This window comes from Schistocerca nitens, chromosome 9, assembly GCF_023898315.1.
Source record: "Schistocerca nitens isolate TAMUIC-IGC-003100 chromosome 9, iqSchNite1.1, whole genome shotgun sequence".
Taxonomy (NCBI): Eukaryota; Metazoa; Arthropoda; class Insecta; order Orthoptera; family Acrididae; genus Schistocerca; species Schistocerca nitens.
The window spans coordinates 209,009,932-209,154,110 of NC_064622.1; the positions used below are offsets into that span (position 1 = coordinate 209,009,932).

General features: G+C 41.3%; 1 protein-coding gene across 1 annotated transcript; it reads left to right on the plus strand.

The window, feature by feature from the left end:
- The first annotated feature begins 20,736 nt into the window (after positions 1-20,736).
- LOC126204104 (odorant receptor Or2-like) lies at positions 20,737-92,299 on the plus strand. The gene is made up of 5 exons (XM_049938521.1): positions 20,737-21,557; positions 47,596-47,695; positions 67,441-67,542; positions 86,909-87,064; positions 92,246-92,299. Exons 1-5 carry the CDS (start codon positions 20,737-20,739, stop codon positions 92,297-92,299), a joined length of 1,233 nt encoding a protein of 410 aa, XP_049794478.1.
- Positions 92,300-144,179: the final 51,880 nt, after the last annotated feature.

Sequence of the window (144,179 nt, forward strand, 5' to 3'; positions counted from 1 at the left end):
AAGTTGTTCGTACTTGTAATTTCCTATGTATTTATTTGAACTGACAGCCAATATGTTGGGAACCACATGGAGCCCATCATTCATTTGTGTTATTTGCCGTGTAACCGAAATTTAACGGGAATTTTTTAGTACTCGTGTGGATGTCGTCGCGTTCTTCCTTTTTCAGATGCTGGACGGTAAACGACGCCATCATCTGCAAACTATCTAAGAGAACTGCACAGATTATCTAGTAATTCGTTAATGTAGATCGGGAACAGGAGAGGGTCTATAACTTCTCCTTGGGGAACGTAGATATCACTTCTGATTTATTCGAAGAGTTCCGTTTGATTGCTATATACTGGTACGTTTCTGACAAGAAATCACGAATCTAGGACAGTACTCACTCCATAGGTACTCAATTTGATTAGATGTCTTTTTTAAGGAACGCTGCCAAAACCCCTCTGGAGATTTATAAATGTGCACTCAGTATGAGATCCCCTGTTGATAGCACTCATTACTTCGCGCGCATAAAGTGCTAGTTTAGTTTCACAAGAACATTTTCTGAATCCATGTTGACTATCTGTCAGTAGACCATTTTCTTAGAGGTAACTCATATGGTCGAACACAGTGTGAATTGCAAATCCTACTGCAAATTGCCGTCAGCGATGTGGGTTTGTAATTCATATAATTACTCCAAATTACTTTCTAGAAAATGTAGTGACCTGTGCAACTTTTCAGTGTTTAGGTTTGGATGTTTCTTCGAGCGTGCGGTGTAATACGATTGTTACGTATCGAGCCATTCCGTCAGCTTACTCAGAAAGTAATCTAATAGGTATACGATCAGGACGGTTACTACTATAAGAGATCACACGAAGGCTTCTCACGACCGATTGTCTTAGTTGCTGGTGTGTCTTACGGATGCTGTGGTAGTGGCCCACGAAGCTTATAGGTCCTAACGTTTCGTCCAGAGCTGCTGTCAGCATCGTAAGAGGTACCTCTGGTTCCGCTGAGTCTGTCGGACGACAGGCATACATGACGCGAAAATGGGGGATGGTCGTCACACATAATATTCGTCAAACATAAAAGATAACTAACTATGGAACTGTAGTCTGTCAAAGTTTATTGTCTGTATCACGAACTACAACTATACAAGCCGAAAGAGTTGCCAGCCACTAAGAGACATGAAATTTTAAATTCCGCCAGGTTGCAACAAGTGTGCAGTAACCTTCATCATACAGTGGTCAGGCAGAACATTGTAACCATCGACCTAGTATCGATATAAACCCGTCCAGGCGACAGCAGTGTCACCTGGCGAAGAATGGCTGGTAGTCAGACGCACGCATGGTGCAGAGCGTGCTGTCCGTGTGTAGAATGGGGAAGGCGCGCGATCTATGACAGCGGGAGGCCACGACCCTGGGACCACAGATTTACTTCGAAATTTGTACACCTTTAACATGCCATTAAAACTCCATAATGTGTAAGTAGTAAGATGAACTACTCTGGCAATACCGAGAAAATCGTAAGAGAAGTTTTACGCGTCGATCGTGTGCCTTGTATATCTGCGCGTAGGTGCTGCACGTTAAGCCGTCGGCACACGGACCGTGCTGTCGAACGTTAACGTTGAGTGTGCCAAGTTCTACGTGCTGCTGATCGCTTAGGAATGATGCGACTTGTGCATACGGTACGTGGGCCCCAAAGTGGTATACACGATCGCAACGCACTCCAGCGGCAGTTGAGGGATGTTTCTAGTTCGTAAATCACACTGTTTACTCAACGGGCGTGCGTAAAATTCCCACGTTAGCTCCATTTAAACGCACATTTCCTCCATCGTCCACGAAAAGGTAAGTACCATGTCCAATCAATAAGGACACAGGCTTATAAAAGTTCCATTACAAACAGTACGTTACAAATTTGGAATACTTCTCCACATAAGATAAAAATTATTTCATCATTTTCACATTTTAGTACAACCCAAAGGTCAGTCTTACTTGATCACTGTAGCATAATCCCTGCAACATGTGAATTACGAAGCATAAAAGAAAAAGAAGCAAAATATCTTTATACAAGTAGCGCAAGATCTCTTGTAATTAAGCCAATCGACCACAGTCACCCCTCAAAAAAAGGTGGACTTATATTTACATAACATCAAATATCATAGCATATGCTTATATTAAACTAATAATAAAGTATCAGAACTAAATAAAATCGCGAATGTTAGGAAAAAAAAATTTGGGAGTGTTACGACGCGAACCACCGCCCTAGCCAATACTCATTAATGGACAGAGACGCTACTCATTACGCTTCTTTTTCTTTTTTTTTTAATCTCATTTTGTTCGCTTTTGTTCGTTGTATCCGCTCTGAGCGGACGTCGTAAGACATCTGTTTAAGTTCGTTGTTGATTGATTAACTCACTTTTTTTGTTACAGAGGGCGACTAATCCTCTGACCGAACACGCTGAGCTACCGTGCCGGCATGCTAAACTAACAACAGGCTTATACAACTTAAAAATATTGTTTTACCCCTTTCTAAAGACGTTAATCGTAGATAATTATGTTATTAATTGAAATTTAATTATAACAAATTGTACAAAGAACAATGCGTTTTGGGTGGACCTTCAGTGTGTCGCTGCCTTCAAATAGCCTACTATCATAATACGCTCGTTAAAATAATTTTTTTGTACGAATATGATGTTTCTCATTAATTAATTGAAACGAATCACACAACTAACAACGGGTTTTCCAGTGATTCTCAATTTGCTGATGCTGAGAAACGGGATATATACATGTAGGCTTGAAATGAATGCCAATATGGCACCTCACAACTCTGCACTGAAGGGAGACGGCGTGCTTGTGACGTAGTGGCGTTGTGCCATCTCATTGGTCAACGCTCACACGCACGCTCACAGTATCTGACATGCCAGATATTGCTCTGCACGTTCGGAAAGACTCCCGAGCGTGCTATTCCACGCTATGACGTCAGAAACTCGGCACGCTCAACGCTCAACGTTCGGATGCACGGTCCGTGTGCCGACGGCTTTAGAGTTGGTGGTGGCCAAATGATGAGCGTTCGGGCTAGATAAGCCTAACGCGGAGAAGGCGACGGTTCGATTGCCGGTAAAACATATTTTCTAATCTATTCGTTTTTCATCACTGGTCATATTATTTTATTTATATGACATTTGAGATACCATATAATTTTAAAAAGACTACGTGTATTTGCATGAAGTTTTAGTGAATTTCTTGTTATTTGACAACTTACCATTTTTAATTAAATCTAATAATTAGAACAAACATATTTATAACTGTCAACAAGGAAAAGAAGAAACGCGTAGAGTTTTCCAGAAAATGTATACCTGTCGTGGTTTGAGAAACGCCTTATACATGCAGTCTGGTAAGGTACCCGTAACTACTTTGTACCTCGACGCTTCAAGCTACAAATACAAAGGCAGGCCTCATTTGGCAGTTAACCCGCGTAGCGTTGAAACATTGATAATGTAGCAAGAGCGAATGGTGAAGGCGCAAATTTTTTGACTATCACAGAATTTACACTTGTACTACAGAAATGATCACCCCTTTCCTTTGACTACTGCAGATAACGAGCGTCATGGGGATTCGAACCATCGCGTCGGCCGCGACTCTCTTGCAGAGTGTGAACACCAACGACTTGACCAGACTGACTTCTTACGGCTGGCATCTTCTCACAAATACATCAGTTACATAGTAGACCTGTAAAACGCCTCTTGCGATTTTCTCGGAATTTTCAGAGCTGTGCATCTTACTACTTCCACATTACGTTGTTTCAACGGTCTATTAAAAGTGTACAAAGTTTCAACAAAATCCATGATCCCAACATTACGCCCCCCCCCCCCCCCCCCCCTTGTGAGTTTGGCCAAGAGCAGATTGTTATGGCCCATAGGCTCGGCACGAGTATTCCGGAAACTGCGTCACTTGTTCGAGAAGTGCTGTGGTGAGTGTCTTCACCACGTGGCGAAACCGAAGTGAAACCACGTCCAGACATCGTAGGCAGGACAGAATGATAAAACGGGACAGGCGGCGACCTGCGGAGGAACTAACATTAGACTTTTATGCTACCCGGAGTACAAGTATGTCTGAAACCACAGTGACCCGAGCTCTCCTTACGTCAGGTCTCCGCAGATGACGACTCATGTACGTGCCAATATTAACACCACATCGGCAACTATGACTGAAATGCATAGATGACCGGCGGCGCTGGACGTTATCGTAGTGACAGAGCGTTTCATGGTCTGATGAATCATGCCGATGGGAGTGCGCGAATCTGTCGGCTTCCAGGGGAACAGCTCCTTCACCCTGTACTGTGTTATGGAGACAGCTGGTGGCGACCCCATTATGCTCTGGGAAACACTCACGTGAACCTTCGTGGGCCCAGCGGAGCTCGTGCAAGTCACCATGACGATCAAGGAATATCGTACACTGGTTGCAGACCACGTACATCCCTTCGTGGCGATCATGTTTCAATTTTTCAACAAGATAGCGCGCCATGTCATAAGCCCAGGAGTGACGGAGTGGGACGAGGAGCACAGTGGGGAGTTCCAATTGATGTGCTGCCACGCATCTCGCCAGATGTGAATCCTATCGAACACGTCTAGGATGTGATTGAGTTTGACGTCAGAGCTCATCGCACTCCACCTCTCCCACCCACTTTTTGAGTTACGGGAATTACGTAACTCGTGTGTGCAGGTGTGGTGCCAAGTCCCTCCAGCGACCTACCAAGGCCTCATTAATTCCACGTCACGACGTATCGCCGTTGTTATCCGTGCCAAAGGTGGACGTATCGGCTATTAGGCCGGTGGTTATAATGTTCAGACTGACGAGCGTATCTCACAAAATAATGTTCCCGAGTGTGAATTACTTATACTGTAAGTGCAATGGAAGATTTACCACCTGCCTTCAAGATTAATGTTTCTCAAAATTCGCTTTACGAGAATATCGGTACTGCACTATTAATAAAGTTAGTCTCTTGATGGTCTGTTTTATATCTTTTCCGCTGACATCAACCCTACATATTAGCAGGAAAAGTAAAAAAAGTTAATTTTTTCTTTGGTGTTATTTGTTCCCGTTACGTTCCAGGGGGAGGCTGGATTGCAAAGTTTCACTTTACAGTCAAGAAAATTTAGAAAAATGTGCAAGTACAGTTTTAAAATATTAATATTATAAAATATTTGCAGTTTTAAATTATTAGAAAGAAATGTTTTAGACTGGAGATGTTCAAACTTTATGTTTTCTTTTGAAACAAAAAAAAAAAAGAGAAAAAGCTGATTGCATTCACATAATAAGAACGATCCTGAAGCGTGAAAAGGAAAACGAGAGATTCAGTTCAGTCTGATGGAAATGATGATTGTTAGGGTAGATATCCTTGTCTGGGAGGACAAGGCTGTTGAAGTTACACTTTGTAAGAGTACGGGTGATGTATGTGTTGGTACCGGCTCGGCAGGACGTTAGGATTGATAGGCGGGGAGAAGAGACTGTAGTGTTGTTGAAGTCACGTTTGAGTGTTTTACAGGTTATACAGTGGGGTTCGATCTCCATAACGTGAGAAGAAAAATCAGATTATTTGGTAAAGGATGCGAGTAGGAGAAGCTAACAGTTCATGTATCAATTCATTTCGTTAATAGGCAAATGTACCGCACAGTGTTCTATTACACATCCATATCAATGACAGGAAGTGGTCACAACTGTGAAATTTATTGAATTGCAGTACGGATGTTATGTATGTTCTCGCTCACCTTACATTTTTGCCGTTGTGAAAGTAAAGTTATTGACCTAGTGATGTCATCGCGCTTATATGTGATGTCATTATTCTTATCAGAGATCTATTCTCTGTTATCAATGGTATCATCATCCTCTCTCTTCTTACCTCTCGTCCCCACTTTCCGGTAAATTATAGTTAAATATTAAAAATGTAACAGCCAATGACAACTGTGAGAACTTCTCCAGCTGTGTTCATGTTTTGAATGGAAATACATTGAAATGCGAAAGAAAGTAGTATAGGCATACCTATTCAGTTACAGAGATATGTAAACAGGCAGAACACGGTGCTGCGATCGCAACGACTATGTAAGACTACAAGTGTCTGACACAGCTGTTAGATCGGCTAGTGCTGCTATAATGGCAGGTTATCAAGATCTAAGTGAATCTGGACATGATGTTATAAACGCGCACAAGCGATGGGACACAGTGTCCTCGAGGTAGCGATGAAGTGGGAATTTTCCCGTATGACAATTTCACAAGTGTACCATGAATATCAGGAATCCGATAAAACATTGAATCTACGACATAAATGCGGCTGGAAAGAGATCCTGCAAGAAGGGGACCAAAGACGACTGAAGAGAATCATTCAACGTGACAAAAGTGTAACCCTTCCGCAAATTGCTGTAAATTTTAATTCTGGGCCGTCAACAAGTGCAAACATGGGAACCATTCAACGAAACATCATCGATATGGGCTCTCGAAGCCGAAGGCCCACTCGTGTACCCTCGATGACTGTGAGACACAAAACTTCACACCTGACCTGGGCCCATCGACACCGACATTGGACTATTGATGACTGGAAACAGGTTGCCTGGTCTGACGAGTCTACTTGCAAATTGCATCGAGTGGATGGACGTGTACGGGTATGGAGACAACCTCATGAAACCATGGATACTGCATGTCAACAGGGGACTGTTCAAGCTGGTGGAGGCTCTGTAATGGTGTGAGGCATGTGCAGTTGGAGTGATATGGGACCCCTGGTATGTCTAGATACGACTCTGCCAGGTGAAACGTTTGTAAGCATCCTGTGTGACCACCTGCATCCATTCATGTCCATTGTGCATTCCGACGGACTTGGGGAATTCCAGCAGGTCAATGCGACACGTCACACGTCCAGAATTGCTAAAGGGTGGCTCCACGAACACTCTTCTGAGTTTAAATACTTCTGCTGGCCCCCAGACTCCCCAGAGGTGAACATTATTGAGTATATCTGTGATGCCTTGCAACGTGTTGTTCAGGAGAGATCTCGTATTTATGGACAGCCTGTAGAATTCATGGTTTCAATTACCTACAGTACTACTTCAGACATTAGTCGAGTCCATGCCGTGTAGTGCTGCGATACCTCTGCGTGTTCACGGGGGTTCTACACGATGTTGGTCAGGTGTACCAGAGTCTTGGCTCTTCAGCGTATATAGATAATGTAAATGGTAATCCAGTTCCCAGAAAAGTACGAAATATAAATATACCTAATTAAAAATACTCAACGCTTATCGAGGCAATAGCGTTTTCTATTTTCCAACGAAGACGGCAAAGAAGGAACTCTAACTTTGCAAAACAGTGTGCTGAGGTCGCAGATGAAATCGGACCTATGCCCATGCTGGTGTCACTCATTTCAACAGGGCTACCTGAGGATGCAGCTGTCTCTTTTCAGTTGGCCTCTAAACATGTCCACATTTCTGTACTACTACTTAATCCCTGCAGTAAGGCCTCATTCATATTTAGCTGAGCTATAAGATTACTGAGGTGGATTAGACGCAGTCTAACTTTCAGAGCAATGTCGAGAACACAGTTTTAATCTTTCAAAAGAACAAAACGTTTTACTTTGCACAATATGATGACAAGTGAGTCTGACACATATCAAAAAGAACAGCATGGTCATTAAGATTATTGTCACATATATAATTTGTTTCATTCCGACACTCATGTCAAGAAAACATCACTTGCAAAGACTAAAAAGCTGTGAAGTTTCTCAAGAGAAATGCTATCATTTTTGCGTAAAACTGCCATGTATGCCAGCAATAGCCGTCAGCTCTATTTAAGTCAATTGTGCCACGATATGGTGCGATCTTTTTGATCAGTCTTAGGAACGTAACTGTAGCTTCAATGATTATTAAAATACAAATAAATTTTTGAAATAAAAAGTTTTTAACTGTATTAAGAAGTATAAAATGATCTGTCTAAGCCATCTACAATTTCTTAAACCCATATCAACAGTTACGAAAATTTGTCATTACGATGTTTCAGCACCTATGGAAATACTTGTGAGATTTATAAAAAAAAACTTGAGGTGCATGCAGAAGTAAGGAGGTGAATTATTCGTACATCAATAACGTATTGCATGTATCTCATATTTTTCGATATAAATCTAACTTTTTAATAGCGGTTAAAAATTCACAATCATAAATTTTCGGATCTATCTGCATGAGGTTAGGAACCTGTGTTATTTCATACTTTTTACGCTGATTTAAACTTGTCTTATACTAAAAATTTATTTTCATTAAAATAATTATTTTCCGCTTCTTACTCTTGTGTGTTACTTTTTCAATCGATTTCAGACATCTTGATGAAATTCCAACAGAGACATGGAATATATTTCTGTTTTATTTCAATTTATCTTCTCCTTAATTCAACCTCTGTAATATTTCTTCCTACGTCTTTACCCAGAAAATATAAAAATTCACCCAGTTCTGACCTGTATTGTACGTTTCAATCTCTACCTCATCAGCAAGATAGTTTTACGTGAGTTTAAAAATTTATGCTTAACATACAACCAGAAAAGAGTGGGAGTTGATGGAAACGTGGTAAAATGAGTCAAATACATACAAAAATAGGTGGGAATTGCGACTCAGAATTACGCTTTTATATCGTCCCTGCCACACCAAATCTCAGAAGTAGGTATGCTGTGGTGCTTGTGTGTCTTAATGTCATAGTAACTTTTTCTCAGGTTGCAAGTGATGCGTGTGCCCAGTTTGGTGGAAACTGCTTCAGGCATTAAAGAAATGTACTTGTTAATCTAATGTTGTCGCAGACTCTTTCTGCCACAAGCTATTTATGTGCTTCGCACCTCTAGGCAATGTAGCTCTATCTGCTAAGTACAACCATCATGCAGGAATTCAGTTGAAGATGCAGTGCCCTGCATTATGCTTCTTCATAACCCCCGTCTCTACCCCCTCTCTACCCGCCTGCAGGTAGGTGAGCCTTACTCTCACTCTATTGCACTGTTATCCAGTTCTGAATTATGCTTAAAATTTCAAGTCTTTAGCTCATCAGGTTGTTAGTTTAAAATCAATTTCAATAATTTGTGCCGAACAGGCAGGCAAGAAAGCGAAACCGCTCCACAGTCTGTGCCCATTACGTATATGCTGCTGTTTCTTTTAAATCAGTTTCTGTTATTAATCGCAAATCTCACAAGAAAGCTGAGACATTAGATGGTAGAGTAAGAATCCCCAAGTTGTGAGTGAGTTAAATGGACATATGGCTCAGTTTTAATGCATATATCCAGTTTACACCTGGACCAAATTGCCCCAAAATATCACTAAATATCACAATTGCAATTACAAGTAAGTATGGTAAATAAAAACAGATGTATTGTGGTTACTAACTGTAGACAATATTCATACCTTAAAATTAGCTGAAACTAACTTCCAAATGAGGTCATGATAGTGTGATATCAACGAGAGCATCCCATCTGTCTTCAGCGCCATAAGTTTGTTGTCCTCTGTTCCAACATAGATATAAATTTGAATGTTAATTATATTGTGTGTTAGAAACTGAATACAATGTATTTATTGCAACTGAGAATTGATCGTTATCAAGAATCAAGAGCTAATTCTGTGTAGAGCAGATATTCTTGTGTTATTTAGTTCATGATCTGAACTGGTGAAGGTAGTGCTTCTTTTTATAAACGAAGGTAACTTAGAATTTTTTTGTACTTAAAAGATATTCATTGAGGTTTACTAGGAAAAGAAGCAAACCTGTTATCTGATCTCAAAGAACATTTCTTGTTCCGGAACTTCAATAGCATTACCTGTTATGCGGCAGTGCTTATAAGCAACTTTCTGTTTCCTGATCTGTTACGTACGTAAAGCAGAGTGCATGTGTGAATGTGTATGTCTGGGATTTCCTCTTGAACATCTGGTTCAATTTCAACCAAAGGAGAATTTGCAGGCCTCACGAGTATCAGCAGTTTGGCATTTACGACTTCCTAGCTCCAACAATATCGTAGATTTGGGCAAAATCGTTATTTTTCCCAGCCTACCCTGCACGAAAATCTTGTATGTGGGGACAGTGTTGGCCTGCCAAATCAACTTGCTTCACAGGTCAGCCTATATGTCCACACAAGTAACACTTCGCTGGAGCCCGAAACGTAGGGTTCCCAGCACAAGTGTGTTTGCATGGTATCAGCCTGCTTTATTGATCTGCTTTGCATGGCGGCCTGCACATCAGGAGCAAATATCTGATTTTCAAGCCCCGCATGTATAGCCTGCCCGGCGTGACCAGTGTGTTGTGGGAGCAGTATCACGGCATGCTTTGTTGAACTGTACTGCAGGGGCTACGCATTCCTATGAACATGCTTGGGGACAAGTTGAGATGGACAGATGAGGTGATGAACAGAGTACATGTCAGGAAGGAATGGACATAGAGAGGGGAGGAGACGGAAATACATGAGGCAGGTGAAAGGTCTATAGTGGAAGGGTGGAAAAGGAAGTGTTGGAGGCAGAGATGGAAAAAGAGATGGGAAGGAGTATATGATGACAGGAAGGGGGCGAGAAGATGTGATCAGAGAAAGAGGGTGGAGGAAATGGACAAAGGGTTGGAGAGGAGTAGATGAAGAGACAGAGAGTATGGGGAATAGGAGACACATAGAGTTGGCATGATAAGGTGGACGCTGAGAGGGGGGTGGTTCAAAGTGGATCAAATGGCTCTGAGCACTATGCGACATAACTTCTGAGGTCATCAGTCACCTAGAACTTAGAAATAATTAAACATAACTAACCTAAGGACATCACACACATTCATGCCCGAGGCAGGATTCGAACCTGCGACCGTAGCGGTCGCTCGGCTCCAGAATGTAGCGCCTAGAACCGCATGGCCACTCCGGATGGCGAGAGGGGTGGAAGAGGTGCGTTAAATATATGTTTCAATCGCTTATTTGGGAAAACCGATAAGGATAAGTGTTAGTCTTAAATAAGAGTGAAACAATGTAATGCACGAAAGCTTTAATTGCATAATTCTGTAACTTGTTTAGCACTACATTTACACAGGTTGAAACACTTCTTTAAGTAAAAAAGAAAATTACCTGATTGTGTTGGGTTTCTGTCAGCAGTTTTTACTCAGCAGTGGAAGAAGCACTCTAGAAATATCAAGGCAGTTTCCATAACGTCCATTGGTAAAAGGAAAAGGGGATCTTTGTTCCCACCTTAAAAAAACAGAAGTCGTTAATTGTTGTTGAATTACATTAACAGCATACTCTTTAAGAATGTACTAGTGTGTAAGTAGTGTGAACAACCTGAAAATACCTTTTAGCACACCCTTAACGATATCAATGCACTTTCAAATAAAGTATACTACTCACTTAAAGACTACAATAAAAATATAAAAATCCAAATTCTTTTAATTGTTGTTGACTTTTACTCTCAACATACTCTTTAAGAGATATTAATGTGTAGGTAAGACACTGAACCTCGACATAGTGAATACAAGATTGATTGGGCAAAGTGACATCTACAAATAAGACTTACGATTTTGAGGTAAGTTTACCTGAAAAATTTGAGACATATATTAAATCTGGTGGAATAATACGTTAAAACAATAACAATTTTTTTCTAAAATTTAAAATATAAATTAACTGACTAGATTAAAATATTTTCAAAAGGTGGGCATAATGTACCCGTCCCATTTCCCTTCGAATCTGAGGTTTAACAAAACATTATTATCTACTAATAAGTAGTACATTGGTCCTTCCAATATTTTTGGGTACACAGGTATTCTTCTATCTCCACAAAAGACGTTATCACCGAATATTTAAATCTGATTGTGTAAGACACCTACTTGAAAAGATGTGTTAGTGGAGTAAGGCAGCCGGCCGGAGTGGCGGGGCGGTTCTAGGCGCTACAGTCTGGAACCGCACGACCGGTACGGTCGCAGGTTCGAAACCTGCCTCGGGCATGGATGTGTGTGATGTCCTTAGGTTAGTTAGGTTTAAGTAGTTCCAAGTTCTAGGGGACTGATGACCTCAGAAGTTAAGTCTGGCTCAGAGCCATTTGAACCATTTTTTTGAAGTAAGACCACGAGCCCCTGACTGCCAATCCACTCTTTGGAAACCGCGCACCAACAGCACTTTCCATTTCCGCAATATCTGCGGTTCACGTTTAAAGTGTTCACCCTGTATATTGATACCTTTACTTCAGAAACTTCATAGTTTCTGCTCTGGTACTACATTCGATATGTCAGACAATATTTTACTTTTATTCTAAAGATTTTAATTATATTTGATAATTTCATACTATTGGTCTTTACAATAACACGCCTTAAGACTATTATTTTACTCACCATCCCTAAATTTTTGCTTTCAGTAAATTCTAACGTTACTGAAGCGTACGCTCACACTTTTTCACTGATACTTCTGAAACGTTATCATATCTGAATAGAATACATGGCAATCCCCTCCCTAGTCGGCAAAGACTACCTACAGATGAAATTCTCTGAAATGTACACCTACAGATTGAGACTCACTGGCGCTTCAGCTTCAACATGGTGTTATGCATTAGAAAGGAAAGATGGAAAGCTGTCGACAACGAGATCATTAGGGGCGATTCATACGTTGGGAGGGGAAAACTTTTAACCTCCACCGATTTAGGGAATTCGCAAAGAACTTAAATCTGGATGTCCAGATTGAGATTGGTGCATCATTCCTCTTCAGTGGTTAATAACTGTTCTGTGGTACGCATTACAGCCTTCATTAGGGACTACGAATTTTCCAATAAAAGCAAAGATATAAGGAGCGATCAAAAAGATTCGGTTTGAAGGCGTTGCTGCAGCTGATGTGGTGCTACAGTCAGATACAGAAAGGAGGGCCTTGGAGATGTTTACGCGTGCTCTACAAAATTTTGCCGAGCAAGTGAAAAAATTTTCATTATTTGTCAGCGACAGGTGAAAGGTACTCGTCAGCAAAGGTATATGGAGCGATCAAAAGATTCGGTTTGAAAGCGTTGCTGCAGCTGATGTGCAAAGTAGAGCGACTCCGATTCGGGTGTATAAGCATCGACATGTAGATGAGGGATGAGTGTTTGATTCGTGCCTTTACGACGCGCATGCGGTAAACCCAGAAACGTGAATTATGGCAACCTTATTATCAAATGCGCCCATACACAATCAAAGCGTTGCCTTAGGACAAACACCGGCAGACATCCTTCGGAGTATGAAGAATGTGTATGGGGCAGCAAGTATGTCGAAAACCACCGTCTTGGAATGATGTGCCAAGTTCCGTGCACGTCGCTATATTGCAAATGTTGTAACGTAGCACTCAGCCAGCTCAAGAGGGAGACTCTCGGGCATCCACACTGTAGTCCCGAACTCTCCCCATGTGATTATCACGGTTTGGTCTCTTAAAAAATGGAGGAGCGATGTTGCATGGTGGACGATGATGTACGGTAGGCAGTTACTGACTTCTTCAAGCAGTAGGACACCGTTTTCACCAAGCGGGAATCTTCACCCTGGTGCAACGTTGAGTTGATTGCCGCAGTGTTCACGGCGATTTTGCCTGACTGGCAAATTGAGCCTGAACTATACGACCATTGAATGGAAATTTTTTCATCGTCCTTTATATATTTTGTTCAAGTGAACCATTAATTCGCCACAAACCTTCGGAACGAAAACGTAACAAATATATAAAGCTCGAAATTGAACTAATTACGCAGCGCCACAACATTGGAGTTGTGTGATATCACACAATGTTCTACCAGTTGCTTTTAACGTAACTGCTGAAGGGCCTTCTTAAATTTCAGAATCATCCTGTAAGCGAAATTCAAATTAAAATAATCATAATGTGATCTATTTATGACCCCATCTCTATATATAGGTTTCGCCTTTTATGCAAAAAGACTGTTTTTTCTCTTCATAGCCGAACATGTTTCGTCACCTGTGTGCCATCATCATTGGCTTTTGTTTATTGAAATTGTAAAAAGTAAGCATATTTTAGGATGTAGCTGATCTAACAAAGTGAGGCCTAAAGACAGTTTTTGTTCATTTTCGTTCTTATCGTGATTTTACGTTATATTGTGTTGCAGGACCATCAGTCTGGTGACCTGCGCTGATAACTTGTCATTTGCAATGAGAAGGACGTAAAAGTGATTTTTTTGAGTTAAAAAATCAAGGGGTGTGTTAGCTCACTGAAAGACTGAAAGAAGTTTGCAGATGACAAGCTATCAGTGCAGGAGACCATACATATGGTCCTGCAAAACCATATAGGCTACTGTAATATCACGGGAAGAATAAAAGACAAACAAAAAACGTCTTTAGGTCTTACTTTGTTAGATCAGCCGCAACCTAAAACACGTTCACTTTTTACAGCTTGGAACAAACAAAATCCACTGATGATGGCACAGAGGTGCCGAAACACGTTTGGGTAAAATGAGAAAAAAAAGTGGTTTTGCATAAAAGGCGGAACCTACACCCAGTAATTGTAACTGTAAACACGGAAAAATAGAACAGCTGCAAATCCAAAAGATAAATAGGCCTCAGTTTAATTGTTAAATAACAATTGACAACTGCGATCAGTCTTCCCTTCATATAAGCACACTATGTGATAAAAAAAAGGTAGACCCGTGGTCTAGGGGTAGCGTCTTTGATTCATAATCAAAACGTCTTCGGTCCCGGGTTCGATCCCCGCCACTGCCGAAATTTTGATAAATAATCAACATTGGCGGCCGAAGACTTCCGGCATAAGAAGTCAGCCTCATTCTGCCAACGGCCTTGTCAAAGAGGGCGGAGGAGCGGATAGAGGTTCAGGGCACTCTCTTGTCCTAGGGGTAGGAAATTGCCCCTAAAGGCGGAAGAATCAGCAATGATCAACGACATGAGGATGCAGAAGGCAATGGAAACCACTGCATTAAGGACACGTAACGTGTATCCACAGGACATGTGGCCTGTAATTGAAGAAGTGTCATGATGATCTCTCCATTGGCAAAAGATTCCGGAATAGTCCCCCATTCGGATCTCCGGGAGGAAACTGCCAAGGGGGAGGCTACCATGAGAAAAAGATTGAATAATCAACGAAAGGATAACGTTCTACCAGTCGGTGCGTGGAATGTCAGACGCTTGAACGTGGTAGGGAAACTAAATCTGAAAAGGGAAATGCAAAGGCTCAATCTAGATATAGTAGGGGTCAGTGAAGTGAAGTGGAAGGAAGACAAGGATTTCAGGTCAGATGAGTATCGGGTAATATCAACAGCAGCAGAAAATGGTATAACAGGTGTAGGATTCGTTATGAATAGGAAGGTAGGGCAGAGGGTGTATTACTGTGAACAGTTCAGTGACCGGGTTGTTCTAATCAGAATCGACAGCAGACCAACACCGACAACGATAGTTCAGGTATACATGCCGACGTCGCAAGCTGAAGACGAACAGATAGAGAAAGTGTATGAGGATATTGAAAGGGTAATGCAGTATGTAAAGGGGGACGAAAATGTAATAGTCATGGGCGACGGGAATGCAGTTGTAGGGGAAGGAGTAGAAGAAAAGGTTACAGGAGAATATGGGCTTGGGACGAGGAATCAAAGAGGAGAAAGACTAATTAAGTTCTGTAACAAGCTTCAGCTAGTAATAGCGAATACCCTGTTCAAGAATCACAAGAGGAGGAGGTATACTTGGAAAAGGCCGGGAGATACGGGAAGATTTCAATTAGATTACATCATGGTCAGACAGAGATTCCGATATCAGATACTGGATTGTAAGGCGTACCCAGGAGCAGATATAGACTCAGATCACAATATAGTAGTGATGAAGGGTAGGCTGAAGTTCAGGACATTAGTTAGGAAGAATCAATACGCAAAGAAGTGGGATACGGAAGTACTAAGGAATGACGAGATACGTTTGAAGTTCTCTAACGCTATAGATACAGCAATAAGGAATAGCGCAGTAGGCAGTTCACTTGAAGAGGAATGGACATCTCTAAAAAGGGCCATCACAGAAGTTGGGAAGGAAAACATAGGTACAAAGAAGGTAGCTGCGAAGAAACCATGGGTAACAGAAGAAATACTTCAGTTGATTGATGAAAGGAGGAAGTACAAACATGTTCCGGGAAAATCAGGAATACAGAAATACAAGTCGCTGAGGAATGAAATAAATAGGAAGTGCAGGGAAGCTAAGACGAAATGGCTGCAGGAAAAATGTGAAGACATCGAAAAAAATATGATTGTCGGAAGGACAGACTCAGCATACAGGAAAGTCAAAACAACCTTTGGTGACATTAAAAGCAACGGTGGTAACATTAAGAGTGCAACGGGAATTCCACTGTTAAATGCAGAGGAGAGAGAAGATAGGTGGAAAGATTACATTGAAAGCCTCTATGAGGGTGAAGATTTCTCTGATGTGATAGAAGAAGAAACAGGAGTCGATTTAGAAGAGATAGGGGACCCAGTATTAGAATCGGAATTTAAAAGAGCTTTGGAGGACTTACGGTCAAATAAGGCCGAAGGGATAGATAACATTCCATCAGAATTTCTAAAATAATTGGGGGAAGTGGCAAGAAAACGACTCTTCACGTTGGTGTGTAGAATATATGAGTCTGGCGATATACCATCTGACTTTCGGAAAAGCATCATTCAGACAATTCCGAAGACGGCAAGAGCTGACAAGTGCGAGAATTATCGCAAAATCAGCTTAACAGCTCATGCATCGAAGCTGCTTACAAGAATAATATACAGAAGAACGGAAAAGAAAATTGAGAGTGCGCTAGGTGACGATAAGTTTGGCTTTAGGAAAAGTACAGGGACGAGAGAGGCAATTCTGACGTTACGGCTAATAATGGAAGCAAGGCTAAAGAAAAATCAAGACACTTTCATAGGATTTGTCGACCTGGAAAAAGCGTTCGACAATATAAAATGGTGCAAGCTGTTCGAGATTCTGAAAAAAGTAGGGGTAAGCTATAGGGAGAGACGGGTCATATACAATATGTACAACGACCAAGAGGGAATAATAAGAGTGGACGATCAAGAACGAAGTGCTCGTATTAAGAAGGGTGTAAGGCAAGGCTGTAGCCTTTCGCCCCTACTCTTCAATCTGTACATCGAGGAAGCAATGATGGAAATAAAAGAAAGGTTCAGGAGTGGAATTAAAATACAAGGTGAAAGGATATCAATGATACGATTCGCTGATGATATTGATATCCTGAGTGAAAGTGAAGAAGAATTAAATGATCTGCTGAACGGAATGAACAGTCTAATGAGTACACAGTATGGTTTGAGAGTAAATCGGAGAAAGACGAAGTTAATGAGAAGTAGTAGAAATGAGAACAGCGAGAAACTTAACATCAGGATTGATGGTCACGAAGTCAATAAAGTTAAGGAATTCTGCTACCTAGGCAGTAAAATAACCAATGACGGACGGAGCAAGGAGGACATCAAAAGCAGACTCGCTATGGCGAAAAATGCATTTCTGGCCAAGAGAAGTCTACTAATATCATATACCGGCCTTAATTTGAGGAAGAAATTTCTGAGGATGTACGTCTGGAGTACAGCATTGTACGGTAGTGAAACATGGACTGTAGGAAAACCGGAACGGAAGAGAATCGAAGTATTTGATATGTGGTGCTATAGACGAATGTTGAATATTAGGTGGACTGATAAGGAGCCCGCATCTCGTGGTCGTGCGGTAGCGTTCTCGCTTCCCACGCCCGGGTTCCCGGGTTCGATTCCCGGCGGGGTCAGGGATTTTCTCTGCCTCGTGATGGCTGGGTGTTGTGTGCTGTCCTTAGGTTAGTTAGGTTTAAGTAGTTCTAAGTTCTAGGGGACTTATGACCACAGCAGTTGAGTCCCATAGTGCTCAGAGCCATTTGAACCATTTAAACTGATAAGGTAAGGAATGTGGAGGTTCTACGCAGAGTCGGAGAGGAAAGGAATATGTGGAAAACACTGATAAGGAAAAGGGACAGGATGATAGGACATCTGCTAAGACATGAGAGTGTGACTTCCATGGTACTAGAGGGAGCTGTAGAGGGCAAAAACTGTAGAGGAAGACAGTTTGGAATACGTCAAGCAAATAATTGAGGACGTAGGTTGCAAGTGCTACTCTGAGATGAAGAGGTTAGCACAGAAAAGGAATTTGTGGCGGGCCGCATCAAACCAGTCAGTAGACTGATGACCAAAAAAAAAAAGTGATAAAAAGTACCCGGACGCCTTACTGAAAATGACTTACAAGTTCGTGGCGCCCTCCATCGGTAATGCTGGAATTCAATATGGTGTTGGCCAACCCTTAGCCTTGATGACAGCTTCCACTCTCACAGGCACACGTTCGCTGGAAGGTTTCTTGGGGAATGACAGGCCATGCCGGTCGGTGAGGTCTATCACGAAGTCGGCGCTCGAAAACATCCCAAAGATATTCTATAGAATTTAGGTCAGGACTGTGTGCAGACCAGTCCATTACAGAGATGTTATTGTCGTGTAAGCACTCCACCACAGGCCATGTATTATAAACAGGCGCTCGATCGAGTTGAAAGATGCATCCCCGAATTGCTCTTCAACGGTGGGAAGCAAGAAGTTGCTTGAGGCCTGTGCTGTGAAAGTTCCACGCAAAACAAAAAGGGATGCAAGCCCCTTCCGTGAAAAACGCCACCGCCTCCGAATTTTTCTGTTGGCAATACACACGCTGGCAGATGCCGTTCACCTGGCATTCGCCATACCCACACTTTACCAACTGATCTTTACATTACGTACCGTGATTCGTCACTCCACAAAACGTTTTTCCACTGTTCAATCGTCCAATGTTTAAGCTCCTTACACTAAGTGAGGCGTCGTTTGGCATTTACCGGCGTGATGTGTGGCTTATGTACAGCCGCTCGATCATGAAATCCAAGTTTTCTCAACTCCTGCCTAACTGTTATAGTACTTGCAGTGGGTCCTGATGCAGTTGGGAATACCTGGTCTGCCTATTGCACATTTCGACCATCTTCAACTGTCGGCGCTCTCTGTCAGACAATAGACGAAGTCGGCCTGTACGCTTTTGTGCTGCACGTGCCCTTCACGTTTCACTTCACTATCATATCGGAAAAAGTGGTCCTAGGGATGTTTCGGAGCGTGGAAATCTCGCGTACAGACGTATGTCACAAGTAACACCCAATCACCTGACCACGTTCGAAGTCAGCTCTATCACGATATCCAGTGACTACTGAGGTCGCTGATATGGAGTACCTGCCAGTAGGTGACAGAATACTTTTGATCACATAGTGTATTTAGATACAGGTCACAAAACTCACCTACCAACATCAGTGCAAGTGGTGGCTCAATGCGTGCTGTATTCATCAGTGCATTATTTCGCATCATAGCAATGGAAGATCTCCTGGTATAGACGTTGATACAAATCGACAAAATATGTGTCTCTATTCTCAGTGCCTATTTTTACCACGTAGTTAGTGATACCATCCATCCTCTTTCTCTTCAGACTGCTACCCAAACGACACTATATGGCCATAAGGGCCTATTTTCAAATGTGTATGCAGAATAGCTGATATTTCGTCTGCTCCGCAAATACTCCCAGGGTGGAGTACGAATATACTAGTGACATAAACTATCGACAAAGCGTGTTATGCCATTTCTACTCGGTTTGCTTGTACCTGTGTTTTGCTCCTCTGCATTCCAATCAAACGGCGGCAAAACGTATGTTTTGTCTGTAAAACGATGTTGTTTTCTATCTTTGCTTACCCTTTGTACCAAATGTCTGGTATCATGCCATATTTTAAATAGTTTACTATTTCTTCAGATCCTCTTCCTCTGCTTGGAGTGCATAGCTTTTTAAGTACCGGTACCATCCATACTGTAAGCAACTTCTTTTCCTGTTAAGTTCCACTTTCCTAGCACAAAACCAGATAACAGAAGACTAGCTTTTGCCTTATCTAGAATCGCCTAATTGTGTGGAGTAATGTGGGTCGAGTTTTTTCCATTCAGGCGTTACAAATGCGAAATACACCCAGTGTCTAAGTTCAAATGGTTGAAATGGCTCTGAGCACTATGGGACTTAACTTCTGAGGTCATCAGTCCCCTGGAACTTAGAACTACTTAAACCTAACTAACCTAAGGACATCACACACATCCACGCCCGAGGCAGGATTCGAACCTGCGACTGTAGCAGTAGCGCGGCTCCAGACTGTAGCGCCGAGATCCGCGCGGCCACTCCGGCCGGCAGTGTCTAAGTCAGATACAAATTCCTGTTGAATCGTAGATACTTCAGTGAATTACAATTTGATACCGACGTCTCTATTCGGCGCTACTAATGTTTCAAAAATGTATAAAACGAATATTTGAAAAGTGAATTTCAGGTACATATTTCATATAAGTGCTTCTATGTTCCTTTCGTACTCGGACAGTATGTCCGGCGACACAGAAAGAGGGAGAGGGAGAGAGACTCGTTACTTTTAATTGTGATGATCGATCAGTTTCTGTTATGTAGAGTCAGACGATGAGACCACTTTCATTTTCCATCCAATGTCGTGCTACATTGATTACATTATGTAAGTCAGTCTTGACTAAATGTACCAAACGCTACATAATGAACTACCATGTTCAGCACTATTCTATGACTTGAAACTCATTAACAAGCCGTTTACTTGATGCGATGGCATTTATGTATATACAATGTCAATGCAGTGTCAGTGGCTGTAAAAAGGATGAGCGGCCCCGAGTAGCTCTCAGACGTTCGCCTAATTTAATCGTCCTAGGATCGAAACAATAGTAATCAGCAGGACTAGACAAACTAGATGGCGAGAGAAATGCCAGAGAGCATGGAACTGCCTCTGTCCTGGGCGGATAGCGGGCAGTCAGTCCTCAAGCTCAACATCCGCCATCTTTGGTTGTGTGGTGTGTGGCCACTACCTGGTTCCTGGATATTTGAGGTGTACGGAGCTTTGGGGCTCGTGCTTGGCGTCTGGAACGCTATAGAGAGTACACTGGCCCTCTACTTCTGTTGGGGAGACATGGATGAGTCGACGATGGTATTTATCAGCACCTTCAGCATCGGCTGCGGCACTGTCAAGATGGCCTTCTTCATGTGCAATCGGAGACAGTACTACGCGCTGGCTCGAAGCGTGGAGATGCTGGTGTCTCTGCAAAGTGAATTCTGTTCGGCAGACCCTGCCTTGGCTGACATTAGGCAGGGCTCGCAAAGGCGTACCTCCCGTCTCACCATAGGACTGCTGCTCTTAATGTTGTCGCAGTATCCTGTGTGGTTCCCGATGCCTTTAATTGCGCGTCCAGACGAACGGCGCCTGCCATTCGCTCAGCACGGCTGGGACAACAACACAAACTTCTACGAGCTATCGTACGTCGTACAGTGCGTGATAGGGGCGTGGACCACCCAGATCAGCAACAGTGTGGACTTACTGTTCGTTAGCATCATGATCCTCACAGCTGCGCAGCTGCAGATTCTCACAATCCGCATAGCCAGTCTCAAACGTGAGGATATTGAAGTAAAGCTAGAGAAAGGAATCAGTTGCGTGGCAGATCAGACGGACAATAGTTGCAGTGATAAAATGTATGGAAAATTGTGTCAGTGCATTGAGAGTCACCAGAAAATACTGAGGTACGTTAAATAATTTGAGTAATATCTTTCACACAAAACTCGATAAGCACAATGATGTTGGTCTAAACCATACACGACAATGCTTGATTCCTTGAGAAACAGTATAGTCTATTTTTATTTTTATTGTCTTAAGATTTTTGACTCATCAATCTTCAGCCTGGTTTGATGCAGCCCTCCATGCACTGCTCTGATGTGCCAACCTCTTCATCTCAAAGCAGCACTTCCTACCTACGTCTTCAATTATTTGCCGTACCTGTATGTATTCCTATCTCTGTTTTCCTCTACAGTTTTCACCCACTATAGTTCAGTCTAGTAACATGCAGATTATTCCGTGATATGTTAAAAGATGTCCTACCACCTGTCCCTTTTGCTTGCCAGTGTTTTCCAAATATTCCTTTCCTCTGGGATTTTGTGCAGAACCTCCTCATTCCTTACCTTATCAGTCCTCCTAATTTTCAACGTTCTTCTGTAGCACCACATCAAATGCTTCGATTCTCATCTTTTCCGGTTTTCCCACTGACAATGATTCACTACCATACGACGCTGTGACCCAAATGTACATTATCAGAAATTTTTTCGCCAAATTATGGTTCACATTTCATACTAGAAGACTTCTCCGGCCCAGGAATGCCCTTTTTGCCAGTACTAGTATGGGTTTGATGTCCTCATTGCTCAGTTCGTCATGGACTATTTGCAGCCCGGGTAGCAGAATTCCTTAAATTCATTTACTTCATGATAACCAATCCTGATGTTAAGATGTTAAGCTTATCGCTGTTGTCATTTCTCTTACCTCTTACCTTTTTCTTTCTTCAGTTTACTCTCAATGTGTATTCTGCATTCATTGAACTGTTCATTCCATGCAGCAAATCCAGTAATTCTTCATCACTTTCGCTGAGGATAACAACGTCACCAGCAAATTTTATCATTGATATTCTTTCACCTTGCATTTTATTTCCACTCTTGAACCTTTCTTTATTTCCGTTATTTCTTCTTCGATGTATAGATTGAACAACAGGAGTGAAAGATTACATCCCTGTCTTACACACTTTTTATATGAGCACTTTGTTCTCGGTATTCCACTGGTATTGTTCTCTCTTGGCTCTTGTAGATATTGTGTGTTGCCTGTATTTCCCTAAAGATTACCTCTATTTTTCTCAGAATTTCCAACAACTTACACCATTCGACACTAACGAATGCTTTTGCCAGGTCTACAAGTCCTATGAACGTGTCTCAACTTTTATTTTTAGTCTTGCTTCCATTATCAACCGCAACATGAAAACTGCGTCTTCGGTTCCTTTACAATTTCTAAACCCAAAGTGATTGTATTACAACAAAATTTGGTATCTGCCGACTTCTAACGACCAAACCTGATGAAGTATTATCGGAAGAGCGTTATCGTGAAATCCAGTGAGCTCTTGTCACGAGCGGAAGGTAACACACAATGACGGTGACTGTAGAGAAATGCACTTCAACCTCCGATAAATGCACTTGGGTTTATGACTCAGCTGCAGGTGAGGCAAATGATGACAAGGTATTTGGATACTGGGAAACAGATGTATATCTACAAATAACGCGCTTACGAAACTCTTGCACGGTATCTCGTTAACAATCAACGTAATAGTGTGGTAGTCTTTACGGAAGTAAGGCATAATGCAACTTACTGTTGAGCACAATGTCATCAGAGATGGGTATAAAAGTGTGAATTACGGAACCAAGGGGAAGCAAATTCACTGCAACATTTTCAAAGACACAACTCTGATATTAGCCTTAATTTGATTAGGGAAATCTAAATTAGCATTGCCAGACGTGGATACATTCCTTCGTTTCCTGCGAAATTCCAGTTAAGCACCATAATCTTTTAATAAATTTTCCGTGCAGAAAGTACCCACTATATGGGGCGTTCAAAAAGTTTCCGTTCGAAGGCCGTTCAGTCGAGAATCGATTTTCCAACCAGGCAGAATCACCGCGAGCATTGAGGCAGGGATCCCACCAACACAACCGGATGGAGATAACCGCCTGGTAAAACATCGTTTACTGCTGCATGAAATAGTCCGTAGCTGCGTGCTGTGTATCCTCGTCCGACAGGAATCTTAGACCCTTCAAGGTCTTTTTCAAGGGACTAAAAATGTGATAATCGTATAGGGAGGGATCAGGATTACAGAATGGATGTTCGAGTGTCTCCAACTTGAATTGTAGCAATTTACGCAGTACGACATTTGCGATATCGAGATGTGCGTCATCATAAAGCAGCAGCATCGGTTGGCGCATCTTTCCTCAGAAGTGGTCTTCGTCGGTCAAGCTGCTCCATACACATTCTCGTTCTCCGATAGCCGTCTACCGATATTTGTCCTTCCGCAGTCCAGAAAAGAATAACAGCACGTTGGTCCTGTTTGGTCGCATTTCGTAATAACGTCGTCAGCATGCACGTCTTCTTTCGCTATTTAAAGTCACTATTTCTACTGAGTCTTGTCTTTTTGCCCATTCGATACTGTGATACTTTCATTGTTTCATTTCTCGAAGCTACCAATTCAGCTGTTGTAGTACTCCTTTCCCCTGTTTCAGTCAATCGTTTTCTAACGCTCTCTTGTAATTTACCTTTAACTTCCTTCCCCTGTATGTTTTCTTCGGTTTTAACCTGCAGTCCGTAACCAATAAATTGCAGTCCACAGCTACCCGTCGAAATACTTTGCAGTTTAATATCAGCGTCGCACTACTTTGCGGTGCGTAATCTGCCCAAAGCCTTCCGTTGTCTCCAGGTCTCTTCCACCTCTACAACTTTCTTTCTTCGCCATGCTGTATGAAAACTACTAGCCGGCTTCCCCTTTCATTTATTTCTCCCAATCTATGTTCTCCTTATAGTTTTCCTTCCTTTCCTACTATCGAAATTCAGTCCCCCACAACTGGTACACTTTTTCTCGCTTAGCGATCTGAGAAATCTCGTACATTTTTTCGAACTTGTCATCATTTACAGAGCTAGTGCGTATATAAACTTGTGCTACTGTTCCAGGTTTTGACTTTGCACCTATTTTGGCTATGATAATGTGTTCACAGAATTATTTTTAGTTGTTAATAGTGGAACAGTATCAGTTGCAGTGGAGTCTGAATTATTGCCTGATCTCTTCAATGGTCAAGGGTCAATGTCATCTCTCCTCCTCCCCTTTCTCCTATTAAGGCCATTGGGTGGCTGGAAAGTGACAGAAAATCCACGAATGACAGTTTCTATTGGCTGTGGGAATGAGCATAGTCCATAGGGCTGCCAAATTTATCCTCCAATCCAGGTTAAAGGTTCCACAGTTCTCCTGCTTCCCTCCTCCTTTCTCATCCTCTCCCTACTCTCTTTGGGTTAATTGAGTGTTTCGTCACTTGTATTCTGTACCTCATCTTATCAGCACTTCTACCCTGCACAAACACATGATATGTGGCTTAAATTTATATACTTTTTATTCAGTAGAACAGCTTTTTACATTTACGTGCCAATGTGATTGATTTTTAGGTTTGAAGGTATGGTTTGTAAGTTATAACAAGGAAAAAGGGTGAAATTTTGTCTCTGTCTTTTCACAATATTTTCTTCGGTAGCAATATTTTCGTACAAAATAGTCTTGGATACAATGTAAGAGGTACAGTGTATATATATGAAGTTTTTGAATATCTTTTACTATAAGAATTTCGTAGCAATATGTCCTGAGACACTTGAATAATAATGACTAGAAGCTTACGTATATACGCAGATTCGCTTTTTGCGTCCTTGTTTTTCAGGAGACACTTTTTTAACACAGTTATCATTCTTTAAGGAACTGTTGTCATGTTACAACATCCTTCTTTGATACCATTTGATAATAAAGGTTTTTTCCCACGGAGAATGAGATGTAATAGTAATACTGGCAGAGATGACTAACAGAAGATGAAGAAACCATACTAAACGCACAAACACACACACACACACACACACACACACACACACACACACACACGGACGGACGCGAGCGAGCGCGCGCGTGTGCCGGCGCGCGTTGTATATGCACACCCATAAAGTGTGCAATCAACTCAGATGTGCACATAGTACACATATTCGATGTATATACAAATAGTGTGCGGGCAACTCAGTCACACATTTATTTACAATATGTCAAACAGTCCACACCATTTCCTCTTCACTCACATACATATAATTTTTACAAATAAGTACATCCACTCTCTCACTGTCTCCTACGTGAATAGTGCGAGTACATGAGGTACCCGATTCCATCCTCACAAATGAATCGTTTGTTGTCGTGGCATGAGAGAACGATCTTCATTTGCGGTACAGTGTGTGACCATATGGTCCTGTGATCAAATACCAGTTTGGTTCACCATTGTGAAGACTGAGGTGGAGTACACCCAATTACACAGAGCAGGCACTTTTATTCATCAGTTCTTAGAGCCATTGAGGCCTCACGATGCAGACCCATTGCCTGCCTTAGGGAGGGATCTATCTATATGGTACACACTGATTTCAGACTCAAAGCCCACAAATTCCACAATACGTGTGCCTGTCACATCTTTCATTAGGCTGGTAATTCTAATGGCATAATGCTTGCAAACAGTAAGATTATATTATAATATATAGTAATATTCTGCCATAACGATTACCGGCCATATACCCAGACATATCAAATCTGTTATCGTGGCACCTTATTACTTCTAATGGATTACAACCATTCAGCCAATAAATGAGCGTCCCTGTACCTATGTAAGATGACTACGGGTCGACAAAATGAGTTTTCACATTTAGTACTAAAAGCGGCACATTGGGAGTGTCGGTAGGTCAAATACACATATAGCAACATGAACAGATTTTGTAAATCATGTCATTATCTCAGTCATCTCCAAAATTTGGACTGGTGATATAATCCCTTGCGCCATTATTCCTCTTCCAGCAATAAAATATTTGATTTTCACAGTGGTTAATTAGATTAGCCATTGTCTGCCAAAAAATTGCTGTGTTCTTGAGATAAGAAACGTCCTTTTAAAGTTACACATCTTGTGAGCCATCGTGTCCGTGTTAACATCATTATAGTCCTTCAACCAGTGTGTCTGTTTGACGGATATAGCGTGGGTGACTGTAATTAGATTCACACCCAAATTGATGCACTGCTGGACGTTTCTCTGTTTATCCCCCTGCGTTTTAATCATCTCGGGTACAGAACTAGTCGCTCCGGACCCAGCGACAAACCCCGGTGTGCATCATATGAGCTTTTGTGGTATGATGGTTCCGCCTCAACGACGTATCCTACACCACAGTCCACTGCCACATTCTTGATTTCACCTAATTCGACGAATTATTCATCAGACAACCATCGAAACCTTTCAACAGGCAATGAAAATTGAAAAATTGTGGTAAGTACTATGGGACCAAACTGCTGAGGTCATCGGTCCCTCAGCTTACACACTTCTTAATATAATTTAAACTAACTTACGCTAAGTACAACACTCACATCCATGCTCGAGGGAGGACTCGAACCTCCGACATGGAGAGCCCGGCGAACTGTGACAAGGCGCCCAAGACCTGGCGGCTTCCCCGCCCGGCTAACTGCGAATGACTGTTGCATGATGCATAAGTTGTTTCCATCCGTGTGCAGGATGTAATTCGAATTGTTCGATGTGTTGAGTTCCTTAGTCGTTCGCGCGTTCTCATGTTTGCGTGTGCATGTAAACATTGCCGAAGTTGTCATCAAGTTCCGCGTTCGAAAAAGAGCAGCATGTTGACATTGGTCAACAGGTCGATATTGACATGTGTCTTTTTCGCCATGGTGTCCCACGAAAGCTCTGGCGCAGTGTAATATGAGGATGGGTCCAACATGTATGTGGTCATGCATCCATCCTGGAATTTCTCCAAAATATTTGAAAATAATAGCATGTCCATGTAAGTCTTGCTTACTACCCTAAATTAGTGATAGTGAATTATTCTCAAACATTCACTGCGTGCCTATATTCTGCATCTATTATGCCATTGCCTGTCAATGCCGATATGTTGGGCAGTGTGATTTCGTAACGTCTCTCCATCGAAAATTTCTGAAATGGTGTGCCCGTGAACCACAGTGAATCCAGGAAGCGGAATGTAATGTTGTTGGTGATTCAGTTGAATGAGATGTGTGTTTTTCAATGGTTTCAATCAGGGCTTTGACTTAGTCATTTTTCAAGATGAAATCAGCCAAGTGCCCAACTATGAAATGAGCATCATACCCATTCAAATTTTGGAAGAAAACGGATATGGGTAGCGGTAGTTGGCTTCTCAAGTTGCATGCATTATGTGCTACACCGAAGAACGTCCTCGTCAGATGACAGTCGTGTCTACGAGCAGTCTCAGTTTCTCCATCTAACTGCCGACCAAAAATATGACAGTCCACTGCTTTCTTGTGAATGCTTGCTGGTATGGAATTAAAACGGAGAAAACATGTTTTTAGCGTATTCTCCATGATAACTACGTTCCAGTGTCGAGTGCTGAAATGACGGTCAACCGTACCAACTCAAAGAAGGACGCAGCCGTCATTTTACTGTGGTCTTGCCATGAGAATCTTGGCGTGAAAAATTTTCCCCTGGCGTCACTCACTTGAGACGAAGGATGTTTGTTTCTCCTGAAGGTCCAAGCTTCACAGTTGACAAAAAATGACGGTCTGCCAGGGACAAAGGGAAGTAATTAACCTGGTGACGAACCAAACGTGTCTTTAACATGTTTGCTAAAGAGTGCTCAGTCTTGTAGAGGATATTTACAGGATGCAAGTCACTTACAGAATTACTAATTTTTCCCCTCTGATGTCACCACTGGAGCTGGCATCATCCTATGTTTAAGTTCGGCAGGAAATTGAAAATGACCAACATATATATCATAGAGAATTGTGTTACTTCAGTTCTAATTCCCTGATGCCACACATAGCGCTTTCCTAATTAACGCCTAGTGCTACATGTAAACAGCTCCCCTGCGAGATCACAGTTTAAACAATTTCACCTAAAATTTGGTTGTAACTTAACTCTACTAGTGGTTTGTTTAAATACTCTCTGTCTGACGTTAAGGTTTAGACTATCCCCCCCCCCTCCCCCACTCTCTCCAGTTTCACATCACAGTTTAAACAATTTGACCCAGCTACCTTAAATTTCTAACTCAGGAGTAAATTTTTCCTAAGTTGAAAATTACAGGAAAATTCACGATATTACTTGCCCTGAGTTCAAACTAGATTTACTCATCCCAAGTTTAAATGATGGCAAGATCAATGGTCGTCATAACTACAGCACTTGATGGGGAGACAGTTGGTTGTCAGAATCACAGCTCTTGGTCCAAGTTCAAAACTGATTAGCCGACTAGTGCAGCCTGTACGGTTGTCGCTACCGTACAGTGATGGCTGGTTATTATGTGCTAGTGTGTTACATCATACTGAAAATACTGCACTAAAATTTTGGCATTCCTTTTTGAATGAGAGCCAAAAGCGACCCTAAAATTTCTCTTTTTCTCTTTGCATGCGACCCGGAAATCGCAATAGAATTACGCTATTTCTCTTCGAATGCAGGGTAGTATGTAAACAAAGCGGACGAAAAAGTGTTTTGTTGCCCTTTGTCCACGATAAGTACAAATCAGTGTCGAGTGCTGAAATGACAGTAATCCGTTCTACGATCAACTCAGACTGAAGTTCTATTCATGTAAACTGTTGTTCTACTCATTCTGTTATCAACATTTCTTTTAATATCATTTTATTTCTCAAAATAATGAACTATTAGTTACAAGGTATAAATACATATTAACACTTCAATTTATACACTACTGGCCATTAAAATTGCTACACCAAGAAGAAATGCAGATAATAAACGGGTATTCATTGGACAGATATATTATATAAAAACTGACATGTGATTACATTTTCACGCAATCTAGGTGCATAGATCCTGAGAAATCAGTACCCAGAACAACCACCTCTGGCCGTAATAACGGCCTTGATACGCCTGGGCATTGAGTCAAACAGAGCTTGGATGGCGTGTACAGGTACAGCTGCCCATGCAGCTTCAACACGATACCACAGTTCATCAAGAGTAGTGACTGGCGTATTGTGACGAGCCAGTTGCTCGGCCACCATTGACCAGACGTTTTCAGTTGGTGAGAGATCTGGAGAATATGCTGGCCAGGGCAGCAGTCGAACATTTTCTGTATGCAGAAAGGCCCGTACAGGACCTGCAACATGCGGTCGCGCATTATCCTGTTGAACTGTAGGGTTTCGCAGTGATCGAATGAAGGGTAGAGACACGGGTCGTAACACATCTGAAATGTAACGTCCACTGTTCACAGTTCCGTCAATGCGATCAAGAGGTGACCGAGACGTGTAACCAATGGCACCCCATACCATCACGCCGGGTGATACGCCAGTATGGCGATGACGAATACACGCTTCCAATGTGCGTTCACCGCGATATCGCCAATTACGGATGCGACCATCATGATGCTGTAAACAGAACCTGGATTCATCCGAAAAGATGACGTTCTGCCATTCGTGCACCCAGGTTCGTCAGAGTACACAATCGCAGGCGCTCCTGTCTGTGATGCAGCGTCAAGGGTAACTTCAGCTATGGTCTCCGAGCTGATAGTCCATGCTGCTTCAAACGTCGTCGAATTGTTCGTGCAGATGGTTGTTGTCTTGCAAACGTCTCCATCTGTTGACTCAGGGATCAAAGCCGGAAACGTGATGGTACGCATTCCTCCTCCTTACACGAGGCATGACAACAACGTTTCACCAGTCAACGCCGGTCAACTTCTGTTTGTATATGAGAAATCGGTTGGAAACTTTCCTGATGTCAGCACGTTGTAGGTGTCGCCACCGGCGCCAGCCTTGTGTGAATGCTCTGAAAAGCTAATCATTTGCATATCACAGCATCTTCTTCCTGTCGGTTAAATTTCACGTCTGTAGCACGTCATCTTCGTGGTGTAGCAATTTTAATGGCCAATAGTGTACATGTAAAACTAATATATTCAAATTAGTTATAATTACTACCCTTGTAGGTCAAATAGCTACAGGGTAGATGACGGTATAATAAGCAAATATACAAGGAAATTTAGCATGAACGTGTTTCCTGTTTGTGACCTGTTATAATCTTCTAAAGGGGCCATTTTATGTTACATCTTTGGAGGATAGAGAAAGATTTAAGAATAGGCATGGCACGAGTTGATTTGGCTCACATGAAACTAGAAATTTCGAAATACTTGCAAAATATTTTGATCAGCTTTATAACTGCCAAGTTTCAATTCATAAGCGTGTATAATCAAACACATATGAAAACCTAGAAGAAGATTTACCACCAGCTAAGAAAGAAGTTGAAGATTTTAAAACCTTATGAAGCGAGTATATGAGACTCTACTACAGCAGAAATTCTGAAACGGTATGTACCTAAAGTAAGACATGGGCTAACATTAACATTCCAGAAAATCTTGGAAACAGAAGCACTCGCAGGAAAGGGTAAGGTGGCCTCCATACATCGACTACATCTAGAACTAACAAGACGTTAGCAACTACAGATGAATTTCTTTGCAACCAGTTGCAAATAATACATTTTACCATATTATACTAAATAGAGTAGAACCAACACTGGAGAGTGATCTAGGTGAATAGCAAGGTGGTTGCAGGAACTGCAGGTTATTTTCTGAACAAATGTTTAATCTGAAGTTATTCATATGCCACAGATTACTGAATTCAAAAGATGTTTGTTGATCTCAAATATTGCTATTGATCCTGTTGACAAAAACTATAGATAAAATAAAACTGTGCGATTATAGGCAGGTTGGCGGCCCTTTTAAGTTCCTAGAATATTTCGCCTGAATGAGCCTTATGGAAAGGTAGAACACTCTCTAACGATATACGAGTATGAGGAGTTAATGAGCACTGGTTCAAGTAATGGTTCAATAGGCCATTGGTGCTCTGCAATAACTGACCATTTTCAGATTCGATTCCCTTTGCTGCTAAATTTTTTTCTTTTATTTCATTCGTTGCAGTGTTATACTATTACTTACAGAGCGTCGAGCAGCTGGCGCCGCAGCCTACAGTTTGAAATGCGGGTGGATGCTCGCCTATTGCGCCCAACACAGTATTAGCGCTTTGTAAGCTGACACAACATTCGGATATATGCCCAAGAATACAAGATTTTTCACTTAAACATTAACTTTATAACTGCCAGATTTGTGAACTCTAAGTCGTCAAGAATGGGACGCTCTTAACATTCGGATGTAAGAAATCTATATCCAGCACATGACCTACATTTACCTACCAAGGTTCTCTTATACAGAGTACCATACATTTTGGTCGCTTAAGAGGATGAAACTACTGCCTTGTACATGAAATACAACATTAGTTCTGCATGACACGAACCCGTTATAGGTTTCCGGACGTATACGAGGGATGTCTAGAAAGTAAGTTCCGATCCGTCGGTAATTGGAAACAAGTGGGAAAATCCGGTAAAACTTTGCACAGATGCGTTGGGCAGTGTCTCTAGTATGCTCGTCGATCGTGTCGCGTCGCTCTTTTCAGGTTTGAGTTAACAGTGAGCAGGTAAAGATGCGTAGGGAATAGCGTCTCCCGCCAAGTACGCGGGCCTGGTCAGAGATTTCGCCTGTGTCATGCAGCCCACATAACACAACTGTTGAGCGGTTCCTTCTTCGAGTCAATTCTAGGCCGCACACTGCAGGGGCAATGAAGACGCTCCTGCAGCTTTTCCGATGAGAAGTGTTTGATCACCCATAACACAGTCCGTAATTAGCTCCCCATAAGTCTCATCTCTGGTCACAAGAACCGCTGACTATGAAGAGAAAATTTTTCCACAGACAACGAGCTGCAGACCAGTGCAGATAACTGGCCGAAAGCACAGGCGGCTGCATTCTATGACGAGGATATTGGAAAGTTGATACAACACTACGACAGCACTCGAAGTGGGAGCGGCGACTATGTAGAGAAGTAGGTGGAAGGTGTGTTGTAAATAAAACGTTTCTGGTTTTCACTGTGGTTTCCATTTCGCGACAGATCGGGACTTACTGTCTGGACAACCCTCTTATAACCGGTTCGGAGATTGTAGGACATTCACATCACTCAGTCAACCTTTCAACCTATGCTCAGACATCTGGGTCTCACATATAAGTAAGAAACGAGACATCAGTTTCAACTAGTTTCAGAGCATCCCAGTTACCCAATTTCAGCTACTTTTGTATGGGGAACAGGGTAATAGCAGAACATGTAGGAATTAGTAAGTGTAGTTTTAACATTTGAAAGTACTATCCATTCAGTTATGATGTTAAAGTATTCCCATTTCTACTACAGACACAAAACGGCAACAATTAGGAAACAGAGTTCGCCACATGTTTTTTGACGAATAATGCTGTTTATACAAGATGAACATTAACAAAACCGACAAACTGCTGGGACGGATTCCTCTCTGGAAATGCAGGAAAAAAGGTTCTATGAACATTTGTCCAGAAATGCATCGTTGCCGTGCTTGATGGCGCTGACGAATGACAGTCCTCTGACCAAGTACCGTGTGTCCCTCGTGTGTTGCAGGGTATGTACCTGACGTAGAGTGCTGCAAGCAGCAGAATGATCAGAAATTTATGTTGGGAAGAAGCAGAAATGATGTTTGTGTTTGGCCAAGCGGGTAGAAACAGTTAAGAGGTAGCACGGCAATACCAAAACAAGTACCATCACGGATACCAACCACATCACACAACATTTCAGGCACATTTTGGGCGTTTATGTGATCATGGGTCCTTTCAGACAGACGATAGTGCAGGGAGATGGTGAACTGTGCGTACACCAGATTTGGTGGACTGGGTTCCACAGGATATTGTGATGAACCATCTTACAAGCTGCCACACATGTGGCCCGCCAACATGGTGTAAGCAGAAGGTCAGTTATGTATGTCCTACATGACAACCGCTACTATGCCTATCACCTCTAATCTCATGGAAGCCATTTTGAACATCTGTTATGATGTGGATACGATGGAGCTCTGCACTATGCTCCTGGAAGATTTGTTGCCTTTGCACACACACCGTCTACGTGTTCATAGGGCCTTTTCTCCTCCATTTCCAGTCAGGAATCCGTCACTACAGTTTCTCAATTTTATTATTGTTCCCCCTGCGTTATAAATCAGATGTTTTCACAATATCCCAAATAGAAATCAGACGAAGGCAGAAATTACTCCTTCAAGAAGAGCGCTTGTGTGAAATGTATGGTTGCTAGAGCCCCGGCAAAATTAAGAAAAAAAGTGCGGTTATATAAAGACTGTCAATATTTTTTTCAATTCAGATGAAACCGCTTCCTACCGCATCCGACGTATGCACACAAGGTGAGACTGCAGAAGACCCAATGCAAACATGCCTATGACGCTTTAACGTCATGCAGCAGTCCTTAGGTCCAAATGTTAAAGTAAAATCATTAGATGATTAGTCTGTCTGTCTGCAGCGCCCACAAAATTCCAGTCATCCCTCCTATAAAAAGGAAGTGAGCTAGTATTCAGGGGATGTTAACCGATTCCTAACTTAAATTATGTTTTATGTTGTACACAGGATATTCAGCATCTGCAGAGGTTTTACTGTGTTGGAATGTTACACGTGAATAATATGTCAGAAATTCAGTGTGTCCTACTCCAATGTATCATATAGCTTTCCGGGAAGAAGCTCTGCATGTTGCTCCATTATGTCCTTGATGAGACAGAAGGCTGGACTCTTGGGGTTGAGTGGTGGTTGAAAATCCACTGAGGATGTTGCATTTGAAAATCCACTGGAGACATTTCATGCCTTATGTATAAGATAAAATGTTATTTATGTGACGAATCGTTCAAAATGCATTGGTAGACTGCGCACTGGAAAAGATTCTTTTTTGTGGTAAAGGATGGTAGGAGTTAACGTTTCGTCAGCATGCATCTGAAATTTCCATTGCACTAAGGCAGACAGTCATGGGTGACTGGAATTCGTCAGTAGGAAAAGGGAGAGAAGGAAACATAATAGGTGAATATGGATTGGGGGGAAGAAATGAAAGAGGAAGCCGCCTTGTAGAATTTTGCACAGAGCATAACTTAATCATAGCTAACACTTGGTTTAATAATCATAAAAGAAGGTTGTATACCTGGAAGAATCCTGGAGATACTAAAAGGTATCAGATAGATTATATAACGGTAAGACAGAGATTTAGGAACCAGGTTTTAATTTGTAAGACATTTCCAGGGGCAGATGTGGATTCTGACCACAATCTATTGGTTATGAACTGCAGATTGAAACTGAAGAAACTGCAAAAAGGTGGGAACTTAAGGAGATGGGACCTGGATAAACTGAAAGAACCAGAGGTTGTACAGAGTTTCAGGGAGAGCATAAGAGAACAATAGACAGGAATGGGGGAAAGAAATACAGTAGAAGAAGAATGGGTAGCTCTGAGGGATGAAGTAGTGAAGGCAGCAGAGGATCAAGTAGGTAAAAAGAATAGAAATCCTTGGATAACAGAAGAAATATTGAATGTAATTGATGAAAGGAGAAAATATAAAAATGCAGTAAATGAAGCAGGCAAAAAGGAATACAAACGTCTCAAAAATGAGATCGACAGGAAGTGCAAAATGGCTAAGCAGGGATGGCTAGAGGACAAATGTAAGGATGTAGAGGCTTGTCTCACTAGGGGTAAGATAGATACTGCCTACAGGAAAATTAAAGAGACCTTTGGAGAGAAGAGAACCACTTGTATGAATATAATGAGCTCAGATGGCAACCCAGTTCTAAGCAAAGAAGGGAAGGCAGAAAGGTGGAAGGAGTATATAAGTGGGTTTATACAAGGGCGATGTACTTGAGGACAATATTATGGAAATGGAAGAGGATGTAGATGAAGATGAAATGGGAGATAAGATACTGCGTGAAGAGTTTGACAGAGCACTGAAAGACCTGAGTCGAAACAAGGCCCCGGGAGTAGACAACATTCAATTAGAACTACTGATGGCCTTGGGAGAGCCAGTCATGACAAAACTCTACCGTCTGGTGAGCAAGATGTATGAAACAGGCGAAATACCCACAGACTTCAAGAAGAATATAATAATTCCAATCCCAAAGAAAGCAGGTGTTGACAGATGTGAAAATTACCGAACTATCAGTTTAATAAGTCACAGCTGCAAAATACTAACGCGAATTCTTTACAGACGAATGGAAAAACTGGTAGAAGCGGACCTCGGGGAAGATCAGTTTGGATTCCGTAGAAATGTTGGAACACGTGAGGCAATACTAACCTTACGACTTATCTTAGAAGAAAGTTAAGAAAAGGCAAACCTAGGTTTCTAGCATTTGTAGACTTAGAGAAAGCTTTTGACAACGTTAACTGGAATACTCTCTTTCAAATTCTGAAGGTGGCAGGGGTAAAATACAAGGAGCGAAAGGCTATTTACAATTTGTACAGAAACCAGATGGCAGTTATAAGAGTCGAGGGACATGAAAGTGAAGCAGTGGTTGGGAAAGGAGTGAGACAGGGTTGTAGCCTCTCCCCGATGTTATTCAATCTGTATATTGATCAAGCAGTAAAGGAAAAAAAAAGAAAAATTTGGAGTAGGTATTAAAATTCATGGAGAAGAAGTAAAAACTTTGAGGTTCGCCGATGACATTGTAATTCTGTCAGAGACAGCAAAAGACTTGGAAGAGCAGTTGAACGGAATGGACAGTGTCTTGAAAGGGGGATATAAGATGAACATCAACAAAAGCAAAACGAGGATAATGGAATGTAGTCAAATTAAATCGGGTGATTCTGAGGGGATTAGATTAGGAAATGAGACACTTAAAGTAGTAAAGGAGTTTTGCTATTTAGGGAGTAAAATAACTGATGATGGTCGAAGTAGAGAGGATATAAAATGTAGACTGGCAATGGCAAGGAAATCGTTTCTGAAGAAGAGAACTTTGTTAACATCTAGTATAGAATTAAGTGTCAGGAAGTCGTTTCTGAAAGTATTTGTATGGAGTGTAGCCATGTGTCGAAGTGAAACATGGACGATAACCAGTTTGGACAAGAAGAGAATAGAAGCTTTCGAAATGTGGTGCTACAGAAGAATGCTGAAGATAAGGTGGGTAGATCACGTAACTAATGAGGAGGTATTGAATAGGTTTGGGGAGAAGAGAAGTTTGTGGCACAACTTGACTAGAAGAAGCGATCGGTTGGTAGGACATGTTTTGAGGCATCAAGGGATCACAAATTTAGCATTGGAGGGCAGCGTGGAGGGTAAAAATCGTAGAGGGAGACCAAGAGATCAATACACTAAGCAGATTCAGAAGGATGTACGTTGCAGTAGGTACTGGGAGATGAAGAAGCTTGCACAGGATAGAGTAGCTTGGAGAGCTGCATCAAACCAGTCTCAGGACTGAAGACCACAACAACAACACAAGGCACACAGATGTGAAAATTACCGAACAATTAGTTTAATAAGTCACAGTTGAAAAATACTAACGCCAATTCTTTACAGGCGAATGGAAAAACTGGTAGAAGCCGACTTCGGGGAAGATCAGTTTGGATTCCGTAGAAATGTTGGAACACGTGAAGCAATACTGACCTTACGACTTATCTTAGAAGAAAGATTAAGAAAAGGCAAACCTACGTTTCTAGCATTTGCAGACTTAGAGAAAGCTTTTGACAATGTTGATTGGAATACTCTCTTTCAGATTTTGAAGGCGTCAGGGGTAAAATACAGGGAGCGAAAGGCTGTTTACAATTTGTACAGAAAGCAGATGGCAGTTATAAGAGTCGAGTGGCATGAAAGGGAAGCAGTGTTTGGGAAGGGAGCGAGACAGGGTTGTAGCCTATCCCCGATGTTATTCAATCTGTATATTGAGCAAGTAGTAAAGGAAACAAAAGAAAAATTCGGAGTAGGTATAAAATCCATGGAGAAGAAATAACTTTGAGGTTCGCCGATGACGTTGTAATTCTGTCAGAGACAGCAAAGGTCTTGGAAGAGCAGTTGAATGGCATGGATAGTGTCTTGAAAGGAGGATATAAGATGAACATCAACAAAAGCAAAACGAGGGTAATGGAATGTAGTCGAATTAAGTTGGGTGATGCTGAGGGAATTAGGTTAGGAAATGAGTAGTAAAGGAGTTTAGCTATTTGGAGAGCAAAATAACTGATGATGGTCGAAGTAGAGAGGATATAAAATATAGACTGGCAATGGCAAGGAAAGCGTTTCTGAAGAAGAAAAATTTGTTTACATCGAGTAGTGTTTAAGTGTCAGGAAGTCGTTTGTGAAAGTATAATAGTTTGGACCAGAAGAGAATAGAAGCTTTCGAAATGTTGTGCTACAGAAGAATGCTGAAGATTAGATGGGTAGATCACATAACTAATGAGGAGGTATTGAATAGAATTGGGGAGAAGAAGAGTTTGTGGCAGAACTTGACAAGAAGAAGGGACCGGTTGGTAGGATGTATTCTGAGTCATCAAGGCATCACAAATGTAGTATTGGAGGGGAGCGTGGAGGGTAAAAATCGTAGAGGGAGACCAAAAGATGAATACACTAAGCAAATTCAGAACGATGTAGGTTGCAGTAAGTACTGGGAGATGAAGAAGCTTGCACAGGATAAAATAGCATGGAGAGCTGCATCAAACCAGTCTCAGGACTGAAGACCACAACAAACAACAACAAAGCACACCTATGGCGAAATTCAGTGTCAGTTAAAAATAGTACTGTCACCCACCACAAGATTATTTCACTGTACCACAGTGGACCGTTTACTTGAATCTATGGAATGAATGTAGTAGCACTGCTATTACTACAACCACTAGTACTCTGCTAGCTCAATCACAATGACCACACGTCTCTAAGGTTTATTAGGAACTAACTTTGTAATTGACTTTGATATCAGACACAGTCGTGCTACTGCAGGCCAATGCAAGCTCATGTTCATCACAAATGATTTACAAAATCTTTGACACTGTGTGATCTCTATGTGTGTCGTTGATGCATGTTGAGATGATGGGCATTCGCAGTCTAGTATAACGAACTGTGCTGTCCTCCAGCAGGCTGAATTGGTGTGGTACGAAGGTTAAATTGTGTTACCTTGGTTTGAGGGTGTATATACTTCACTGTGATGGGAGTCTAATACATGCAGGCATGGTACTTGCGCTACGTTAATTGTGGGCTACTGGCCATAGGTTGATGCAGTTGTCTGTAAACGAACTGTAGGGAATGTCCTATTGTGAAATGCTTTTTCAGACTTCTAAAAGATTCTACTCAATCTCACCTGGTATACTTTGCAACCTTCGCCAGCTAAATAATTCCAATGCAAGCATGTTTTTGAAGAAATTACACATGCACTGCTCAGAAATGATGTAGAAACCTGTGGAAACAAGCAATGTATATATGCGACAGTTAATTCGCCGCTCTTTTCTGTGACGCTTCTGAATGGATGAGCTGTGTAACCATCTACAGGGGATAGGAAAACTAATATGGACAGTGGTAGTAATGGGATGCTTCTGTTTGACGGTCAACAACGTAGGTAAGGCTCGTGTCGCACTGGAATATGCGTGTCCAATACGGACTAGGCATCAGTGCAGGTTGCTTACGAGTAGTGCACACTTCGTATTTGCGTTCAGAGGCCTTCGTCGACGTGCAGTGGAAGACCTAACAGAGTTCCAACGAGGACAGATTGTGGGGACCCGATTAGCTGGAGTATCAGTAACCAAGACAGCCAACAAATGTTTCAAGAGCAACAGTTTCAAAGGTCATCACAGCCTACACAAAACCTGGAAAGACATCATCGGGTGGACGTAATAGTGGGCGCAAATCAAAACTAAATTACAGATATCATCGTAAGCTAACACGAATTGTGTCAAATCAACACAAAACTACGGCCGCTAAAGTGACTGCAGAGCTCAATAGCCATCTTCGGGACCCCTGTCTACCGACACTGTCCACCGAGAACTCCATAAAGCGAATATTCATGGACGAGCTTCTATACCGAAACCATTAGTGACGACGAACAGTGCAAAGAAGCGTAAAACATCGTGTCAGGAGCGTAAATTCTGGACGGCTGATCAGTGTACACATGTCATAAGGTCCGACGAGTCAACGTTTTCCTTATTTCCAACAACGGGCTGGGTTTACGTCTGGAGAACCCCAAAAGAAGCCTACGATCCTGACTGCTTGATTCCAACGGCTAAGTATGCAGGTGCAAATGGGATTGTGTGGGCAGTCTTATCGTGGTATTCTCATGGTCCCATCATTACTCTCAAAGGCAGTGTTACAGCCGATGATTATGTGAACATTTTTGGTGATCAGGTGCACCCCACGAAATGTTGTTCCTCAAGAATGACGCCATATTTAATGACGATAATGCACCTATTCACACAGCCAGGACAGTACAATCGTGGTATGAGGAGCATGCAACTGAACTGCAGCGTCTTTCCTGGCCGTCACAGCTCTCGGCCTTCAACGTTACCGAAACCTTGTGGGCGGTATTGGAACGCACTTTACAGTGCAGATTTACGGCTCCCTAGTCACTATAGAATTTTGAAGAGTTTCTGATCGAAGAGTGGCATAACATTCCACTGGAGACTATGCAATCGTTATATGCCCGCATTACAACAAGAATCGCAGCTGTTTTACGGGCAAATATTGGTCCAACCCCTTATTAATAAACCAATCCCAAGTAAGTACAGGTGTGCTCACATTTTATTTTGTCTATCCCCTGTATGTTCCACCACAAATCTGTGACACTTGTCATCACACTTTGATCTTAGAAAATATGTTGAATAAACGAAATCACAAATAGTTCATCCCTATCGCAATACTTCCATGGTTGTAAGAAACACAATATCATGCAACTATTCTCTTTAGGTCTATCCATAAGGTACCTATATTTATCTTCCTTGCTATAATATTGAGCTCATTATCACACAGGTTCACTTGATGTTAAACCCCTGATGACTGTAGGATAACAAATCCGTTGGAGATGTTGAATGTGCTATGTACTTCGTAAAATACTTATATTATATGTGAAGAATGGCTTAAAATCACCTAAATACCAGTTTACTTCCACTTATGGGCGGTACCACTGCAGTTTTGTGTGTCCTGCAGACCAACTGAGTTACGCTGTATTGACTTTACTTTCAGACGTGAATCTAAGGACTGTTAAATAGCGTTAAAGCGTCACCAGCATATTTGCATTGTGTCTTCTGCACTCTCACCTTGTGTACTTACGCTGGAAAAGTAGGAAGCGTTTTCATCTGAATTGTAAAATTAAATAACTCCGCTCATTTCAAATTTTATTGGGGTTATGGCAAGAGTATATTCCACATAAGGGACTTTGTTGAGGGAAACACCCCTGCATTCGTCGGATTATTATTCAGAAATTCTGCGGAAACATCCGATGTCTATATAAACACCAGTATTCATTAAATCACGTGTGAGGAATTCTCAGTTTCCTAGTTGCTGTGATTTTGATCCTTTTACAGAAACGAGAACATCTTAATTCAAAAGATAGAACTATCACATGTTAGAATTACACCTTATAATATCCACGTACTCTGCTACAAATATTGTTCCCCAAGAAATAAAAAGGTAGTAAAAATTAGGTAACTGGTGTACTTTGAAAGTAGTTGAAATTGGATGCCTCGTTTCTCACGCATATGTGAAACCCAGACGTCTGAGTATAGGTTTAAAAGTTTGCTACCATTTTATTGGAGTGTTATGAATGTGCTATAATTTCCGAACCGAAATTGGATGTAAATTTCGTCACACACCCTCAGAAACATATAAAGAGTTTGTGTCACATAGAACGGATGTTGTGTTTGGTGAACAAGGTGGTAGTTTCATTCTCATAAGCTACTGTAACGTGTGGAACTCCATATAAGTTAACCTAGTTAGGTGAATATAGGTCAGGAGCTGGAAAAAGATTTCCTACATTCGAATGTTAACAGCGCCGTATTCCAGACGACCAAGAGGCCAGAAACGAGGTAGTTATAGAATTAATATTTACGTGTAAAATGGTGTAGTCTGAATTCTTATAAACGGTTCCACATTGTTCCCAAAACTGCAACTGGCTGATGAGCATTGCCCCATTTCTTCGAGGTTACTGCTCTTTTCATTGGGATACCGCTCTGTGCGTTCCGTTTAAGTGAATTTTGTGAATCAATTAATGATGTGCATCTCAGCAAACATACCAATATTTTGTGTCACTCAGTATCATCGCTGTATTCGATGTAAACTGTAAAGGAATCAGATCAACACGTGTGCTATTCTTGTTGTCCACATACAATAAAAAGTGTTGATAATGAATGCTACAGCCTTCTATTCTGATTGATGTACATTTTCGTCGAATCAGGTATCGTTCCTAAATGTATGATGTGCCACTGGTTCCTCCAGACTCGTAGTTGAAAACGTCCTCTGTATAACAGTGCATCATGTGCTCTGTGACACTTGGGCGCCAGGATTTTGTCAGCAATTTGCTGATATCTGTGGAGAGTCACAGGACACAGCATGGTCTCTGGCAGTGGTTGTGGCGGCGGTGGCGGCATTTCGCTGTCTGGCACACCAGCTGCCTGGCAGCCATGTAATACTGGTTTTGGACGACTCTAAGCTCCACGACGCGTGCGGGTGACACTCTCCCGTTTGTTGTCTTTGTTCTAATGAAATGACATTGTTCCAACCCTATTCCTACTAAACGTTGATAGTGACAACCATGCAGGCTGCATCAGCGAGCTATTCAGTTTCGAAGTTAAGCCAAGTGCTCTAGTTCTCATAACCATCTGGCTTCCCATCAAATGCTGCTCTATATTTCTGACAACCAGCGGCCTTCCAATCATTTAAACTGACGGTGAGTAGATGTCGAATTTCTCGCAATTTTCTGAAATTTCCTGCCATTTTAAAATGAGGAAAAATTAGCTGTTCGGTTTGAAATGTAAAGTACCTCGGCTAAATTGTTTAAACTCTGGTGTTACTCTAGTGAGAAGAAGGAACTGACTTAACTTTAACACCAGAGAGAGATCGTTGAAACATAGCCTGAGTAGACTTACGGCAAGTTAGATGCAAATTAAGCGTGCCATTGCTTAAACTCTGATATCAGAGAGGAATGGTTTAAACATAGCACTAGGGCTCAGCGTATAAGAAGTGATGTATGTGACACCAGTGAATCTGAATTACAGTAACAGGATGATGTATTATTTATGTGTTGGATATTTTGAATTTAACAACGACCTAGCATCAATGGTACCAACTGTTCCAGACAGATCACCAAAGTTAAGCGCTGTCAGGCTGGGCTAACACTTGGATGGGTGACCATCCCGTCTGCTGAGCGCTGTTGGCAAGCGGGGTGCACTCAGCTCGTGTGAGGTAAACTGAAATACGGCCCGGAGAGCGGTGTGCTGACCACATGCCCCTCCATATCCGCATCCAGTGACGCCTGTGGGCTGAGGATAAAACGGCGGAGGGTCGGTACCGTTGGGCCTTCCAAGGCCTGTTCGGACGGAGTATGGTTTAGTTTATTTTGAATTTCCTGAAGAACTTAAACTTAGGATGACAGTTCTTTAAAGAGTGACATTGGCGTGGAGAATCCAGAAATTCTTCACAGCTATAAATAGCCTTTCCAGTTTCCCTTTGTCTCAAGGGAGTGACATCATCGGAAAAACCATCTTGAATTCTGTATGTAGCACAAGAGCCTAATTGCACCGACATGACACTGCACCAATTTGAATTCTGTACTTAAAACAACAGCCCTACTTCCACAGTGATGTCAGGGGAAAACCCAGTGGCCATACTGGATTCGATGTTTAGTAAAAGTGACCTACTTTGACTAACATTACAATGTGCTGTCTTAGATTTCCCACCAATTTACTGGACAACAGGCGTACTTCCACAGTGACATCCCGGGAAAACCCATTTTGGGTTTTGGAATTTTCTTCTAATTTATACTTACGATTGTAAACGTATTGGGCACAGCATCGAATACAATGAACAGTAATAAAATTTTATATACAACGGTCTTGATAGAGTAAAAACACTTTTATTCATGTGTGGTGACTTGTTTTTATCTGATGTGGATCATCTTTTTAGAGTAAAACATAATACAGGGAAACATGTAATATAATAAACATGAAGTTACTAAATTACTCTGTGCTATATTCAGTAATAACGTGTGTAGGCGATGGCATAGAGCGGGAACGGTGGATACCACCCACTGCTGTTGACTGCTATGTGGCGGCTTGTTTAAAATTTCTGCTTTTCCTGCCTGATTAAGAGACTAGTTTAGCTCCAGGATATTTTACCCGTGAGGATACTATCCTTCTTAAGACTTACAGTAGAGTTTCATGATCTTGGAAAATATAAATAATATCGTTTTTACTTCCCTTTGACCGTTATCAGTACCCACATAATAAGGTCATGCATGTTAAAGTAATAAGAACAAATAAGCTAATCACTAGAGCAGGGGTGTTCAAAATTTTAGCTTTCCTGGGCCACACTGGAAGAAGACAAGCATTTTTTGACGAAGTATAATACACTTAACAAACACAAACACACACACACACACACACACACAGAGAGAGAGAGAGAGAGAGAGAGAGAGAGAGAGAGAGAGATGGTCAGAGACATATAGTTAACACCTTTAATAATTCAGTATTTATTAATTCATGATTGTTTATTCTAAAAATGCAAGATGGAATGAATTTGACAATTGATATATGAAATTTCATTCATAAATCTATATAGAACTCTAAACAATCCTCTTGGACGAACATCCGCAACTGAGCATTATACTATAGGTGGAAAATACCGCTTCAGTCGTAAATTTCTTTTATTATCACGACCGGTTACGGGCTGTCATGAGCCCATCCTCCGGTGTCGCAACTGTGATGTGGCCCCCGAGCACCGCGGTGGACGTGTACTAGGCCCGGTTTGCTACCATAGGTAGAGGCTTATGAGAGCCCGAAACCGGTCGTAATAGTAAAAGAAATTCACAACTGAAGCGGTATTTTCAACCTCTAGTGTATGTAACTTTTTCTACCAATCGTGTGAGAGCTACTCGCCTCAGGAAGACATTGATACTTGCTTCGGGCTGCATGCGGTAAGCTAGCTGCGGTTTGGACACCCTGATCTGGACTGTTGAGCCTACAACTTCTGAAAAGTCTCCTGATCCTCTTTTAAGTTATTTAGGCCTCCCTATAGACACTCCTCCATAACTACGTTAAGGTTGCCTGTACTGTTGAGGCATTTAAGGCACCAGAGTCAGGAAACGTTCGTGGTTCTCCCTATGAGCTTAAAATAGATTGCATCTGCCTCAGTAACTTGAATTTAACTGTTAATTTCACACATGGATATTATCATTAATGTCATATCGTTAGGTGTAACTTCGTTCTGTAATTACCATAGGGAAAATGTAATGTCCGTTGTTAGTACTAAACATATTTTTTCTCAGTCCACTTCCGATGAAGCAGAAAGCTTAGCACATGCATGGCCTCTCTTTGGCGTAGATTCTCTCCTTTCTATGACAAAACGGCGGAATTAGGCTCACAGTGCTCTGCTGTTCGTCCCTCTAATAAGATTATCCTCCATAGGCAGCAAGTCAGTCGAAATACTCGTATGCGAAAGAAAGGATGAGAAATGTGTTGAAACAGGAATAGGTTGCATAGTTAAAACATAAAGCAAGGCTTTATCCTAAGGGAACACAAGAAAGCCGTTCTGTAAATTTATTGTAGGCTACGATATTCCTTTTGACACTGAACTACATCAGTTGGTTTCCATTGTCCTTTTATTAGTATTACAGTCTTGTCCCATGGTCTTGTAATTCTTTACTAGTTCTCACGGTATGAAATTAAATTCTTTCATTCACAGCCTAGACATTAACTCCATCGGCGTGCGAGTACGTAAAAATGATTAAATCATCTTTATCTACTTGTAATTAACATTTTTCTCATCTGTAAGCTCCAAAAGATGTTTACAATGCTTCTACTCCTCCAACCTCTACTCCTCCAACCTCTACTTCCTCCTCGAATCTCTCCTCTTTCAATAACATTGCTTCACGCCTCCTTGTCCAGTTAACTGGCAATAGCTCTTCGACTTGGATTCAAAATTTGATCAGAATAACAGTACTGATACAGTTTTCTTGCATTCGCTTAAACATATAACACTGATGAATGGACCTCAAAATATTTTAAAGACAGGCTGTTCTGCGTCCAGTAGGTGCTACACAGTAAATCATCTTCGCGAGAGTGATCGTTAATGATCGTTCAAAATCTTTTAATTGGTTGTTTAGTTATTTGTTCCAACGGTCTAATTCACGATAAACGCTCTGATGTGGAACGTGTCAACACTACAAATATACAACACTTACAAACAACTAACTAAAAAAAGTAATATTTATATGGCTTCATGATGAATATTTACAGCTTTTTTTAATGTGACTTATTATCTCTACTCAAGAACTCTTCTATAGTATAGAAGAAGTTGTTAAGGAGAAAGCTCTTTAATCTACATTTGAAAAAATCTGCTGTTGTTGGGCAGTTTATTTCCATGGGTAGATCGCCAAAGGATTTAATAGCTGCGTGCCAAACCTAGATTCGTTACAGGGTAGTACAGACCACTTTTCTGTCCATTGCTGTGCTGGTGACTATATCTGTTACTCTCAAACTTAGACGGACTGTTGATAACAGATTTCATAAGTGATTAACTGTGATTATGGTTAATATTCTATACTAGCTAAAGAGATATTTGCAAGCTCGTCATGTGTGAACTCCACAAATAACTGTAATTACTTTCTTTTGTGGAATGAATACGTTTTGCCTAATCAGTGAGCTACCCCAGAAAAGTATCCCATAAGACGTCAGTGAATGAAAATATACAGTCTATATTAAGTTAGTGATTTTTGTATCAACGCTTCAAGCTTGGGTCTGGATTTAAAACAATCATTAACTTCCAGTTCTACACTTTGAATCAGTCTCATAGTTGCTGGTTCAAACGGCTCTGACCACTATGGGACTTAACATCGGAGGTCATCAGTCCCCTAGAACTTAGAACTACTTGAACCTAACTCACCTAAGGACATCACACACATCCATGCCAGAAGCAGGATTCGAACCTGCGACCGCAGCGGTCGCGCGGTTCCAGACTGAAGCCCCTAGAACCCCTCGGCCACACCGGACGGCCTCATAGTTGCTCTTTGGCGTTGAAGACACACAATGATTACTTATGCATTTGTGATTTTTGGCTGACAACGGTATATGAAGTTCAAAAGCTCTCAAATATTGACATACAAGTGTAGGACAACTTTACACAAATGTCCGTTAGCAAAATCACGCATACTGCACTGTAATTTAAATTTTATAATCTGTCTTGAATTTTCTAGACTTTTACATTCATACGATTCTTTCATAACACTGCAATATTCACAAGGTACTATTGCATAATACGAGTCCAAAAACATATGTTATAGCTATTTTAGCACTTACATATTAAATGTATGCTTGAGGAAGCAAAGGTTTGGTACATTTTATAATTAGCTAACTGTTTACAAATTACAATGATCATACAAATGGTGTCAGAATAGCAGTAGGAATATTTAATTATCTTTTCTTCATTTACTTTCATCTTACAGACATTTTACTGTATACCATGTAAGACAGAGAAGCATTAGTTGTAAATTAGACGATTATATACATCAAACATTAAAATCTGTACCAACAAACACTAGCATTATTTACACCACAAATGACGTAGTGCCCTTATTCAACAATACTCAAGACTCAGCTAAAAAATTATTACTGGCAATTCGGAATTTCACAGTTGCCACGTCAAGAAACTTCGAAATCTTCTTTCACTGCGAATTATTAATTTCTGTCAGACCAAAAAAATTTATTATGAAAATTGTTTGAGGAATAACAGACATTCAATTCAAAGCTCCGTAATACTGACTTATATTCTCAAGGTTATGGAATTGTTTGTTATTTCACTTTCCGAAAGGAACCATTTTATTGGATTACTAAATTTTCAAAATTTGTTAAACGGTGTATCGTTCACTGAACTTTTTTATTTGCTGTTGCAGGTTCGTCAAGCATTTGGAGAAGACAATGAGTTCCATAGTAATGACACAATTCAGCTTCAGCGTCCTCGTCACGTGTGTGTCATTGTTTCAAGCAACATACGTAAGATCTTCGTTTTAAAATGTTGAAAACACAATTTAATGTTATTGTGTGGAGGTATATGTCAGTATGTCTATACATGGACTGGTTGCTAATTCAGACATGAATGTTGTGTGTTCGTGGGACCAGATGAAATAGTAACTGATGATTGACTTCTTTCTAAGGAATAGCAAAGTTAACGTGTGTCCTTCTGCACTTCTCATTTCACTATCATAGCAGTTGTAAATTGAAGTACACTCCTGGAAATTGAAATAAGAACACCGTGAATTCATTGTCCCAGGAAGGGGAAACTTTATTGACACATTCCTGGGGTCAGATACATCACATGATCACACTGACAGAACCACAGGCACATAGACACAGGCAACAGAGCATGCACAATGTCGGCTCTAGTACAGTGTACATCCACCTTTCGCAGCAATGCAGGCTGCTATTCTCCCATGGAGACGATCGTAGAGATGCTGGATGTAGTCCTGTGGAACGGCTTGCCATGCCATTTCCACCTGGTGCCTCAGTTGGACCAGCGTTCGTGCTGGACGTGCAGACCGCGTGACACGACGCTTCATCCAGTCCCAAACATGCTCAATGGGGGACAGATCCGGAGATCTTGCTGGCCAGGGTAGTTGACTTACACCTTCTAGAGTACGTTGGGTGGCACGGGATACATGCGGACGTGCATTGTCCTGTTGGAACAGCAAGTTCCCTTGCCGTTCTAGGAATGGTAGAACGATGGGTTCGATGACGGTTTGGATGTACCGTGCACTATTCAGTGTCCCCTCGACGATCACCAGTGGTGTACGGCCAGTGTAGGAGATCGCTCCCCACACCATGATGCCGGGTGTTGGCCCTGTGTGCCTCGGTCGTATGCAGTCCTGATTGTGGCGCTCACCTGCACGGCGCCAAACACGCATACGACCATCATTGGCACCAAGGCAGAAGCGACTCTCATCGCTGAAGACGACACGTCTCCATTCGTCCCTCCATTGACGCCTGTCGCGACACCACTGGAGGCGGGCTGCACGATGTTGGGGCGTGAGCGGAAGACGGCCTAACGGTGTGCGGGACCGTAGCCCAGCTTCATGGAGACGGTTGCGAATGGTCCTCGCCGATACCCCAGGAGCAACAGTGTCCCTAATTTGCTGGGAAGTGGCGGTGCGGTCCCCTACGGCACTGCGTAGGATCCTACGGTCTTGGCGTGCATCCGTGCGTCGCTGCGGTCCGGTCCCAGGTCGACGGGCACGTGCACCTTCCGCCGACCACTGGCGACAACATCGATGTACTGTGGAGACCTCACGCCCCACGTGTTGAGCAATTCGGCGGTACGTCCACCCGCATGCCCACTATACGCCCTCGCTCAAAGTCCGTCAACTGCACATACGGTTCACGTCCACGCTGTCGCGGCATGCTACCAGTGTTAAAGACTGCGATGGAGCTCCGTATGCCACGGCAAACTGGCTGACACTGACGGCGGCGGTGCACAAATGCTGCGCAGCTAGCGCCATTCGACGGCCAACACCGCGGTTCCTGGTGTGTCCGCTGTGCCGTGCGTGTGATCATTGCTTGTACAGCCCTCTCGCAGTGTCCGGAGCAAGTATGGTGGGTCTGACACACCGGTGTCAATGTGTTCTTTTTTCCATTTCCAGGAGTGTATAATAAATTTATATTTGAATTTCATTTGCGTTGATTTATTCCCATGTAACCAGTTCTGACATGTTGTGAAGAAGCAGTTATGGCCTTCGATAAAAAACAGGCGATAGAGACACTTGCTGGGCTACATTACGGTCTAACCAGGGCTCTCCTAAAGTCGCCACAAGGTTCTACAGACACTGGGAACCGTTTCCTCCACCGTACGCGCGCTGGGTGAAGTGATGCTGTCATAGCCTATAGTGCTATCATTTTAGAGTAGATCAAGAAGGTTTTTGCCGTAAATATAATATTACAAACAAACAGAATGTATTCGGTAAACATTTTGTGCAAAGATTCCTAGATACAAGAAAAAAATTACCTTTCCAGTAGATTGTATTCTCGCCCTGTTTAGTGGAGGTGCGTGAATGGCTCTAGAAAGACGTAATTCGGCAGTAATGTGTATTGCGCATGAAGTAAGTGGTCTATGTGCACATTTAATAATAACTGTCACCAGTAATCTGTTATCGAATAATCTCTTTTCATACATTTTTGTATAAACCTGTCCAGAGTACCCAACATCAGTTTAAAATCTAAGCTTATTAGTTTCAACTTGTTTAGAATGGAAAAGCCTGCAGATCGGATTAAAGGAAGACGTCAAAGCAGTTCAAAGACATGCTGCCAGACTTGTTATTGATGGGTTCGGCCAACACTTAATTTTGGAAGGGATGCTTCTTGGATCCAAATATTGACACTGGAGGGAAGACATTCTTTTCACGAAAGACTGCAGAGAAAAATCAGAGAACCAGAATTTGCGGCTGACTACAGGACGATTCCACTGGCGCCAAAGTACATTTCTCCTAAGTACCGCGAAATAAGGTAAAACATAATAGGACTCATAGGGAGGTGGAGAGACAGCCATTTTTCCAATGCTTCACATACGAGTGGAACAGGAGACGGAATGACTAGTAACGTTATGAGGTACCCTCCACTATGCACCGTATGGTGTCTTGTGGAGCACGTATGTGTAGGTGTACATGTGGATGATGTACAGGAACTGACGGGCATCAGAGAACAGGTGTTGTTGGCAGGGAACGTGAACACGGAAACTGATCTCGGTTTTAACCTCGTGAATGTCAGTAAGTAGAGGTTGTGGCAGATTGTCGATGGAGATCCTCCCTTGTTGGTAATCGACCCTCAGGAGTCTACCTTGGAGGACTAAAGACACTGCTTACTTTGAGCTGCACCCAGATAACGGCCCAGCTGGGTTGTAACGTGCCAATGCCGAAGAACCAGACATGATGATGGTGAAATAAAAGAGAGGTGGGCTCTGCAACCGAATACATGACTGACGACCTCCAAATCTCTGTTCGTGAGATAAGCTCCTGGATGATACTGCTGCTGGTGCTAGGTATTTGTCCCAGAAACCTGAAAGATGACAATATTTGTGTGGCGTGGCGTGAGAGGAGGGTTGCCAACGGTAAGGTTATCCTGCCGACTGGCTTTTACATAGCCGACCAGAAGGCAAAAACTGCAAGAGATCATAAGCCTCACCTGGCAGAGAAACTCAGAGTATGAGATCAGAAGACGAACCACGTGCAGAACATCGTGAAAACGCAGAAGGCTTCTCCCAGACTAGATAGCAGGAAAGAGATTAGTGTATGAAGACAAAGAAAAGCCATTAGCTTCGGCTAGTTCCTCTGAGCAGCAATTTCCAACTCGCTTTTTCGATGACGAACTGCAAGAGGCGATAGATGTCGGACGAGTGACTCAACTGAGCAACATTAGATTAGAAAAAAATTTTGTCGAGTTTCCTATCATCTTGTATGTGCCTGTATCATTCACTTACTGAACAATAAGTCTTCAGGTCTTGACAAGAGCCTAATTTGAATCCCTGAGCTTAAGTACTGATCTCCTTCCATTGTCTCATATCTAGCCATCTTCCAAAACCAAAGCCTTTCCTTAATCTACATCAATACAGGTTGGTAATAGGAAATTCAGCATAGCAGAACATTCCCAACGTTGAGAAGGTCTGCGACAGGTTCTGTCATCGTGGCTTAATTTATGAACTGTCCAATTTACACAGTCCTGAACATACGATCCACATGATCTACTGTTGTTTGAAAGTACCCTGTGCAGTACGGCAAACATGTCTTACCATTAGGAGTTCTGTGTCTGGAGTTCCATGAAATGTTGTACGCTCACTACACCAATTACGTCAAAGTTTATTTTTGTGTTGAATTAACCATTTTGAGGTTTCATTTTACAAATGTTCAAATGTGTGTGAAATCTTATGGGACTTCACTGCTAAGGTCATCAGTCCCTAAGCTTACACCCTGCAGCGTCTAAGACCGCTCGGATAATCCCGCGCGGCAGGTTTCATTTTATTGATACACTCTGGAGTACACTCTTCATCGCTGCTTATTATAAGCATGTCGCATACAGAATGCAATGTGAAGACATATTGCCATTATATTAGGATATGTGACAAGAAAAAGAAGAAAAGGAGAAACAGAGGAACAAAGATTGTGAGACTGGAAGGAAAAGAGAAGTCATCAAGTAAAATTATGCACTAAGCACCATTTATTCACTGATAGCACTAAGTTTAAGGCATATGAAAAATTGTTGTATTCTAGGAAGGGACCTGGGATGTCAGAAAATTTGACATACATTTTATAGTGAAACAACACCAGCTCTTTATTATTATTGAGTGCTGTTGACACGAGATTCTCACAATGGACTTCTAACCAACTGCATGCCTATGGAGGATGGTCTCAGTTGTGCGACTGGGTTTGTAATTTCGTGTCAGGAAGGTCACAGTTCGTAATCACTGACAGAAGGTCACCGAGTGAAAAGGGAGTGATACTTGGCGTTCCTCAAGGAAGTGTTACAGACCCTCTGCTTTTACTAATCTGTATAAACGATAAAGGAGACGCTCTGAGCGGTAGTCACAGATCGTTTGCAGATGATACAGTCGTTTTCCGTGTAACTGAAAGGAGCCTGTTTCAGCTCCCTATCATATAATTTTTAGCTGTAGTACCTAACTTACTTTCAATTAATCCAGAAGATTCCTTTTATGATATTTGTTTTACATATTTCATAGCTGGTAGGAGGACTGCATAAGGAACCATCTCACGACTGACTTTTATTTTTGTGTTGCTTATCAGCAGCTTGTCTTATGCATCTTTCCATAAACCTTATAGTGAATAAGCTTTGTAATATGTGGATTATTTGGATTAGCACATGAAACAGTAATTATCAAGGCAGTTGTTCTTATTCCTCCATGTAAAATGTTGTTAAATTTTCGTTGAGTCTTGTTTTCAAATCTGGCTTATCGTATGACGGGGCGGGGGTGGCAAAGTTCTTTCTCTTTTTAAGAGTTGCGATGGATGCTTCCACTGAGCGCTGACCAGTAACTCGTCCAGTATGTTAGTGGATTCGATGACAACGAGTTCCTGCGCCTTTGGCATCCTCCCGATGGACTCAGCACAGGCCGCCTCCCTGCCCACTCTTGAAATGTCGCACCGGAAAACGGCGTCTTAAGGTGGATTTCTCCTGCGTTGGCATGGTGCATAGTATGGGTTCTTACGAGTACACCTTACATGGCTTAATTACTCGATGGGCTCCTATATTCACTTAGTTTTTCAGTGTTAATGATCACTGTATTTATTAAATTAAACAACTAGAGGATTTAATGCCCTTTGGTATCGTGTGAATCGATTAGCAATTTAAGTCTGTTGTTTCCTGTTTATGGACTACGAGTAAAATTCAGATTTCCCATCCCATCAGTCAATTAATACCTAGTTCACTGAGTAAAACGAATACCTGGATCTAGTTTGTGCATACCGATTTTCATCGACGTTAATATGATTTTGTCAGGCTTGACTTTGAAGCTATGGTCCACCTACATTGGGATCATATTTTTGTAGGGTAAAGGTAAAGTTCGGCGTTGTGGCCCTGTAAGGGTCACTCGATCCCGACCAGCCACCCCGTGCCTGAGAATGGCGTCATCGGAATGGAGGGGCACGTGCTAACCGCACACCGCTCTCCCGGCCGTAGTCGGGTTTCTTCGCCTTTGAACCGCTAGTAATCCGTCGAGCAGCTCCCAAATTGGCCTCACGAGGCTGAGTATACACCACACCAGTCCTCCTACAAAGGGAAACTCTCTTGCAGTACCGGGAATCGAACCATGGTCCTCCGTTACGGAGGTGGTCCAACATCTTGACCCTAATCAATTTCATGCAGAATGAATAGTTGCAAGCTAGGTAAAGTGTGGGGCAGTTGGAATTTGTTGTAATTATTAGAACTTTTACCAAAGTGGTGTATTTGGTTTCTAGTTTTCTTCTGAGCCAGCTGTAGAAACACTGTTTGCTGGTGTGCCAACCCTATGTACCATCCTCCTATAGCTTCCTGTTAGCTAGTACAAATACTTGGATGTTGCGAGTGTCAGAGGTTATTGCATTCTCTACAGCATCCGTGTCCAATCGTCTCTGGATATTGATTCCTTGCTAATGAAACGAAGTTAAGAATGAGAAGATGTTAAACGTCCCCCTGCCCCGCCCCTGCAAGGAAACATTTCCGTAAGTTTATACTGTTATCTTCTTCTTTTTGGTAAACAATAAGTCAATCGAGAAAGATTCCACAGTACTAAGTGTGTCTTTCATGGTATACCGTTCACTTTCGTTTTTCCCTGTATTCTATCCAATCACTGAAAGTAAGAACACTGCTTGCAAAATGAATGTCAAGATTTTGATGAAGCCCATTCCCTGTGCCGTCGTGCTGAAGCTTCAAATTAGATTTCGCTGCCGTTTTGGAAAAAATTATTATTTCAAACATAAGTAAATTCTTTTAACGACTTCACACAACATTGTACACGGTGGAGTTGGGATACAGAGAGGAACATCTGCTCTTAATAGGAAGCACAGTAGCTTCCCAAAATCGATGGCATGTGGCAAATGGTGCATTCCGAAAAATAATAAACCAGATTTGAAAGGAAATCAGGGTGAGTAAGGGTAGGGATGTCTGTGGAACAAAAACTGATCGCTTTTATAGTACAGCCACCAGAAGATCAAAACCAATTTCCAATCGATTTAGGCAAGATACCTGTAAGGTGGAAAAAGTGGCAGTTGACTGTAAGTAATGGGAGGTGTGAGGACATCTAAAGCCATTAAATTTCGAATACAGGATGAATTACAAAAATTTAAAGGCTACCTGCAGAACTAAACACCTAGGGATTACAATTAAGAACAACTTAAAACTAACGAATGGCATCGAGAAATTTCAAGGAAGGTCAAGTAGTTCTGTTTATCGTGATATATGAACAGAGTATTTCCGACCTAATATGCTAGCTGGTTTGGCAATCATTAAAATGGTAATCATTAAAACAAAGTAGTTTTTCATTACAGCGCGATCTTGCCACGAAATTTCAATCAACAATCTCCTTCTCCGAATTCGAAAATATTTTGTTGACGCCCAGCTACAAAGGGAGAAATGATCATCGTAACAATGTAAGTGATTTAAGAGATGGTTTTTCCTGCGCGTTATCGGGAGTGGAAAGCTAGTGAAAAAGTCTGAGGATGATTCGCTGAACCCTCTTCCAGACACTGAAGTGTGAACTGCAGGGTAGTCATGTATATGTAGACAGTAGTAAGTCAGAAATATCTAAACTGTAAAACGTTTCCAGGGATAGATGTGGTCTCCGTCGACAATTTATAAGTTCTGAAAAGCAGACTGAAGTTGAAGAAATTTCAGACAAACTGCATTTAATATCAAGGATGAGATGAAAAAGCGTAGATAATTAAAATTGGAAAGGTAATATTAAGCAATGGTTGACTCAGACATAAAAGAAATACAGCAGAAGACAAAGGTAGCTTTTAGGAATGAACAGTGAAAGAAGCAGGAAAATAACTAACGGATAAGACGCAGCCTAGCAGAGGTATTTGGATAACATAAGAGGCATTAAATTTAAATTTAAGAAGGAAAAAAAAACATAAAGACTGAATATGAAGCACATAAAAGATCTCTAAAAAAACCAGATCGTCAGAAAATGCAGAATAGCAAAACAGAAATGGCTACACGATGAATATAAAGTTATACAAACTTGCATGACATGTAAGTACATTAAAGAAATATTTGTAGAAAACAAGGGTACGTGTATGAACATCAAGCGCTCAGATGGCAGTGCAATATAAGAGCAGAAGGAAAAGCTGAGAGGTGGAAGGAATACGTACATGAACTGTATAAAGGAGCGAAATTTAATGGCAATATTATTAAAGAGAAGAGGAAGTAAATGGAGATGAAGTGGAAGCGTGACACTGCGAGAAGAATTTGACAGAATACTGACAGGCCTAAGGAGAAACGAGGCACCTCGAGCAAATAACGTCTTATCATAGCAATCAAGATCTTTAGGAGAAACAATCATAATGAAACTGCTCCATCTGTTATGCAGGATTTGTGAGACTGCCGGAACACCATCTGACTTCAAGAAAATGTAATAATACCAACTTGAAACATATTGGTGAACCACTAGCATAGTAAGTCATGGACACAAAATACTGACACGCATTATCTACAGTAGAATGGAACAACTGGTAGAAACCAATATGGAGCAAAATCAGTGCACGTTGTGGAGAAATGTAGGAAGACGCGAAGTAATGCTGCCCGTATCACTTATCTTAAAAGGTAGACCGAAAAATGCCAAACAACTTTTGTAAGATTATAAATTTAGAAAGCTCTTTTGATATTTCTGACTTTAAAGCTTCTTAGAAACTCAGAAATTATCAGCGCTAAACTACATGGAATGAAAAGCTGTGTACGATTTGTACAGATACCACCCTGCCGTCAAAGGACACGAAAGGGATACAGCAGCAGAAAACTGAATTAAAGGAGTTGTGAATCATCCACCATGTTATTCAGTCTGCAAGCACAGGAAACAGTAAAGGAAATGGAGGCAAACACTTGACAAAGATACAGTGAGAAACATTAAACAGTTTTAGGTTTTCCGTTTACGATGCAGTTCTGGCGGAGCTGTCAACAGACTTGGAAAAACAGTTGAAGGGAATTGATATTACCTTGAAAAGTATACATAAGGTGAATGTCAATAATAGCACAACAAGGGTGACGGAATGTAGTGGAACTAAACAAAGTTATGGCGAGGTAATTAAATTAGGAAACGAGACGCTAAAAATAATAGAAGAGTTTCACTATTTGAGCAGACAATTAACTAACTACGACAAATAGTTTTTTTTAAAGAAAAAGTAAAAAAAAACATTGGAAATTCATCCTGGGAATAACAAGAACAATGATATCAAAACGCGGCATTTCTTAATATCGACTGTTGAAATGTCATTTGTGAAACCATTTGTCTGGAATGATGTAACGTTATATGTTAATGCATCTAGTTATGAAGAAATGAACTTTGTAGCTCAACTTGACTAAAATGAGAGATTTATTGATACGGCACACCCTGCAACATCAAGGAATATTTGTTATGTTCTTGTGCCGCTGAAGTGTGCTTGTGTGTCTGTGTGTGTGTGTGTGTGTGTGTGTGTGTGTGTGTGTGTGTGTGTGTGTAAGGGTATTGTGAGAGGTACCGTGAGGGATAAAAATTGTAGGGAGGGACTAATGCTTCTTTACACATAACAGGTTGCAAAGGATTTTGGTTGCAGTAGTTATTCAAAAATGAAGATATTTCCACAGGATAAACTATCGCACAGATGACTGAAACTAATATTCGCCCTGAGGACCACAGCAACATCCTCAATTGTTCTGATGATCAATTGAATTAGTAATTTCCATTTCAATGGGAACGTTGCCAGTTACTGATTTGAAGGAAGAATGATATCTTAATTAAATCATGTCTTTATCATACATAGTGGGAGGCCTCTGTTTTCAAGTAAGTTGAAAGTCTTCCTCCCTTCACTCGCTTAAATGATACTGTGTAGTCTGTATTCAAACTGTTTCTCTCTTATTACGTCAGCTCTTTTATACCACCTGTGGAACCCATCTTTCCTAAAAAGACGTAGGCGTTTTATGATTGTTTCTGCTATCGTATCAGGTCATCGGGTTACTATCTTTGTGTGTTTCTTACAAAGAGCTCTTAATGGGCAATTTGGTTACCAGACGTCACAAACCTATCTCTTGCGTTTGAGTTCACTTGTGCTCTTCCATCAAATGCCACAGAGTTTCACTATCAGCGTATTTTCATGAATATTTCAACAGTTATTCACATGAAGTGCTCTACCAACTGAGGTAACCAAGCACGACTCACGACCCCTCCTCACAGCTTCACCTCCACTAGTACCTCGTCTTCTTCTTTCCAAAATTGATTTTATTTTCGCTTCCTCGATCTCTTATGTTTTCCATTTGTTCCTGACAGCTCATTATTTCTTTATTATATCTTATATCTGCTGTCGTTTCTTATTTTCTGTCCACTTTGTGTAATTTCCTATTCTGAAGTTCGTATTTTTTGTCCTACTTGATCCATTTTTCTTTGTAAAGTCGTACGGCATGATTGGTCGGGAGACCTCCAAGGCCAGTTTCAGCCGAGTAATTGGAAAGGTTTCTCGTGCCCTCCACGCCTACAGTCGCCTTTCCGTTGGGAAATATGAGAGCTGTGTGGATAAGTGTATCTGTCATGTGTAGATGACTGGAATGGTGTGTGTATAGCGCAATGTCATGTTCGCGTTGAACGTTGATCAAAGGAGTGAGAGGATGGAACCTGTTGCTGGTACACATCCCACTCCTCTGGAATGTTGCTCTGTATGTTTATCATTTATATCCAAATGATCTTTACTTTATTACTGAAAATGGTTAAGGACTTTTAATCCACTTTGTCGCCCATCAAAAACATCAAACTTCTCTGCGTGCTTGTCCCAACTCTCTTGTTGGTGATTCTTTGAGCTTACTTTCTGAGTTAGCTGGCAGTTCTTAATATTTCTCGATATCTTCTTGTGTTTTCTTTTTCATTGTTTGTTTATAAGCGTGGTTATTTATTTCCATGGCTTCCTGTATTTTGTGATTCCATATTTTCCTTTTGTTTGCTTCTGTTTTCTAAGCTCTGCTTATCATTCATATTTCACCGTCAATTCTTCACACATGTACAGGGAGGAATACAATCATGACGTAAATCGTTTATGATACAAATCTCTTATGGAGTTTTTCAAGGTCTTTACTGAGTAATGACAGATTTGCGTTTTCGCTGACGTTTATATCACCGTCTTCGCGGTTGCACACGTCATCATGTATAACGCTACACAGTACGTTGTACTGTGAATTATTCTCCTATTACTTGGGAAATAATCAGCAGTGATTGACTATCACCTTATTATCCGTGCAGATGTATATACGTATGCATCTGTCAATAACACCACGTCCAAACTCACTTAAATCTTGATAACCTGCTATTATTGTAGCAGTAGTAACCGATCTAACAACTGCGCCAATCACAGCGCCGTATGCTGCCAGTTTCCATATCTCTGTTTGAATACGCTTGGCTGTACCAGTTTCTTTGGCGCTTCAGTGTATTTTCATTCGTAATTTTTAAGAACTGTTACGTTATACCCATGGGTTTAGTGTCCGATAAAATGCTTTCAAAGTTTTCACAATCATCTACACGATGCCCTTCAAAAAATTTGCACACTCGGTACCTGCAAATAAGAAAGTTTCAGGCGTATGTGGCATTTGTACAGAATGAAAAAATTAGATTGACAGCTACAAGAAAGAAAAGGAATGACGCAGAATAGGGGATTAGCGCCGTTGACGATGGAGCAAAACATAGAATTGTAGCAAGACGGCAAGGAAATCAGCTCTGCCTTTTCGAGCGAACTGGCCGACATTTGCTTTAAGTGATTTAGGGAATTCACGGAAAACCTAAACCTGGATGGCTGAAGGGAATTTGCGTCGCTGTCAGCTCAAATATGGGCCCAATATCTTATCACTGCACTATCCAATTCAGTGGCGTCGATCTAAAGCAAGATAGTTCGATGTCACTTTCTTTATGCAGAGAAACTACCGAAGTAATTTTAGTACTGCGGATTATCCTGGAGTTACTCTGACGAGTTTTGTTGCTCTTACCGATAACAGAAATATTTCCAACACTAAAACTGGTAACTGACGTTTAAGCATTTGCAGTATTTAAATACAGGAGGATCACCATAACGACCTGGATATTGAGAAAGAAACAAATAAGGAAGCCCTAAAATATAAATGAGGAAAGGGAAATTGAAACATTTGGGACATATACAGAGGACTAATAAAAGGATGACAAACTGTTTCGAAGGCAAACTGTTGGGTGAAAGAGGCACAGTCAGAACACTATCAAGTGACAACCGGTGAAGGAGATCGAAGGAATTCCCGCTCTCTTAGGCTTAGACTTTAGAATAAGAGGATGCTGACATGATATTGTTTATTAACTACGGTTTGTTTTCACATCTCATAATTGAACTACCGAATTATTCTCGTACAAGTTTCTTACAGTTACATTTAGCTTTGTAACGTTGGAATCAGAATTCTCACCTCAAAATACAGACACGAGCTCTGTGATGCAAAATTTTCTTTGCAACTGGTATTGTAGAGACTGAAGAATAGTTATTCGCTTGGACGGACAGACTCTTACTGCCGTCAAGACAATCGAGGCATCTGCAGCGATTGAGATTAAATTATGATAAACTGCCTCACATCTTGTCTCTATCAGACAGAGAGATAGTCAGCCTCCTACTGATCACCTGTTCTTTGTATCAGGTACGCTGCCGGATTCCTGTCCTTCGGATAACGATTCAGATATCTGGACTTCGTTATCATTATAAAAAGAAGACAGGGAAAAGATGCTATCACTCAGAGGACTTTTGAGGCGTAAATTTAGTTATATTTCGTAAACAACAGACAACACAAATTGAGGTAGCTCTGTCAGGAAAGTTACTATGGTCCTTCCACAAGTATTGCCATAAATGTTCTTATTTTTATTTACACGTCAAGTTCCGTAGGACCAAATTGAGGAGCAAATCTCCATGGTCATGGAACGTGTCAGTACATGAAATTACACGATAAAAGTAATAACAGATAAAAATAAATGTTCGTGAACCCTAAAAATGTCAGTACATTAGTTTAAGTAAAAGCAATCAGCAATACAATAAGAATCAGCTTAATTTTTCAAGGAACTCCTCGACGGAATAGAAGGAGTGTCCCACGAGGAAACTCTTCAGTTTCGATTAGAAAGCGCATGGATTACTATTAAGATTTTTGAATTCGAGTGGTTGTTGTTGTTGTTGTGGTCTTCAGTCTTGAGACTGGTTTGATGCAGCTCTCCATGCTACTCTGCAAGCTGCTTCATCTCCCAGTACCTACTGCAACCTACATCCTTCTGAATCTGCTTAGTGTATTCATCTCTTGGTCTCCCCCTACGATTTTTACCCTCCACGCTGCCTTCCAATACTAAATTGGTGATCCCTTGATGCCTCAGAACATGTCCTACCAACCGATCCCTTCTTCTGGTCAAGTTGTGCCACAAACTCCTCTTCTCCCCAATCCTATTCAACACCTCCTCATTAGTTATGTGATCTACCCATCTAATCTTCAGCATTCTTCTGTAGCACCACATTTCGAAAGCTTCTATTCTCTTCTTGTCCAAACTATTTACCGTTCATATTTCACTTCCATACATGGCTTCACTACATACAAATACTTTCAGAAATGACTTCCGGACACTTAATTCTATACTCGATATTAACAAATTTCTCTTCTTCAGAAACGCTTTCCTTGCCATTGCCAGTCTACATTTTATATCCTCTCTACTTCGACCATCATCAGTTATTTTGCTCCCCAAATAGCAAAACTCCTTTACTACTTTAAGTGCCTCATTTCCTAATCTAATTCCCTCAGCATCACCCGACTTAATTCGACTACATTCCATTATCCTCGTTTTGCTTTTGTTGATGTTCATCTTATATCCTCCTTTCAAGACACTGTCCATTCCGCTCAACTGCTCTTCCAAGTCCTTTGCTGTCTCTGACAGAATTACAATGTCATCGGTGAACCTCAACGTTTTTATTTCTTCTCCATGGATTTTAATACCTACTACGAATTTTTCTTTTGTTTCCTTTACTGCTTGCTCAATATACAGACTGAATAACATCGGGGAGAGGCTACAACCCTGTCTCACTCCCTTCCCAACCACTGCTTCCCTTTCATGCCCCTCGACTCTTCTAACTGCCATCTGGTTTCTGTACAAATTGTAAATAGCCTTTCACTCCCTGTATTTTACCCCTGCCACCTTTAGAATTTGAAAGAGAGTATTCCAGTCAACATTTTCAAAAGCTTTCTTTAAGTCTACAAATGCTAGAAACGTAGGTTTGCCTTTCCTTAATCTTTCTTCTAAGATAAGTCGTAAGGTCAGTATTGCCTCACGTGTTGCAATATTTCTACGGAATCCAAACTGATCTTCCCCGAGGTCGGCTTCTACTAGTTTTTCCATTCGTCTGTAAAGAATTCGTGTTAGTATTTTGCAGCTGTGACTTATTAAACTGATAGTTCGGTAATTTTCACATCTGTCAACACCTGCTTTCTTTGGGTTTGGAATTATTATATTCTTCTTGAAGTTTGAGGGTATTTCGCCTGTCTCATACATCTTGCTCACCAGATGGTAGAGTTTTGTCATGACTGGCTCTCCCAAGGCCGTCAGTAGTTCCGATGGAATGTTGTCTACTCCGGGGGCCTTGTTTCGACCCAGGTCTTTCAGTGCTCTGTCAAACTCTTCACGCAGTATCGTATCTCCCATTTCATCTACACCCTATTCCATTTCCATAATATTGTCCTCAAGTACATCGCCCTTGTATAGACCCTCTATATACTCCTTCCACCTTTCTGCTTTACCTTCTTTGCTTAGAACTGGGTTTCCATCTGAGCTCTTGATGTTCATACAAGTGGTTCTCTTATCTCCAAAGGTCTCTTTAATTTTGCTGTAGGCAGTATCTATCTTACCCCTAGTGAGATATGCCTCTACATCCTTACATTTGTCCTCTAGCCATCCCTGCTTAGCCATTTTGCACTTCCTGTCGATCTCATTTTTGAGACGTTTGTATTCCTTTTTGCCTGCTTCATTTACTGCATTTTTATATTTTCTCCTTTCATCAATTAAATTCAGTATTTCTTCTGTTACCCAAGGATTTCTACTAGCCCTCATCTTTTTACCAACTTGATCCTCTGCTGCCTTCACTACTTCATCCCTTAAAGCTACCCATTCTTCTTCTACTGTATTTCTTTCCCTCATTCCTGTCAATTGTTCCCTTATGCTCTCCCTGAAACTCTGTACAACCTCTGGTTCTTTCAGTTTATCCAGGTCCCATCTCCTTAAGTTCCCACCTTTTTGCAGTTTCTTCAGTTTTAATCTACAGGTCATAACCAATAGATTGTGGTCAGAGTCCACATCTGCCCCTGGAAATGTCTTACAATTTAAAACCTGGTTCCTAAATCTCTGTCTTACCATTATATAATCTATCTGATACCTTTTAGTATCTCCAGGGTTCTTCCATGTATACAACCTTCTATCATGATTCTTAAACCAAGTGTTAGCTATGATTAAGTTATGCTCTGTGCAAAATTCTACCAGGCGGCTTCCTCTTTCATTTCTTAGCCGCAATCCACATTCACCTACTACGTTTCCTTCTCTCCCTTTTCCTGCACTCGAATTCCAGTAACCCATGACTATTAAATTTTCGTCTCCCTTCACTATCTGAATAATTTCTTCTATTTCATCATACATTTCTTCAATTTCTTCGTCATCTGCAGAGCTAGTTGGCATATAAATTTGTACTACTGTAGTAGGTGTGGGCGTCGTATCTATCTTGGCCACAATAATGCGTTCACTATGCTGTTTGTAGTAGCTTACCCGCATTCCTATTTTGCTATTCATTATTAAACCTACTCCTGCATTACACCTATTTGACTTTGTGTTTATAACCCTGTAGTCACCTGACCAGAAGTCTTGTTCCTCCTGCCACCGAACTTCACTAATTCCCACTATATCTAACTTTAACCTATCCATTTCCCTTTTTAAATTTTCTAACCTACCTTTCCGATTAAGGGATCTGACATTCCACGCTCCGATCCGTAGAACGCCAGTTTTCTTTCTCCTGATAACGACGTCCTCTTGAGTAGTCCCCGCCCGGAGATCCGAATGGGGGACTATTTTACCTCCGGAATATTTTACCCAAGAGGACGCCATCATCATTTAATCATACAGTAAAGCTGCATGCCCTCGGGAAAAATTACGGCCGTAGTTTCCCCTTGCTTTCAGCCGTTCGCAGTACCAGCACAGCAAGGCCGTTTTTGTTATTGTTTCAAGGCCAGATCAGTCAATCATCCAGACTGTTGCCCCTGCAACTACTGAAAAGGCTGCTGCCCCTCTTCAGGAACCACACGTTTGTCTGGCCTCTCAACAGATACTCTCCATTGTGGTTGTACCCACGGTATGGCTATCCGTATCGCTGAGGCACGCAAGCCTCCCCACCAACGGCAAGGTCCATGGTTCATGGGGGATGGATTCGAGTGGTAGATTATTGAAAATGAATGCAGCAGTATACTGCACACCTTTCTGCGCAAGAGTTAAGGAAGTCCGATCCAAATGCAGGTTTGATTTCTGCCGAGCATTAACCGAGTGAAAACTGTTTATTCTTGGGAATAAGCTAATATTGTTAACAAGAAATTACGGTAAGGAATATGTATATACATTGAGAGGCTAATGTCAAAATACCCAGAGTAGTGAACAGGGGTCGACAAAAGGGTTTGTGAACTTACACCACTTATTGCCCAAATCGCCCTTTCCTGAGCCAAAAATATCCTTTTAGAATGGGAAGAGTTACCTAAAAATACAATAACATACGACATAAGCGAATGCAAATAAGCAAAGTAGACTGATTTTCACGTCGAACGATCACTCACTACTGATACCGTTCGAAAAGTAAAAATGGCAATATTAAGGCTTTGAACAAGATCCTGAACGTGGGCTTTAACGACAGCTTAGTATCTATCTGAAACCTAGAAATTTGAACTGTTCAGTTTCAGTGATCATATTATTCCAGTTCTGTGAAATTAAACACTCAGGTTTTGTTGAATTGTTTGTTAGAAACTGTAAAAACTGAGTCTTACTGTGATTTAGCGTTTTTTTATTTTTTATAAGCCATGGACTTAGGTCATGTACTGCACTATTTGAAACCGAGCCAATGTTGCACACAACGTACATTACTACCAAGTTAGTGTCATCAGCAAACAGAAATATTTTAGAGTTATCCATAATACTGGAGGGCATATCATTTATATAAATAAGGAACAGTAGTGGCCCCAACACTGAGCCCAGGGGCACCCCCCACTTGACAGTACCCAACTCAGACCACACATCACAGCCGTTATCAACATTGTGAATAATGACCTTTTGCTGCCTGTTGCTAAAGTAAGAGGTGAACCAATTGTGAGCTACTCCCTATGTTCCATAATGGTCCAACTTCTGGAACAATATCTTGTGATAAACACAAGCAAATGCCTTAGTTAAATCAAAAAATATGCCAAGCGTTCGAAACCTTTTGTTTAGCCCATCCAGTACCTCACACAGAAAAGAGAATATAGAATTTTTAGTTGTTAAACGACTTCCAAAGCCGAACTGTACCTTCGATAGTAAATAATGTGATACAAAATGATCAATTATCCTTACATACACAGCCTTTTCAATAACTTTTGCTAACACTGATGGCATAGCGATGGACCAAATTATATACAGGACAAAAACAAACAAAGTTCAACGAAGCAATAATCGAGAACTAATCCACAGTGGTAGAGAGAGAGAGAGAGAGAGAGAGAGAGAGAGAGACTGATTACAAAAATTCTACATCGAATATCGTAAAAGCAAAACACGGAAGTTGAGTGCGAAAACTGTAACAGCACGCCCGGTTAGCTGTGCCCAGAGGAATTGTGTCGCGGTCCAGTGTGCTGACCAGTGTGTGGATGGTTTTTAAAGCGGTTTTCCATCCGCCTCGGCGAATGCGGGCTGGTTCCCCTCATTCCGCCTGAGTTATGCTATGTTGTCAAATGCTGCGTAAACACTTTATCCACGTACTCGTACACCATACTTACTCTACCACGGAAACATTGGGGTTACATTCATCTGGTGTGAGACGTTCCCGGCGGCGGGGGGTGGGGGGGGGGGGTCGGGGAGGTTCCACTAGTGGCCGAACCGCACAATAACCCTGGGTTTGGTGTGGGGTGGCGGAGGGGTGCGTGGGCTGTTGTACCCTGTCATTGGGTTGTGTACCACTGAGGCTACGGCGGGGATGAAGCCTCCCCGTCGTTTCTAGGTTCCCAGTTCAATTCAATACAATACAAGCTGAAACAAGAGCTGCACATTGTAACTTACATTACTGCTGATGGACTGAAGGTAATGGACATGTGCGTGGAATCTCACGTAATGGAGCGTGGGTAACCAACGTGATTACTGGTGGCTTGCGGTCATGGTACTTGATGTTACACGGGAGTGCTCCCAATGTGATGGGAAGTTTTACCTGATGGTTGCAAACAATTGCATCCCACTGAGGCTGGGAGTCTTTTACCAACATAGGTAGCTCCCCAAAGTGCACTTCCAAGGTAGGCGAAAAGACACCAGTAGTTAAATGGAGGGACGGCTCAGTCGTTTGAAGGTTAAGTTACTGGGTATGTCAGCTCTAACTCTCTGAAGCTTGTTAGGAGTTGGGGTCTATGGGCAACCACTTGCCCTGTTGTTAAAGAAGTGGCAGCAAAATGAAAACAAAACAGATGGAAAAGTGTTTATTGTTTCAAAAGTAATCGCCACAACTGTTCATAAATTTATCGCACTTGGTCGCAAAACTATCAATGCCTTCATTAAAAAAATTTTCGGTTGTTTACGGAACCACGTTTGTACCCAGACGTGCTTCTCTTCCTCATAGGCTAATCAACGTCCTCGAATGTTTTTCTTCATGGCTCCAAAACAAGGGAAACCGCATGGCGAGAAATCAGGTCTGTATGGAGGATGTGTAAGGGCTTATCAGCAAAATTTCTACAGCGTACTCGCAACAACCTTGGCAGTATGTGGGCGGGCACTATCCTGCAACGGAATGACGCCATCGATCAACATTGCTGGGTATTTGTATTTGATGGCGCGGTTCAATCAAAGTGTTCACATGGACATTCAGAATTACCTATGAAACGCCCCCTTTGAAAAAATTAATGAATTACTGTGTTGATAAACCTCGTACATTATTTGATTTTCAAACAGATGAGCAGAACTGAACGTACTAAGACATTTCGCTCTTTACATATTCTGATCAACACTAAACTGACACACAATATTTTTTTGCGCAATGCAGTCTGACTTTCAATAATCCCTACGAAAGAACGGCCCTGACTAACATTAAACTACACCTTTCACAAATCACTTACCTCACAAAAATCTTCGTTACTCAAACTACTGCAATGCACCGAGCGCCACTACTGCCAGCTAAATAAAAGATTCAAACTACTGAAGGCACTAATTACTGATAGGCATAGTTAGCAAATGAAAGATTTTGATAGAGAACAAACAATGTATTTACCTTAATAGTATCAAAGATAATATATAGCAGTTCATGACATCCAGTCTTACAAATTTACTGTCTCTGATGGAAACACGTCCAGATCATCCGCACTCAAAACTCCACCATTTCTCTCCCCACATCCACCACTGCTGGCGGCTCACCTCCAACTGCGCAACGCTACGCGCTGTTAACAGCCAACTGCCCAACACTACAATGGCGAATATTCGAACAATAATGCCAACCAGCCACAGACTGCACACAGCACAGCCAGTGATTTTCATACAGAGCGCTACGTGGCGTTACCAACATAAAAACCTAAACAGCCTACTTACACCTGCAACGGAATGACGCCATCGATCAACATTGCTGGGTATTTGTATTTGATGGCACGGTTCAATCAAAGTGTTCACATGGACATTATGAATTAGCAGTTTCAGAAAACTTTTATAGGTCTTAGATATGTGTGTCTCTTACAGTCGCTGCATGATTCAGAAATTCCCTCTTTTGCTTTGTAACCTTTATAATTGTGGCTCCTTCTTTTATTTGTTACAGAGCACGGAACTCGGCTCAGTGCTAAAGTGCATCTGTTTCCTTCCTGTACCCGCTGGCCAAATCTACTTATACTGCTGGTCAGCACACAACATTACCGAACAGGTGGGTACATATTACGATCAGGAAATTGGAACCTGTAACCCTCAACAGCAAATGTTCAGATGAATAACAGCTGTTCTTTGCCGGTATAACGCCCGTTTCATTGGACCATATACAAAGTGATCCGCTTTTGGAACTTGTGGAACTTGGTGTTTCCAATTTTTTGAGTTTTTAGGTAGATTACAGAATTCTTCATCTAACTAACATCTGACTAATATTTTAGTTCCAACTGACAATTAATTAAATTTATATTATTCATAGTGGATGCAGTTGAGCTCCTTGACCGTTCCTTGATATGGTGTAGAATAAGAACCGCTTCCGGTATGACTGGCCGCGGATATTATTCTACAAGTTATGAATTACTTATATGACTCTCATATTACATCACGTAACCTAACTTACGAACAATTACTTCTGTGTAATATATCGGTCTTGCAGTTTGATGCTGTCACTGGTTCGCTAATGTGCACGTAAGAGGTGGCGTTCACTTACAGAAATACATCTTGCGCAGGCAGCATTGTCACAGTACGCCATTTACGTGGTTTATAATATCTGAATTAAACACTGTAAACATGATACGATCAGCTGATTACTGACCTCCTCTGTCACGAAATGAGCTTCTTTGCATGTGTCTCCTTGAACAGTAACTTCTTGAGCTTCGAGGTCAGCGAAACAACATGGGACACGGACGTAGTGTGTGTTCTGAAAGATGGCTTGACAATATTATGACAAGTGATTCAAGTTATGTAATCTAGAACAGAATTCCACTTGAACAATAATCTCAGTAAATCTCAGTTTGGATTTGAGATTAGCTACTAAAATAAAAATGCCACTTACAAGTTCACTCACCAAGTTTTACAAGCATTAAATAACAAAATAGCACCTGTTGTTATTTTCTGCGGTGACGCGACTGTATGAAACACATTTTCCAAGATAAACTGGAATTTTACGGAACTGACAGTTAAGTCCACCAATGGATAGCATCATATCTAACCAGAAGAAAGCAGAAAGTTATACTTAGAAATTCAGCCGATCTAATCAGGGAAGAATCTTTTGACTCAGGAAATAAAAATCAAATATGGTGTTTCCCAAGGCTCAGTCTTAGGTGCACAATTATTTCTTGTTTCTGTAACCGATTATTTCTTTTGATAGACAACAAGCAGGTTTAGTTCCTTTTACAGGTGACGCTAGTATTGTAATCGAAGCATACTTACACCAATAGAAGAAGTGGTAAACGATGTTCTTAATAATATCTTTGACTGATTTTCTACGAATGATCTCAATCTCTATTTCAAAAACCCAAAACACATTCACTTTTTTCATTATAATTGGCGAGACTGACGGGAACTGCAAAATGGCAAAGAAAGACTGAGTTGGGGACATATACAAGGTTGAAAGAACATGTATGACTAGGGGAAATGTAGGTACCACCCACTGCATGAACATTAAGGGCTTAGACCACAACCTAGTACTAAGCAGGGAATGAAATGCTGAAAGGATGAAGAAATATACAGATATAAGCGAAACAAACTCGAGGAGAATACTGTAGCAATTGTATGAAGAATTTGACATATCTGGAACACCTAAGTGGAAATAAGTATCTTGGAGTGTACGATATTTCCTAGGTATAATTGACGTGCTTGGGAGGGACAGCCATGATAAAATTATTCCACCTGGTGCAATTATTCCACCTGGTGCAATTATTCATGGTGTGCAAGATAATATGTGCGAGAAAAGCGAAATAACCTCATGTTTCGAGATAAATTCAGTGATTCCAAATCTAAGAAATGGTGGTGTGACAGGCCTGTATATTACAGAACTATCAGCTTATTAACTCATGGTAGCAAAATAATGACATGAAGTATTTACAGAATAATGGAAGAAATGGTGGAAGCCAACTTCGGGAAAATTCATTTTGGATTTCGAAGAAAAGTAGGAACACGTGAGACGATACTCATCCTATGACTTATCTTACAAGGGAACCTCCCCATCGCACCCCCCTCAGATTTAGTTATAAGTTGGCACAGTGGATAGGCCTTGAAAAACTGAATCCAGATCAATCGAGAAAACAGGAAGAAGTTGTGTGGAACTATGAAAAAATAAGCAAAATATACAAACTGAGTAGTCAATGCGCAGCATACGCAACATCAAGCACAATTTGAGCTGTAAAGCGCCGTGGTCCCGTGGTTAGCGTTAGCGTCTGCGGAACGAGAGGTCTTTTGTTCAAGTCGTCCATCGACTAAAAAGTTTAATTTTTTATTTTCAGACAATTATTATATGTCCGTCCGTCCGTCCGATGCGAGGTAACTGCGCCGTAGTATGGGGACACCACACCTAAACAAACATCGAAACACACGACGTCAGTCGACTACAGCGCACGGAAGAGAGAGTATTCCTGCTAACGAGGCTCCCTGGCTGGCAGTAGACTGTTCACTACTTTGGACGAGAGTGCATCAAATACGTGAGATGTATTCCGTGGGCAATATGAATCCAGCAAATATAGCTCGCGACTTCAATAACAATCGCACGGTTTTGCGGTGCGGTTGCAAAACACAGGCGCTAAACTTATTACAGTGAACAGAGACGTCAGTGAACGAACGGACATATCATAACTTTGCGAAAATAAAGAAAGTAAAATTTTCACTCGGGGGGAAGACTTGAACCAAGGACCTCTAGTTCCACAGCGGCTCACGCTAACCACGGGACCACGGCGCTCCTACTCTCGCGCAGTCCTTGATGTTACACATGTTGCACATGGACTACTCAGTTCGTATATTTTGCTTACTTTTTTCATAGTTCCACACAACTTCTTCTTGTTTTCTCGATTGATCTGTGTTCAGTTTTTCAAGGCCTATCCACTGTGCCAACTTATAACTAAATCTGAGGGGGGTGCGATTGGGAGGTTCCCTTGTTAGAATACAGGTTGAGGATAAGCAAACCTATATTTATAACATCTGTAGATTTAATGAAGAATTCCTGGACTTTTTTTGGACTTTTCAGATCTCTATGCGATATCCCTCATAGCTTGCCAACTTAGAGACTACATAACATAAACTACGTCAACTGTGGGGTTCAACCCTGTCTCATTCGTTTTTCGCTCCCTTTTTCTATCATTTGTTTGAAAGAGCAGTTCAAACAAGAAGAGCATAATAGCTTTTGGAATGCGGTGCTTTGGAAAATTGTTGAAGATTAGACAAGTACATCGAATAACAAATGATGAGTACTGGGTATAACTGGAAGAAAGAAATTTATGATACGACTTGACTAAAAGTAGAGATAGGTTCATAGGACACTCCGTCACGCATTAAGAAACAGCCAGTATGGTAATGAAAGGAACTGCAGTGGGATAAAAATGGAGGGATCGTGGCTTGACTACAGCAAAGAAATTCATATAGACGTAACTTGTGGTAGTTTTGCAGAGATGAGGAAGCTTGGACGAGATCTAGAATGGAGAGCTGCATCAAATTAGTCTTTGGACTTAACACCATAACGGCAACAACAGTTGCAAAACATTTGTCGCTTGTGAAAGTCACAATAAACTCAGAAAAGTTCCAAATGCTAAAAGTCGTAAATTTTTTGAGATTGGTACCGCTCTAGGAATTTGTGCACACAAACTGGATTGTAATCTCTCTAGGGCTAAGTAATGAAGGCAGTGGTATAATATAAACTTAAACAACGTCGAATGTACGAAAGTGCATGAAATATCGCTCTCCATTACCAAAACCGAGAACGAGCACCCTTGACTCAGACTTCCTTTTCTAATAGAGAAAGTTGGCTCCATGAGTGCAGAGTCCATAGTTCGCCTTGCAAATGAGCCAGATCTCCACTTGATGTGTGGTAACACAAGGGCATTCTGCTGGATGAGTGCGGCTCCTACATGTCTACGGTGGTCAGCTCGTTCCCTACGCTAAAGTCCAATCGGGCACACATGAAACTCTCACGGCTGAAGTGTTTCAAACATAAAACCACCATAATTTATCGAAGGCTAGTAGTTGAGCGTTAACTGTATGTGTTACTGCAAATCATTCTAGCAGAAGAAAAACAGTAAGGAAAATTACATTATAACGTCCCATCGCAACGTAGTCAGCGGTGTATATGCTCGGCTTATGGAAGGATGTGGAAGAAAGTCGGATGCGTCGTTTTCCGAGAAATAACACCCTAATTTACCTTAACACTAGAACCATTGACCCGGCATTTTTCTTCCATAGCAAAATTGTAACCACTCTTTCTTTTCTTATGGTATTAGAAGATGTATGAGGGCACATGAACTTTAATATTTGTAGTCTAGTTTATTTTCAAATAAAAGTCCACACTGTCATAGTTTATAAGAAGAGTTAATAAACACCTAAAACCGCCGACATGACATCTTGTCCCACAGAATAAACTCAATGCTACTGAAAGCTAGGAATTATATCAAATATATTCGCAGTTGCGAGTATGAACAACCATCAGCTGTATAACGGAATGACGAAAATGAAAATTTGTGCCGGGCCATATGGCTATCACAGCACGAGTCACCGCCAGACACAAACATCCACATGTCGACAACGAAGCGTCTACAACTTGTACTGGAGTATCCATTGTCTATATTCCTCTATAAGGGAGACGTTTTAATTCAGAGTTGCTTACCCGATGTGTTGCCCGATTGAACAGATCATAATTGAGAACAACACAGGCACTGCACTATCATATTTATCCGCCTATAGCGGGCAAGCGACTTTCAATTATAATGTCTCCCCTGTGCTGTAAAATACGTAATGTATGGTACGAGTGTAGGTTGTAGACACATAGTTGACGACATATGGAAATTTGGGTCTGGACATGAGTCGTGCTCCGATAGCCCAATGGTAAGGTGACCGCTGGTGATAAGCCCGAAAATCCGGGTTGAGTCCCAGTCTGGCATAAATTTTCATTGTCGACATTCCATTATACAGCCGACTGTTGTGCATAATCGCAGCTGCGAATAAATTTCATGCATTTCATACCGACTGCCGTCATCGCAATGCTTGTTACTTTAGATGTGCATTCATGTCCGAAGGTACATTGCCTCGGAGCAACACATGCTCAGCTATACCGTTGCTACGAGGGTAAGTAAATTACAGGGAGCACATAAAATCTGGGAGAACTTGCTATTATTTATTGTACCAGAACGAAACACTGTATAGAAATCATACATATGTCATTTTTAAGAGAAACTTTGAAAGTTTTTTTTCGTGTATACCGCCACAGCGTAGTTTGCTAATTTGCCGATAGTCAGCGCATAGCGAGTTCAGGTGTGGAGCGAGCTTTCTGTGTGTTGGAGTTCGACAAAAACAATTAAGATACGGCTGTTTAACGGTTGTTTAGAACCTAGTACGGTCACAAGCCACCAAAAAGGAAGGCCATTTACTACTGACACGACGGGTTGTTTGTGCCCGGTAAAGAGAAATGGACGTCCCAGTGTGAGTGAAGTGAATGTGGAGCGCGTACGAGAGATATTCGTAAGGAGTCCAAAGAAATCGGTGCGTCGCGCATCCCGTGAACTCGAATTATCGCCAATGACAGTATGGAAAGTCCTGCGACAGAAACTGTCAATGAAATCGTTCAAATTGGAGCTAGTGCAGGAGCACAATGATGACGACAAAGAAAAACATTTTGTTCGCAGTTGCAACAAGCGCTGACAATCGGCAAATTACCAAACTACGCTGTGGCGGTATACATGAAAAAAAATTCAGGGTTTTTGTTCAAAATGACATATGTATGATATCTTTTCAATGTTTTGTTCCTGTGCAATAAATAATTGAAACTGTTCCCAGACTTTATGTACACCCTGTATTATCCGCAATTTAGTAATATTTTTGTTTATTTTGGTGGTACTGTCGTTTTACGTTGATGACGCATACTTTGTTTCTTTCTTGTTATATCTTTGCAAGTTTCAAGCTGCTGCGTTAGTTTCATTATCGCTGTCGTGCTGTCAATCATGGCTGCTCCGCCGTCTATTTGCACCATAAAAGAGCAAAGTTCAGTGATCCATTTTTTGTGGTCGGAAGGCGTATCGGGACCGAAAGTCATCGAAGACTTTCGGTACAGTACGGGAACAGTGTTTTTCCACAACGGAGTGTCAAGGATTGGATTGAAAAATTTCGATATGGTCGCACTTGTGTTACGCACGATGAAGGAGCCGGACGACTGTTTACCGCCACAAACGAAGAAACCATTGAGCGTTCACGTGAAATGATTCTCTTAGACAGATGATTAACTGTTGACAAAGTTGCACATCGTCTGCAAATTAGTCATGGTTCTGCCTACGAAATCATCCAGAACAGACTTGGGTTGCATAAAGTTTGTGCAAGATGTGTCCCAAAACAACTCGCACAGTTGCATAAACAAATGCGCTTGGACATCTGCAAATAAGATTTGGACCGCTATGGTAACGAAGGGGACAACTTCTTAGACAGGATCATTACTGGTGACGAAACATTGATCCATCATTACGAGCCGGAGAGTAAACGGCAGAGTATGGAATGGAAACATCCAAATTCTCCGTGCAAGAAAAAGTTCAAGACCCAACCGCCCGCAAGAAAACTTATGCTTACGGCTTTATGGGACGCACAATGTCCAGTGCTGGAACGTTATGGAGAAAGGGGCACAACAATAAACAGCGTACGTTACAGTGAGATGCTTACAGCCAGGCTAAAGCCTGCAGTTCGAAGCAAACGCCGAGAATTGCTGTCAAAAGGTGTTGTGTTGTTGCACGACAATGGCCGTCCGCATACTGCTGCCCACACTGCTAAAACGCTCCAGAAAACCAAATTTGAAGTACTGGATCATCCTCCATATAGTCCCTATCTTGCCCCTTCTGACAGTCACTTGCTTGGTCGACTCAGGCATTAAAGGGCTGTCGATTTGCCTCGGACGAAGCAGTGAAAGAACCGGTACATTCCTGGCTTGCAGCTCAACCGAGAACCTTCTTTTACGAGGGCATCAGGAAGCTTGTACAACGATGGACCAAGTACGTTGAAACTGAACGAGACTATATCGAAAAATGATCTTCTTGTATGTTTCCTATTTGATTACAATAAAATTTTATAACTACTTTGCGCATAATAATTGACTTACCCACATATGAATTGTTGCTGGTCTTCTTGTAGTCTACTTCTACAGTGCAGCTACGGAACTGTAAGTGGGGCGTCTTTAACAGAACAAAAATATGTGTAAGTAGAATCAACAGGGTCTGTGAACAAATCTCTCGGATGAGAATTTGTTTGTGTTGACAAATATTGAAGAAATTGAATCCGGACGAGAATACTGAAATGCTATTTCAGCTCACTTTGATTAGGGTGTAGAGCGGAGTACAGTGGGAAGCTCTGATGAATCAGAGGACAAGATGAGATTCTGATAAATGTCCAAACGTGTATAAAAGCGTAGAAGGCAAGAAACAGAACGATACTGAGATTATATATTTTTCTTTTCCTATTTTCTATTGAAACTCTGTTCATTCCAAAATTAACTCTAATTTGACTTATCTCTAGTTGCCGGTTGATACAAAGCACACAGAAAGCGTAACAATGTCGTCACGGTACAGAACAGATAGCAGAGGCGGTTTGCCTCAATGGGTCGTGCCAGTGGTGTTAAGCTGGCATTTTACAACATAACAATGATGATCAGAATACAGCTCAAGGCAATGGAGATTGTTTTGGGCCTCTCAAGCAGATATGAGTCACAGTTCAATCATGCTGATGTTCACGACTTGTATTTCCTTTTTTGTTTGCATCTTATTAACATCAATAATGTGTACTTCCTATTTGTGTGTGTGGTCGCTCGCTAAGAGTAAATATAATTTTGGTTAATTTGAATCAGTATTGTCTATTACGTAGACACGTAACCCATGAGTTGTTAATCATAAATGATATAGTAAGAGCCGCAACCACAAATCATTTACGGGGCCTTTTCTTTCCTTATTACGCAGTCCATTGTATGTCAGTTTCAACTACGTTTCTGAAATCATGGAGAGTGATCTATCTCTCGGTTGGCCTAGCCGACAGAGGTCACGAAAGTGACCAAATAGCATACTACCTCAAGTCTGCGTCTTACTGCTTCCAATGTCCCTACGTCTGTTCCATGTATAAACCTTTAATAATTTTTAAAGCAACTGTTAGTGCTGATTAAATTAAGGTCTATGAAAAATTCTACCAGGCAGTTTCACCTTGTGTTCCTTTCTCCTAATCTATGATCTCCTACAGTTTTTTCCAAATCATGCTTATCCTGATGCAGTAATCCAGCCACCCATCACAAATTTTCGTCTGTTTTAACTAACTGAAATACTTCTTATATCTCACCATACATTCTTTGAATCTCCTTGTCATCTGCGGAGCTATTTGGCTTGTGAATTTGTACTACTGTGGAATATGTTGGCTTGAAGTCTGTCTTAGCTGCGATAATGCGTTTACTGCGATGTTTGTGGTATTTTACCTGCATTCCTATTTTCTTAATATTATCAGCCCTACGCCTACCATACCTGACCTGTCCTGAAGTGCTGTTCTTTCTGCTGTCACTCTTCACTAATTTCCACCATATTTAACATCAAACTAACCGTTTCCAATTTAAAATTATCTAATGTATCTACCTGATTATGGAAACTAACGTTCCATGCTCTGACCCGTAGAATGTATTTTGTTTATCCTGATGATGAGGTCCTCCATAGTATTCCACACCTGGAGATAAAAAGCAGGTACTATTTTACCTCTTGAGTATTTTACCGAAGAGATTTCCAACATCAATCACCAATACAGCAGAGGAGCATGCCCTCAGAAAAAATAACGGCTGTAGTTTCTCCTTGCGCGCAGCTGAGCAATGGAAAGACAACATGGACCAACTTCGGCTTCAAACCAAACTGAACTGAACTTCTGGGTAACTATAGAAAACGGTACTACTCCTCCTTAGGAACCATGGGCTAGTCTTGCCACTCCACAGATACCCCTCCAGTGTGATTGCAAGAATGGTACGTATCGTTGAGGCATGAAAATAAATGCATCTCTTCGTCAAGGTCCATGGTTCATTGGCTTATATCCTTCCCAGTCACTCAGTTGCATAGATGTATATACTTAGTTCAAGTGAGTCAGAATCTTAAAATCTTAAATTTGCGTAAAGAATTTCCATTCTATCAGAATGGACGCAACTAGATCCAGCGTGTTCGAATCCCAATTGACATTTTACATCTTCCTTGCTCGCGTCAGGGTCAGATTTCTCTGAGAGTCTGTTGCAGAGAGTAGTTCCATTAATACATTTATTCGTTCACATGATCTGACCGAAATTTGATCTTATGATGTCATGGGGGAAGACTTCCGTCTGAGTGACGTCTCTCGAGAACAAAGGTGATATTCTGGCAAGACACTTTGTCGACGTTTGTGTGATTACAGCAGGACTTGTACAATGATTCCTTCCTGAGACAGAAGCACTTAGAACAACGGCACTTTAATGATGATCAGCATCCCAAAAGTAAATTTCAAATATTCTTACAAAGAAGAAAATGTCGCCTCAGAGTATTTCCATTTTCAGTACCAAGTTTCTAAAAGATAAATAGATTTCCTTCAGTCCTAGAACTAGAAAATATCACCCAAGTCACACTTCGGATTTCTGAAGGGTTCTGGTATTAAGAAGGCTATATAAACATACAATGAGAATGTACTTAATTCATTAGACAATAAATTACAGGCTACTGGTATTTTCGTGAACTGTCAAATGCATATGACTGTGTGAATTGGAATATTATTTTAAGTAAATTCACATATAACGGTGTAACAGGGAATGCTGCAAAATGGCACAGCCGATTTCCCTCCCCATCCTTCCCTAATCCGAATGTGCCGATGACCTCGCTATCCGGTCCGCTCCCCAAAATAAACCATCCAATCAATATCTTAAATACAGAATCAAACGTTACTGAAAGAATAGTTTTTTTCGCCATTCTCCTTCTTACGGAAACATCATAAACCTCACTGATTATAGAAGTAATTCAAAGGCCAAGATCGCTTAAATATTTACTGGATAACCGGTTTCAACACACTAAAAGTGCCATCATCGGATCTGAATGTAGCTTAACATTTCCAAACCATTTGGATATAACGACACATGAGCTGGTCTGCCTCATGCACCGTTATATCCAAATTATTTGTAAATGTTAAGCTACATTCAGATCCGATGATGGCACTTTTAGTGTGTTGAAACCGGTTATCCAGTAAACAGTTTTTAAGCGATATTGCCCTTTTAATTATTTCTACAACAGGGTGATCGCCCAACTAAGCACTATGTGTTCACTCACTGATTATCTTCCTAACATCTCGCACTGCAAAAGGCGTTATTCAGGATTCTGGCAGGTGTTCACACTGATGTGAATGGGCGGTTTAGCATACAGTCAGACTGTCGTTAACAGGAGTACTTTTTAAACAGTTTCCCACATGCACTGCACAGAACGTGTCTACGCAATGAATACGTTGTGTGTGTGTAACTGCTCCAGAAAAATCATGCTGTGTGACATCGCAGAAGCTAAGTATGCGAACTAGGCAAATTTTCTAGTGCTTTCAGCACCAAAATAAGTAGCTGGAAGTACAAATAGGAAATGTTACGGAAATAAGTTGTTTTAAAAGGTTTATAATACACTGACGGAAAAAAATGACTACACGAAGGAGGAGCTGTCTGATATAAACGAAAGCTAACAGGCATGTTTCTACATCTGAAAGATAACCTCTATAGCAATTTACTGCCACCTGCATAGGAGTGGCGGTAATAGCGCCACTAAGGGATGAAATTCAGGTTTGCTTTAAAAAGAGTTTGTAAAGATAGTGAGCGTTAGTTAACTTACATTAGACGCCGTGGGTTGATATTAGTTAAAAATGACTTTAAGGCGACAAAGGCGCCGTTATCAACACCTCACTCAATTTGAACGAGGTCAAGACCTGGCTGTAGACGGCCGCTTGGTACTATCGAGAGGGAAGACCATCGTGTTCGGTATACGGCTCTGGCGCGTCTTACTGCATCTGCAGCAGCAATCTGAGATGCAGTTGGCAGCACAGCGACATAACGAACTGTTACAAATCGGTTACTTCAAGGACAGGTCCGAGCCACACGGCCCTTTAAGCCGTCGGCACACGGACCGTGCTGTCGAACGTCAACGTTGAGCGTGCTTAGTTCAACGTGCTGCTGAACGCTGAGGAACGATGCTACTTGTGCATAAAGTACGTGGGCCCCAACGTACTATACGCGATCACAACGCACTCCAGCGGAAGTTTCGGGATGTTTCTATTTCGTAAATCACACTGTTTACTAAACGGGCGCGCGTAAAATTCCCACGTTAGCTCTATTAAGACGCACATTTCCTCCATTGCCCATATGCTAATAACATTGTTCTATATGTTATATACACAAATAAAAACTTCAATATCTATGTACATGTTTTAAGACGAAAAGGAAAGTATCATGTCCAATCAGTAAGGACGTAGGGTTATAAAAGTTCCATTACAAACAGTGCGATACAAATTTTGCGATAGTTCTCCATGTAAGATAAACATTATTTCATCATTTTCACATTTTAGTAAAACCCCAAGGTCATTCTTACTTGATCACTGTTCCTACCCAGTAGCAAAATCTTTGCAACACATGAATTACAAACGTATAAAGATATCTCGCTCCTTTTTCTTTTACAAATAGCGCAAGCTTTCCTGTAGATTAAGCCAATCGAACAAACTCGCTCCTCGAAAAAAAGGCGAACTTATATTTACATAACATCAAATATTATAGAATAGACTTCTATTAAACTGATAGTAAAGCATCAGAACCTACTAAAAACGCGAATGTTAGGGGGGTAAAAAGAATCTGGGTATGGGGAGACGTGAACCACCGCCGTAATACGCAGAAGCAATAACGCTACTCACTACGCTATTTTTTTCTCATTTTGTTCGATGTTGTTCGTTGCATTTGCTCGGTGCGGATGTCACAGGACACCCGTCAAGTTCAGTGTTGAGCCGTTGACTCAGTTTTTATATTACAGAGGGCAGCTAACCCTCTGACCGAACACGCTAGGCTACCTTGCCGGCAATTCAGCGACAATTATACCGGGTGATCAAAAAGTCACTATAAATTTGAAAACTTAATAAACCACGGAATAATGTAGATAGAGAGGTAAAAATTGACACACAAGCTTGGAATGTCATGCGGTTTCATTAGAACCCCCCCCCCCCCAAAGAAAAAAACAATGTTCACAAAAGTCCGACAGATGGCGCTGAACAGCAAAACGTCAGTACTGCTACCGTGACGAGTGAGAGGTACGCCGATCTGTTACAGTATCGCATCATTCCCAGCCTGGCTGATAAAGACCTCAGTCTGGGCGATTATTGGCTTTGGGGTTACCTGAAGACGCAAGTGTATCGTGATTGACCGACATTTCTAGGGATGCTGAAAGAAAACATCCGACGCCAATGCCTCACCATAACTCCGCACAAGCTTTACAGTGCTGTTCACAATATTATTCCTCGACTACAGCTATTGTTGAGGAATGATGGTGGACATATTGAGGATGTCCTGTAAAGAACGTCATCTTTGCTTTGCCTTACTTTGTTATGCAAATTATTGATATTCTGATTAGATGCAGCGCCATCTGTCGGACATTTTTTGAACTTTTGTATTTTTTTGGTTCTAATAAACCCCCATGTCATTGCAAGTATGTCTGTCAATTTGTACCCCTCTATCTACATTATTCCGCGATTTATTCAGTTTTCAAATTTATACTGACTTTTTGATTACCGAGTACATCAGCCACTTCTAACATCCTGCCACTTCCTGAAAGCATTAATCGTAACTATGTTACTAATTGAAATTTAATTATAATGAATTGTAGCAAGAAAAATGTGTTTTTGGTGGATCCTCAGTGTGTCGTTGCCTTCAAACGGCATACTCTCATAATACGCAAGTTACAATAATTCTTTTGCAACGAATATGATGTTTCTCATTTTATTGCAACGAATCACACAGTTAACAACGGGTTTTCGAGTGACTCTCAATTTTATGGTGTTCAGAAACGGCATATATACGTATAGGCTTGAAATGAATGCCAATATGGAGCCTCACAACTCCGTACTGAAAGGAGATGGCGCGCGCGTGACGTAGGTGGCGTTGTGCCATCTGATTGGGCAACGCTCAGACGCACGCTCAGAATATCTGAAATGCTAGATATTGCTCTGCACGTTCGGAAAGTCTCCCGAACGTGCCATTCCACGTTATGACGTCAGAAACTCGGCACGCTCAACGCTCATCGTACGGATGCACGGTCCGTGTGCCGACGGCTTTAGTCTGCATTCGACTGACCATAAAAGACCGCCGTTTGCGACTTCAGTGGTGTCAAACGAGAGGTCATTGGAGGGCAGGGTCTTCTAATAAAAGTTGGTTCTTCCTCGGTTCCAGTGACGGCCCTGTGTTGGTTAGAAGAAGGCCGGTTGAAGGCCTCCACCAATCTGCCAGCGTGCTGGACACTCTGGACCTACACCTGCATTTATGATCTGGGGCGTGCTTCCTATGAGAGCAGGAGCACTCTCGTGGTTACCCCGTGGACCCCGACTGCAAATTTGTGCCGCAGTCTGGTGATTCGACCTGTTTCGCCGCAATTCATGAACAAAATTCCAGGGATGTTTACCAACAAGATAGCGCTCGCCCACATACTGCTGTTGTAAACCAACATGCACTACAGTGTGTCGACATGTTGCTTCGGTCTGTTCGATCACCAAATCTGTCTCCAGTCGAGTACATATGAGACATCATCGGACGACAACATCGGCGTCATATACAAACAGTGTTAATCGTCACTGTACTGACCGACCATATGCAACAGACGAGGAACTCAATCCTACAAACTGACATCCGGTACCTGAACAACGCAGTGCATGCACGCTTGCATTCAACATTCTGACGACTACATTGGTTATTAATGTACCAGCATTTCACATTTGCACTAGCGCATCTCGCGCTTCCATTAATGTGTGATCTTGCAATGTTAATCACTTAAATAAGCTACCGAGAGAAATGAATTCCCGAAATTTCTTTACTGCGCATTACACAATTTTTGGTGTTGCGATTTTTTCCGTTAGTGTAATTTTTTTGTACAATCACAGTGCTTATGGTATACATTCCGAAAAATTTTAATAGCTAAGAATTTTTGTTTTCCTTTGCGGTGTTGATGACGATATAGTTAGCCTTCTGTAGAATAGAATGAACTGTGTTTCTTTGTATGCGACTGTGCCTTTGCTGAGATCCAATCATTATCACTTTTAATTTTTCATCAGCGATACAGATGGCCGTACCGTAGGTGCAACCACAACGGAGGGGTTTCTGTTGAGAGGCCAGACAAACATGTGGTTCCTGAAGAGGGGCAGCAGCCTTTTCAGTAGTTGCAGGGGCAACAGTCTGGATGATTGACTGATCTGGCCTTGTAACATTAACCAAAACGGCCTTGCTGTGCTGGTACTGCGAACGGCTGAAAGCAAGGGGAAACTACAGCCGTAATTTTTCCCGAGGACATGCAGCTCTACTGTATGATTAAATGATGATGGCGTCCTCTTGGGTAAAATATTCCGGAGGTAAAATAGTCCCCCATTCGGATCTCCGGGCGGGGACTACTCAAGAGGACGTCGTTATCAGGAGAAAGAAAACTGGCGTTCTACGGATCGGAGCGTGGAATGTCAGATCACTTAATCGGGCAGGTAGGTTAGAAAATTTGAAAAGGGAAATGGATAGGTTAAAGTTAGATATAGTGGGAATTAGTGAAGTTCGGTGGCAGGAGGAACAAGACTTTTGGTCAGGTGATTACAGGGTTATAAATACAAAATCAAATAGGGGTAATGCAGGAGTAGGTTTAATAATGAATAGGAAAATAGGAGTGCGGGTTAGCTACTACAAACAGCATAGTGAACGCATTATTGTGGCCAAGATAGACACAAAGCCCATGCCTACTACAGTAGTACAAGTTTATATGCCAACTAGCTCTGCAGATGATGAAGAAATAGATGAAATGTATGACGAGATAAAAGAAATTATTCAGGTAGTGAAGGGAGACGAAAATTTAATAGTCATGGGTGACTGGAATTCGTCAGTAGGAAAAGGGAGAGCAGGAAACATAGTAGGTGAATATGGATTGGGGGGAAGGAATGAAAGAGGTAGCCGCCTTGTAGAATTTTGCACGGAGCATAACTTAATCATAGCTAACACTTGGTTCAAGAATCATGAAAGGAGGCTGTATACATGGAAGAAGCCTGGAGATACTGACAGGTTTCAGATAGATTATATAATGGTAAGACAGAGATTTAGGAACCAGGTTTTAAATTGTAAGACATTTCCAGGGGCAGATGTGGACTCTGACCACAATCTGTTGGTTATGAACTGCAGATTGAAACTGAAGAAACTGCAAAAAGGTGGGAATTTAAGGAGATGGGACCTGGATAAACTGAAAGAACCAGAGGTTGTAGAGAGTTTCAGGGAGAGCATAAGGGAACAATTGACAGGAATGGGGGAAAGAAATACAGTAGAAGAAGAATGGGTAGCTCTGAGGGATGAAGTGGTGAAGGCAGCAGACGATCAAGTAGGTAAAAAGACGAGGGCTAATAGAAATCCTTGGGTAACAGAAGAAATATTGAATTTAATTGATGAAAGGAGAAAATATAAAAATGCAGTAAATGAAGCAGGCAAAAAGGAATACAAACGTCTCAAAAATGAAATCGACAGGAAGTGCAAAATTGCTAAGCAGGGATGGCTAGAGGACAAATGTAAGGATGTAGAGGCTTATCTCACTAGGGGTAAGATAGATACTGCCTACAGGAAAATTAAAGAGACCTTTGGAGAGAAGAGAACCCCTTGTATGAATATCAAGAGCTCAGATGGCAACCCAGTTCTAAGCAAAGAAGGGAAGGCAGAAAGGTGGAAGGAGTATATAGAGGGTTTATACAAGGGAGATGTACTTGAGGACAATATTATGGAAATGGAAGAGGATGTAGATGAAGACGAAATGGGAGATAAGATACTGCGTGAAGAGTTTGACAGAGCACTGAAAGACCTGAGTCGAAACAAGGCCCCGGGAGTAGACAACATTCCACTAGAACTACTGATGGCCTCGGGAGAGCCAGTCATGACAAAACTCTACCATCTGGTGAGCACGATGTATGAGACAGGCGAAATACCCTCAGACTTCAAGAAGAATATAATCATTCCAATCCCAAAGAAAGCAGGTGTTGACAGATGTGAAAATTACCGAACTATCAGTTTAATAAGTCACAGCTGCAAAATACTAACGCGAATTCTTTACAGACGAATGGAAAAACTGGTAGAAGCCGACCTCGGGGAAGATCAGTTTGGATTCCGTAGAAATGTTGGAACACGTGAGGCAATACTGACCTTACGACTTATCTTGGAAGAAAGATTAAGAAAAGGCAAACCTACGTTTCTAGCATTTGTAGACTTAGAGAAAGCTTTTGACAATGTTGACTGGAATACTCTCTTTCAAATTCTGAAGGTGGCAGGGGTAAAATACAGGGAGCGAAAGGCTATTTACAATTTGTACAGAAACCAGATGGCAGTTATAAGAGTCGAGGGACATGAAAGGGAAGCAGTGGTTGGGAAAGGAGTGAGACAGGGTTGTAGCCTCTCCCCGATGTTATTCAATCTGTATATTGAGCAAGCAGTAAAGGAAACAAAAGAAAAATTCGGAGTAGGTATTAAAATTCATGGAGAAGAAGTAAAAACGTTGAGGTTCGCCGATGACATTGTAATTCTGTCAGAGACAGCAAAGGACTTGGAAGAGCAGTTGAACGGAATGGATAGTGTCTTGAAAGGAGGATATAAGATGAACATCAACAAAAGCAAAACGAGGATAATGGAATGTAGTCAAATTAAGTCGGGTGATGCTGAGGGAATTAGATTAGGAAATGAGACACTTAAAGTAGTAAAGGAGTTTTGCTATTTAGGGAGTAAAATAACTGATGATGGTCGAAGTAGAGAGGATATAAAATGTAGACTGGCAATGGCAAGGAAAGCGTTTCTCAAGAAGAGAAATTTGTTAACATCGAGTATAGATTTAGGTGTCAGGAAGTCGTTTCTGAAAGTATTTGTATGGAGTGTAGCCATGTATGGAAGTGAGACATGGACGATAACTAGTTTGGACAAGAAGAGAATAGAAGCTTTCGAAATGTGGTGCTACAGAAGAATGCTGAAGATAAGGTGGGTAGATCACGTAACTAATGAGGAGGTATTGAATAGGATTGGGGAGAAGAGAAGTTTGTGGCACAACTTGACTAGAAGAAGGGATCGGTTGGTAGGACATGTTTTGAGGCATCAAGGGATCACAAATTTAGCATTGGAGGGCAGCGTGGAGGGTAAAAATCGTAGAGGAAGACCAAGAGATCAATACACTAAGCAGATTCAGAAGGATGTAGGTTGCAGTAGGTACTGGGAGATGAAGAAGCTTGCACAGGATAGAGTAGCATGGAGAGCTGCATCAAACCAGTCTCAGGACTGAAGACCACAACAACACTCCTTGTGTTGCTGCAGCTCCGTTGGGATTGTTTACGATGATTGCATCAGCAACATTGAACTCTAATTCTGCTTCATCAGTCTATGGAGGAAGTTTATGTGTATTGAGAGACAGAGAGAGAGAGAGAGAGAATGAGCGAGTAAGAACAGGAGTGATTTCGGAACTCCAGTTGTAATTATTCCTCCCCCAAAAGAAGATTCATTATGAACTCTCCACGCTTTCCGGCTTTCCTTTAGTAAATATTTATTCGCTTCCATGCACTTCGGTTACCCATACACGGGGCGGGTGGCAGTACAGCCTCGCAATTCTCAGTTTTTCTAAAATTGTAATCAATAAGGGACGTATTGTCCAGCGATTTCAAATAGAAGCCACAGATTTCACTATTATCTATAAGCCATCAGATTTCCAGCTCGGTTTCATTATTAATAACAGAGGAATAGATAATTTAGTTAAATCTAAAATTCCTGGGTTTTACCACACAAAATGCGGTAAAGCGATGCGTGCGGGGCTTTGCCCTTTTTGAGATAAACATGGATAAAAATGGATGACTGCTTAATATAAATACCTGAAATAATCCTCTGTAATATTGTTGTATTGTAACCAAATTACTCAAAGAATGTTGAACTGAAATATCTTGCAAAGTGGAAGATAATGTTTAAAAACTATTTTTTTCCAGCACGAAAGGAGTATCATTAGGGTAACCTAAAAGAGTCAATTTACCGAGACTAAGCTGAGTAAAGCCCTCTGACTCTCCCTTGCAATCACAGATTCTTGTTCTTCTTCTTTTTCTGCTTCCTTGAATACTTCGTTGCTAAATAATAAGACCATATCTATATACGAGCTACTGTCATTATGTGAGAAGTCTGAATCTGACTGAATCAACGATCATTTTGATGTGTTTACTTTCCTTTTTTGGTATTGATATAATGAGATCTAGCTTACGTCATTTTATTTCTATAGCGCTCTCTTCTTTCTCTGGCATATTTTTCTTTCTCAGTAGCGAGCTTTTATTTTCCCATGCATTCTGCTTCCACTCGTTATTTATTGGGTGTCATAGAAGCTCAGTTTTCAAAGCTTTGCTGGAAAGTTGTCCCTAAAGACCGAGAAATATTCAGGTGAGATATTCTCACGCAGTGTGTGTTGAATATCACCTTCTGCCGGGGATTATCAATGAAGAATTGTCACTTTTTTGTAACTGCGGCAATTTACCCCAGAACACCTACAGGGATATACCCCATCGTGCCATTTTCATAAAAATGCGACATTGTTGAATTTAGGGGTCCAACTAGAGCCATTGTTTCCACATGAAAGTGCGACTAAAAAGCAGTAGTGTCAACAAGTAATTTGCTGATTCTCCTTCTCAAACCGCACATTATACATATCTGAAGTAAAACATCGGAAAAGTTACTTGTATATAGTAAAAAACATTTTCTCACCTCTCGAGCGACCTGCCGGGATGAACTTCCATGCAGCAGTAAGTTACAATAAGAATAACTTGCCCCCTAGTGGTCATCTCCTGAATCCATGGCAATTAATTCAAAAACTCGGTGCGGGTTTTTACCCAACATGGTGTTTTACCCTCACTTACCCTACGTCTGCAGGTAACAGCGACCCACACTATTCCTGCATTCGGTTCCCATTCCATCTCTTGTTATAGGTCACTGATGATAAAAAAGCATCTAAGAAAGTTTGAGCCATAATTCTAAAAAACTTAGGCTTCCTGCCTTAAGCTCATGAAACGAAAGCCTTTTTTTCTACTTCACTAATGACGTTAATTACAGCCCTACACGACGAACGAGACTTCAGCAGCTCTTTCATTGTCCGCAGGCGGAGGCAGTAACGCTGGCGGCGTACAGCTGCTCCTGGTTGAAGGCGAGCCATCGATTCAAGCGCGCTTTGAGGATACTCATGAGCCGCGCCCAGAAGCCACTCGTTCTCACCGCTGCACACCTCTACCCCATGAACAGGGAAGCGTTCGTTTCGGTGAGTGCTTAAAGAAATATCACATTTCATTGGCCCGACAAAAAATGCCACTTGTAGAACTGCACAAAAGAACTCGTGCATGCATTTTGTGTAGGACCAAATTATTAAACTTGAGCTTGCTGCCTACCAGCATAGTAACTGAGGGAAGTGACACATTCATTAAGATACTGGTCTCGTATTCATCGGGAATCCTGTTGAAATGGCCATCCGATTTCCTAGATTTATAAAATGTCGAATCAAAACACCTTCAGCCGTCCAAATTTACAGTTGTTATTTTATTTGTGCGACAAGTTTCAGCGCTGCATTACGCCATATTCAGGCCCCAGACCGACGTGTGGGAAGAAATACCACCTCTTGTCCAGTTGAAATAGGGGCCAACATTCAGGGTGTGGTTTGCTTGGATTTATTCTTAACCCAAGTCAGCAAGTGAGTATCGAAGGGATAGCTGTGTTAAGAAGAAATCTACGGATACAACTCACTGAATGGTGGCCCCTATTCTTACGTGTCAAGAGGTGGGATCCTACCTACATGTCGGTCAGGAGTCCAAAGATAGCGTAATGTAGCGCTGAAACTGGCTGCGGATATAAAATAACCACCAGAAATTTAGACGGCTGAAGGTGTCTTTATGCGGAATTTTATACTGAATGCTCGACGTCCAGCAACCATCTTCATAAAGATGGACTTACAGGCACATTCAGGTTTAGGTTTCTATGCATTCTATAATTTGGCTCAGGCTAATGCTGGCATGGTCCCAATGAATCAACATCACTACCCAATGCAAGACTGCGTACCGTCAATAACTATTCATCATCTATTCCACGTCAAACGCTAATCTCTTTTCCTTCCTTTTTTCCACAACAATAAAAAAAGAAATGTATGATGACATGAAAGAAATTATTCATATAACTGAGGGAGACGAAAATTTAATTGTGGTTAGGAACTGGAATTCGATAGTAGGAAAAGCAAGAGAAGGAAGAATTGTAGAAGAATATAGACTTGGGGAAACGAATGAAAGATGAAGCCACCTACTAGAATTTTGTACAGAGCATAATTTAAACATTACTAATACTTGGTTTAAGAATGGTGTAGAAGCTTGTATACGTAGAAGAGACCTGGAAACACCGGAAGGTTTCAGATTGATTATATGATGCTAAGACAGAGGTTTCGGAACCTGATTTTAAATTGTAAGATATTTCCAGGGATAGATGTCAATTCTGACCACAATTTACTGGTTGTGAACTGTTGATTAAAAGTGAAGAAACTGCAAAAAAGTAGGAATTTAAGGCGATTGGACCTGAATGAACTAAAAGAACGAGAGGTTGTTCAGAATTTCAGAGGGAATGTTAGGCAACAGTTGCCTAGAAAAGCGGAAAGAAACATGGTGGAAGTGACAAAATAGTGAAGGCAGCAAAAGGTCAAACAGGTAAAAAACAAGGCCTAGCAGAAATCCTGGGATAACACAAGCGATATTGAATGTAATTAATGAAAGGAGACAATACGGAAGTGCAGCAAATGAAGCAAGCTAAAGGGAATACAAACGTCTAAAAACTGAGACTGACAGGAAATGCAAAATGGATAAGCAGAAATACCCAGACAAGTGTAAGGATTTCGAACATATTTCCGTAGGGGAAGAATAGAAACCGCCTACAGGAAAATTAAAGAGAAATTGGGAGGAAAGGGGAGCACCTATATGAATAACAAGAGCTCAGATGTAAAACCAGTACTAAGCAAAGAAGGGAAAGCTGGTAGGTAGAAGTGGCATATAGTGGGTGTATACAAGAAGATGAAGGAAATATTATATAAATGGAAGAGGACGTAAATGAAGATGAGATGGGATATGTAATACTGAGAGAACGATTTCACAGAGCACTGAAAGACCTAAGTAGAAACAAGACCACTGGAGTAGATGGCATTCGGTCAGAGCCACTGATAGCCTTGGGAGAGCCAGCCACAGGAAAAATCTTACATCTGATGATCAAGATGTATGAGGCAGGCCTCAAGAACAATGTAATAATTCCAATTCCAAATAAAGCAGTTGCTGACTGGTGTGAAAATGACCGAATTATTAGTTTAGTAAGTCATGGCTGCAAAATACTAACACAAATTTCTCACAGAAGAATGTAAAAAATGGTAGAAGCTGACCTCACAGAAGGTGAGTTTGGACTTCAGAGAAGCGTCAGATCACTCGAGGCAATACTGATGATATGACTTAACTTAGGATATAGGTTAATGAAAGTATAACATACGATTACAGCGTTTATAAACTTAGAGAAAGCTTATGACAATGTTGACTGGAATACTCTCTTTGGAATTCTGAAGGTGTCAGGCGTAAAATGTAGGGAGCGAAAGGCTGTTTACAACCTACGTATATAGAAACCAGATGGTAGTCATAAGAGTAGAGGGGCATGAAAGAGAATCAGTGTTTGATAAGGGTTTGAGACTAGGTAGCAGCCTATCCCTTATGTTATTCAATTGGTAAATTGAACCTTCAGTGAAGGAAACCGAAGAAAAATTTGGAATAGGATTTGAAGAACAGGGAGACGAAACAAAAAACCTTGAGGTTGGCCGATGACATTGTAATTCTGTCAGACATAACAAAACACTTGGAAGAGCAACTGAATGGAATAGACAGTGTATTGAAAAGAGGATATAAGATGGACATCGACAAGAGAAAGACAAGCATAATGGAATTTAGACAAACGAAACCAAATAATGCTGAGGGAATTAGATTGGGAAACGAGACACTTAAAGTAATAGATGAGTTTTCTCTTTGGGAAGAAAAATAACTGATGATGGTTCAAGTAAAGGGGATATCAAATGTAGACTGACAATGGCAAGACAAGCGTTTTTGAAGAAGAGAAGTTTGCTGACGTCACATACAGACTTAAGTGTCAGGAAGTTTTTTCTGAAGATATTTGTCAGAAGTGTAGCCGTGTATGGTAGTGAAACACGAACAATAAGCAGTTAAGATAAAAAGAGAATAGAAGCTTTGGAATGTGCTGCTAGAGAAGAGTGCTGAAGGTTACAAGGGTAGATCACGATATTAATAAGGAGGTGGTGAATAGAATTTTGGAGACAAGAAATTTGTGGCACAAGTTGACTAAGAATCGGTTGACAGGATCAATTTAGAGATGGTGGGCAGTGTGTGGGCGGCGGGGTTCAGGTATGAAAAACCTCACACGACACTCTACATTACTTTTCAAGCTTCTTAACCCTCAACAGAACCTACATTACTGTATTTCAGTAGATCAATAATTCTCCTGTCAGTCGTCTATTATTTCATTAGGAACAGTACAGGTGATGTATGTGTCCGTATATTTAATTTGCTTACCAATTGTTACTAAGGTGACCCTGTTGGGCTTTCTGAAACTTTGGGAGAGAGCTGATGGAAATGTAAATATGATACCTTTCTCATTGCTCACACACTACTATCCCATGGATCACTTACCTTTACATAAATACAATTGACACCTGGTGAACAAATTTATAAATAAAATATCTGGGTGGGAAGTTGAAAATGGTTACAATTTAAGATAAACCCACTTGCAGGCGATAATGCTGAACTGGGTACTGTGAGTGAGTGAATCAGTGTCAGCCAGGTTTCACCAGCGCAACTGGGAACTCCCTAACACAGAAGTAATTAATGACAGAATGGGTCTTGGATGTAGACTTCCGCAACTCGGGCTTCCTGAAGCATATATCCATTCAATTTGGGGCATTTTAAGCCCACCTTTTGAAAATATCGTAATCTTGTTATTTACATTAAGTTTTAAAATTTTGAATAAAATATCGATTGTTTTTAACGATTAATTATTATGACTCCGTAAGTCTTCTAAATGTTTCAGCAAATCTTAACCCAAAAATGTAATGGTTAATACTGAATGCGACTTCTCGCTACATATGTCATTTATTTTCAGTTTTAAGACCCTTTGTGAATAAAAGTCAAAAGTCAACCACAGCTAACGAAATTTGCATTTCAAATAAACTGTAGTGCTCTTTGAGTCGCCTTCCGACTGCAAACACTTTGCAGAAAATGCTTTACTATTTTCAAGACTGTCCTAAAATACCCTTTGGGGCTCAAGACCCTACATATATATCAGTGCCTATTTAAAAATATGTTGTTAATAAAAGTTAAAAACAATCCTTCCCCATATTTTGTGGTGAGCATAAAGAACTGCCTATTGGTACTGCACATTATGGAAATTTCATTAGTGTTGGTAGGATTAACCCTGATGTTTCCCAGTGGTTAAGATTAGGAAATGGCAATAAGCCATCTGCTAGAATGGTAGCGTAAATGATTAATTAATGTATTACCTTGGTGTAATGGTCTTGGGTGGTTTTACTTTTCATTTAAAATTTTATGTATTTTCTGTTTCCCTTAAAAACTATGTCATCATTTGTCGCAAATCCTTAAATTACAAATGTCGAATAGAATGTTAATAACGGTTGTATATAACTGTCACTAGCTGTGAGAATATCCAATTCGCACTGAATTTTAGGTGGCAGGTGTCAAAATTGTAAGCAATACTAAATTAAGAAAGAAATGAAATGTCCTTTATTTTTTCCTCGAGAATGGACTCTCACACGATGGTAGGCCAGAGTGTCAAATCCCATTTTGAGAATATGAATATCACTTGGAATATTTTCCAGCTTAGCGTTGCTCAAAGGAAGTCTTCTGTATTGGAAATGCTATAAATTTCAGGCCAATTTCAGGCATTTACACATAAAAGTAACAATTAAAGTGGCATAAACTAAAGAGAGAGTTGTGTTCTGAAAACAGGCAAAAATACTTAATTTGTATATTATCGTAACTGTCATTATCCTAGGATCTGTGTTCAAGCCGTTGGTGTGTTAACAAATGATCATATGGCAACCTTTCCATATATTATGGGTTTCAATAATATTCTCTTGAGCATGTTCCTATCGATAGCTGAACATGTCTTTGAGTTCAGATAGCTTCTCTTTAGAAACATCTAACTTTACTTTTAGTGTTTTGTCGAGAGAGTTTTGTATTTAATTGTTCTGGAGATATCCATTTTCATGTCTTGAAGAGCTCTATTTTAGCTACTCTGTCATTTCTAGCATTAAAATACAGAAGTTAATGGAACCTCCTCACACATAGGTATTTAACTGTGGAATACTTATTTTTGGAACTTATACATTTCTATTTTCTTTTTACAGCTGGTGAATGCATCATATTCATACTACGCATTGCTGGGTCAAATGACTAAATGATAGAGTCTGTCCCTAATTTGGAACCAAGGTCTCCAGTGGTTTATGATATTATGGTTTTAATAGATGCACCTGTATATTTCAAAATTTGTTTCACTGACGGCATTCCGTCATGACATTATATGATGTAACAAAAAGCTACAAAATATCAGACATGTTCATATTAAATAACAATTGAAAAGACATCAGCTAAATGTATGGGTATTAGTGAAACCTATTAAAGGATAGATGTAAATTAAAATAAGGAAAAAGTATATGTTGAAATCTATAGTCATTTCAGTTAATGAGCAATGTTTCTTTACTGAATGTATACAGAGAATAATTATTTAGATGGAAAGTATCTCACAAAATTTGTGCCTAACTTTCATCTATCTAAATATGAATTTCAAATTAATTTTCTCTGGAAGGTGCTATAAATGCTACACTGTTAGAGGTTTTGTATAATAAACACTTGCTGGTGTAACAAATGTACTGAAGACTGTTAAGCTGAAATTTTAATCACGTTTACTGCTTTCTCCTTGTTGATAGATAACATCACACTGTTAGCTCTTCTCATAATTTCTCTTCTAATTAAGAAATAAATTAAACATTTATTTAATTTAAGAGAAAACATTAGTTGCTTACCAAAGACAGTAGTATTGAACTATAGGTGCCTTTCCAGCACTGCACAAGATGGTGTTCTCACCAATGTGTCAAATGTGTCTGCAACAGTTTGTAACCTGAACACATGTAATCACAAGTTTCTTGAGTTGATAGCTCTTGTTGAAATTGAACATAAATTTAATTGTCACTATAATGCATTTATTTGTTTTTGTGGCTAGTAGATGTATTGATTTCATTTGATTTAGTTATATACACACAGTTTATTATCCTGAATTTAAACAGCTGGGAAATTATATCATAAGTAATTTAGGAGCTGGGACATTATATCATAAGTAGTTTAGGTACATTTCAATTTCAGTTGAGACTAACCTGCACTATTTTGATCAGTTCTTTGATATTTCATCTCTTGTAATTATCTTGCACTAGGAGATGTACTTGGTGTTGCAAGTACTAGTCATTGAAGTATGAAATTAACTTTTGTTATCTACATTATATTGTCAGATTTTTATATCATATGCTGCGTCAGTTCGTATATAAAGTATATTGTATCCAGAATGAGATTTTCACTCTGCAGCGGAGTGTGCGCTGATATGAAACTTCCTGGCAGAGTCGTGCTTCGGTAGCTCAGTTGGTAGAGCACTTGCCCGCGAAAGGCAAAGATCCCGAGTTCGAGTCTCGGTCGGGCACACAGTTTTAATCTGCCAGGAAGTTTCGTATCAGCGCACACTCCGCTGCAGAGTGAAAATCTCATTCTGGAAACATCCCCCAGGCTGTGGCTAAGCCATGTCTCCGCAATATCCTTTCTTTCAGGAGTGCTAGTTCTGCATGGTGCGCAGGAGAACTTCTGTAAAGTTTGGAAGGTGGGAGACGAGATACTGGCAGAAGTAAAGCTGTGAGTACCGGGCGTGAGTCGTGCTTCGGTAGCTCAGTTGGTAGAGCACTTGCCAGCGAAACGCAAAGGTCCCGAGTTCGAGTCTCGGTCGGGCACACAGTTTTAATCTGCCAGGAAGTTTCAAGTATATTGTATTTCACTAAAAGGATTACGACAAATTACATCTTCACACTGTGATCCTAATTATGCCATACTGACATATGTGTGAATAAAAAAGCCTTTAATTTCATCAGGTATGAAATATTATTGGTATTTTCCTACTTTACTCTCAAATTCGTCTTACCTACTAACAGTGAGATGAGTTACCTGTTTATTTAAACAGTGATCGAGTTTTGCGATTGTGTAATTATAATTCAAATAGGTCATAATAAAATATATGCAGAACCTGATGATCACTGTGTATGTGTGTTATCTAGAGGTTAGGGGCCCCAAATGGCGACGTTATCAAGCACTTACAAATATTAAAAGAAACGAATGTGGATAAAAAGGTTGAAAATATTGCAACACTCTGATGAGTACACCCACAAAATGACATTCACTCACTCCGATGTCAGTCGCTCTGACACACGCAATCTCTCCATCTTACATTCATATGGCAGTGGAGAAAGGGTGAAAGGTGTGCGCCACACACCACAACCACCACACATTGGAAGATCCTCCCGCTGGAGCAAGAAGCCATTCGTCGTAGCGCTGTGTAAGGAGCAACTTATCACAACTGCATGGCTAGAAGGAGGTGCGCCTCGGCCCCGTTATGGACTTTACTAGAGGCAGCTTATTGTCTGTCACATCCAGCCACTATTCTTCCCACCGACGCACGACTCTGCACCTCAACAGTGAAGTGAATGCGTGTAGGGGAAGACACCCTGAAGTAACTGAGGATCACGACACGCCTCCTTCGCTGTCAAGTCTTCACTTACTTTCCCCCCAATACCCACGTGCTCTGGCGCTCAACAGAAAGACACCCGCTTCCCCAGCCATTGCAAGTGGAGAAAGACATCCAGCATGTCTTGGAACATTTTATCGGTCGGATACAAGAGTTACAAAGGCTAAAGAGCAAGCAGGGAGTCACAAAAGACATGGAACATAGCAGGGACTGGAAGTCTTATCTGTTACAGCGTCCTCAAGTTCGCGGATAATTAGGTATCTAAGACTGAAGTCTGGATGCTACCAAATCTTGAGGACAAGATCAGGGAAAACAACAGAGCAGCCAAGGAATTCCCCTGTTTATAACCATCTGTGAATCCAGCTAAATGGCTGTGATGACCGTTTAAAATTTAAGATAATATCATGTCAAAATATAAACAGAGGTGTAATCACTCCAGTACTGCACTAAGTGTAAAGGTACATTGGACGCTGCAGCAGCTACGATGGCAGTCTGTTAGAGCCACGGATTTGTATCTGTATGTGCACCACACCAAAGGACTCCAGCACACACTTCATGCCCATGGTCAAATGGTAGAAAGGCGTTCCACAGCTAGACGAGCAATGGTATGCTTGGGAAGAAGGACCTGTGAGGAATGTATACTCCTGATGCACTATAAGGGTTGCCTCCAGGTGGTAGGCGGGGCTCATCAACCTCAGTACAGACACTGTGTATGGTGCTGCTCCTCTAAGCGCCTGTGGCCACTTGATGATGATCATTGGATATGAAGGCCAAGTTGACCGGTACATGAGCACCAATAGTCCAGCCACATTCACAAAACTGCCCTACAAAACTGGAGCTGGCTCTATGTTTATCAAGGTACAGTGAAAATATTGGAGGAAGAACCGCTACAGAGTAAACTGAATCTACAGGCTACATAGGATATGGTGTAATTCCAGTTAATCGTTTTTGTGACATTCGCATTTTAAGCTACTTTGAGTCCCAAGTAAAATAAGGTGACTAGGCTTTATCAGAAAATTGGCCTTTCATAACCATAATATTACACAAATTGACAATCTGTTCACCAGAAATTGTTTCAGAGTGAGACCTGTTTCATTTGTTATGAAACACATACAAGCTAACTGAAATAATACAAAGATATGGAAATAATTATGAATGATGATTGAATAAAAATATTATATTGTTAGGGCTACACTTATGAACCATGTAAAGTTTGTTTATCACTAGTTTTAGGATAACGATATCGTAGAATAAGACAAGCTTGGGCTCTTAAAGAGGCATATGACAGCCCACTTTCCGTCGCCCCATTTGCAAGCGGATCAAGAAAGGGAATAAGTAGCAATGGTGCAAGCTACCCTCCGTCATACACCATATGGTGGTTTGCCGAATCTGTATGTAGATGTAGATCCAACAAACAAATGACACAGTAAATAATGCATAGTTCATTCAACAATTACAGTTATATTGCAACTATACAGGGTGATTCACGAATATATGCAAATACTTTAGTATGTCATTGTGCAAGTAAAACTAAAGAAAAAAGTTCATATAAACATAGGTCGGCAATTGTTTGGTTGCGAAGTTACGGCTAACAAAAGATTTTGCCTGAAATTAACCAACTTCGCTAACACGAAGCCATTGCAAAACTTTACGAAGTTAAAGAAAAGCACGATTTCCAATTATTTTGTTGTTACTGGTCTGGTGAATCCAATAAAACATAGGAACAAAGTCAATACACGTGAGGCATTATTTGCTCGCATTATGAATGGAATAGACGAAATTAAGAACAAGCCCGCGAAACTGAAACGAGCAACGAAATCTGTTCTCACACGCGCAGCTAAATGCGCTGAACTTGGTAGAGACATTTCTGAACTTTTATTGTTACGATTTATGTACTATGTACAACTTCCTTAACACTGAGTTCTGTTTTATCCGGTTTAAAATGTATTAACGTGTGCTAAAGTGTCAATAAAAGCAGGTTATCTGACACATTCATACAGTTCCATTTAACGTTATTACCATCATTTTTCCTAAATAAAATTCTCTACAACTTCTGTTGAAAACTTTGTGGAGCTGTCTGGAATTTAAGAAACAAATGGGGATAAGAACACACATTAAAAAAAGTTTTGCATCAAATCGGTTCGGTGAGTTCCGGAATCTGTACAGGAAATTGGAATAGAGATCAATGTAAACATCACTTACAACCTTTTTACTGCTCATAAAAACCACACATTGCATGTTGTACCAGCATACAGCGAGACCTTCAGAGGTGGTGGTCCAGATTCCTGTACACACCGGTACCGCTAATATCCAGTAGCACTTCCTCTTGATGCATGCCTGTATTCATCAGTGGCATACTACCCACAAATTCATCAAGGCACTGTTGGTCCAGTATGTCCCACTTCTCGACTGCGATTCGGCCTAGATCCCTCTAAGTGTTTCGTGGATCATGTCGTCCATAAAAATCCTTTTTCAGTCTATCCCAGGCATGTTCGGCAGGGTTCATATCTGGAGAATATGCTAGCCACTCTAGTCGAGCGATGTCGTTATCCTGATGGAAGTCATTCATAAGATGTGCACGATGGAGGCACGAATTGTCCATGAATGCGTCGGCTATAAGCTGCCGATATGGTTGCACTATCGGTCGGAGGATGGCATTCACGTATCGTACAGTCGTTACGGCGCCTTCCATGACCACCAACGGTGTACGTCGGCCCCACATAAAGCCAACCCTAAATAGCACGGAACCTCCACCTTGCTGCACCTGCTGGAGAATGTGTCTAAGGCGTTCAGCCTAACCGGGTTGCCTCCAAACACCGACGATTGTCTGGTTGAAGACATATGCGACACTCATTGTGAGGAGAACGTCATGGCAATCCTGAGCGGTCCATGCGGCATGATGTTGGGCCCATCTCTACTGCGCTACATGGTGTCGTGGTTGCAAAGATGGACCTCGCCATGGACGTCGTTGTTGAAGTTGCGCATCATGTAGCCTATTGCGCACTGTGTGATTCGTAACACGACATCCTGTGGCTGCACGAAAAGCATTATTCAACATGGTGGAATTGCTGTCAGGGTTTCTCCAACCCATAATCCGTAGGTAATGATAATCCTCTGCAGTAGTAGCCCTTGGGCGGCGTGGGCGAGGCATGCCATCGACAGTTCCTGTCTCTCTGTATCTCCTTCATGTCCGAACAACAACGCTTTTGATGACTCCGAGACGCCTGGACACTACCCTTGTTATGATCCCTTCCTGGCACAAAGTAACAATGCGGACGCGATCGAACCGCGGTATTGGCCGTCTAGCCATGGTTGAACTACAGACAACACGAGCGGTGTACCTCCTTCCTAGTGGAATGACTGGAACTGATCGGCTGTCGGACCCCCTCCTTCTAACAGGCGCTGCTCATGCATGGTTGTTTACATCTTTATGCGGGTTTAGTGACATCTCTGAATAGAAAAAGGGACTGTGTCTGTGTTACAATATCCACAGTCAATGTCTATCTTCAGGAGTTCTGAGAACCTGGGTGATGCAAAACATTTTTGATATCTGTAGCTAATAAATTAAAAATTTTACGAAATTACTTCTTTGTTTCTCTGAATGTTCTGGAAAACCTCTGTAGATACACATCTGGGACATGTTTTGCCAGATTTACTAGATCAATAACAACAGGATAAATGGATATCATGCTTTACTTTAACCTCGTACAGTTCTGCGATGGTTTCATATTAGCGAAGTTGCTAAATTTTAGGCAAAATCTCTTCTTAGCCGTAACTCTGAAACTAAACATTTACGGACCTATGTTTATGTGAACTTCTTTGTTTAGTTTTACTTGTAGAATAACATATCTTCGTGGATCAACCTCTACAGCACCTATCAATTTAGTAGAATATTTACAGTAATATATATATATATATATATATATATATATATATATATATATATATATATATATATATATATATACACTCCAGGCTCGAACTCTTACGATAGTCGGTGAAATGCCGCGAATAACGAGGGTAATGAGCGAGTGGCACTACATTTTTAGAGTGTTCTCTGAATCTGATCAGAGACATGCTGGGGTAGTCTTCGCAGTTGCACAGACCACTGGGTATGAATCCCAGTCAAGATCTAATTTTCTACTTTCACCATTGATTTCAATAATCACCCGCTCGCAGCTGTAAATCCTTTGTGTCATATTCATATGAATTAATTTGCGCTTTACGCTGAAGTATAGCATTTTTGGAATCACATTACTTTCACTCACAAAATTATTATTTTTGAACAGGCACTTTGGAGCAAATTTATAATACTATCTAACTATAACAGAAGGTATATGATTGCGATATCAAGTTATCTTTTACAGACAAATCATAATATCAAAGAGCACCTATAAAACATGACAATATTTACAATATTCTACATTACTGTATACAATATGTTCAAGAAGCAAGAGGGTACAGTAATAGTGGAACATACAGAATAAAGTACTAGGGTTAAGGAAGGGTGTAAGACAGGGATGTATTCTTTCACCCATACTGTTTAAGCTATAATCGAGGAAGCAATGACAGAAATATAACAAAGGTTTCAGAGTGAAATTAAAATTCAGGATGAAAGGATATCAGTAATAAGATTCGCTCATAACATTGCCGTCCTTAGTGAGAGTGTAGTGGTATTGTAGGATATGTTGAACGGGATAAACAGTCTAATAAGCGCAGACTGCAAATTGAGAGTAAATCGAAGAAAGGCGTAATTAATGGGAAGCAGTAGAAATGAGAAAAGCGAGAAAGTTAACATCAGGTTTGGTGATCAAGAAAGGAAACGAAGTTAAGTATTTCTGCTACTTAGGCAGGAAAATAACCTATGATGGAAGGAGCAAGGAGGACATAAAAAGCAGAATAACACTGACAAAGAGGGTATTACCGGCCAAGAGAAGTCTGCTAGTGTCAAACATAAGCATTAATTTGAGGTAGAAATTTGAGACTGTACGTTTGGAGCACAGCATTGTATGGTAGTGAAACGCAGACAGTGGGACAATCGGAAAAGGAGATAATCGAGACATTTGAGATGGGGTGCTACAGAAGAAAGTCTAAAATTAGGTGAACTGACATGATAAGGAAGGAGGAGGAAAACACTGCCAAGAAGAAGGGACAGGACGAAAGGACAATTTTTAATACATCAGGGTATGACTTCCATGGTACTAGAGAGACTAGAGAGGGTAGAATCCGTAGAAGACAGTGACTAAACACATCCAGTAAATAATTAAGGACATCAGGCTACTCAGAGAGTAGCACAGGAGAGGAATTGGTGGCAGGCCGCATAAAAGAAGATATAGCTCTAAGAAATTTAAAATAATTTACTTAGGAAGCTTATATAGATCAACTTATTAGTTAAAAGGCACAATGAAACATTCCGCTATTCTATCGATCCATGTTATTTGTTAATGCTGTGTAGTGAAAGCACTAATCCAACTGATATTCAAGTATTCACTTCCATAATTTTTGTAAAATACGTGTATTAATAAGAAAACTACAATCTTTTATTATGCCTACGCTACTAGCTCATTCTTATTAACAGAGCTGTCATCTAATATGTTTCAGATTACGTGATTTGCACAATAAAATAATTTAGAAATTTGATTACATCTTGAGATTAATTGTGGTACTGTCACGATAAACTAACCTTGGAAATGTGTTGCCAAGATGATTATTTTTTGTTGTTTGTAGCAAGTACACAAATTCTTGATTGAAACAGTGAAATATGTCTTTATTAATTAGGATATTGCAACAATGAATGACCAGTGGTGAGATTAGGATGTATAAACACATGAGTATCTGCGTATGTGGGAGAAGGAAAGGACCGGGGGGGGGGGGGGGGGGTGAGTTGCTTTTATTTCTCATGTGGCGCTGCAAAATATATGCTAGAAAAATTGAATTTTTATGCCACTATTGTGTCTTATACGCTGTTACCTAGAGGGGAAATTATTTTTTCTTCTCTTTTCTCGTAATCGTAGCTCTAGCTGCTTCTGCAACCACCTTGTAGTTGTAGCCTTGTTTTTCATCAGCCCAATACACCAGTTACATTATCCTGAGCATTACCCATATAGCCGAGCGGTCAAAGGTGCTACAGTCATGGACTGTGCGGCTGGTCCTGGCGGCGGTCAGAGTCCTCCCTCGGGCATGGGTGTGTATGTTTGTCCTTAGGATAATTTAGGTTAATTAGTGTGTAAGCTTAGGGACTGATGACCTTAGCAGTTAAGTCCCATAAGATTTCACACACATTTGAACACATTTTTTGCAGGGCCCACTAAAATGTATGCAGTCTTTGTTACACAGATCTTTTAGCAACTACAGGTGTTTTATATTTCAGCAATAAAGTCACAACATACATAGAAAGATGCATTAACACTCCTACAAATTTTCTATGGCAATTCAAATTTTTTAATAGCCTGAAATTGCTGCACTGAGGTCTGAAAAGTAATTATTGGCAACAGAATTTACTCATATCAAGAATGTAAGCAGACAGAAGCGTTCTCTATGTATAAGCACAATATCACAAAAATATCACCATATGTACCCTGTGGGTATTTATATTAGTACATAATTCTGAATCAGGATTATAAATACACACATTTCCATTTATTGAAACACTTGGTGCTTAATGTTTATTACGATTCAAGTTAAGTTCTAACTCACATCAGTGTGATGTTTTTGTATGAAAATTGTGGCTAAGTGAAAATAATGAATCAACTGAATACTTCAAGAAATGTCACTCAACTAAGCAAACGAGACTTTTGGAAAAAATTAGTTTTGTCATTACTCCCTTACAGCGATTGTAGCACATCGCAGTTGATTTGTTGCAGAATTAAAACTATTTCGCTTTCCATGTCATCTAACACATGGCAGCAGGCGAAACTTCAATTTGCCTTAGTAATGACTAATACTTATTGATAGCCCCCTCAATATCAGTGTTCGCTGGTTTTCTCTCCAGTGAAACATTTGTTAATTAATTCAAATCACAAGTCAAAGAGAATTATAATAAGAAAGTAGAGGAATTCTTAGCATCGCTTAACTGACTTGTGACCCCACTAAAAACGATGCAACTTCATACTGTCTGATAAAGAGAGCAGAGAATATATCGTTATGAATCCGAAGGCTCCAAGACTTAGAGCTCAACCATAGCGACATAAGAATATCGTTCCTCTTCATTCTATCTTAAATTCTATCGAAAGCCCAGCATATAATTTCACAAACTGCGAAATCGTCGCGAAAAAACAGTGACCAGTATGTGTAATAAGTTTCCTTTAATTTACCTCTATGTTCATAATCTTCTTTGTTTAACAGATTACCGATTTCGGTCTTTAATGACCATCATCAGATATGTTTCATAAAAACAAAGTCCTAATGTACTGCAGCCATAGTGGCATCGTCAAGTGCTAAATGCGGAATCAGCACCAGAATCGTCAAATACATATAAATCACATCACATCACATGCACTAGTCATGTCTGTAGTTTTACTGACAACATGACTCGTGCATGAGATGTGATTTATATGTATTTGACGATGCTGTTGCTGATTCCACATAATTAAAAGTGCTGTTGCTGAGTCCGCATAAATAAAAGTGCCATTGTGATTTTTCAGAATCTCTGCAAAATAAATACTAATTTTAGTTCGTTTCATGTTTTGCTTACACTAACTAGCACTACTCCAGTACCCAAGTATCCCACTAGTTACATAAGAGATTTTGTGGATTTTTGTGTCATTTTCTTACAGTGGACGACTCCAGAAGATATTTATTGCTGAAAGTTTTTCAGGCATTTCTCTTTAGAACGTTAGGAGCGTCTGTCTGACTTCTGTATTAGTGTGGGGGCAGAAATTGCATCTTGCAGGAGCCAAATGGTAAACGGTACATCTCAGATTAATCCTAACCCTAACGTACATCACAGAAAATGGCGACCCTGTCAGGATAGGTAAAATAGGTAAGCTACCAGCATAGGAAAGTGTCAGGATAGTTAGGTACGGCAGGTGGCAGCAGTAGCCCTTTGAAGAACTTCCTTTCATGTATTAAATAGCTATTTGCAAAGATTGGGATCAGGATAGATACAGTTAGTGAAGAAAGCAGAATTGTAGGGAAAAGGGCGTGTGTTATTGTGTTGGAAAATTTAGCATTTTTTTACGATTTTTGTGTAGCTGTTAGGGCATAGGATTTTCAGGTCTAAGGCACAGACGCAGAGTGACGCAGAGATGCAGCGTGACTCAGCATCATATAAGTTAGAATTAAGAAACAATATTTTTCTCCCTTTGCAAGCGCACAGGTGGAAATTGGAGACTGTAGCAGAGCAGAAAGAACATTAGCCGAGAAGTCACGACGTTTTTGTTGTTGTTGGTGCAACAAACTGGTAAGTGGTCGTACAGTTTTGTAGATAGGGTTGTGGTGTGTTGAAAGAATTTCCATGTTAACGAGAGCACAAGCCAAAAGGTTACGTAGAGAGACAGCAAGTAGACAAGATGGGGGAGAATCAACCAGAAAGACAGCAAGTAAACGAGCTTATTGAGAATAGGACAGAAGGTGAAACTGAGAATAGGACAGACGGTGAATCAGAGAATAGGAGTCGGGGAGCTGCAGAATCAGCAGGCTCAGTTATACTGGGATAAAATTGAGACAGATCAGACAGATGGGAATCGAAGGGACGAGAACATCGATTTCCAGAATATGAAATTCCAGGTAGGGCACATTCTGAGCCAGAAATAGACAGCCCACGTAGGAAATGGCAAAGATTAGAAGCGAAACGAGTACAGGAAACGCGTTTGTCTGCCGCATATTCAGGGATAGAATAGATGTCAATACAGTCAATGAACCGGCTGTTAGCTAACGTTCAAAGAGAAGTAGACAGTGAGGAAGAGGGGGAACATTTATAATACGTCGAACCTATCGTACACATTCTAAATATGCCCCAACAACAGACACAGAATTTTGCGGAGTTACGAGCGCCAAGAAAAGGTTCCGTAACAGACGCAACTGTACCTGCAAACACGAGACATACACAACAGAGAGAGCAGAATGCGGAGTTATTTGTGCCACGTAATGGTTCAGTGACAAAGGCAGCTAGTCCTCAACACAGACAGCACGGGTTGTTGCAGTTATCAAACTTAGAAACGCCACAGCATAGGCCAGTAAACGACGTAACTGAGCGAGTAGAAAATAATAGATCGAGAATACATAGTTCAGCAGAAGGTAGTGTTACAGGATAGGACGCGATCATGGAGATGTTACAAAAAATGAGGGCTAGTATGACGAAACAGAATCAGGATATTAATACACAGATAACGAAACAGAATACACAAATGACAAAACAGTATCAGGAATCGAAACAGGATAATCAGGAATTGAAACAGGATAATCAGGAATTGAAACAGGATAATCAGGCTACTAAGACACAGATCCAACAGGTTGAAATCCAGATGGAAGAAGGGATCGCCAGAGTTGATAGTCAGATCACTCAGATAAACAAAGACGCGAAAGAATCTAGAGAAAGAATTCAGGTACTAACACAAGGTCAGCAGCAATTACGCACTGACGTGGATAAGGTCCAATTGGACATCGTAAACGTTGACAAAAAGGTGGAACGTTTTACGAAAAAAGCCACTCGAACAGCAATACAAAGAGAGGCAAGGTCGCAAAGGTTGCAGTGAAAAACTATGATCAGCGGATCAATAAAATAGAACTAAAAAACAAAAATCAGTTTGAAAAGCTTCGAACAGAGTTCATACAAACTATCGAAGAAAAGATCGAGACCGATTACACCTGTAGCGAAACAACTGACACGTCAAGCATTAATTCAGTACACGAACACGCACCGTCTAAGAAAGTTCAAGTAGAACCAAGGCTAGACGTAAAACTCGCGCAGAAGTCGAAACAGAAAACCCCGATTAAAGTAATACGTGACATGCCACAGGACCAGGCACAGTATCTAGAAAAACGGAACACATACATTCAACCGATATGCACGCACATTCATCGATCAGTTTCAAGTAGGCTTACCAAACCACTGGAGCGTAGCCTACAAACGTGACTTCATTTGTGTACACATGTCAGGGACAGCAGCAGAGGTGATGCAAAAGATCGCGGCTACCTGTACGTGTTACCTACAGTTCAGAACAGCACTTCTCGAAAGATATTGGTCTAAGAAGGTTCAAATGGTTCAAATGGCTCTGAGCACTATGGGACTCAACTGCTGTGGTCATAAGTCCCCTAGAACTTAGAACTACTTAAACCTAACTAACCTAAGGACAGCACACAACACCCAGCCATCACGAGGCAGAGAAAATCCCTGACCCCGCCGGGAATCGAACCCGGGAAGTCTAAGAAGGAGCAAAACAAAATTAAATACGAGTTACTTCAGATGACACCATATGAAAACTCAGGAGAGAAAAGCGTGGTAAAATTCTTTGATTCAATGGACAAAAAGAATCAATGTCTAGACAAACCATACAGTAACGGAGAGCTGTTACGTCTATGCAGATTGAAAATACCGGTAAAGTATCAACAGGCGACAGTAGGAAAAAATGAAAATACCGAAGAATTCAAAGAAGTTTTAAGAGAACTTGAATTTATGTTTAAAGAAGACGAGGTGAAAAAAAAGAAAGGAAAGGGAACAGCAAATCGAGAGGACTAGGAACGAATATTCCAATAATAGTAATCGTAATCCTAACACCAATAATTTCAGGCAATTTAACAGACAAGGACAGTGGCACAATGGAGACAATTGGCATAGAAACGATAACCAGAATAATTGGTGCCGAAATAGGAACGGTAATGGACACTCATACAATGGCGGATGTGGGTTTAGGAATCAAAATGCCAACGGTCAAGGGTACTTTGAAAGAGGTCACGATGTCAGGAACAGCAACGCGCGATACCAGGGCGCGAATAATTACCGAGGAAATTATGGTCCACAGAGACCAGAACAACACCGCAACGAGAAAACAGATGTAGAAGTTAGGCCACCGAATACCGTAATACGTAAATATTGAATTGAAAAATGCGGAAGAGGTTAGGGAAACTAACGTCCTCCCTATCTTATACTAACCACTAAATGAAAGTTAAATTAATAGATCAACAGAACAAGACATTTATTAAAAGAAAAGAGCCACAATACACACTAACAATCTGTTGTAGTATCAAGTACACCACAACTTGCCCACAAACAATAAATCGTACACAACAATCAAAAGAATGAAGAAGTGGTAGGCTATAAGTATGATAGATGTATGCTTTAATTAAATTATCATATGAGATATAAATAATAATTTTCTTCATTTTTGCCGGCCGAAGTGGCCGTGCGGTTAAAGGCGCTGCAGCCTGGAACCGCAGGACCGCTACGGTCGCAGGTTCGAATCCTGCCTCGGGCATGGATGTTCGTGCTGTCCTTAGGTTAGTTAGGTTTAACTAGTTCTAAGTTCTAGGGGACTAATGACCTCAGCAGTTGAGTCCCATAGTGCTCAGAGCCATTTGAACCATTCTTCATTTTTATAAACATTGTATTGTATACAGTCAAAATCTCTTGTTGTTTGTATAAAACAAAACATTGTAAATAATTTCTCTACACGAAGAAAGGGACATCGCCACCAACACCAATCACCAGCTCCCTTAACACCAGATGCTTCGAGATAGCGGTGGGGAGGGTACAGACATGTTGAGAAAGCCCTTAGGGCAATAACAACAACATGAAGACCAACGCCACACTGGGAATGCAGGTTGCAACCAGGTTGGACTTCAGGAGGACAACGCGCAGCACGGACATTTCATATGTCACGAGACTGCTACAAAACAGAAGAGCGTGGGGAGAATCATAATATGACGAGACGACAATGAAGGTACAAAAAATTACTAAGATCTACAAACTCATCAAGTAACATTTGGAAAGGCAGTCAGATCCTACAAATCCTATATCACTCCTACACTAAAATTCACATATTCCTAGCCCAAGAAGAACAGAAGAATTCAAGAAAGAAGAGCAGAACAGAAGAAGCAAGATGAAGAAGGGCAGAGACAGCAAGATACCTTTCTGTCCTATCCTACAAAGCAAATTGCTACAAACGTCTTTCCATGAACTTTGAGGCATGGCAACTAGTACAACAACCTCTCCAAAAATAAACCTTGAATCGTCAAACAAATACAAGCGAACGACAAACGGAATATTAAGTAGTACCAACCAACATTATCTAGAAATAGATTCAGCAATATTAACAGTATTCTCCCTACCACATCATCAAATTGCCATACCGAGCCAGGTATGAAGTACCAAGACGTCACAGCACAATATTGGGTGACGGTCGTCAGTAGTCAACTACAATCATCCAACTGCCATACCGTCCCAGGTGTGACAGCAAAGGAGTACCAAGACCGTTAATGCAGTAAACCACAGTTATCATCATCGGTTAAAAGTACCTCTCCATGATGACAATGTCAACAAGTAAGACCCGGCATCGCATGCTAGAGTGCTTCTCTCATAGTTTGTGACACCCATACAAATGAGTCGACGCCTTCCAGTATTTCAGTGGGGATCGTCAAGCACAGAAACAGATAAAATACAAATGTAGAGTTAAGAAAATGATATATTTATAAAAATATTTTTTTCCTTTTTTGTAAAAGTAATTATTTTATCATATATGTAAAGCCCATAATGTGATAGAGACCTTAAAATATTGAGTAAAGAAAATTAATTAGTATAAATAGATAATCTCAAAAATCCCTGTAAAGCCAAGTTAGTTTTTTATATAAAAAGGTTTGGTTAATCATAGGTTGGTTTGAGGGAAGGAGACCAGACAGTGAGGTTATCAGTCTCATCGGATTAGGGAAGGACGGGGAAGGAAGTCCGCCATGCCCTTTGAAAGGAACCATCCCGGCATTTGCCTTGAGCGATTTAGGGAAATCACGGAAAACCTAAATCAGGATGGCCGGAGCCGGGATTGAACCGTCGTCCTCCCGAATGCGAGTCCAGTGTCTAACCACGGCGCCACCTCGCTCGGTGTTAATCATAGGTTGAAAGAGGATAGAATAAAGAAAGAAACACTTCTTCACTCTTAAAACAGTGATCCAAAAATAATGCCTAAATAAATAAAACAAAGTCACACAACAGAGCTTTTGCGAACATTCACGTGAAGCTTAACTAAAGAAAAGATATAACCACACTAAAACATGATACACTGTACACTAACGAGTTTAGAAAAATTAATATTGTAAAAACAATTTTTGGAAATGAAAAAGAAAAACAGTGACATGTAGTGGCAACAACAAAGAATAACAACGTTTGTAAAGTATATATTTGCCTAACAACAAAACATAAATCGTAGAATTATAAAATAGAAACAATAGCTATAAGGAAGTCATTAGAAAAAATTGTTAAGAATGGCTGAGAAAAGTTTATTAGAAAATCAAGAAGAACAATTTTTGCCTGACTTTGTCAATGTTTTTCTGGGCATTGACAAACCCCAGACAAAAATTTTGTCAGAAGGAGGGAGGTATGTAAGACGTTGTGATCTTCTGACCTTCATTGCTTACATATTCCGCCCTCACAATCATATTCTGCACATCGAGACGCTTCATTCGAACCCAAACTCGACAAGATAAAGTCAATGTTGTATGAATTCATGTAAACGATATGCAAATAACAAGTAAATGCGCACCAGGGTTGAAATACTCGAGGCTGGTGTACACACACACATTCAAGACACGACAATCACGAAAGCTTTTAGTTCAGGAGAGAAAAACCACACACCAGGAGGCCGGTCCCTTCAGAGGACGAGTCAACCTATCTACGTCGGCCGGTGACCGCCTGTAGAGCAGACAGCGTTTGCCCGAGTGAAAGGGGGAACGACCCCGTGTTCGGCTTAAAAGCAAATTCCGCTACATTGTGTGGGAGTGCCCAGCCTACACATTCTTTACAAACATAGCACGCAGTTTCAGAGGTTTTCACAGGGAGACAGCAAACGCCAAATGCCGATGCTACAGATTTCTGGATTGGTCACCTTAAACAAAACGTCATTCTCCCGTTTTAGAAGAGCAATGCTGATTGGCAGACGATATTCCTGATGCCTTGAGCTGAAGGAGTAATGGAAGAGACCAAAAGATACACCTCTTCAAGTCTGGCGTGGAGAGGGGCCGTTCCGTTGTCGCTCTTGGAACGAGAACACGTAACGAGAGCGTGTGCGCTCTTACGTGTACTCAAAGAGTGAGGAACAAGTCTCTCCTCAGTACTTCACTGGGAGAGCACCTCTGTCGAGGGTGACTGTATATTGAGTCCTAGCGATTAAACGTTGTTCACAGTGTTGGCCACTACACTTATTGTGCAGTGTGAACGGACAGAGTTATAGTTAAACGCCTGCGAGCGAATTTTTGAGTGGCATCGCGGTGGACTGGTTATCTGACCGGTGTACTACGCCAATAGTTAGACTAGGGGCGAATAGGAGTCGTTGGCTTCATCAAGGCGTAGGGAGAGTTTGATTGGCGAAGGTCAATCCAGATAGAACGAGAGTTATTTTATTTGTCAGCAGCGAGCGGCGCAGACAGCAGTCATCGTAGCTTATGGTATTGTGCGCTACAGCTCTTGCGAGCCCCATATTTCCTTCCACAACAGTACACTTCACTGCATTTCCCACGCAACAGCCTCCACCGTACCTAGCAACACTCTGAAGGATAATTATTCAAGTTGAGTAGGCACGGCTCTCAGCCATTCTGCCAAGTCAATAACAATCTTAAACTTTGTATAGAAATTTCATTAGCGAATCATATCCTTAAGAGGTAACTTCACATTCCGAAAAGAACCCGGAAATAACGTGTTCGGTTCATAATTAAAAGTGCCATTGTGATTTTCTCGGAATTTTTGCATAAAAAATAATAATTTTCGTTAGTTTCATGTTTTTCTTACACTAACTAGCACTACTCTAGCACCCAAGTATCCCACTAGTTACATAAGAAATTTTGTGAATTTTTGTGTCATTTCCTTACAGCGGACGACTCCAGAAGATATTTACTGCTGAAAGTTTTACAGGCATTTCTCTTTAGAACGTTAGGAGCGTCTGTCTGAGTTCTGTAGTAGTGTGGGGGTGGAAACTGCATCTTGCAGGAGCCACAGGTTAAAGGGTACATCTCAGATTAATCCATTGCGCAGAATGACAGAATAGCACCCACACGTTCATCACCGACTATGTGAGCAACTTTCCGCTTTCCACCGAGGCAGGATCCTCAAGATGAGTAATTAGTTGCCTGTTCTTAATACTCGACTGTTACGATTTCTTCGTTTTGGTGGATCGTTCTTTCCTCAGCCATTGACGCGTGTGACAGCAACTGGTGTGTGTTGCTGCCCAGAACCAATAGCCTTCTTCCGTAGTAATTTGACAATTGTGACTTGTGTTTTCTGCATTCTTTTAGACTTGTTGCGAGTGGTGTTGAAACGTCCCCTTTTTGAACAATTATTACAGGACTGTGCTTAAACTGACGCACATTATTTTTAGCGCAACGCAATCTGACTTTCAATAATCTCTACAAGAGAATGGCCCTGACTAACATTAACCTGTACTTTTCACAAATCACTTACCTCACAAAAATCTTGGTTACTCCCATTACTGCAATACAGCACGCCACTACTGCCACCTAAATAAAAGATTCAAACTATGGAAGGCACTAACTACTGATAGGGATAGTTAGCAAATGGAAGATATTAATAGAGAACAAACAATGTATTTACCTTGATATATATATATATATATATATATATATATATATATATATATATATATATATATATATATATATATATATATATATATATAGAGAGAGAGAGAGAGAGAGAGAGCAGTTCATGACAAATTTCAAAACTCCGCCATCTCTCTCCCCACATCCACCACTGCTGGCGGCTCACCTCCAACTGCGTAACACTACGCGCTGTTAACAGCCCAGCTGCCTAACACTACAATGGCGAGTATTACAACAATGCAAAGCAGCCACAGACTGCACACAGCACAGCCAGTGATTTTCATACAGAGGTGGCGTTACCAATTAAAAAAACCTAAACAGCCTACTTACATAGCCCCCATGCTCCCCACAAAAAATTTTACAATTTTTTTTGGGCACTGGCCAATACATATTTGTTAAAATTTTTCATAAGTACAATAACAAAGAAATCAAATGCACACACTTATTGATACAATGTTGGTCAAAAGCTAAAATTTTCTCACAGTCCATAAAGACAGTCCTGATCATTTATCACATTGCAGTGTTTTTCTCAAAGTCTGAGCAGTAAAAGAAAATGCACACGGAAGTAATGGATTTCCATGCAATCTTGAAGAAGTAGCGTTGTCCTTCCAACGGAAAGACAGTACTGACTCTCGACATGCAGACAGGTCATGGGCCACAACAGAGCAAACCCACAGCGGAGTCAATCGAAGTTTTGAAGAATATCGTTTGGTAGGTCATCACAGAGCAGACCCACTGTAGTCCTGGTAGAGATTACGGTATTGGTGGGCCACCAGAGGCGCAGACCCACTGCAGTCCTTGCAGAAATAATGGTACTGGTGAGTCATCAAAGATGCAGACCCACTGTAGTCCTTGTAGAGATAATGGTACTGGTGGGTCATCAAAGATGCAGACCCACTGTAGTCCTTGTAGAGATGGCCAGCAGCCATCTGTTGTGACTATGCAGGTGCACAATCACCATTGAAGAGTCTTGCGGATAATAGAGCAAGTCCGTAACCACCACTTGTGCACTCACAAAGTTTTTGAATTGTCCTGAGAACCAGCAATGCTGTTAACCAGTCCCTTGCTGCATTATTAACACATGCGCAAACACTAACAGTCCCTACTTCTCACATATTGTCCATATACTATGACCAACAGAAATGTGTACAGTGAAATGAATGCTTACAAGTTACTTAGTTTGATAAACTGGTGTCAATTACAATTTTATAACATGAGAATACAATTACAAAGGTACAAAATACTTCAGTAAAGAACATAACAATACAAATAACATTTGCAGTAATAGGGGCTTTACAAAAGAATAGAAATAAACATATACATCAGTGTTACAGGAATTATGACATAAGTTCATACATAAAAGATCAGAATAACTTTTGAAACATCAACTTTACACATGAGCATTAAAACAAAACAGAATAAATAATGTCTAAGCATATTTACAAGTTAAATAACATATTATTAATACCAATTATATTTGAGGATAACAGTATTCCTCATCATAGTGAATAGTATTAGAAAAAAAATTCTATGAAACTACACAGAGACAGGAAGAAAACAAATACACAAGGGTTCACAAACACATAGGGGGATAACACAATGGAAAGGACAGGGTTCGTTTTCAGTGTAACTTTTGGTACTGCAGTCCAACCCAAAACTTCATTCCATAGATCTTTCGTCTTATTTCAACCTTTGCTTCCACCAAAAAAATCCTATCCAAGCATGCTTTCTGTATTTATTTCACATATTTCTTACCTCATTATTTATTTCCAAGAAAATCCTACCTATACCTGCTTTCTGTACTTTTTTCGTATGACTTCTCAATGCATTTCTTCCAATTCATCGCAACGCAGCCTCTTATATAGTCTACCCCCTCTTAAGCTAACTTAAATCTACTGAGCTCAGATACTAAACTAAGGAACGAGGCAATACAGCAGCACAAATCAAGTAACACAAACATCAATGACAAAAATTTCAAGCTTGCAAAGCAAGCTACAGTAAATCTAAATTACGAAGCAATTCACATTACAACTAATATGAGGCAATGCGCAGCAAACAAGAAAAATAAATCTGGCATAGCAGAGTAACACAAATTCAAATTCAACAACACTATGCCTGGCAAACAGCAGCAGAAAATGAAATACCTAAACATGACATAGCTCAAGCAGAAAAAATAGTACACTAAAGATAACAATGCAGACAAGGGAAATGTATATTCACATCTTAATGTCTATGTAATTAAAGTGGTGCACCACAAAAACTAATTCTACAATGGATTACTAAGTACTAGAAAAGAAAATTATGTATGCAGTTCCTGTGAAGGTAAATGTCTTTTTGTGCTCCCTCATTTTTTTTTGAAAAAATTATTATTTACTCGATCTGTAGACAGAAAATATTTACATTAATACATCTATAAAATTTAATTTTTACCAATGCTGCAGTGCAGCTAGAAACTAGATATTAAATGAAATAAGCAATTACGCAAACCAAAGCATAAAAATATCATTCAATAGTCATGTGACATTTCATAAGTTAGTAGAAATTCTCTCAACTCTCGTAGAAAGACACTTGTCAGAATCAGGTGTGCAGATGTAAAAATGTTTCCAAGTTATTATTAGCGTGTTGTATTTACGATGCTTTCTACAAAGGAACGTCAATAGCATGGATAATGGCCTCCCTTTTTTTTTCTACCTCTGCCACTGAAAAGGGCTCACAATAATGGCTTTTTCTCCAGGCGTCTGACAGCTGGGTGCCCGCGACGCATTACGTGCAGGTGGTCACTTAACTTTCGTACGGAAAGATTTACAACAGCAGTTTCCGCTACAGTGACAGTCTCATATAAAAATTTCATAGGTCAAGAATTTGCGTTGCAAATCTGTAGAAACAAAATCGTATGAATATAACAGTGTCCAAAAAATTTTCGCCGGCATTGTGATACATTCACGCATTTACACACATTTCGTAACTCTTAAAGTACGATTCTTGGTTTCCAACAACCTTTTCCACAAGTCAGAGTCCCTAATCACTTTACATTACCCCTTACCTTATTACACATATACATATTCGTCGACACGTCAATCTTGCGACGACACTTCACTATTTCATCGTAATAAATACATAGCATAATCAAATTCCCCATATAGCATCAAATTGTTCATCATAAACATACCTCAACAGCATAATACACATCGTCGTCGTAATAATATCATAACATCTCAGTCAATTCTCAAAATCGTTGTAGCTTTCTGCAATAATTTCAAAACCTAAAAAAAATTCTCTGCTCATATCAATAGTGTCATCTACCTCAAGCGTACTTTAAAAATCATGATCCCATACCAAATACATCATTCAAAGCTCTCATAGTATCACAATGGTTCCAAAAAAAATATGAACAGTTCACAAAGTACTGACAAAATGCAATTTCATACGTGTGAAGTTATTCAACTGTGTAATTACGTAAACATCTGTCACTAATGTAGTAAACAAAAAATGTTTATCTCTCAGTTACATGATCAGATAGCTGTGTAATTTGTGTGTTAGAGAAATATGGTACCGATGTGTAAAGTTGTATAAGCAAATACCATATTAGCTAGGGCTCCTTGTGCTTGCCAAACACATGGTACACAAAGTAAGTGTGTACCCCCCTGAGGATTAATGTATAATACCCTCAGGTGATACAGCTTCCAGCAATGGAATGAAATGTATGACGGAAAACCCTTGTATCATTGCACTTCAAAAATCTTTAAAAATAAATATTTTAAGTACAAAATCAATCACTCAAATACGTGTCCTGTAGCGCTAAATGTGCGTCTTGTTGCAACATAATCTCTGTGGAAATCTCGTAGTTATCGTCCTCTGAAAGCTAAGTTCTGCAGAAGTCAATGTACTTACCTCATGATAAACAAAAGTGAAATGCTTTGTGTATAGATATCGTAGTTATTACGCTTATTGTTGTGATGAAGAAAGTACTGTACTGTAACGTATTATTGTGCCACGAAAAAGGCTGTCTCATTGTTGCTATACCACAAAAGTTACTACTAAAACATGTTTTTTTTTTCAGAAGAATTCAGAAAACTGTGCATATATAAAACAGATACACCGCAAAAGCAACATTGTAAATTGTCACTCATTAGTAGCGTCGTGATAAAAATCGTGTAGCTGTCACATAAACTAACCACTGTGTCATCTGGTATCTCACAGAAAGTACTTTAAATCCAGAATGTATTTTCAAGTAAACCAAAATGTTGCATTAAAATCTCATTAACAGTACTGATAAATGTTCTAAGTATGTGAGCCTTATAGTCGTTACGTAATCGTGCAACAAACAAGCAAGAATGCACACACACAATAACACTGTGTCGTCTGTTCACAATAACAATGCATTCGTAATTTCTGTTTAAATAAGTTCTCTTGGTTCTTGATTGGATATTTAACTTCAAACATTGTTGTATGTTAACAGATTCTAAGTCTGACAAAGCTTACTAGCAATGTAAAGTGAAAAGTTATATGGCAAAGACAAAGTTAAAAAGCAGATCATCTCTCAATAAACGGTTTTACGTGTGAAATGTGGTGCAGAATGCCGTATAAGTCGGTAAAGAATACTGGAATTTTTCTCAAGGTTAGCGTCTATGTTATTTTTCTCCCAGCCAGCCAGCGCACGCGGCTGCCTGCTGTGCGAGTCATTGTCTGTCTCTTTGTTGGCGCGCGTCGTTATTGGGATTAGGAGACCTAGCTTCTACAAATTCACGTTGCCCAGAGGGCCCAGCCCTGTTTAAATCCCGCCAGTTCTGATGAAATTCAGGTCTGTCGGTATGTCGGTAGATCTCATAATTTCTCTCTTGTCGGTCATGTGGTGGAGTATTTCTTCCTGAATCGTAACTGCGCGCTGAACTGTTGCGTCTGAAGTTCTTCTGTCTCCCTTGATAATAATTATTTTGGTTCCCATATTGTCTGTTTCTCTGGTAGTCTCTGTGATAGTCATTACCGCGGAGAGGTGATCTTTCCCTGTAATTATTACTACTCTGCCAACGGTTGTTATACGGGTGGTGTCTGTTTCGGTCACGATTTGTGTTGTGAGAATAGCCTTGTCGCGTCCAGTTATTATTTCTTTCATCGCGGAATTGCGACGGATATGATCTGTAATTGTTGTGCTCCTGCGTTCCGCGATTGTCAGTGTCAATTTCCAGTTCTTGTAACAGTCCCTGAAAAGCTTCAATGTCGTCTTTGCAACGTCCTGCCAAAATAATATGCCGTAAATGTTCAGGTAATTTGATTAAGCAAATGCGGATGAGTTCTGAGGGGCTGTATGGGTTTGACAGGTACTGATTTTTTTGCAACATGTCTTCAAAATATTTCACAAGACTGGAGAATTCAGATTGTTCGAAATGTTTCATCATTATGATGCCATGTTTTACTCGGTCTTGTGTGGCTTGAGACCTATATGCTGAGAGGAAGGCATGGTAAAATTCTCCTTCACTGTGGCAATCGTGAATGACCGATCGCATTCTTACAGCTGGTTCATTCTCTAAGTAGCCACACATAAATTCTAATCTGTGTTCTAACGACCAGTTGGGAGGAAAACAATGAGGGAATTGATGGAGCCATGCTTGTGGATGAATGTCGTTGGCAGAATTCTTAAATGTTTTAAATTTACGTGTAGTAATGAACAGCTTATAGTCAAAATCATCATGTCGGCGAGTCGCATAGCGGTCATTGTTACGTCGTGTCGGCGGTTCCATCTCAAAATTCGGTGTGCCTTGCCAATTTCTTTGATAATTTCCGAAGTGTCTTGTGTTATTATTTTGTGGTTGTTCCGTATTTCTATGTCCCTCTTCCCGTGTTGGGGCGCGAGTGTCCTCTGAAATACGTAATTCTTGTATTACCTGTGTCAGCTGATCTTGTACTTCGCGGATTTCTCTTTGGTGTTGCGTATTAATTTGATTCAGATTTTGTTTCAGTTTCCTAATTTGTTCGCTCTCTTCTGTGTCATTAAAGACTACCGGTTTTGTGTCATTCAGATTATCATCTGCCTTCGTAGATAAGTTAGTGAACTGATCCGAAAGTTCGGCTACTTTCTCCGATAGTGAACACATTTCCTCAGTGTGTTTTTCTGAACCAAGTTTCAGAGTATCTACTGTGTCCTTTAAGTTTTCCTGAGTTTTTGCAAGTTGCGTAACCGAATCGGTAGATGCAACTGAGTCAAATTTAGCTTGCAAGGTCTCATGATTTTCGTGAACAGTAGTTTGCAGTTCTTTTATGGCTGCTTCGTAATTCTGTAGTGCATTTTCATGCCGCGAAAAAATAGGTTGGAAATGCTCACAAATTTGTGTTTTTACGTCATTACAGACTTTTTGACATTTCGATTCGATGTTATGTAACTCAGTAGTTAAATCTTCACGTGTTTGTTCAACCGTGGAGTCTAACTTTTGAAGATTTTGTTCCATTGTGTCTAACTTTTGAAGCATTTGCTGTGTTTGTCTCTGATTTTGTTCCATTGTGTCTAACTTTTGAAGCTTTTGTTGTGTTTGTCCCATTTGTTGTATTAATTGTAATAACAATGCACTGGTGTCTGGAACATGTTCCTCAGTGCTTTTCGGCAGTGAATTTGCACCGGACACATTCACATTTTGACAAGCAGAAAATGTGTCTTGACTTATTTGAGAAAACGGTGGGGATCCAAAACCTGAATCTACAGTATTTGCGAGATCGTGTCGTGTCATTTCGGATTCCTGAGGCGAGCTATTGCCGACCGATCGATCGATAATACTTCCCTGTTCACCAATTGTTTCACTGCCTACGCCATTGTTTGCCGCCCGCTCCATTTCCCTATGCACAATTACCAAGTTACTATGTTGAACATTACTTAATTCATTACACAGTGGCGCTAACACACTGCTTTCGTCTTCGCTGTCATTTCTCAGTTTACTTTGGAGCCTAGTGTTACGTTTTTCACACGCCATTATTGTCACAATATTTCACACGACAACACAGAAAAACACAATTTGAAGAGCAAAAATAAGAAAACACATTAACATGACACTGAAAATAATATTTAGTTAATTGCAGCTGCGAAATACTTGGTGCAAATCTACATGCATGCCACACCTGTTTTACTGTACAACAATGAAAGACTGCAACTACACAGGAGATTTTTCTCTACAATTACGCGCTAGCAATAAACAAAATCTACACTAATTACACAAACTACAAGAAAAAAATCAGAAGATTCCAGTGAGGTATCCTCGGCTAAGGGTCGACATATGAAACGTCCCCTTTTTGAACAATTATTACAGGACTGTGCTTAAACTGACGCACATTATTTTTAGCGCAACGCAATCTGACTTTCAATAATCTCTACAAGAGAATGGCCCTGACTAACATTAACCTGTACTTTTCACAAATCACTTACCTCACAAAAATCTTGGTTACTCCCATTACTGCAATACAGCACGCCACTACTGCCACCTAAATAAAAGATTCAAACTATGGAAGGCACTAACTACTGATAGGGATAGTTAGCAAATGGAAGATATTAATAGAGAACAAACAATGTATTTACCTTGATATATATATATATATATATATATATATATATATATATATATATATATATATATATATATATATATATAGAGAGAGAGAGAGAGAGAGAGAGAGCAGTTCATGACAAATTTCAAAACTCCGCCATCTCTCTCCCCACATCCACCACTGCTGGCGGCTCACCTCCAACTGCGCAACACTACGCGCTGTTAACAGCCCAGCTGCCTAACACTACAATGGCGAGTATTACAACAATGCAAAGCAGCCACAGACTGCACACAGCACAGCCAGTGATTTTCATACAGAGGTGGCGTTACCAATAAAAAAAACCTAAACAGCCTACTTACAGTGTGTGATGCTTTGATCTTGGCGAGGCCGTGTCTGAAGTATAGGTATTTTGGTTTACTCGTCATCGGCCGATATTTTCTATTATTTTTGAAGTTGGATCTGACGGTTGGAAATCAGTATGATTGTCGGTCGGTCGTGAACGTCCCTAGGTTGTGCTACCTTCTCTTATCTGACCTTCAACTTTGGCTGCCTGTCCCACTTCACTACACCCGCGAGGGACCTTCTCAGGCCGACCATTGGAACACTTCTGAGCAGCACTGATGTTGTTGTTTGTGATTGTCATTTTATTTGGTAGCAGGTACTGTGCCAGGCCTTCAGCCGTGTGTTAATATTGTCTGTTTTATGTTTAGTATATGGGGCCTTCAGCCGACAAGATACTTCAAGTTTTTTTAGGGGCCGGCCGGAGTGGCCGAGCGGTTCTAGGCGCTACAGTCTGGAACCGTGCGACCACTACGGTCGCAGGTTCGCATCCTGCCTCGGGCATGGATGTGTGTGATATCCTTAGGTTAGTTAGGTTTAATTAGTTCTAAGTTCTAGGCGACTGATGACCTCAGAAGTTAAGTCGCATAGTGCTCAGAACCTCTAGACAGAAATTGTAAATGCTTGACTTTTAAGGAATTCCTTAGTTGATCTGAAATATTATTTCGGCCTTTAGCCGAGAGGATATTGTAATTTTGAAACTTCCTGGCAGATTAAAACTGTGAGGACGGGGCGTGAGGCGTGCTTGGGTAGCTCTGTTGGTAGAGCTCTTGCCCGCGAAAGGCAAAGGTCCCGAGATCGAGTCTCGGTCCGGCACACAGTTTTAATCTGCCAAGAAATTGCATATCAGCGCACACTCCGCTGCAGAGTGAAAATCTCATATTGTAATTTTGTTTAGGTAAGGCTTTCAGCCTTTACTTTAAATCCTGGTGTTTTAAAAGCAATCATTTAAACTTATTCTGGACAAGTTACTTGGGGCCTCAGCCGTTAATTGATCTTTGTTGTTTTAAAGAGAAAACTGTGCATTGCTTAGAGAAATAAAGTAGTGTCTGTTCTTGTATAACTAATTGACCTTGACCCCTTTCCACAACCTGATTCGCTCTGTCCTGCGAAACCAGATGTCAGCCATAGTTCACAATGGGTGTGAAGCCCCTCCCTCCCATTATTCTTGGACACCCGAAATATCGGAGATGCGTACGGCGAGGTGAACGTTCTTATGACCCTCTCAGCGAGCCTTTTATCTACAGCTCACGCAATACGCTCATCTTAGGTGAAGATATCAGGTAGAGGGATCGCCTGACAGGAAGATGGTCGGAAAGTAAATACGGTATTCATCACTATTACTCACACCTAATTTATCTGTCAACGCTTTCGAGAAACCACGCAATATCTGAAGGAGAGCCTCAGCCTGGTCAAGAGGTAAGTTCGCAGTGATGAACTCCGCTCCACTGACGTCAGTATTACAGAGACCCGCCCTGCTAGGATTGCGGCACAAGCGAGTCTTCACCTCAGACCGTAAGCCGAAATAGAATTTATCAAGGGCATAATCCAAAACTAACCCCGTTTGATTTACAAAATCACACACTAAGAGAAGATCGGTCCCTAAATCCTGCGCCACCAACCCTCTTTGGGTCAAGAAAATTCACCGATGCGACAAGTAATGAGCACGGATCAAAGGAAGAGCTTGACCATTAACCGTTCTACAAGTTTTATACACGGGCTTTAAATTAGGAAACTTACAAGTGATCCGGTATCGGAAGTACCACTCACGACTTATCAAGGAAGGCTGCTGCCGGAATCTAATAGCGGCTCCTGATTGACATACGCCTACAAAAATGGAAGACATTATGGTTCACCCCTTTTACTTTATTACGTGCACTCGACAACGTGGAAAACATGCCATGCCGTCCCTGCCTATGGCGCCAGCTGTCGAAGCGCCTTTTTCGGCTGACCTCGAACTGGCGAGCAAAGTGCCACTGCCGACCCCAAGTGATAACAGCTACCTTGGGAGAACCTCATGTTACTAGCAGAAACGGCACCAGAGGTGGGTTTGGCATCAGACTGAGAGCGCCTTTTCTCAGTCTCTCCTTTGATTGCCTTGGTTAACCCCTTCCACACGAGTAACTAAGTTACCCAAGTTACGAAAGGTAGTCGGCCTCTCGGCAAACATGAGCCTTGAACGATCCTCCGGATTAATCACTTGCAAAATGGTGGCAACAGTCTCATGCTCAGACCACTCTAGATCAATGGCCACGGCTGTCGTGCGTATTCCACGAATATACTCAACTAGGTTCTCGTAATCATCTTGAACACGAAAAAATATTGATCAAAAAATTCGCTCCAAACCCTGCCTGACAGGCGCTCCCACAGCACGACGGCGTGCATTTCCCTTAAACAGCCTTTCCTCGCTAAAACCTCACTGATAGTTTCGCCCAAGGACCCTTGACACAAAGGATACATCAACTGGAAAACAGTTTCCCACGACACTTCAATAACGTTAACTTGTTCCTCTGAGAAAACAGTAACTGACAAAAATTTAACCAATCCCTGTTGAGTACCAATAGCAAGGCATTCTATCCAACCCACAGTGTTCAAAAAGGGATTAGGTAATAAGCGAAACCGGACTGTGGGTTTTCTATAACGACACTTCTGTGCCCCAGAGGAACGGCTTAATTTCCGGTAACCACCGGATTCTGTGGTTAAGTAAACCCCTGATCACTCTCCAACTCTAAGTCACTCAAACTAGTTTGCGAATTTATGACTCTGTTACGTAGTGGATGAACCGCCGATTTGAACTGGAAATCCGTGACTACTGAAGTCATGTCTTCAGCTCTACTCAACCAGTGAATAATTTGCACCTGCGTGCAGTACAGCTGAACGCGCGGTGGTACACTAAACCGAAGGAACTTGAAGGTCTGCTCTATGTCTCAAAGGGAAGCGACACTGGTCGATGGCCACGCTCACATGACCAATACGCTCCGCAATCCCCTGCAACAGAGCCCCCCAGCTGAGTGAATGATGATGCTGATGTTTGGTTTGTAGGGCGCTCAACTGCGCGGTTATCAGCGCCCATACAAAGTCCAAATTTTTACACGGTCCAATCTAGCTACTGTCACGAATGATGATGGATGATGAAATGATGAAGACAATACAAACACCCAGTTTACGGGCAGAGAAGATCCCCAACCCGGCCGGGAATCGAACCCGGGATCCCGTGATCCAGAGGCACCAACGCTAGCCACTAGACCACGAGCTGCGGGCCAGCTACGTAAAGATGGGCCGATAGCTCTTCCAAGCCCCCATTCTCTGCCAATCCTCGACTTTTATTCTTGTATCTCAACTGGTTCTTGCGAAGTCAGCCAACTCTCACCACGACTCGAGGCTGCATAACAGACGAATGCACCTGAAACCCAATGCAAAAGACAATCGATTCTGTCTAAGACGGAATACAGGTATTATGGTGTAATTAAGTAATTACATGTGGATGTTCAATACAACAACAATTCTTCAGCTTCCAGAAATAACCACGATCTAGCTTCGAGAGTGGTACACCCTACTGCAGTAAGGTTGCCTGGGAGTGGGAGGATGAGCCAAATAAGGATTGAACACAATTTGTACGAAGATTTTTACTAACACATGCCAGCCAAATAATTTTATTCATTAGGCCAACAGTACCTTCACATATGAAGACAAAACTGTCAATTTAAATAAAATTACTTAAAAACAATTACTGACAACCGGTCAACAGCTTATGAAATTTTCATTGAGATCATATAATTGGTTACAGTGTTAATTAACGCTTGCTCCCAACTCTCCAAAAGTCATTCATGTGAACATTAAACATGAAAATTTAAATTTACAACAAATGTTATTCTCTTTCCAAAAATGTACAAATCTTATGAGCCACTGGTTACTATTGTTGAAATATTTACAGCAAATTTTAATAAGAGAAACAAGATAACACTTCAACATTTAAAGTCACTTGAAAGGTTCTGAGTAAACAGTCTTCAAATAGGTGGTCCACAGGCATTTATTTAATGTGTTTGACAAAAATACAACAAAACCTAAAAAGAGGTTCATTAAAAGGGAACAAAAAGAAAGCTCCTTGATATGAAACCACGATACGTCGGGCAATATTATAGGGACGAACAGACCCGAAATTATTTAAGACAGGCACGATACGTTGCTCACTTCACTCCTTTTGTAAGCAACCTGTGGGAACACACCCCAAGGCACCAACATAGAAGGATACCCTGATGAACAGAGAAAACATTTTAAGTAAAACGAAAAAAAAAGAACGTTAACCTTCAGAATACACGATGGCATTTCGGACAAAAAGAGTTGTGTAAAGTTACTAATAGATAGTAAGGTATCTTACCAAGGCAGCGACTGCCTTATTTGCACGTGGCAGTGAAGAGGTTCAGCGGCCAACCGATCTTCAGCTTCAAATCACGCCACGGGGCGGAAACGCTAAAAACGTAACCGCCCCGCGGGACGGAAAACATAGATGGAAGAAGGACGCGAACGGTTGGCTGATGAACCTCATCTACGAAAACATAAGCTTCGCTTGCAAGTATGACCCACCAAAGGACGTGCAACTAGGTTTGCCCCGGCAAGGTGGATAAGCTTGCCGGCTTCAAATAACAAAAGAAAGCGACTTGGCGATTTAGTGCATAACGTATACCAGACTTGAAAAATATTTTTAATATCCTAAATAATGACGCTTTAAACATCAAAGTAATTCACATCACCATAAAATCACAAATGTATGACACTGCATGGAAGTTGATGGAGTTTGCGGGGGAAGGGGGGGGAGGAGAAAAGAAAGAACAGGGATTACTATAACAATTACCAAATGTTTTGATACGAGGAACACGCTCCTCAAATTACCTGGTCAGACGCAGGAGCAGAGAACAACGACAACAGAAGGCTCAACGGAATCCGATATAGAAGCAGCAGGATAAAAACACGCCCAGGAAGCGGACCAGCCACAACTATAACGCTCACATCGCAGAGCTAGGTCAGTCTTTACGAATGAAGCTTGGTCTCGACCCCGAAGCAACGAGCTAAACGCAGCTCACCGGGCATAAAAGAACGCTGTGCGTTGACGAACAGTGGAAAACTTGGATCCCCCAGACCTGGTCGTCCAAATTAATAATTTGTCCACTCCCTTCGCGGCAAACGTGCCACGTCCCTTTCACGTAAATGATTTTGTTCCGCCGCGTGGAGTGGCCGCACAGTTAGAGGCGCCATGTCACTGACTGCGCGGCCCCTTCCGCCGGAGGTTCGAGTCCTCCCTCGGGCATGGGTGTGTTTGTTGTTCTTAACACATGTTAGTTTAAATTAGTTTAAGCAGTGTGTAAGTCTAGGGACCGATGACCTCTGCAGTTTGGTCCCTTACGAACCCACACTCATTTGAACAGTTTTGATTGTATTCCAGGAACGCGAGCTATCGATCGAGCAACAGTTCACTGAGAACGTAGTATAGGAAAGGTAATTTGTAGGGCTACACATATTATAACAATCTAATAAGCCACTCAACAGTTAATCGGAGAGCTTGACATCAGCTATAAACGAGATAAACTGTATCGGCAGCTCTTCGTACAGCGCGTAATGACAGTGACTCGGCCTCTCAGCACTACACATGTAAGTTCGTGCACGGTCTATGTGTATGTATGATCCAAGCGTGAAAGACAGAAAAATAAAACTTCTGTCAGTCTCATAAAACAATCTGTACACTGAAATGTATAGACACAAACTTTTCATTGTCTCTAAACAAAAGTGTCATTTTAACTCACTTCTTTTAGCATATACAGATTCGAAAACTTTGACAGAAACTTTCTACATACTAAAACACAACCGTCACGGAAGTCGACATAATAAGGAGAGATGAATCATTGTAGACAAAGGATGAATGGGACGCGGACTTTTAAATCCGGGACACCATTGCAAGTGGCGCGTGGGCAAAGTGCCGAAGAATCTTAGCAGGAGGAAAGACATTTTGTGTTAGTGTCCATGTATGAACTACTCCCAGAATGAGATTTTCACTCTGCAGCGGAGTGTGCACTGATATGAAACTTCCTGGCAGATTAAAACTGTGTGCCCGACCGAGACTCGAACTCGAGACCTTTGCCTTTCGCGGGCAAGTGCTCTACCATCTGAGCTAGCGAAGCACGACTCACGCCCGGTCTCACAGCTTCACTTCTGCCAGTATCGCGTCTCCTACATTCCAAACTTTACAGAAGCTTCGCTTCTGCCAGTATCGCGTCTCCTGCATTCCAAACTTTACAGAAGCTTCTGTAAAGTTTGGAATGTAGGAGACACGATACTGGCAGAAGTGAAGCTGTGAGACCGGGCGTGAGCCGTGCTTCGCTAGTTCAGATGGTAGAGCACTTGCCCGCGAAAGGCAAAGGTCCCGAGTTCGAGTCTCGGTCGGGCACACAGTTTTAATCTGCCAGGAAGTTTTATGAACTACACATTGATTTCCCAAGAAAGCGATCTGATGTCATAAACAGTAACAGGAACACTCGAATGCTAGAGCTTGGTATCTTTAAGATCCGATATAGAGTGTACGGCAGAGAAGGCGGAACAGTTAACTGCATAGCGACCACGAACGAAATGACTTATTAAGTGTATGCTACTAGACCAATCGAGGGACTGATGAGTGTGAACGGATTTATGAGAAAGAAAATTAGCTGGATTACATTAGAAAATTTTCACATGTACAGGGATCCGATAGACTAGAGACATAAAATTTAGATGGTAACAATTCATTATTATGAATTTAGAATAACATAGTCATTGGAATTCTAACCTCGATAATCGCTAGTATTAATTACAATGCCATTACATATATTTCAAAACTCGTCCTCGCTTGTTAAAAAGAAATCGAACGCGTGTGTACTAGAACTGTAACCGTTAGGAACTAAATCCTAATTGTACTTTCGTCGGTATAGTTTGTGCTAGTTTTGTATTCGAAAGTCGGTCTCGATTTTTTCTACTGAACTGACGCTAGGCGAATAATATTGATCCTGAAGGGGAGTGCGGCTGAAAATTATTATCTTAGCCTTCTTCTGTGAGTGACACGGCTCAGAGTTAATGAAACTTCACTTGCTTTGATTTTGTATTGAGAACAGCCGTGATGAAAGAATTTTTTATGGAAATTTGTGGTAAGGTGTTATGGGACCAAGGTGCTGAGATGATCGGTCCTTAATCCTACACACTAATTAATCTAACTAAACTAACTTACGCTATGGACAACACACACACCCATACCCGAGGAAGGACTCGAACCTCCGACGGGGGGAGCCGCACAGACCGTGACAAGGCACACGGAGACCGCGCGGCTACCACGCGCGGCGATGAAACACAACTTGTGTCACACGCTGGAAGAAACATCACAGACTGGTGATCAATAAAACTGTGAAACAATCGGTCTGAACTTCGCAATACTTTCCCTTCACGACAGTCAACATGTAATTTCGTGACAAACACTGTATAATATAGGGGTTTACAGAAGCGAACTTAACGTCTCATCCTTTCCTAAACGATACATGATAAGATTAAGTTACTAGAGATTTCTAGAAATGTGTTTGGCAAGATCTGTCGCGAGAAGTGGGATGTTTGTATGATAGTTCCACGATTCAAGTAGATAAAGTAACATGTATACATAATAAAATGTAATTAAAAACGAAAAGCGAGCGCCGGCCGCTGTGGACGAGCAGTTCTAGGCGCTCCAGTCCGGAACCGCGCTGCTGCTATGGTCGCAGGATCGAATCCTGCCACGAGCATGGATGTGTCTGATGTCCTAAGGTTAGTTTGGTTTAAGTAGTTCTAAGTCTAGGGTACTGATTACCACAGATGTTAAGTTCCATAGTGCTTAGAGCCATTTGAACCATTTGAATTTTTCCGAAAAGCGAGTCAGCCTCACAGAAAGAGGTAGTATAAGAATTTGACGATGGTGCCTCGGGCATATCCAAATGGGGAATAGTATCAGATTTCTCGAATGTTCTAGAATACATTATGTTTCAAAGCAGTGAGGGTAAAGAGCCCATGGACGGTTTATCTCGAGCACTACGCTTTCAATTCGTGAAGCTTCACATTGTGTAGCCGGTGATCCGGGAGGTGTCTCAGGAACGTTAAGAAAATATACTTCGGGATATAAGTCCAGATATGGGTCACGTCCTATGGAAATATTATTTTATGATTTTTTAAAACAATTTCATACGACGAATAGGCGCACGCTAGAGCCTGTCCCTGGAGCATGTAAAGAAGGTAACGCTGTGGAGAAACAAAAGAGTAGGCGAATAGAAGCCTAACGAGTTTAACGGCGGGGGAATGTGGGTGCGTGCACGATTGCACACTTGTGTGTGTGTCCAGTTGTATATGTGTGTGTGTGTGTGTGTGTGTGTGTGTGAGTGAGAAAGGGAGAGAGAGGGAGAGAGAGAGAGAGAGAGAGAGAGAGAGAGGGGGAGAGAGGGAGGGTGGGAGGGAAGGAAGGAGTGGCAGAGAGAGATAGAGACAGAGAGGATACCGAATGGTGGGCGAGAAATATGACGAAAATAGAAAGCGTGTACTCTTCTGTACTTGGCAGTGATTGAAAAAATAGTCACGTTCCATGTTGCAACATCTCAAACTCTTTCTAAGCTTGTTGTTAACATCTTCGTCCATTTACCTTTTAACAGTCACTGATACGAATTTTTACGTAAATGACCGAAATGTAGAAAGAAATACTAATAATTAACATATCTTCGATGATGCGGTCGTTGAAATCTGAGAGAAAGTTCTCGTCGGGGAAGAGCGCGTGACGAAATCGGCTGTGTTTCTTACGAAGAAACCCGCGGATAATTTGCCTATGCGATTTAGGTAAATAATAGTAAGCCTAAATCGTGATTAAAATAATCTTACTCCTGAATGCGACTCCAGGGTCGTGAACACGGCAGCACACACGCTGTTAAGTGATCGACCTACTGACCGAACAGTTGTTTGGCAGCTATTGTAGACCCTCCATTGAAGAGATGAAGGATGTTAAATTACACTTTATCTATATAAATGTATGCCCCTACTGGTATTAAATAAAAGTATTTTATTTCGCTACTCGCAACGATATTTCACTCAACACACAATTTAAAAGTTGCTGAATACGTTTTCTGGGGTTATGGATTTCTTTTCTCCTGGAGCAAAATCGCAAGCGAAGTGGTCTATGGACTGAATTGCCCAGGCATGGATTCGAGTCCTGTTCCGGCACTCAGTTTTGCAACTTCCGGGCAGCTTGAGAAGGAATACTCTAGTGGAAAACTACGCAGTTATTTAAACTGAAGTTTTTAAATATCGCATGCAGCGACAGAGTTGAATGTACCATTGACCTACTGTACAGTCTCGAACATTTAGTTTTGTTTATGTCTTAAGATTGTTTATACTACGTAATCAAGAAATAAATATGTGAGTTCGTCACCTGCAGTGCCACTGCATAATTCACATCTCGCGACGGTAGCTGCAATTTCAAATGAAAATTTAAACTGCGGTTTTCATATTTATATTCACGCCATGTTCTACATTGATTTCTTAAGTGAATTTGGTGGCCTTTCACCGTCTCTCTCGCCAATACCTTTGCCTTCCCGTGCAGTCACTTTCGCAACTCCATTCAAAAAGACAGCAGCAGGTGTGTTGGCGTCATTCGTGTTCGGCGGTAAGTGAAATGACCGGAGAACGAACGGGAACGCCTGGGAGCAGCGGCTTTCCTGGCAAGACAGTGGGTGATCGGTGCTGTAGATGAGCATCCGGTTGCTGTTCCTGGGAGGGGTGTGGACCTTCAAAGGCTCGTGGCTCTTCCGAGACTATGGCGTCCTCGTCTTCTCGATGGGCCTGGCGACCTGTGTGGAGGGCGCACTGGCGGTGTGATTCGCGCAACGGTGGATGGAGGACACGACTGTTGTCTTGACCAACACATTCACAATCGGCAGCGGTGTCATCAACATCTGCCTCTCTGTACGTTGCCGCGAGCTCTACTGCGCCCTTGTACTCCGTCTGGACGCGCTGATGTCCTCGCAGGGCTTGCACTACGGTAAGGACCGTCCAACGAAGAGAGCCCTTATGGACATACGCGGCGCGCCGACCGGCTTCCTCTTGATGCTGGTGCAGGTGTGACTCTGGCTGCCGATGCTTGCCCTTGGTCCAGCACGACTGATATGCCAACGGCAGCGACCGCTGCTGCGAAATGTCCAACGCCCACCAGTGCTGCAGGGTCTTCTGTCGGGGTAAGACAACGTTATCCTCGACTGCCAGCTGTTGGCCTCAGCGGTGCTACTCACAGCTCGAGATGTTCATGGCGAATCTGAAAATCAAGAGGTAATCGGCCGTGGAGAAATCTGTCGGGCTCAAAAATGACTAGAAAATGTGCAAAGATGTGCTGCGGTGCATAGAAAGTCAACAATGAATCCTCAGGTACGTAAGATACTGAAGTACGGTTAAGATGAAAGACATGAAGTGAAGGATATCTCGCCCGCTTGTTTTAGTCACTGGTGAATCTGGTCAGATGTATCGTCATGGCCTATGGAACGTTTTCTCTGATAATGTTAAGTCCAGACATACGTTGGTAGTCTTTATATGTGTCCCTGGTTTCACGGAGTCTTGCCGACAGATCGAACGTTGTGAATGACAACGTGAAAATAAGGCATGATATTCAAAGATAATCTTTGTCAAATGTAAACCTTAACAAACGAACTGGCATGTGTCGAAGTCTTTCGTCTCTCATGTTTCAACGTCTCCATCCATACAGTCCGAAGATTCAACAGCAACTAAGAGACAAATCCGCCGGGTTAAAACAAGTACCCGGTAGCCTCCATTATAGCTCACAAAATAATGTGACCGCTTGTGAGTTATATATTCTGTAGGGGCAGCCACCTATTTCCCAGCTGCTACCCAGATTAATATTTTCTGTTTCTCCATAACCTCATAACGCAAATACATGAAATGCGCTTTAAAGAAGGCTAGTACCTGGGTCTCTTTCCTTTGATGATGCATCTCAAGCACAAAAATACGCAAATTTTAAATTTTGTTTTATCGTTAAGTGTTGCTGTTGCCTGTCAGGGGTAGGTTGAGATGGCAGCGGTGCAGTGTCCATCTCTGCTGAGAACATCCATAAAAATGTGCAATTAGTTTCAAAATGTTAGTCTGATAGAATGTTTACACGTTTCTTTTAATTATTAAAAATGAAGATAGTATAATGATAATATCAAAAAAAAAAAAGAATGAGAGGAGAGTTGCGCGAACAGCCATAGGTTTGATGAAAGAGCAGGTTTCTGCGTCCGTTGTCATAGTCAATAAAATTCTTGTGCGTATGTGACCGCATAGTCAGCGGCTAAAATTCTCCAACGTTTCGCCCACTGTTGCAAATGGTGCTCGTCCGGGCACTTTTACAATTTTCAGTTAGGAGAAACACCCTGAGGAAAGCCAATTTCAAAGGCCGTAAAGTCTGAGAATTTTACGCACTGAAAATTTGGTCTCATATCCAGAAGAATTTTGCTGACAGAAACCGGTCTGTTCAATTAGCGTCACTGAAGTGCTCCCATTCAGTGCTTTACACCGTAGCGAAGAGGCGCAGCAGTTTACTCATAAAACTCCGAGAGGAAGTTATAAAGACGAATCAAGAAGTGCGGTAGGTAGTTCCAAATATACAGTTATCTCTCTTATGACAACAACGGTAAGAATTACAAAGCTCTGGCCTAGTATAGCTATTTTCCCGTTTACGAAAGGATGTGGAGCCCCTTATGGAGAATTTACCTGAAACTTCACGCCATAAGAAAGTGCTCCTGGCGTTACAAGTGGTGATTTAATATTAGCGAGAAGAAAGTTTAATCGCAGAGAGTGAAAGAATTTGGGAAGTGACTTAATGGAAGGGACCATGAAAACAGTGAATTGTATTCGTGTGACGTTGAATACATGCAGCAGAACGGTGGTCATCAATGTTGTCTGCTCAATAGCTAATGCTGTCGTCGTGAGGTGGCACCTTGAACCTCGTATGTACCAATCTTATTAATAACTGCTGGCGTACATAAATTAAATGTTAGAGGTCTCCAGAAATGAGGAGACGATAGGTTGGCCGTTGGCCAACCGTTAAAAGTAGTCAGCATTCAGAATGGTTCGTGTCGATTGATCTCCGTTTCACATTGCTGGCACCCTCAGCGACGCCAAAATTGTAACACTGTAATAGCCCGACGAAGTATTTTTGTACTGTCTGTGTTAGCAGATGATTAATCGGACAATAACAGCAATAGTACTTACGTTCAAATGTATTATGCAGTACGAGACATGATCACGTATTGGTTAGTAAGTGTATTGAGTGTCATTTTTCTTCTACTCGTTGCATTGTATTACAACAGCTTTAATATTGAAAGTCAAATTTCTTAATACAAACAGGTACCGGATTTGATGATCATCTACTCTTTAATGCGCATTCAAGAGTCCATATTCCTTCTGTTTGGAAGTCATACCATAGGATTGCTGATCGCATCGAAACAGTCACGCCCATTAGTTGTCAGCACACGAAAATAAAACTAAAAAATTTCTCCTCACACAGCCTCTAACCCCCCGCGCTTCTTTCCCCTCTGTCCTTGCTGTAAGCAGCTAATTTAGCTTAGCTTACGGATGATTTCACCAACGTCAATTAAAATAAAACAACCCCTAACATATTACTATCTCTGTAAGTATTTTTTTTTTTTTTTTGTTATTGAGAAGGAAAAGCTCTTAATGACAGCTGATCTTTTTCGATTCGGCTGTTACTTGCTACACTTACAGTATTATAAAATTATTATTATTATTATTATTATTATTAAAAAATATGCTGAGAACTGCGGGTTGCACGAATACTAGGACCACATGCGGACCGCGGGCCGCAGTTTGATGATCACTGCGCTAGAGTGACGTGACGTAGTTATTGGAAATATGAAAGACAGAAGAGGCAGCAGCAGTCACTGGAACAGGTTGAAATAGTTGTGGAACGTCAACCTTATAAACAGAGGTCTCCTGACTCGGGAGGCGTGATGTGATGACAGTAACAGCAACTATATGGGCCCACGTTATTTGTGTATTACTATTCTGTAGTCCAAGGCATCTTGATCTACGTTAACATCCATAAACAAAAATCTACACTCTGGTATGTGACGGAGGGTACTTCTGATACCACTACCGTTTTCAACTCCTGCGTAACAAATTAGTGAATGGGGAGCAGGAGGAGCAAGAGGCAGTAGTCCTCCGTGTGAAACATAATTTCTCCGTTTTCTCGTCTTGGCCATATCGCGAGAAGCGTGTGAGATGATGTAATATGCTGACCGACTATTCTTGGAACGTACGTTCTTGGAATTTCTACAATACACTGAGAGGTTATAGGATAGCAACATGCACATATACAGATGGCGATAGTATCGCATACACAAGGCATAAAAGGGCAGTGTATTGGCGAATCTGTCATTTTTAATCAGGTGATTCATGTGAAAAGGTTTCCGACGTGATTACGGCCACACGATGGTGATTAACAGTCTCTGGATGCGGAATGTTGTTTGGAGCTGGGCTCATGGGATATTGCATTTCGGAAATCCTTAGGGAATCCAATGTCTCGAGATATACAGCGTCAAGAGTGCGTCGAGAATATGAAATGTCGGGCATTACTTCTCCTCACGGCCAATGTAATGGCCGACTGCCTTCCCTTAACGACGGAGAGCAGCAGCGTTTGCGCAGAGTTGTCAGAGCTATCAGACAAACAACACTCCTGAAATAAGCGCAGAAATCAAGGTGGGACGTACGGCGTACATATCCATTAGGACAATACATATTTTGCGTTAACAGGCTACGGCAGCAGACGATCGACGTTAGTGCATTTGCTAACAGGGCGACATTGCCTGCAGAGCCTCTGCTGGGCTCGTGACGATATTGGTTTGGTCCTAGAGGACTGAAACAATGTGCGCTGGTCAGAAGAGTCCTGACTTCAGTTGATAATAGCTGATGGTAGGGCTCAATTGTGGCGGAGACCCCACGAAGCCATGGACCCAAATTGTCCAGAAGGCACTGTGTCCACTAGTGATGGCTCCATAGTGTTGTGAGCTGTGTTTAGATCGGATGGGCTGGGACGTTTGGTGCAAGTAAACCAATCACTACCGGAAATGGTTATGATCCTCTATTTGCTGACAATTTGTATCCTCTCACGTGCTTCATGTTCCCAAACAAAGATGGAATTTTTATGTATTATAATGCACCATATCACTGGGCCACAGTTGCTAGCGATTCGAGATTATTCGACATGAATTTCATCGAACATATATTGGACATACTCGAGAGATCAGTTCGTGCACAAAATCCTGCATCGAAAAAATTTTCGCAATTATGGACGTCTTTAAAGCCAGCATGGCTCAATAGTTTCTCAGGGGCCTTCCAACGAACTGATGTGTCAATGCCTAGTCGAGTTTCTGCACTGCATCTGACAAAAGGAGGTCCTCCATGATATCAAAAGGTATCCTATGAGTTTTTTCACCTCAGTGTTAACTTCTCTGTAAGGCGTAACGCCTCTCTTGTAGCGTCTGCCAATGTAGCTTGTTGATCGTCTGCATTACGCTATCACGCCCATTAATCGATAAATGTTGATATTATGTTATTCTCCTACTAACCCAGTTGAATAGGCGACGCAGACTATTGAGTCATACTCAATCAAAGGAATGCTTTCTATGCCGTTTATTTTGCGAATAAAATCATTAAGATTCTTCCATTGGATCTCAGCTTGGGATCTCCTTTCCCTATAGGTTGTTTCATGTGCTGATTTCACTTTAAGTCACTCCAGATCATAGGATTTTACTGTTGTTAGCGTCTCTGAATGTTAACCGGTAATACTCCAATTGAAACCTAACGGCCGTCTTTGCTCGTTGGGCCCGTATGCCAGCATGGTAGCACTCTACTGGTCAACGTCGGAGCCGACGTCCCGCTGCATGAATGACGTCCGCATCATCCACGTACTGCTTCCCGTGGAGTGCCTCCTTCATTGGGCCAAACCGATGGAAGTCGGAAGGTAAGAGATTCGGGTTGGGCTGGAAGTGAAAGAAAAGTGCTGTGAAGTTTTAAGAGTGCCACTCAGGTGGGCAGACTTGTGTGAAGCCTTGCGTTGGCATGTACACAGGGAAAATGGTTTTGCACTTTTGTGCTGACGAACACGCTGAAGTCGTTTCTTCAATTTCACGAGGGCAACACAATACACTTTAGAGTTGTACGTTGCACCATGAGGGATGATATCAGACAGAATAGCCCCTTCAGAAGACTGTCGGCATGACTTTAACAGCTGAGGTGAGGCTTTGAACATAAATGGCAACTAACTGCAAGTAATTACTTATTAATTTTAAAAAACAAGACAACTGTTTGATAATCTAAAAATAACAAAACTGTATCGTTGTAGATCCCACTGAATATGCCTTTGAGTAAGAAAAAGGCGAAACGCATCCGGGAAAAATTAAGTTGCAGCAAGGAAAGGCAGTGTTATTAAAAAAAAAAACAAATATATGGACATTTTGAATGAGGAGAGGTGGTGCTAGCACTGCCTGGATTGCCGATTTGTTTCTGGTTCGAAATGATGAACCCATCTTTCATTGCTTGTGACGATACTTGACAAAAATTTATCACTATCAGCCTCGTAAAGCACAAGCCATTGTGCACAGTGGGCCCTTTGTTACTTTTCATCGTCTTCTGTTCGGTGGCGAGGAACGCAGCGGCAATACAGCTTTGAGTAGCCCAACTGGCGGACAAGTGTATCAGCAGACATCCAGTTGAACAGCGAGGTGTATGATTGTGATCCATCGATCACCTCGAATGAGAGTGTCCGCACGTTCAAAATATTGCTTAAGTCACAGCTGTGAGCGATCGGCCTGCACGCGGAGTTCGGACAAGTTTTAGCGATCTTGAAGGCAGACGCCTCGCCCTACCACTCAAAGTGCTTTTGTTCATTGCCAGGTTTCCATAGACATTTGGCGAGCGACTATGAATATCTCCGGCACTCTGATTTTCCGCCAAATTAAACCAATACAGCTCCCTTCTTGGAACGCACCTCTGTTACAGACGCCATTTTAAAGGCTACGAATAGCGCTGCCACCTATCGGAACTTCATAAAACTATAGAGGCTGAAGCGAGAACACTCCCCGATGCCCCACAACAAACTCGTTTTTTTTTTTCACCGGAATTAGCTGGGAAAAGAAATATGTTGCATTACGTACTGAGAGCATAATACGCCTAAGGAGAGTATCTACGTACGCTACTAAGTTAGAAGAAGTTTAATGATCGGTTGTGGATCCTCACTTCAGGTACGCTTATTAAATCTAGAATATTTATCCAAACACACTGAAACCATTTTATTGGCAGTAATATTGATGTCTGGGACTGCCTTTGTGTGTTCTTTGATAAAATAAGTAAAGGAAAAGCAAATTCGTTTGACAAACGTTAACAGAAATTTAGTGGCTTTGAAACAGTTCAGAGTGTCGACAAAAATGGAAAAAAATAACTACTTCTGTAATGGAAATGATGATACAAGCGTCTGAGAGAGAGAAAAAAAAACAGAACTAAAAAATGGGAAAAATAAATATTTCTTTATGGGAAATGATGATACAATCTCTGATAGGAAGAAAAAAAAAGAATTACATGTAATAGTTTGAGGAAAGGATGGCGATGGCGGGGTTGGGAGGCTGATAAATTACGTGCTTCGAGTATGGCAGAAAACAAAACTAGAGCTATCCACGAAACGTAGACAGAAACAGAAAAAAAGTTGAGGGTAGACTGTAGAAAATATTGAAGGGGGAGGAAAAATTAGATTCAGAAAGGTTAATATATGTTTTACAAGAAAAATATTCCGAAATGGATATGCCGTACAAGAATATAAGAGATGGTATGTTATCTATGGTATCTCAGTAACAATAAACGTCTTAACAAAAAACAGATTTGCTAATTATTTTATAAACGGTTCGTTTGTACTATGGGAAGACAAAATAAATACTTGTGTTTGAAAGTATGTTTGTCAAAGATTATTTTTATACTGGGTTTACGCCTACTTGTATCTGGAAAGGTGCTATAATCAGTACAATAAATTCACAAAGTTCCTCTACAAAACAGTAAAGGGAACTAAATTTTAAAGAGTTTAAGATCTGTTGCTGTGCCGAACCGTGTCTAACTTAATTTAATCTTCTCCAAAGAGTCTGACTCCAGCTTGATCGTAGTATTGATGAAGTGTTAAGCTTACTTTGCGTCTTATTTGAGTAAATAGTTGAAGGAAAAGCAGATGTGGGTGAAGACAATGAAAGATAAATTAGTAGAATTCGTAGTAGATATTCCAGATAATCCACAGAGTATAAAAATAGAAAAAAACAATGTCAGTAATGCGAGGGATGATGCAAGATTCAGAGAAAAAATAAAGCAGAATAAGAATTACACACGTTAGGGTGAGGAGAGGGTGTGCGGAATGAATACATAAGAAACGAAACAATAAGCTGTTACATTAGCTGCTTTTAATGTGGCAGACAAGAAAATAAGAGCCTGCTACTGTATGCAGAGAAAACAGTCTGTAAACAAGATTAATGCACAAACTGTCTTATTTTGAGCAATGGATTCTCCCGGTAACGTATTTAATATGGAAGCAAATAGAATATGGTGATAAATCAGCGGAATAATATAAAAGAATTCCGAAAGATTAGTACATGCGTCACAAGTGAAACTTACTGAAATTTATACGTGGTACAGGAGTGTAAAGTGTGGTATGGGAACTTTAGTACCATTGCTATCCATTATTTACAAATAAATAGAACTTAGTCTTTTCAATACATAATTGATCCGATGTAGTTAAAACACAAACTCGTAATGGCATACTGAATAAACTGACAACTGCAAAGTGGGGAGCCAGCTCGATCATATTGCATGGCACGGCACTTGCTACATGCTTCTCGGTTGCTGAGAGTGGATGGTCAGTTTGGGAAAGATGTCGTCACACTGGAAAAATAGACGCGGTCCTAAGCGACACCTGCGGGAAGATAACTGGCTGCCTGAGACCTCCTATTGTGGATCATTTATATTCATTATCTGGTATTGCATTACGAAATGTCAGAAGATCATTCCCGAGCTTGAAAAAAAGGAGCAAACTGATGAATGATTGGCATAATTCGCTACACAGCTCTTAACCCATGCCAGAAAGGCTTAAATCTAGACGAAGTTTCATATTCTCAGTACAACCAAGTGAAACTTCCATCAAATCATAAAGGCAAGCGAAGTATCCAGAATCCCTTACCACAGAGGAAGTTCTACCCTACGGTCACATCTAGACTGGCGGCACTTGAAAACGTTGAGCCGACTTCGTACGGGGCACGCAGCGATCAAAACAACTTATGCAAAGATGGGGCTACACACACACTGGCAAGTGCGAGTGTGGTGAAACTCCAACAATTGAACATCTTCTAAAATGTCCGTTAGAGGATGTACGCAGAGAGGACTCAAGAGGACATGCTGATTTATATCGAGAGAGCCACAGCTTAGACCGAATTCTGGATGAGATAAATATGATATAGTTTATATTTTTGATTACATATTTCCGTATTTGACTAGTATGTTTTTATACGAACATGCCTATCTCGCATTTTAAGTTATGTACTTGGCTTGTTTCAGTTGCTCTATGTAGTTCGTACGAGAATAAATAACAATGAATAACTTACCTAATAATTTCAGAGAGACTCACATAATATGAAAAGACAAATGAAAGAGACCAATATGTCAGTGTATTGCTCAATACCGACATCTCTAACTGTTTCAAACATGGCGCTGTAATCGATACAAACAATTCGCAAAGTGCTGTTGTATGAAGGAATACACTATTAGATATGAAAAATTGTGAATGGTTTTAACGTATTAACTGAAACATAGTTGCACGAATAATAATCAATAAATTATTGAAAAACGGACAATGAGACTTGCAAATGTAATTGTCATGCTTTCTGAAGAGGACAAGACACATAATAGAATTAAGAGAAGTCTCTCTTAAGCAATTTGCAGTCACGGCCAAATACAGATGAGTCAAACAATGAAAATTTGTTAGGAATTACACAGCTGCATCCATGTAATTGGAATGACACAATGAATTTCTAACGCAAGACAACATTCTTTAGATGTTTTGGCCAGTAGGTTGACGTCACTGAATAAATAAATAGATCCATTTGTTAGTTTTAACCTTGTCAGACTTGATTCTTTCTGGACGACGGAAAATTTTTCTTTATGTGGTAATGCTCTTAGGTGATTTTTTAATGACTTTCGATGCAAGATTTTTACAGAAGTGTATACTCATTTGCAAAACGTACTTGATACACTTGGCTTCATTTTATGTACTAAAATAAGTAATTACAAATTATTTGCTATTGTAATAAATAGTAAAATGATCATTCAATAAATACTATGCAAAGTAACAACAATGATATTCAATTATTGAGTGCAATGTGGCGAACCGGCCACTTCCGTGTATTCTGATGGTCATGAGCTGTTGCACTGTTGCATTGACTTGTTGATAATTTCATAGTGGCGCGCACAGTTAGCAGCACTGGCGCATGAGGAAAAGGTTGAACTTTCAAAAATGTGTAACCCAGATTACAACTGGCGCAATAAATACTTCATTTGCAGCTAAGACACAGTAAAAGTTAATGTAGACAATTGTGGTAAGAGGGTCTGAAATGGCTCATGTATGTGATTCCTTATCAGCCAATTATTCTCTGTATAATCCGTTTGTAAGAGACAGTCTTAGGTTACAGAATACTGTTTATTGGCTCAAAAACGACACGTTTCTCCCGAGCAAGGCATCAACACGTTCTCGCGATTTGAGTCATTAGTCACAATGCAGATTAAGTCTGACGACTCACATCCTGACGACGATGTCCTACCCGGGTGAAACGCACCGTTCTTGAGGCAATACAGAGCATTCTGCAACCTAGGACTATCTTTTAGTATTAATCACAACAGAAAGTTGCTGCTACACCACGGCGCAACAATGGACTGGAATAAATTTAAAAGTACAAATTTGAATCACGTCAGTTTGAACCACAAAGTTTGTCAACTGCGCATTAGCCCAGTGGCTTTCATTTGCACATGATCTGAAATCCACAACGACTCTTATACCGTTGTAATGTACTAAACTCTTCCCTTAACATCCACTTAAAAGTACAATGTCTCAATAGTTTCCCTAGAATAATATGTAGAATAGAACTCATATTTCCTAGTAATTCACATTACCACTTCAAGTGTCACAACTGTTACCAAATATTACTAATTACTTTACCAAAAAATCCTAAGCAGCACGATGTCATTTACCCAATGGTGTACTTCAGCATAATAAAAGGATCTGTAACGTCGTTCGTTAATTATCCTTAATCACAGAAACACGTAATCTCGTGTTGGTTGAAGATTTCATCACCGACAAGTTGTAAATGCTTCTCGGGCGAGACGTCGGATGTCTTTGTGAAAACTCCACAATATTTCGTCAGTGCAACTGACCGACATCGCCATGCGCGGCGCACACACTGCTCAGGCTGTTTTTTCCTTCATTGTCATTTCATTCCCCCGCCCCACGGTTTTTTTTAACATAAAATCCACATAAATTAAAATGGCACTCGATGAAGACTTAGCACATGAACACTGGCGGCACGAATAGCACAATTAAAAACGGCGTGCACGGTATGAGACGACGACACTGAACACACACTGCACTTACGTTAGATACACAGCAAGCACCAAAAGACGACGAAGCAACTGCATTAAAATTTGAAGTGCCTGCCAAGGGAGGGGAGGTCGGGAAGGAGGGAGAGAGGACAGAGAGATGGGGGTTTGACAGAGGAAGGGGGTCAGGAAGGGGGGGAAGGGGTGGAGCTGGCAGCACACAAAAGGGCAGGAGATGGGAGCGAGTGCAAGAACTGGGAAAGGAGAAGTGAGAAAGACAGGGGGAGGAGAGGGGAAATAGCAAAGGGAGAGGGGAGGGGAAGAGGAGGGTCAGAGTTTGAAGAAAGGATAATGATCACAGTGAAGCACATCATCGGGAACAGGGAGATGTTGGAAGTTCCTTTGAGAGAGGAGGTGGAGGGTGGAGAGATGAAGAGAGGGAGGGACATGTCGGTAAATGCACGACAACAGGTGTGGAGTGCAGAGGAAAGGAGACATCAGACGTAAGGGGGATTGAGGTGGAAGTTGGTGTAGAGGATACAGACATATTGAAGGAAAAGGAGGAGATATAGGAAGGGGATGAGGTCACAGAGGATTCTCGTAGGGGATGGGAGAAGGATACAGAAAACGAGGCAGAGCACATTTTGTTGAAAGATTTGGAGAGCTTTAAAGAATTTAGGAGGAGCGAGGATCCAGGCAACACTGGCATAACGAAGGATAGGACGGATCAAGGAATTGTAGATATGAAGGATGGTGGAAGGGTGCAGTCCCCATGTCTGGCTGGACAGGAGTTTCAGGAGGGAGATTCTACAGTGGGATTTGTGTTCAATGGTAATGAGATGGGAAGTCCAGGTGAGGAGACAGTCAAGGGTGAGGCAAAGGTATTTCAAGGTTGGGGTAAGTTGGATTGGGTGGTCATAGATTGTGAGGCAGAAATCAAGGAGCTGGAAGGAGGGTGTGGTACATCCTATAATGATTTTCCGGGTTTTGGAAGGATATATTCAAAGGAGCCATTAGTTACAACAAGCAGTAAACTGGTTTAGGTGGGTTTGGAGGAAGTGCTGGGACTGTTGAAGGGGAAAGAAAGGAGGCAAGGAAGGAAGTGTCATCAGCATATTGGTGGAGATGGATGGGTGGGTGTGGCTTGAGCATATCCGCCATGTACAGGAGATAGGAGAGGGGAAAGGATGGGGCCTTGGGGCACACCAGGAGTAGGTTAGACAGTATATGAATTGGTATTATGAATGGTGAAATAGGAAGGACGGCGGGAGAGGAAGGAGGCAGTGAGACAGATAAAGTTAATCGGAAGTGAGTAGGTATGGAGCTTGAAAAGGAGCCCAGCATGCCATACACAGTCATAGGCATTCTGGAGGTCAAGGGTAACAAAAATAGCAAGCGACAGGAGCTAAGTTGGAGGGAGAGGAGATGGGTGAGGTTAAAGAGGTGGTCGTCAGTGGAGAAGGAGGGCCAGAAACTACACTGGGTAGAAGGGAGGAAGTGGTGCTGAGTTAGGTGGTGATGGATACGGAAGGAGAGGCTGGACTCAACAGTCTTACTGAACATGGAGGTGAGGAAGATGGACCAATAGGAGGAGGTGTTGGAAGGTGATTTGTTAGGTTTAAGGAACAACAGGATGCGGGAAGTCGTTCACAGGTCGGGGTAAAACCCAGTGGAGAGGATTGTGTTGTGCAAAGTGGTAAGGGCGCCGAGGAAAGAGAGTGGGCATTTCTTTGAGATGGCGGCAGGTAATGCAGTTGTGACCAGGGGTAGTGTTGCGTTTAGTTTAATGTCATGTGCTGCAATAGGAGTGTTCAACTCTGAGGGCGGTAACTGGTCCAAGTACCAAAAGCTGGGAGCAAGCAGTGGGACAGTGGTATCTGTGCGGTCAAGCACATCGGGGAAGAGAGAGCAAACAAACAGAGTCATCGGATATGAAGAAGACTTCGGAGAGGTGAGAAGCAAAAAGCTTAGCTTTTCTGAGGTTCTCAGGGAAGGAATCGTTGTCATGGAGGAGTGGGTAATACGGGGCAGGATGGCTACCAGTAAGGGGGTTGAACGCAGACCAGGAGTTGACAGGGAGGGTGGCGTTGAGTCATGTGCATTTATGGCGCCAGCCTCGCCGTTTCGTTGCTGTCAGAATGTTTCGAAAGTGTCTTTGTAATTGCCGGTGGCGGAAGAATGTGTCCTGGTCACGAGTAAGGAGAAAGGAAAGGTATGTTCAGGCTGTGACCGAAGCCTCCTATTTGTGACAATCAGAGAAGAAACTTCGCAGGCGGGAATAAGCCAAATGTCGGTCACCAATAGCGCAGATATGCAGATCGGTAGCGAGAGAGTCAAGTACGCTACCTGTCGGCCGATGAACTAACGCGCAGAGGCGTGTCAGTCGTACTGTGCGCTGCCGTCGGCCGCCCCAGCCCCCTCAGTTGGGAGCCTCCAGCCGAAATACGTGTCTGCGCTGGCGTTTGCCCGTCCACGCAGTTGTCAACCAACCCTTCAAATACCTATGTCGTCATCGCAACGTCATCTCTCGTACAACCAACCTTTTTTTTTTGGGTTCGCTGTGATTTTAACATGGCCAGCGCTGGATCCCATGCCGTGCTGACTTGGTATCCTGTGTCCCTGTTAAGAAAATTAGTCGCGATGCGAATTTCCACTGCTTCTTTAATAATGCTGTCCTAGTACGAAGCCGTCGATGACAGAATTCCGCTGTTTTTGTACTCCATACATTGGCATGTACTGAGGCACTGCTCGACCACTGCAGATTTCTCTGACTGATCTAGACGTGTGTGTCGTCGATGTTGGACACATGTATCCTCCACGGTGAGACAAGTTTGTCCATCCCGCACCTACAGGGAATCTTGTAGACACCAGGCCTTCATAAACCAAGATCATCTTCCACTGAACATTACGTTTCAAGGACATGTGTTCATCTTTTAATTACTATCGTAAGCTTGTTTTTACTAAATATGACGTGCTGACACGGCTCTGCGATATATGTTAAAGACATAAAATCAAGTACCTGAAAATGGTGTAAAAGGCCGAGACCTGAATTGCTCTTAAATAAACAGTAGAACAGTCAAATTACAGTGTGTTCCTTTGAAAATATTGTATGTTACTCAGCAGAATTCTTCGAGACGCCGATGAGAAGGATCTTGCTGCGTAATTGTACAGATTGTTATTTTACATCTCTTACAAACGGGAGTCACCTGCTGTTCTATCCAGTCGCTTAGTACTTCGCGCTGGGCGTCAGATTGGCGGTAATTTCAAGCCTAGTAAGGGGCCAATGGCGCGGAGGCTCTCTGTAAAACCGGATTGGGATTCCATCCGGACTTGGCGACTTACTGTATATTTTCTCAAATCCCAGTGCCAGGGATATGTATTTCTATGACATCCATGTGGGAATCTGTGCGTCGGCCAAACAACGATATGTTTGTACGATCCTCCTGTGTGAATTTTTTCTTAAAGTTGGAATTTAAAGCTTTCCTTCTGCTGTGTTGTATTGGCAACCCAGACTGTTCGTCGAGTTACTGCGTAGAACCCTTCGATAGACTTATTGGTTTTATTTACGACTAGAATTTTTTTGGGGGCTCAGCAATATCATTAACTAAAATATGATGGCGGAAGTTATTGAATGCCGTGCGCATTGATCTTCTTACGGACGCACGAATTGCTTCTGACTTTTGCTTGTCGACAACTGCTCATTCGTTTTTGAACCATGAGAGCAACAATTTCTATTTTCTCACCGTATTCAGAATTTTATTATTAATGACGAAGGATCTTCTCCATACTTAATCCACTTACTTGGCACAAACATATTCAGAGCGCGATTGTAAAATCACTGTGAACATTACCCATAATTCATGTACACTGGTGTCCAAAATTAAAGCAACAAAATGCTATTTCCCCATACTCTCTCTATCTCACGATATAATCATACAAACTGTCAACATATGTCCTTAGGATCGTGTCCTACACGGAGGATGGCATTCCGATAAACGGAAAACCACGCCAGCAATGATGTCAAGGTACCTATCAAGCGGAGCAGTGTTTGTAGGGTAGTCCCAAATCCACAACCGCTGTGCACACAGTCACAGGCTGTGCAGAAAGGCACTGATAAGAGCCTACAGACTCTCTGCTGTGGAGGACGATAGGAACAGTGGAAGCAGGAGAGTCGTTAACTGATGTGGTCCGAAGGCTTAATGTGAATCGTTGTGTTGTTTCTCAGTGTATAGAGACCGAAACTGTATCCCAGATAACAAGACAGGGCCGAGCACGTGTGAGATCAGAAAGAGAGGACCGTTATTTGACTGTAAGGGCATGACGTAGCGCCTTATTACTGCACTGCAGCTGGCGTGTGACCACGCAGCATCCGCTGGACGTGTCGTATCGAGGTAAACGGTGTACAGAAGGCTTCAGCAGAGTGGCCTTTATTGTTGGACACGTGCAGTATGTTTATCTCTGACGTGTCTTCACAGAAGGGAACGTCTAGAGTGGAGCCGTCAACATGCCACCTGGACGGTCGAATGTTCTTTTCACAGATGCGTCTCGAGTTGGTCTGGAGAATGATTCGCGACAGATTCGTATCTGGAGAGCACATGGAACACATTTTCGGGAACCAAATATCGTGGAAAGAGATCACTATGGAGTACGATCCCTACTGGTATGGGCAGGGATTACGTTGGCCACTCGAACACCTCTTCATGAAATTGTATGGGTGAGTTAGCAAGATTTAGTTGCTGTCAGGTACCGTGAGGACGTCTTGGGATCTCACGCGCCATCGTTGCGCGCTACTGTGGGCACAGACGTGGTACTGATGGACGATAGTGCTCGGCTTCACAGAGCACGGGTGATTGATGTTTGTTTGGAAACGGAAGATACTGCACGCATGGCATGGCCTGCTCGTTCTCGCGATTTGAATCCCATAGAGCATGTCTGGAATGCATTAGTGAGACGGTTTGCATCACGTCAGCATCACGTCAGCAGACTTGCGAGCAGCTCTGCAGGAAGAATGGGGGTTATCGCCTCAACATGAGATTTATGACATCATTGACGGCATGCCCCGTCGTTGTTAGGCCTGTATTGTTACCAGAGGTGGTCACACCCTATACTGAGCACATTAACCAGTTGTCAGAATATGTGTGCAAATTAGTTGGAAAAAAACAAAGAACATTTTTGAC

Bases quoted from the DNA above. Each gene is read 5' to 3' on its own strand.
- LOC126204104 (XM_049938521.1), top strand. From the start codon at position 20,737: ATGGCGAGAGAAATGCCAGAGAGCATGGAACTGCCTCTGTCCTGGGCG. The intron at 67,543-86,908 runs GTGGGTACATAT...CATTGTCCGCAG, and splicing joins CACACAACATTACCGAACAG to GCGGAGGCAGTAACGCTGGC. The intron at 87,065-92,245 runs GTGAGTGCTTAA...TTCTTTTTACAG, and splicing joins ACAGGGAAGCGTTCGTTTCG to CTGGTGAATGCATCATATTC.